The sequence below is a fragment of the Leuresthes tenuis genome, unplaced genomic scaffold, assembly GCF_036924035.1.
Source record: "Leuresthes tenuis unplaced genomic scaffold, fLeuTen1.0.hap1 SCAF_20, whole genome shotgun sequence".
Taxonomy (NCBI): Eukaryota; Metazoa; Chordata; class Actinopteri; order Atheriniformes; family Atherinopsidae; genus Leuresthes; species Leuresthes tenuis.
In genome coordinates this window covers 19,626,713-19,770,891 of record NW_027325374.1, presented here as the reverse complement: position 1 = coordinate 19,770,891, position 144,179 = coordinate 19,626,713, and the positions used below count along the sequence as shown (strand labels likewise).

Sequence of the window (144,179 nt, the reverse complement as noted above, 5' to 3'; positions counted from 1 at the left end):
CTCATCAGATACTTGTCAGTATGACTGTTGAGACTTGAACCATTGGCCAACTACTACTGCAACTTCTACCAACAACATTCAGCCTTTACAATTTTTATCTGGACCCCTGCATGTTCCCAGCTTGCACACTGCTTAGTAAAATAATTAAAATCATATCAGCATCATAATACTTTTGGTATTTGTGGAGAGACACTGCTGCTGTTATGTTTAGAAACATGGGCAGCCCTAAGACAGAAAAAGAAAGTTGTGAGGTTTCCATTCAGTACTGAAGCAAATCAAAGACAATCTTTTTTAAAAGCCTCAAAGAAGAAATGTGAGGGACACGTTTTCATTGACTAGTTTGAAGTGAATGAACTGGGCTGCATGGTGTCGCCAGACGGTGGCAGCGTCAGAGTTCGTGGTGCGGAACTTAAAAAAAAACTTAGAGGCAAGAACAAAGGACGCAGCTGAGCCGGATATCTTATAATAATAATAATAATAATATAATACTTAAACTGTTAATTAGCAAAACAAGACTATGGATAAATAACAAGACTAAACAAGACTATGACTTTGATTAAATAACATGACTTAACTGTGAGGTAAAAACCTGACCTGACCAGACTGTGACAAATTGTGGCGTGAAAGTAAAGTAAAGTTGCAATGACTGATGGAAACCTGGAAACTAAATACTGTGGGGAGGTGATTAGTGACGAGGTGCAGCTGTGGAACAGAAACAGGTGACTTGAGTGAAACTTAACGTGACAGTAGAAAAAACATGACAAGAAATAAACCAAGAACCTGAAAACAAGACAAAACAAAACTTAAAATGTGACAGAGCCCCCCCCCTCAGGGATGGCTCCAAGACATCCAAAAAGGGCAGGAGGGGCTCTGAAAAGCTTAGGGCCAGATCGCGTCTGGCGGACGGCCAGACTTCCGGCTACCTGGACGCCCCTCCAGAGCAGAAGGGCAGAAGCTCGGGTTCCCACTGGCGAAGGTAAGGACAGAAGCGAGCCCGCCCGAACCCCCACTGGGGAAGGCAGCGGTGAACCTGCCCGGGCTCCCACTGGCAAAGGCGAAGGCAAGGAGAGAACGTGACAGGCAGTATTGCTTGTGGATGAAGTAGTTGTCCTTGTAAAATATGAAAATGAATAAAGCTCTTATTTGTTCATGATTTTAATCTCTGGGAATGTCTGAGATATTTTATTATATCTCGGAGGATTCCAGACTGAGAACATGAGTCAGGACAAGCCATTTAACGAACAGAGGCCTGTGGAGTCTGAGATGTAGCTCTTGGGTTTCTTGCAGTTACTCTGAACATTGCACATCAGACCTCGAAATGAATTTGCTGGGAAGATTGTCTACTTTCTTGAATGCTTTCCACTTGTGAATAATCTTTCTCTCTATAGAATGATGGGCTCCATATGGATTGGAAATGGCTCTATAAATCTTAGCAGATTTATGGGCAGCAACAATTGCTTCTTTATGATGTTTATTACTGATGTTTTTCCTCCTTGTATCATTTTAAAACACCTCTGAATGCTGCAGACCAGCAAACTGTCAAAACTCCTTCTTTTTTGAGAGGTGCTCAGACTTGCTGATGATCAGTTAATTAAGTAAATTTGATCAGCAGCACCTGGCTGCTACTTACCCTCTTGTAAGGGTATGCTTAGTTTTTCCACACACTGCTTTTACATTTCGGTTTAGTTTTTGTTCAGTGAATAATGACGGTGTAATGTAATGTAATTTGAGCCTCACTAGGTAAGGACCAGATCATTCTTTTTTATTATGTCCTCATCCAAAAAACCTTAGACCTGAAAGAAGGTGGACTTTTTCCAAATCAAGTGACCAATCAAGTGATTGGAAATCTTTATAAATGCCTTACTTAACAATGTCAAAAGTAAATAGGTAAGGCTGCAGCAATAATCTTGACTCTGTAATGGAAATTGACAACAGGAAATAGAAATACATGTTACAAGAAGCAAACTTTATTGCATTCTTTTATTTAATTTGTTTTATTATCCTTGTGTCTTCTAAATTTTCTCACCACAGATCTGCTTAGACATAGAGATTGCATCACATTCCTGGAAATCTTGGCAGCTTAAGCATGTCTCAAATATGGATTTATTATTGATAAAAATCTGAGTTTAAGAAATAAACTGTTAACCTTAAAGCTGCCTTCACAGTCTGCAGAGTGATTGAACAGAACAGATTATCAGTAAAAGGTGAAATAAGCCAGTCTTAAGTCTCCTGTAATATTTTCCAGATGTCGTGGCCTGCTTTGTGGAGAAAAATGTTCTGCTGGCTTCACTTAATCTGCACTCATTTATCCATGGCGATAGTTCTGTATACTATGATGCAAAGGTGCAATAACACTTTTACCGTCTGTGTTTTAGGCTCCTAGGCTTTTGATTTCATTTGTGCCCACTTAACAGTCTGTAGACGCCACAAATGGCACCACATGCTTTGAATTTGTATTCAGCAGCAAATGGAAGATACTCATCAAATCCCATTTCATTAGTAAGTACATTCTGAGGATATTTACCGTGCATTTAGGAGTTTGTAAAATGTTTAGAAATATACAGGACTGACTGTATCTTTTTTCAAGGTTGCAGTTATTCATACTGGTATGCACATGTCCTTCCAGAGTTCAGAGGACAGACTCCTGATGAGATTCAGAATCCTCCAGGAGATGCAAATAATATAACATACACGTCTGATATTGAACGCGGGGCCGACGTGCACCTGCCAGTCAGTTGTTGCTGCATACTAAAAGTATGTGCTTGTGTTTGACTGGCAGGCAGGCTGCAATCTGCCTATCATCTCATGTGTTTACTTATGGCTATAAATGGTTTCTATAAACCATCCCTGGAAACACTTTATTCTCTGTCATAAGCACATCTAGTTTTGAGCAGCTGCAAATGAAAAAGAAAGCATTACACTGAAATGCAGCTTCAAAGGGCAAAAGTGTAATGAGAACTCAGCTGTTGACATGAAGGTGTCCCGAATTATTTCTTGAACATATGAGTACAGAACTGACATGAAAGATGATGCTAAAAATTCAGCTGCTTGTGGTGTAATTCCTACTTGGAAAGATAGAGAAGAAGGGAGACAAGGCTTTGGGAAATGTAAGAAATCGTATTTTAACGTACAAGGTCAGCTTTAGCTTTGAATTCAAAACCATGAGAAAAAACATTAGAATTGTGAAACTGACTGGATTATTCCTCTAAGGACTCTTTTATTTAGATATTCTACAAGACAGTGATAATAGCAGCTGCTTTTGTGGTAGAGTTGTTTATAATTGATTTATTTTTACGCTATTCAGTAGAGACAGTGAGGCAAGTGAGAGGAGCAAAAGATCCTCCAGCCCACAAGATAATGCTTAAATTCTCATATGAATTATTAGAAAAAAATTGCTATCTTTTGAAGTTTTCTTTTGATGGTTCGAACATCAAATGTTCCTTTGAATATGTGTCACTTTCTGTCAACAGTGTCTTTCTGAAGTTCATATCATGGTCGTGGCCAACAAAACAAATCCTGAGATCTAACGGGGGAAAAAGTAGAAAGACAGTCATTTGGGTCATTCTCAGTTTAGATTCCTTTTATTTCTCACCACAAGTGTGGGACTCCAGGGGCCGAGTGCATAACCGACACCTGCACTTAAAAAAACACGTGTTTTCCTCCACACAAACTGGCATTTATAACGAAAAGAAATGTGCAGTGACCATGTGCGCACCTGACGCATTCTTCAGATCATGTGTTCACGTGCTCCTAAAGCAATATTAACCTGAAATAGGCCACAGAATTTCCTGTACAACAGAAAGCAGACAGTTTTACTAAGATTACTCAGTAGAAAAGTTTTTCTTTTTTCTGGTTTTGTTTCTCAGCATCAAATTGACCCAAATACTCATGTTAAGAGAAATTGTAGGTACTTTAAATAACTATAGCTGTGGGTCGTGTGTAAGACCTCTCAATGACAAATTAAATAGAAAATTAATATTCATCCATCTGAATTTTATGGCACAAGATTGTCTCATTGGCTTCCGGGCTGTTTCAGAAAATGACAATCATTCCACGATCCATCTGAACCTCTGTGTCTCCTTCCTGATCGTCTCCACACAGACTTTCAGCTGAACAGGCTGTGCTTTCTTCTCTTGGAGATAAAACAGAAGTTGTCGGTCCTCCTGCCATAGATCTAATGTGATGTGTGAACTGATTATTTTTTTTTTTTACCTCTGCCGGGTAGTTTCCTCTGAACTTGCAGCACTAGTTACTTATCATTTTTTAATTCTATAGCTTTTGTCCTGCTGATTCTGATGACTACTGATGATTCTGATGATGAGAACTGAAATTCCCAAAATGAAACTGACCTCCATTTTCTCCTCTTCACCAATGATTTTATCAGCTTTGTATTTAGTAAGTAAGTGTTTCTACTGTTTTAATTATCATGTATCTTAGTTTTGATGCAAACGATATCTTGATGTGCAAATTACTAATTAATTCATGAAATCAGGTTCATTAGCATTTGTTTAGTTTCTCAGTGATATGAAAGAGAATCATACATGCACAGCACAGCTAAATCTGTTGAAAAGAATGTGTACGCACATTTCTGACTTTGTGCATATACACAGATTTATGCATCTGGCCCCAGACTGCAAAAAACACTTGCAGTGAGCTGGATAAAGTGGTCCTTTGCTGGTGCCAAAAGGAGATTTATTCTGATGGATCGTGTCAGGAGACATTCTGCACAATAGTATGAGGATTGTAACAGTTCATAATAGAATATGAGGTCATTTAACTCTTTTTAACAAGTGGCGTGGTGTATATAGGCAGCAGCTTAAACAGCAATGTTTAAGTAATAATCACAATCTACAGGAATTAAAGAATAAACTCCAGAAACATTGGAGTCACAAGTATCAAAGGTATAAACATCAAAATGCTTTCTTCTTGTATTTACACTCACTGCAGTAGTAGTCAGAAGATTTTAACAAGATTTTTACAATGCAAACCTTATAGAAAGTGGTCCGAAGAAAGGCCAGACTACATTCCTCCCATATTAGTGGTTGAGGTCAAGAAATACAACTGATTCTAATAGTTTGCCTTTTCTACTTTAGTCTTAAGCTGTGAAAACAATTAAACATATTTGACAAAGTTGCCTTTACAAAGAGTGCATATTTAAGTTTGTTTGTGCTATTTGTTTTATTATCTGTTACTAAGCTTGTAATTTAAGTTAAGGCGGGAAGACGTGTTTTAATGCAACGAAAACAGCTCTGAAAAACTGTGCTGAGCTGCCAGAGGTGAAAAGAAATACAGCGCAAGTTAAGTTGCATAATACATATATAATTTTATTTTTTACTGAACATAAACTACTGCATCTTAAAATTCTTATAAACCATACTCCAAGTAATTTTCATCATAGTGACGACAGCACAAGCATAAGAACAACATATGCAGTTATCGTGTCTAAATGAATCTCGGGATCAATAAAGTACCTACCTACCTACCTACCTACCTACCTACCTACCTACCTACCTACCTACCTACCTACCTACCTACCTACCTACCTACCTACCTACCTACGTGTTTGCATGCGTGCATGTGTGTCGTGCAGGAGATGAAGATCCCTGTGACAGGAGTCAGCATCCAAGGAGATAGATAGGAGATAGTTCACTGCAGCATCCTGGAAGTGGTTTAGGTAAATGGATGAGACGCTCGGCCGGAACCCAAGCATATATCTCAGGTTGCTGTGGACTCAAATGTGGTGGTGTCTCCTCCTTCCCTCAGGAAAACCCAGGCAAAGCCAAGATTTCTCCTCAAACAGGAGCAGACTGACAATGGGTCGAGATTGTAAAGAAGATATCAAAGAGGGTTACTTGAAAAGTGAGGGAACAAAAGAGACACTGTAGAGGAAAGAGAAAACGTGGCTGGAAAGACAAAAGACGAGGGAGAGTCAGTGGAGAGATTGGCAGGAGTGGAGGAAAAATAAGAGAAAGGTTGGAAAGGACACAGAGATTTACAGCCACTTGCTTTAAAAACAAAGTTAACATAAAACAGCTGAAATAAATCATTGATTAAATCATCAATACGCTCCTTTATTTCGAGTGATAATTTTGTCCTTTAAATTCTAATTTACTTAGCCTAAAAGTTTCACATTTTTATCACTTGGATAGTGGATAGTGTAGTGGTAAGATTGCCACCTTTCATGTGGGTGACAAGGATTCAAATCCCCTGCATGAAAGGTATTACCTCCAGTAGGGGTACTCAGGCAAGACCCCCTTACCCTGACTGCCTATCAATGTAAGTTGCTTTGGATAGAAATGTCTGCTAAATGCATAAACATTTTAATTTATGGGCTCCTAATGTTTACAAAGAAAGTTCCGTACATTATGTAGGTGTTAAAAGTCAATACCATCTGGGCAAATGTTTTATAGTGCTTTACTTTGTATCACAACATTAAAATATGTTTTTGTGAACAGATATCCAGGTTTGCAGTCACTGTTGAAATAATAAAAACTTTAGATGTCACAGTTATTTGTATTCCTTCACACATTGGAACCTATTAGGTGGTCTTTCTGCTTTTGTCGGCACTGCATTGCAGATTAGTGAATCAGCTAAGCTAAGTCGCTAGCATGCCAGATGTATTGTTTTTTTAGCCATAGCTCTTTAGCGTTTGGTTTTTGGATTAACTTAGCTTTGTTTTTTTTTATTTTGAAAAGGCCATGGGAGGACAAAAAGTGGACATTGTTGTGGATTCACAAGAGAAGCCTTTTTTCAAAGAAAACCAGTCATTGTGGGAAAAGTTGGGCCAGCCCAGCAGCTAGTAGTGCTGTTTACGCCATGGAAAGGATTTGTGCAACACTTTGAATTCAAGTGATGAGCAAATTTGGAGAGTTTTTCTTTTCACATTATGAGCCATTATGAGCCAGGCCGAGCATCAGTATGGATCTCAAACTGTAGTTAGTTTTTCCGTATTTAGCGTTTGCCCAGCCTGGTTTTAGCATTACACATCACTAGAGAAATGGCAAAGACATATAGACACTGTCCCTTGTCTGTTGTTTAAACAACCTTTTTCTGTGTAGCTGCCATGCTAGCTATTGTTCAGTATGTTAACAGAGAAGAATATGAAACAGACTTCATCTTGCTGCAGGACATTTTAATGGATCACTAGCGACTTTTATTTAGATAATTGTAAATTATGTTGATGTGAAGTGGCTGTGCCCTTACGTGTGTGTGGGGCATGAGTTCTTAAGCCCAGCTGGAGCCTGAAGGAAGCATGTTGATTGACTGTTGGTTTGATATCAGATGTGTGCTTTTTGTGATGTAGTATCCCGTCTAACAATAACAATACAATTCTTCACGTTTTCAGTCATTCATTCATGTCTCCTTAGGTAGTGTTCTGGAACCGTTGCAGGTGTTAAACCATCATTCCATTGATAAAAAGTTGCCATCGCTTTAACAGTTAGATAATAACATTAAATTACAATACCATGTACCATAAGCCATTTTCACACATAAACACCAGAGATTGTCAGGAGAAAGTGCAATTTCCAGACAACAATTTTGTCTGGACTTTTTCATTTGCTGCTGTTCATACATCACAGCAGGAGGCTCTCTACTGTGGTTTCTCTAAAATGTGTTGACAACAGCTGATTCGGCCTCTTATTATGTTTATCTGCATGTATATACAATAGGCTGAATGGAAAGCAATGTACAGGTCAGCAGAGTGGACTAAATTCTCACCAACATGTGAGTCACTTGCACAGTGGCAGCAAATGCTCTGGAACATTTTCTGAAACATTCACACATTGTTTCACCCACTGATTGGATTGGTTGGAAAAATCTCCACAAAAAGTTCGGGGTGAAAGTCGCAGACAATTGCGTTTTGTGATGGTGAGTGTTTGGATGACCCACTGCAGACACGTGGGAGGCAGGTAAGTCAAGCTTATAAGATTCTGCTAAGCAAACGAAAAGTCCCGCAAATGCCAACGTAATACTGACATAAATCTCAACAAACATGATCCAAACTGGCAGACAGAAATTGGGCAAATGGCTGCTTAAAATGACATAACAGAAACAACAAAAAACAATGAAAACCAAATAGTTTATACATTGGGAGAGCCGATCAGGTTACTGAGACAAATAAATAAATGACTCAGTCCAACTAGAAATACACAACCAAAACTAAGAGACAAGGTCCAAATACAAGAAGGAAACAAACCCAAAACTACAGCCCATGACAGAAGGAATCATGGAGTCACATTCAGGTTTTATGTGAAACTTCTTGATAACGTTACAAACTAATAAAACTGATTTCAAGATCATCTTCGATGGCCTTGTGGTCCTTGGATTGATGTGTTTTTAAAATAGCATTTCTGATGCCCTTTCTTTTTCTGCCGTTGTGAAAAGAAACTGATTTTTCTTTTCATCACATAAATGTTGGCTGATCTCAGTCCAGTCAGTTGTAAATTCAGGTCACACGAACACTGAAAATGAATCGTCTAGTTTTTGTTTTTATCTAACATCATTTTGTCAGAAGGGAGCCAATGGTTCATTGAGTACCATGAGTATGGTTGCTGAACAGATGGATGTAACTGCTGATTGCTGTTAGATTCCAACACGACTCTAAGTCAAGTTAGCCCCATGACTAGAAGCAGAACTTCTCATTTCTGCCGAAGTTCGATGAGTGGACCCCTGAGCTCCCTCCCACCACCACTCTGCTTTGCTCTCACCTCGGCAGATACAAGTTCTGAAAAGCATTTCTTGCAAGAAGTTTTTCAAAAGTCAGGCGCACATTGATCACATTCTGATGAAAAACCAGATGGCTGGACTCACAGCGGCAGTGTAACAAGATGTAATCAATGAGTTGTAGCTGTAAAGGTAGAATTTAAACTTTCGTTGCACTAGTGTAAATATAATTTTACACTTTGTTTTTTTACACTGGTTCCTTTTTTCTTTTTGACTGTAACTTCGCATTCGGAACCGGTTTGGGTGAAATTTTTACATAACTGCCTTTTTTTTCCTTTAGGTTTTCATGTGTTTTGTCCTTTACATGCAAGTGATTCTCATCCTTTCAATGAAGAGTAAGTTCAAACATGTTCAGATGCTGTTAAAGTTTTCGCTTCATATTGTACAACCTCAAGCTCATGCATTTTTAATCAAGCAGTACATATAACAAGTGGGCAGAGAGTAAGGGACAGCACAAGGGCACCTCGTCAGCCAATGAATTTCATGCGTCTTATGAAGGTAATTTTTCACTGTTGCTGTTGTTCAATATCTTTTGACAGTGTCATCAAATATTTGGATTTGACAGAGATGTTTTACTTTGATTCTGAAATATTTAACATTCTGTGCTCACAAAGTCAGAGGTTCCCTTAGTTCTGACCAGCACTGTATACAGAGGAGACTGATGGGATGATTTAACTCATGTGCAGTACAAAAACAAGGGTTTAAATAAACAAAGAAAGGAAGAACAACTAACCAGGGTGCATGAAAGACATCTGAAACAAAAAAAAAACAGAAGATGAGCAAACAGAGACCAAAAGACATAAAACAGGCGCTTCTAAGAGACAAGACCACAGCTGAACACCATTTCCATAGACAGAGAAATTGTCTAATTTCTAACATTAATCCACATCCTGAATATACACATTTTCTACATGGCTTTGCATTTCACTGCATTATTTCATCTCGAGGATTAAAAGCCTGCACTGCAATTTTCTTTCTAACTTCAAATTTACAGCTACATGTGAGTATTTTCTAAAAGTACTGTCGCATGTTTGTTGATTTTTTGCCATCTGTGTCATGACTTGTCATGAACTCCCATTAGGGGCTTCACCGTGCCATGAAGTCCCTAATGGGAGGCAGATGGACATGAGTCTTCAGCTTTACCACCCACGACTTGGATGGGCTAAACACTCCCATAGCCACAATGAATGCCAGAAATAAGATGTTACAGTTTGTCATTTTGCCGACCTTCACACTCTGGCATGTAATGGCAAACCATTCGAAGGGTTCACTACCGTGTGTACACCAGGTTGTTTTTCTCCGGATTCCTTAATATTGTCTTGCTGCCCACATTGAAGAAGCTTCTTGACAGGACTGTCAGTAGAGACTTCTTCCTTATGGATCAGGACTCCAATATGTCATTCCTTGGATGCAATTCCAGGCTGCTCCCATTAACGCTGACATAACCTTTTTTTAAGCTTGCCATGTGACACAATCACTTAATGGGACATCTAAAAAAAACAAATCTATGCAACATGTTTTTCTGCTTAATTCTAACTGTGGATGAAAAGTTACTAAGACGTTTGGGACAGATTCAAATGATTTACTCATTCATCAGTATCTGCTATACTGGACTGATGCGAGCTGGGATTAGAGAGGACACGAGCAGCAGCGTTATGAACCTGCTGCAGCTGCCTCAGTGGCGACACCTGGAAAGACACAGCCACAGTTTTCAAACCTACTGAAGACGTGTGTACATTTTTCAAAATTGTGATGATGCATACATCCTTTAACTCCTCAGAATTTTTAAGAATGATGAGACCGGGTTTTAGAATTGTCTGTGTGGCTGTTAAACATTTAGATCCAAGTCAATTCTGAAGCCAAGATTTCTAGCCTAATATATCACATTTATATAGCCACTCAAGTAGATACTGTGGTCTGTAAAGGTGTCTTTTTAACTGGCCAAATCTCTGATTTTGCATGAACTCTTCATAAAACTTCAGTTTAACTGAGTCTGCCATATTTTTACTTAGCGTCTCCTCTCAAAAAATAGAACACAAAATTAGGTGATTACATAAATCCATAATTGCGTACTTAGAGATGCAAATATCCTATTAAGTCAGGATTGAGGCATTATAAGGTATTGTGGCAAAGAGAGATGTCAAATACATGTAGATTTAGATGAATTCATAGGTCAGTAGTGTAGATTAATTGAAAGCCTTTGGTGTGCACCTAACTCTGTAGTTTTGAGGAATAAAAGGGGGCAATACACAGGGGAAGAGAAGATGCTATTGCCTTCGATGACAGCATTTTCTATCTAGCTGATCAAAACTCAACTGATCAACCTTTCATGCTAATTTGTTATGATTCAACCTACAAATCACTAGCAGGTGCTAGATGTTACTAAATCCTAATAACACTCAATGTTACAGGGTTTGTATGGCATCTGGAAATCTGCCTAGGAGTTTTCAAGGTTTGAAAAAGTGCTTGAAACTGTAGAGCGACTGCATAGCTTTCATAATACAAAACTGTCTGATTTAATAGTCATTAGGGATGCACCCGATACCAGTATCGGTACCGATACCATATGCGTGTACTCGTACTCAGTATTCATTAAAGTGTTCCAGGGAAATTGGTCCGAATCGCCAACCGTATGATTTGCAGGCGACCGCTCTTCCTCCTGAGCTACAGACACCCCACTAAGCCTTGCTGCCTCTTATCTGAGTATGTGGCAGTGCTGTGATCTACCAGTCTGTGTGTTTGCCCTCTGATGGGAGAGTGAGTGGGAGAAGAGAGCATGCCAGAAGGTCGGTGCTTTAGTGAGTGTTGGCTAACAGCCTTCTGTAAAGTATTTCAAAGCAATGTACAGCTGCAGGAGAGTCTTCAATCTGGCCAACTTTAACCTTGTTTCTTTAAGCTAGCTATAAGCTATGCAGGCAAAGTCATAGGTGATTTTCAGATTGATTAATATGGTAGTTCCTGGATTTTATTTCATGGTTTAAATTATGCATCAAAACATTAGACTGAGAAGTTGACATCATACTGCACAATTTCACAATAAAGTTTCACTTTATTTAACCGGGCAAGTCATTAAGAACAAATTCCTATTCACAATGACAATGTCTATCAATGAAACAGACATAAATGCCATCCTGTAGTTGAATAGAAGTGCTTGACAAAGTTATACAGAGAGCCAGTTGTCATTCTCAGTATCTTATTTATAATTGTACTGATAGTAAACATTTGATTTCAATAACAGCATATTCCCTTTTTTCTGTGTTGTTTACTGGGGAGGCATCAACATCTGATGAGAAGACATCTAAATCTGCCTGCAACATGGAAAATCCTTTCTGAGATGATGAGCAGTGCATCAAACGGCATATCTACAATTCAATTCAACTAGCAGCGGTGTAGTGGCGGCCATACACAGGGGAGGCAGCTGTTGGAGTAGAAACAGTAATTTTCTCTTTACCATCCTTTTTTCGTTTTATCCGGTGCTGTGTGTTTTCAGTTCAAGATATAACAGGCACTTGCACCAACTATCTTTTCAAAGAGCCTGCTGTGTGTTTTCTTTCATCTGTTGCCTTTTCTTTAGAATGCTACTGTACCAAAAAACACAACTTTGTTTCTGTTAAAGCACAATAAGATTGAATTTGATCAGGAAGTGAAATTGTTTTTTTATATAAACTCTTTCAGATTATTCAATTTACCACCACAATAAGATTCAGGAAAAGTGTCTGAATTTGACTTTCTTAGAATAAAAGCAGGCTAGAGCTTACTGATTTTGATACAACTTTAATATTTCTTAATGCTTGAATTTGACGTTGGGAAAGGTGTAAGAACCCTGATGTTAGAGCCTAAACAACAGAGACAGTGGGTGATCCTCAGAGTGGAGTGATGTTTCAGAACAGTTATTAGTATATATATATTTTTTGTGCACTAAACAGAGGGAAAGATTTGATGTAATCAGACATGCGACTATCAGCTGGCTCAATGGCAGCAGATATTTAACCAATTTAAAAACATGAAAACGCATCTAAATGGCAAAAAGCTGTTGAGCATTCAGCTGTACCAACAAATTCAGAAATAAGTCAGGGTTTTATTTTTCACAAAATTCTAAAACATGAAGATTCGAGCACTTTAGACATGGCTAGATAGAACATTGAAGTAGGTGCATATTCTGTATCCACCTACATCAAGGGATGAAATTTAAAGATTTAACAGTCTGTAGGGCTGATTCGTGGTTGGTGAATGGTATTTGTGCATAATTTTTCTAATCATGTTGACTGCTTAAAGGTCTTTACAGACCAAACCTAAATGATCCTTTCACTCACATGCTCTGTATGGTCTTAGCCAATGACGCAGTGCTCTTCAGTATCGTTCACTCCAATGAATGCTCAGAGCAGTGTGGGGTTAAAAAGCTTGCTCAAAGACACGATGACACATGGATATCAGGGATCAAACTACCAACCAGCTGATTGGAAGAAAACCACTCTACCTCCCAAAACACAACCGCCTTCATCATACAATGTACATTATACTACGAGTAGATGTTCCAAACTCAAAGAAATAAACTCAGTTTCACCACTTCCTGTGTGATGAGAGTGGTGTTGATCAGCTTGTTCACTGAATGTGAATTCATTTCAAAAGAAGTCAAAGTGTTCCTTTAAATCCTGTAAAGCTTACATGTTATATTTATCGCATTCTTAAGTAGTCCAGCAGTTAGATGGGACACATTAAGTGGCTTAACAAGGGCCCGTGAGTTGTAACATTTATCTTAGACAGGACGACAGTCTTAATGCCCAAATGTTTTCCGCATTATTTTCAACAACTTGCAGGTGTTTCATTTTCTTTCTTTTTTTCTTTGCATGCATCAGTGGAGAACATGAGTCACAGTGACATCTCCCATTAAACTAAAAGCAGCACAGGGAAGGCCTGAGCGGGACACCCTTTGGCCCTTTCAGAGCTGTGTGTGGTTTCGTCAGGCCAGCTGTTCATGTTTGGATTGTAACTCCAAATGTTCTGAGCACAATAGTCATGAGTCGAAGGTAAGAGCGAATCATGTATTTCCAGCAGGTTTTTATTTTTCTCCTGTTCTGTGTTTGGCTGTGGAAATTCATTAAGTGTCTTCCCAGTGAGTGTATGCAAAAGTGTATACATTAGAACTCACTGATCAAGTGGGTGTGTATTTCTTATGGGAGAAGAGATGCTATAAATATAGTGATTAGAACCATTAATTTAGGCATAATTAATACAATGCAACTGTGGATGTGGACATTTTTCATGCAGAGAATCTTAGTACTTGTCTGATCTAGTGATTAGAAAGGAAAGAAATGAAAAGTTTGAAATATAGAAATCAGATCGCAGAGTGAGTCAGAGGAGTTGTTGTGCAGGTTCACCTCATTACCTGTTATTCATCTCAGAAAGTTTTTGCAGTCAACACAAAACAAGTCCTACTACACAACAACCAAAAGAAGAAACAAAGAGAGCAGACTGAACATGAATCTGACAAACACTCTAACGTTTTCCATTGTTAGCATGCACAATGCCTCTGAAATGCTAACGTCAGGTGTTGAAAGAGTTGGAATAATGCATTGGAGACGAGACTCATTTGAGAGCGGAACATGGATGCAGAAAATTGTGGCACAAAGGGTAGAGAGCAGCTGTCATGGCAGCGCTTGAGTCAGCCAACAGTTCCTCTGTAATTACAGCGGTGCTCTCACATCTGCAGCCTGAGAACGCAAACAGGAGGGCGTGAAAGAGCAAGGAATTTACTAAGAACACTTGGAAATGTATCAGCTGTAAAGTCTCTACAGTTCATTAATTATTCAGCTACATTTATGATGAAACAATCAATAATTGATACAACAACAGCAAAAAAATCCCACTGCTGTAAAAGGTCTTTGTGTTTCAGGCTGTTCGGCTTCACTTTAAAAAAAAAGTGGTGGGTCAAAGTGATTGAGGCAATGCACAAGCACATATCAATTAAGAGGCAAATTTTAAGATTTTAAGAAGCGATTATTTGATTAGATTCATGAATAATCAGAGGCTATGAGGAACATGCTGTGCATCACCACGTGCAGCACAGATTCTGAACAAGCGAGAAGCTGCACATTTCCATCCATTATTTGCTGTGAATTTCTGTGTCCTGATGGGTTAGGATCAGTGGAAAAATATGAAGACGCTGTACTGCTGGCAACATAGCATGTTCCCAATCCTGCATACATGCTCTTCATTTAATATTTTGCCATTTTGGGAGCACTCTAATGAGGACTTATTCATGTTAATTGCAACAGTGAACTACATTTTTTAACTAAAAGTGCTGTTCGAAGTCGCAAAAAGAATGCAGAGGCATTTTTACTAGCACTGGACAAGTGGTCTGACTCCACAATGATGGCACAGATGAAATGCATAACTAGAGTTTTATCTGCTTTAATTTCAGTGCAGTGTGAAATATCTGATATTTATCAAGCTAAAACCCCCGGTGCCTGATCATACCCACCCAGAGGACATGTGTACTAAAGACAGATACAAGTCAAAAAGGTTGAGTAGAATGGAGCAGCAAAAGAGTTGATTTCTGCAGAAAAACCCTATTTAATCGATGCCACAGAATGGCAAGATGAAAATGCACATGTAGATAATCAAAATGTTGCTCCTTTTCAGTGTTTGAAGTTCCCCTCTTTGAAACATGAAAATCTGAACTATAGATACATGCATGTGATGCAGTGTAGTAATGCACCGCAGCAATCTGACGTCTGCCACAGAAGGAACAAAGCAGTCAGTATTACTATGACCGAGACCTAAATAAACAGTTTGACACGTTTTGTAATCTTTTATCATCGAGGGCTGCATCTTAGCATCAGCACAAAGTTATGCTGGTTGGGTTTCACTATTGAAAACATTTGTAGTAATGTTACGCATACGTCACCATGTGAACAACTGAAACTGCCAACACTCTACAAATAATCTTAACATTGACAGAGGCCTCTATTCTTTCTTTGTGCTGTGAAACTTAAACTTGTTTAACTTCTAAGTGAGTGTTGACTGTTTCAGTTTTTGTGAGCACCTTGCTGAGTTAAGAGGGATTTTTGAGGCCAGTTCTTTATCCATTTTTCACTTTTATCACTATGGCATAAATTTCTGTGATGGTTGTGGTTATTTGTTGCTTCTGTTTCTTTGTTCCCCCCTCCTTTTTGTGTTGTGTTTTCAGGTTGTGGCAAGAGGCAGGCTGATCTCACCCAGATGACATACACCTGTCCAGCATTACCAGCAATCACTCTCCCTCTGCTTAGACACAGCCAAGACTCCACCACTCTGCCAGATGATTCCTTCAGATTCCATGTGTGTGCTTAACCGACCAGCCTGCCTTTTGCCTTCACTGCCTTGCTTCCTCTTCCAATGAGTATTTGTGTTCATCTTGGATTTAATATTAAAAACCCTTGAAGCTGAAATTGTTCCCGGCTCCCTGCAACTTTTTGGTCCAAATCGCAGCCATAACAAATTTCCCTGTCATATAGTTTAGAATTACACAATTTAGACTCAAAGCCTGCCACTGCCCTGCTAGGTCCCAGACGTACCTTCATGGAGGCATCTGAAACAGCTCCAGCAGACATACGTCTAGTATTTTGCTTCCATTTTGGAGGTAGTTTTGCTTTTGGTTTTACTAATTCTGTTGTTGGTGCTTTAGCTTTGCTCTGCTTGGAAAAGACTGATGTCAAAGTGGACAAAAATCTACTTTGTGATAAAGTAAAACTAAGTCTTAAATAATGAAGATTGTCTCTGCAGCTTTTTCACTTGTGCTTCTTTGCTATTTAAAGTTTCTGGTGCTTTGTCCTTTTTGCTATGAAGCTGGTTGTTGTTGGCCCCTCCCAACTCTAATCAGCTTGAACTAACTTTCAGCCAATCAGCATTCAATCAACACATAACATGATGTCCCAAACCTATGCATTGTTAGCTTTTCTTGGAGGTTAACACACCTGTCTGTCTGCATTGGAAAAAAAGACTGTTTGCGGGGGCTGAGAGCAATTCAGATAGATGTATCTGTGATGGTATTGAATGGCCTTTATTCCATAATATGTGTTTGAGATTATTAAAGTCAATGCGAGACCGCAACAGATTCTGATTGACCTACAATCAGAGAGTCTACTTTGCCCTGAGCAAGCAAGAAGCTGTTGATACTGAGCCCTGGATGTCCTCAAGCTTTATTCGCCAGTGTGGATTTTCAGTTTTTTCACATTACAACTGCATGACATGTAGTCTTACCACTAAGAATTTGAACAGTCCTGCGCTCTCACTGGTCGCGTCTTCTGGGATGAGTAGCACACCATTGCAAAAAAAAAAAAGTGTACATCTAAAGCTTTTTCTAAATTTCTCAGCTTCTAGCAAAATACACCAAATATTCTGTTACTGGCTTACGGTAAACACAGTCACACACACATCAGAATATCACCAGTGTTAGAAAGTAGTCTGCAACCTCCAGATAGGAGAAGCAGAAATATGTACAGCACACATTCCTGCATCGTCAGAGTCAATGTAGGAAAATTGGAATAAAAGTCTGTCTATACTTTATATGTACATTATTTGCGCAAGCTGCAAATTGATCACATCCTTCAACTTGTGTGCACCTACATACATGTTGCCATGGTTATCAAATAATTTACATACATTATTCATACGTATTGATTATAGGATTCCTTCCAAGACATTTCTCAAAAAGCAGAATTTAGTGTATAGTTTTATGTTCTTTCATTTGTGCCTAGCTTTGCTCAGACTTATTGTCACAAGCACAATGTCTCTAGTTCGTAAAACCACACCAGATACAGCTTGGAACAAGTTTTGTGCAGCTGAGCAGCTGCGCCAGGTTGTGATTTTCAGCTTTTTTCAAAAAGCCCAAACTAACACTTGTGGCAGAGTTAATTTAAACTAAATCAATTTGGTACTGTGTGAGCACAAAAGAAAATCACTGACAGCATGAACAACATGATGGTCAGGCTGAATATTGGCTGGGACTCCATAAACCTAATCAGCAAGAGAGGAACTGTGGGTAATTAAAGTCTTCTGGTCATTTTCTTAAGGAAAAAAGTTTGGTTCTGTGAGGTGGCTGGTCTTGTGGTTTGCAGATGGAATTGTCCGTCTGTGGAGCCAAGATAGGAAAAACTGTAATTAGGTGTTACTCACTTCCTGCTGCAGGGAACTGGGTTAAAAATAGGTTCACTTTAAAATGAAAAGTGAATATCCATTTGAAACCACATTAACAAGCTGTGAAACCATGTCTCTCCTCTCCAGGGCCTCGTGCACAAAGGGTGTGTACACCCAAAGAAGTGGCGTATGCTCTTTTTCACGGCCACGTTCAGATGTATCAAGAGTGAAATAACCGTGGAAATGTGCGGAGCTTCATGCCAACTTCAGGGCTGGCGTATGCACTTTCCTACAGCTGTTGATTCTTTGGCGACACTTAGAGGGGATGTTGGGAAACTGTTACAATAAATAAATGTGAAAACAATTAGTCCTCAGACGCACATGATGCGCACATCTCTGAGACACATGAACAATTAACACTGATGAACAATTAACACACCCATGTGTCTGCAATTACACGAGTGGCTATAAAAGCATGCGCAAAGTGGTGCAATGATACCGTTAAAAAAAATGACTGCTTTAGCGGTATCAGAAGACATTGCAGATGGTGCAATTCGAAGAGAGCATGTGTTCAGAGACAGAGAGCATTTGCTGGCACATGATGACAACTGGCCATCAGCCGCTTAAGGTTCCCGAGGGCAATCCTCCTGGAACTGTGTGCAGAGCTGCGGCCGGTGTTGTGCCGAAAAGAGATTGCTTGCCAAAAAATGATTGCCCCCGACGGGAACGTGCATCAGTTCAGAGGAAGTGAGCATAGGTCTACTTGTAGATATAATGTACGCGTCAGCTGGCAGGCGCAGCACCGAGAGAAATGCTTTTTTTTACTGTGCAATAGAAATGTCATGTAGCCCAAGTAGGAGGCTACGGAAGAAGAATGGCGCAAAAAAAAAAGTAACCTGATGTTTCGATAATGTAGGCTAGTTATTAACAATTGATTAGGGTAGATGCTTTACCTTGCATCTTTTATTGTTGCTATCGTTGTTGCAATGTGATTTTACACCGCTTTGATCTAAAAATAAAGTCATATTTCAATATCCCAGTTTCAATGATTCCATAACGAGGATTAGGAAATAAATGCAGAAAAGAATGTAGAAAGTTTTAACGTCATATTAGATAGCAATCATATAACGCATAATGAGAAATCAGTAAGTACTATTAGAGGTGGGTAATAACGAGTTACATTTACTTCATTACATTTATTTATGTAACTTTTTGGATAACTTGTACTTTCAAGAGTATTACTGTTAATACAGTAATGCAGTATATATAGAACTGTAACGGATTGCCTTTACATTTTGCATAGCATTGTCTGTATTTGCAAGATGCAAATACAGTGAATTTGGTCAATGTCACTCCTTGCAATGAAGACTTATAGGATGCAGTCACTTTTCGGCAGGAGAAGCCCGAAGTTAGAAATGAGTGACTTGCTGTTTTTTGCTGGTTAAACTACACCTTAAGATGTTTCTAACAGCTAGCTCTAGCTCCTGACTGTCTCTGTGTGCAAAGTACTCATGTTAATAACACCGTGCGTAAAGTATGAAATCTATAAATCAGCCTCACCTTTTCCCCGGCGCACTTCTGCACTACTTTGCAACAATAATATGTGATCCATGCAAGTATGTATAAAATAACGAATGAAAACTGTATCTCCAGTTAACGTCTGCTTTCAATTGACCCTAGGTGACCCTGGCTACCCACTTCGTTGGCTAATGACCCCCCTCGCTATCCCTCAAGAGCGGCGGTACAATGACCTCCATTTCCGCACTCGGTCAGTCATTGAGATGACAATCTGTCTGCTGAAGGGACGGTGGCGCTGCCTGGACAGGACTGGGGGTATGCTGTGCCGCATTGTGATGGCGTGTGGCGTCCTCCACAGTGTGGCAAACGGGCACGCCATACCACTGTCAGATCAGCATATCCCCCCACCAGATGAACCAGAAGCTGGACCCATGAATGTGTATCCTACCTAGGAGGCCATTCGGGCCCGGCAACATTTGATTTCAACCTTGTAAAAGAGGCAAGGACGCAGAATTTACTTCTTCAGCAATGCATTTATTGATTATATTGATATTTATTTATTGATATACTGATATTTTGAGGACGCCTATGAGTTAACTATGGATGGCTCGGGTGTTCCTAAAACATGCTATAGTTATGTAGCTATAGGCCTAGGGGGGATCTCCCATGATGCACCTCTCCTCACTCAGCTCTTCTTACTTTTCATGCACATATGACATAATTGGGGTCATTAATTCAATTCAGTTCATCTATATAGCGCCAAATTACAACAATTGTCATCTCAAGGCACTTAAATGATATAGTCCAATTCAAGCCAATTGGAATTCAATTCGTTATAATCATAACCCAATTAAATGGATTAATGGATTAAAAAATAATCCAATTAATTCATATAGAGCCAATTCAAAAAATAATATCCTAGCTAAGGAAACCAACAGATTGCACCGAAACTTGTCTTCAGTCCAATCTCCCGTCCTGAGCGTGCCTGTGGCGACTGTGGAAAGGAACGACTCCCTTTTAACAGGAAGAAACCTCTGGCAGAACCAGACTCAGGAAGGGTGGCCATCCGCATTAACTTGTGTTTCTCTTTCTCAGTAAGTATCCTTGGCCTCGTGTTATGGTACTTGTTGTCCCCTCTTTCCTGTCTTTTCAACCACTAGCTCGTTGAGACAGATGGCCAGCCTTCCTGAGTCTGGTTCTGAGGTTTTTTCCTGTTAAAAGGAAGTTTCTATATGACTTGGACAAATTTGGAATTTAATTCATTTGACTGTACTGGATTATGGCTGTATTACAATGACTTTGATTGTCTTAAATTGGATTGTGTCTTTGAGTGCTGACATTTGTTATGACATGGCCCTATATAAATAAAACTGAATTTAATTAATCGAATCAAAGACTGATTCAAGAGGTCATTCCTGCCAATAGAAATCACCATACACACTGACACATAATAATATTGCAGTATTTTTTTTTTCATCATCAACTGCATTAAACTGATGAATTAGCATGTTTTCAAAAGTGTCAGCATGGACAAATAACATGTAATTTGGGTTACCTGAATAATAGACTTTATAATAACAATCTCACAGACAATCTCCCCACAGAATGCAGAGCTTTCATGGACTAGAAGCCTTATCTTTTCCTCTTATTTGGCATGAAATTTGTTTTGTATAAAGCACAAAAATACAACAGAAGTCTATTTCCAAAATGAATGGGTGTTTATTTTACTATATTGGAGGTAATGTGCCACAAAGCTTGATTCCCTTTAATTGGCTTGCAGGTTTTTAAGCATAAAAATAGGATACAGACAGTGTCGATGACACAGTTTAACAGTGATAATCTGTCTTGACTCCCTGCCTCGTTCTGTCTCACTTCATATTTTCGGCTCCCCGGAGTCTTCCCTCAGCTTCCTTTACCAATTTTTCTTAATCCTTCACAGTCTTCTACTTTGATTTCTCCTCCTGATGGCCTTTGTTGAGGCTGATACCATTATATCCACCTCCAACCTATCACTTACCACTTTCTCCTCCTGTTATCCTCTCTGTGTCACTCCCCACCTCATATCTGACCTTCACAGACCTCTCCCTTTTTCCTCCCATGCCTCTTAAACTTCAAGACCCACATGTTTCAGATGAACTGGTTTTACCCTTTAGTCCATTGGATTATGTCCAAAAGAAGCCTCCATGTTGTTTTAACTTCCTTTATGGCCATCAGGTGAGACTAATTTAATTATTATTTAGTGGTTTCAGAATGAATAGAATATACTTTAATCACGACATGTGATTATTCCATAGAACACAACTGTGTTTAAGTAGCTTCTAGTCATAACCTCTAATTTTGGATTAGTAAACCAAGGTTTTGGAAAGCTATGATACAAACCCCCCCTGCATCCCCCAAAAGTTCTCTCTACCTAAAAACCCCAGTTCCTGTCTCACTTCTGACAAACCTTACTTTCTTTCATGCTTCATTTTCTTAAAGGTGGAAACCCAGGTAACGTACTGAAACACATACTATCAACTCAAGTAACTTGCAGTCAGTTGTATAACAGCCAGTTTGACCGTGTATTCGGTATTCAGGTTCAATGTCCTGTTGAAGCTTTGATGGTTGAATTCCTTTGAGAGCTTGTTCTTATTCAGAATCTGTGCAGAATGATATGGTTGCAGAGCTCTGTAAGATGGTTGGGTTCTTTTTTTTCCACTTTCCCCTGCTGCTGATGTTTTGACCACAGCATGTCTCATACATTCTAATGTGTCCTCAGAAATTGTGTCAACTTGTCACCAAAAAGGCATAATATGTCTCCTTTAAAACTTTGCCGATAAGTTAGTTTACAGCTCTCAGCTGCTGTAGGAACAGTGCAATAGGTGCTACCATGAATAGATGCCTGAGCAGTTAAGCCAATGATGAAAATGCTGGTCCAGATTTCAAATAGCAGAGGAAGACCACACTCTCACATTTATACTGGAAGAAAGAACGTTATGACTGCCAGAGAGCAAGGAAAACCACATGCACACCATGCTCAAACTCACACTAGCACTGACACTGGTGCTGGAGGCATGGAACCTCAGGACAGTGTCATTCAGTGAGCCATTCAGGTTGGGAGAGTAAAGTTACTCCACTTTACAACTTCAGCCTATTCTTCCTGTGCTGCATTTTCTGTACCTTGCTGAAGCTGAAACTATTTTGCTCTTGCTTTTTGCTTGGCTGTTTTAACACAAGAAATTATTGAATCCTAAGAGCTTGATTGTGTAGATTTCTGTCCTGAGAAGAATATTCCTTCTCCTAAGTGAACTGCTGAGTCTTGAGCTGAAGAGCTGGTTCTCCAATGTTGTGCCATGTGCTTGTGGAGCGGTCGTGTGGTCTCTCCTATATAAAGGCTCATATTCTCCTCACTGCACTGCACTGCACATACAACGCCACTCAGTTTGTGTTTAGGTGTTTTGTCCTTTGGTTGAATCACTCCTGTCTGAGGGTGTTCTTGGGCTTGAAGTGCACCAGAATGACATGTTTGGAAAAGATTTCTCAGCCACAAATGCAATGACGAAATGTCTGTGCCTTCTTAGTTTCTCCAATTGTGTTATTTGGTCCAGATTCCTTTGTTGATATGACAAAAGCCCAGTTTGGATACCCAAGGGGTTTGAAAGGCTTTCTTTTGTTTTTCCTCAGTCTTAGTAGGTCCACTCTTAGACCGATGATGCAGTGTTCTGATATTAGCCAGTTTGTGTTACTGTGGATAGTGTGAGTCAAAAAAAGGCGGCTTGTCGTCTTTTTCGCATCCTCCTTCGTGAACTTGATGTTGCTGTCCACGGAGTTGATGTGCTCCATGAAAAACTCCACTTCTTGAGTTTGGATCTTGACCCAGGTGTCGTCCACATATCTGAACTAGTGGCTTGGTGGTGTTGCTCTGTAAGAGCTCAGTGCTTAGCTTTCCACTTCCGCCATTTAAAGGTTTGTCACAATGAGGGACACTGGACATCCATAGAAAAAGTCATGGTACTTAAAATAGGTGGTGGAGAGGCAGAGGTCCAGCAGGGCACAGATCTGGCCGGGAGAGAAGTTTGTTGTGTTGTTCAAAGAGCCATCTTACTTCAGTCCTTTCCTGTCTCCACAGCCAATGAAATTGGTATACAAGTAAAAAGTTAGGTCGCATGAAAGAACTCACAGTGTCTCTTTACCAGGGGTGTTAAGATGGAGGCGACGAGGAAGTGACGAAGTTTATGCTGCTGATGATGGGTCTGAGTGGAACTTCCTCCTTGTGTATCCTAGGAAGTCCATAAATGCACGATGTGGCCTCCTCAAGGTAACGTCTGTGGTAAAATGGATAGTTGATAACTGATTCATAGTCTGGTTATTCATAGTCTTGTTATGCTACGTTTAGTGTTTTTGGATATCCGGCTCAGCCATGTTTTCTGTTTTGTCTTTGGATTAAACCTTTTTGATTTTTGAAGACTGCATCTGGGTCCTTCTCTCCTACACCAGCGTTACTGACAGAATTTACACCAACAAGGAATAATGGAGCTGACAGTTGTGCAATTTTTTTGTGTTTTTATGTCTTTAAATTTCCACCAGTTTGAAATGGGACATTCTGATTTTCAATTTATAATTGAATGCACCAGTGCATGAGTCATTGGTGAAATTTTGGCCATATAAGCAACAATTGTTAACATTAGCTGCTTAAAACCTAAGCAAATCTCAAAGGAATGGAGCAACAGGAAAGTTCAGAGTTTACGGAAACAGCAATTGACGGAGGAAATATGACGTCAGGTTTCAGTCGATATTTACTGGCCAACAGACATTGTGTTTGCAGTGAAAATATAACAACTTTGGCTGTTCAACACAAGACTCAAAAAGAGAGTGCGTCAATTACAGTGATCAACAGTCAACCAGCTGTTCGTGGTCCAACTGCAGACAAGGTAATTGAATTTGAGAATAAAATTGCCGTTATAGTTTTTTTTTTTTTAAAATTATAATTCAGTTTGGTGTGTGGTTTGAGCTTTCGGGCCGTTTACTTTATGCTCTTTCATACCATAAAAATGTGTTCCAGGAGTTATGAAGTACTACAGATCTCAAACGAAGCAGACTCTGAGGAAGAGAAGGTAAAGTGGAATTGAGTGGGTCATTCCATTCTCTTAAAATTATCCATTTGAAGAGCGGTGTAAATTAATGGAACAAAAAGGAACTGCTGTACTGTGCTCCAAAAGCGCACAGAGAGCATGTCACAGACATTTCATTAAGACCTTGGAGAATTATGTCAGAGTGTGAAAAAAGGGCATAATTTCTCTTTTAATGAGGGAAGCGAGGGCTGCTACCTCTCATATACTAACTGCAAGACTTACAAAATTAACCCTTTTGGCACACTCCTGTTTATTTTCCCAAGCAGTGACCAAACAAAATCACAAATGTTGTTGCCCAATAAAAAGAGGTGACTGACAGCATGCATACACAAACATGCACACAGTGCAGACTGTTTCTTATATTATTCAAAGGCTAAAGTGATGTGAGAATACAGGAAGTAAGATTCCTTTTTTGCCCTAATGGCAGGAGAAGTAATCTAATTGTATATCTCTCCAAGTTTTCTACCCCCAGGCACATCAAGGTCCAAGAATTCAAAAACTTGTTTCAGTATGAACATTTTTCATTCATTTGTAACTCTGCTGATTTGAAGGTGTGGTTTACCAATCTATGGGAAATTGTCTAAATGTGTTTAAGATGTGTCTCTCTGTGTAAGAGGTACATGCTGGCATGACGACAGTGGGGGTAGTTCAAGTAAATGATCATAGTTACACTCAATTGTGCATACAAATGTTCAAAATGAATGAAGCATCACACTCCAGAAGCACCTCACTACAGTTTCCCGGATGTTGAAATACACCTGAGATCAACAACAATTAAGATAAAGGCCTCCAATTTGAGCAGTAAAATAGATAATACAGAATGTAAATAATACAACTTCCACTTGCTTGGATTAACCCAGCATGCTTGTTTAAGAAAAATTTAATCATTAACACAAAACACTTTCAGTCACTGAGAAAGAATAGGCTATTATTGGTAGAAAAAAAAGTTTATACAGGAAACTAAGTTACAATGATTTCCTTTCACACTCCTCCACAGACATGATCCTTCCCAGCACACTGTTGTTCGAGCCAGCACCTGAATCGTGGCTCTGCACAGCTAAGGCCACTAAACATCAACCTTGGCCAACCGTCCCAGTGATACACAAAACAGCACAATAAGATGTATAGTATAGAGCAGCGACATGAGATGAGCGAACCAACCAATAATGATCCAATCAGGAAGGAAACCACGACTGGAAGACCTACAACAGTATAAGTGGCTTTATGAAGCACCTTTGTTGTATATTGTTGTCCTGTGAATGATACTAAGGTGGAATGAGGAGTTAATAGCATCTATGTGCTAGCACCAGAAGTTGTCACAGAGCTGCATTATGTGTGTGAGGTACAGAGGAACACACTTCTCTAAAGAATGCTGTTGTCACTCAGCCAATCTCTTGTCACTGGCTTGCCATGTGAAGGCACACACTGACAAGGCACTAAGTTGACTCTCGGTCAGTATGAATGAGCAAAATTTGACAAATGCAGCTTATCAAGGTTGTGTTTTTTTGCCACGACACCGAATGACTACTGTATAAAATGGCCTAATGATAACCCAACACCTAAATTCAGTTAGAAAGCACACGATTATATACAATGATACGCCTCTAACTGGCCGACATGATTGAGAAAAGGTAAGCAACATTGGCATATTGAGTTGTCATCTTTGCATTGTTACTGTCAGAAACTATGGTGAGGTAGGACCCAGATGCAGTTCTTTTCCAAAGTATCAAGGTTTATTCACAAAACGGGTAGCAGGAACAAAAGGCGCGGCAGAGCCGGATCATCAAAATTACTTAACATGAGAAAAAACACTAAAACAAAACAAGGCTATGAAAAACACTATGACTATGGCGATCTTAACAGGCTATGAGGCAGGAAACCAAACTTAGCTTTCGGTGGCATGAAGGGAAGGTGAGGATTCTGCAGTGACTCAAAGTGAACCAGGAAGCTAAATACTGTGAGGGGAGTGATCAGTGACATGAGGTGCAGCTGTGAACAATTAACCAGGTGACTTGAGTGAACTGAATGTGACAGGGGGAAAACATGACTAGAACAAAACATGGTTAAACATAAACTGTGACATGACAAACTAATAGAACAGACTGTGACATAACATAAACTGATAACATGATTAACATAAACTGAGACAGGGCAGACTGTGACAGTTACCACACAATCTCGTCTTCAATCGTCTTCAATCTTCGTCTCGTCTTTGTCGACTTCAAGACCATTAAAAATGCTTTTAAACTACGAGACATTCACATGCATTCGTACAGCACTTATTAGTTGATACAGTTACTTTTTCTTTCACAGCCTGTACAGTGCTTATTTTTTCTCTAAAACACACACTCAAACACCGATAAAGTCATTGGAGGCAACATGGAGCTCAATGTTTTGCCCAAGAGAAATTTGACATGTGGATCAGGAAGCCAGGTATCAAACCACCAACCCTCCAGTTACCAAACAACTGAAAGCTCCCCGGCATGGTACAAAGAATTTTTTGGCCGACAAAGCGCTTTCTACTTTGTTCTCTAAACCTCACTAATTCACTGCAGAAATGACCATTTCCAAAATCAACAAACCTCTTTTATCCCTCTGTGCTCCACCATAGGCATGTGTGCATTTCAACTGTTGTGACTTGCTTCTCCAGCCTGCCAGCAGAGTACACTAACTCCTGCCTGACCTGCCTGCTTTAGTCTGGTCACTAAAAATATTCATGTACAACCTTGTAATGACATTGATGTTCTGGGAAAGCTGCCAGTAGTTGCATTTATTTTAAGTCCTTTGTATTTTTCTTTGACCTCTGTGTATTTTTCCCCTTTCATTTCAAGCAGATGCTTCTGCATTCATTTAGGGGGAAGCCAAATTTATGAGTTTCTCGTTTTGTAACTTCAAAGACAACATGGGTTGTGTGTTTTTTTCTCTGTGTCCTATGAATGCAACCACAAGCAGCACCCTGTTCATAATTGATATTAAGATGCATGTTGAGTGATCAGATCTTAACAACTTTAAGCAAGTAAGCTCATAGCTGACAAGTACAAACTTGCATGTTCAAATATTTGGTTTTACAGAAATTAGAAAAATAAAGTGGCAGTGTATGATTACATTAAACTTAGCTGAGTGTGTCACTTATTTCAAGATGGAGGAAGTTGAGGATCAAGTGGTTTTATGAGGTTATTTAGCAGGGTATTTTAATTTTTCATAGGTTAGATAGTTGGAAAATCCTGTAAGCTACAAAGACCAATACCACTCATTTCTGAGAAAATAAACTGACAAATTGACAAGTTTAAAAGCTTTCCACCTAGCAACAATGAAATGTGTATCAAGTGAACCGTTGTTACTGTCACTCACGTTCCTATTGTAAATGCAAATAAAAACATATTTCCAATAATTTAGCAAAGACCAGATGCTTTTAATGAATGGCAGGGAAGAATGCACTCCTTGTGCCTTTCAGATCAAAGACGAAAGAATTTTGTCTGAAGCTTTTACTTGGACAATAAAAGATGGAAGTTTATCAACTGGAAAGTGAAGCAAATAGGTAGCTCCTGCTCCAATAAATTCCCATCCAAAATCTATTAAGTCAGTAAATTTTAAAGTCATCATGACACCATTAGCTCAATTAATTCCCTTTTGATAATTGGCTATTTGAAAAAAAAAAACTTTCCCTTTTTTTCTTTTCCAAATATCATCACATATGGCTCTGAAAAAAGTAGGAGCTTTCCCTGTTTAGTATTCAAAACCATAACGAATGAGTGTATACTTTTCACATTCTCAAAGCATCTAAGTAGAGCAGGTGGTTCTTTTAATGTGGGCCTGCACCTATTTCCACACACACTTCTGAAAGAATGTGGACATTTGACCACTGTTGCTGTGGTCTTTCTCACTGAATCACACACTGCATCTTTGATGCTTTCATACCTGGACAATCAATTTTAGACTGGCACACTCAAACTACACATAACACGTGTAAAAAGCCAATAACGTTGCTTTCTTCTTTGTACTTCTTTAATTATTTGTATCGGCACTAGACGGCGCTGCGACTTGAGACAAAAGTCTGGTTGAGAGCTGCTAAATGAGGAAGATAAAACATAACTTTTTAAAAATTTCACTGAATGTACTAAAAGTTACTTGAAGTTTAGAGGGATGGAAATTTGACAAGAAAGAAGACATATTAGCATTATACGGGTTCTATATGTGTCACACCAAGACGATGTATCCTCACAAACCTCCAAACAGGACCTCATTTTGATGGTTCAGTGAGAGAGGAAGACTGAGGTGTTCAGCTCAGCTGTGCACCATAATGTCATGGATAAGTGGATGTTCTAGGGACTGGCAGGAGTTAAAAGCATTATATGGCTGGGTTGTGGGAAGGATCAGCACAGCATACATAAACACATTTACAGTATTTTGCATATGCAGACATGGGAAAATGGTTGTAGCTGGTGGCTGCTTAATATAGGCAGGTAGTGAGCAGGTCCAATTGGGGAGGCCAGTCATTTCTCAGCAGGCAATAGAACTCCCACAAAACCACAAAACTAATGAGAGATGGGAGGCTTTTGGCTGGCTAGATACTTTAGGAGGAGATTATCCCTCTTCTCTCTTGGATGATTACAATTATACTTTTGCAGGTCTCCACAGAGAAAGTAGTCTAGCCGTGGCCATTATCATTTCTGGCATGCAGTCATTAAGACTTTTCCATTGCTATAATGTCAAGTGATAATTGACACATGCCGACTTTCATAACTCTCTTAGTTAAAGAGCCATTTTATACCTTCATAGAGGTATTGATCCATGTCACTCCTCGCCACAGCAGGCAGTCGTTTGTTGTTTCTTTTCTAAGCAGGTAGACAGATGTACAATCCTCCAAAAAGCTTACTATGAATAGGTTCCAGGAGTATATGCAACGTGTTGATATAATAAATATTGGTTAACTTGATCTGCGATGGGCCAAGAATGATATTTTTCTCAATAAAATTAGGAAGTACCAAAAAAACATGGAAAGCAAAGTGGCACAGTGAGAAGCAGAGATAACAGCTGCACTGGACAGTCTTTATTATCTTAACATCTAGTTTCTGACTCAGTCACAAAGCAGATCTTTGTCCATTTTGATCTCCATGTTTTTCACAGCAGTGCAAAGCTAAACTAACAACAATGCACTAACACAACTAAGAGCAGCCAACAGCTCAGAAAGTTCCACATGTTTGAGACTGTCCTCAAGTGGCGTTAAAAAGATGTAACAGGCAGTAGTCTGTGTGAGATACCAACTGAGAGCATACAGAGATTTATGTGGAGACATTTTGGTGGAGGAGTTCAAATGTCTTGTGTGTTACTGGAAATAGGCCTTGCAGCAGACCCAGGACTCACTTGAGGTATTAGCTGGCTTAGGAACACCTCACTGCACACCCTGAAGAGCTGGCAGATGAGGTGAATGAGTAGAGGGAGGTCTGGGGTCATCTGCTTAGACCATTGCTCCACAGCCCAGTCTTGGATAAGCAACAGAAAATGATAATTGAATTGAAGTATTTTTTCCAGTTCTTTCTAAGTCTCACTATTTGTTCATTTTTTCACTAAATTTGTGATGACCATCCATCAAACTCTAAGGAGGATTTGTAATTCAAAAGTTGTTGCTGGGGGGACTGAAGCTAAAAGTCAAGGCTGTTTCAACTTTCAAAGGACATGAGTCTGAACCTCAAGCAGTAAGTGAAGCAGTTTTAAATCTCTGTGTTGTGTAGGTATTAGATATATGAACACATCAGGGTGTAAACTTCATAGGATGAGTAAAAAATCAGTGAGAGGGTTAAAAGTAACTTGTGTTTTATACATTTGTTTACTGGGGAACTGAAAGTATCCATTTTCTGCTTCTGCAGTCGCTCAGAAATATCATTACTCCTGCAAGCAACCACAGTTTTTATTTACCAATTCAATTCAGTTCAGTTCAATAACACTTTACTTATAGAGCACCACACTACAACAGTGACATCTCAAAGACACATTCCAATTCAAGCCAATTACAAAACAATTCATTGTAATACAATCATAATCCAATCAAATCCATTTCATTAAATTCAAAATTAGTCCAATTTATACATACAAAGCCAATTAAAAAAAGTTGTCTCACTAAGAAAACCAACAGATTGTATGGAAACGTCATGCACAAGGCGTTGGTTTCAGGGTCATCTGAGCCATCCCTAATTATAAGTGTAGTGTCTGACACTTAACAGAAGTTCAGAAGGCCAGGTTCGTGTGTTCGGGGTGTCCAGACAGGAGATGAAGAATGGTAATTATGAACATCTGGAGAAACATCCCTTAGTACCCATGTGTAACTCCCTTAGTTAAGAATGTCCAGGACAGCCACACCATGGATATATAGATATACATATATCTTTCAGCCTAATTATTGAGCCCACCCAGGATCAACCCCTTAGGGAAAGGTTTTACCCAATATAAGGGGAGAACCACCCCCAGTGAGGGAGAGATGGCACAGACTTTTTGGCTTCTAGGATCTCTCCAGATTTGATGCATCTATCTGTAATTCTGATACGGACCTGGTGACCAATAAACTACCTCGGTGTTCGACCAAGTCTGTGTCAGCAGAGTTTTTCCTGTACCATCTACACATCGGCTGTTGAAGGCAACCATCCCTTATACACCACATAAGCTTAGTCAAAAAGGAAAGTTTTAAGTCTAATCTTAAATGTAGAGAGGGTGACATGTACAGGCAGCTGTTTCCACAAGAGAGGGGCCTGATAACTGAAGGCTCTGCCTCCCATTCCACTTTTAGAAACCCTAGGAACCACAAGTAGGCCTGCAGTCTGAGAGGGAAATGCTCTGTTGTAGCTTCCTGAATGGCAACAGGGATTGTTCTCCTCAATCTCCCCCTCAGCAAGCCTTTCATTCTCAAATTGGTACTTCCCCAAGAGATTTTACTGGTGCTAAAATAATATAGTGGTACGCAAGATTAAGAATCATATTATTGGAACTGATCTTTAGCTTCGTTGCTGTGAAATATGAGGCAGTCCTTTTGGTTTCATGGATATTCATTGCAAATTTAAGCTTTGAAAATCATGTGAAAAATGCTGAAATTAGAAATAAAGTTACCATGACATAGCACCATGGTAATTAGTTAATATAAAAAAGTAAGTTACTTTACCCAAGGACCATTAATGTCAACATAATCCATAATATTATAGACCAATCAAGAAGGCGAGACTGCTGGATGAAGGAAATAGAAACTGCTCTGATCTCCTGCCACTGCACAGCCTTTTGACAATCCAATCAATTGCATTTCATCCTGCAATCATTTTGAGCCCACACTGCTCCACCACCAACCCTACATCAAAGAACATTATTAGTGCTTCAGTTTGACAGTTGAGACACAGGCAGTGGGCTAGGTTGCTATGGTCAGTGTGCGCCCATGTTATTTACACAGAATATACCTCCCACAATGACTGAATAATTGGGAATACAATAGAGATAAAGAAGACAGTGAAGGCAGGAAAAGAACACAGGCGTTGTCTTTTTTTCAGATCAGACCTCTAAACACTCCCCAAGAAAACAAGCATCAGATTTTGACTGTCCTCCACTATCATTGGGTTTCCACTTTCAGTTCTGAGATGCCCCTCTGCCTCTGAATTCTCAAAGTCTTGGTCTGAGGTCTGTTACATTTTGAAGAGCCAAAGAAGGAATTTGGTCAAGACAGACTTTGGGGGAGATTCTTGTAATGATAGTAATGACTCAATCAGTCTTGTAATGACTAAATGATAGCTGGTTCCTATACATGGTATGTTGGATGTGGGAGAAATAGACACATATGAAAGACCATAACAAGAGTTAATTTTTAACTGCCACTTGACTGGATTGGAGTATCTTTGAAATGGTAAGGCTTGTGATGTGCTCCCAGTTAACAGTTGTGAGTTTCTAGTGGCAGCAGTCTGAAGTGCGGCAAATCATGAACTGGTCATAGGGTGTGGGGGCAACAGCATTACAGTACTTAAAGGATCTAATACTGGCATTGAATACTGTAGGGGGCATTCAATGGCGTTGTAAAGTCACTGCCATGACTGGTCACAGCTGTTTTGGACACCCTTGAAGGACCTACGTCAAATTAAGTGGGGGTCATAACATTTTCACTAATCAGTGTATTTCTGTCACCCTTTTAATAGACATGCTTAAGCGTCTGGTTGCTCTCTTGGCATCACATGGCTGCTGCACTGCACTCTTTTTTAGAGCGTTACAAAAAATTGAACCAATGGGGTATTAATGTGTGCACATTTGTGGAAGTGATTATATTCAATACTCCCTTTCTGCTCTGCTGTTCTTGTTTTGATGGGGAGTGAATAAAAATCACTAGCAAAAGTTGGAATCAAGTTAAAATAAGTGATCAGATAAATTTTGTGGACATGTGAATCTTTGCAACAATAACCAGAAATTGTCATCTGATATTCTGCTTAAAAAGGCCAAATGATAGTAGTGATGAACTATTATGTTGCAATAAACCAAAAAGGGTAAATTTTGCAATCTCTTTAAAAGAATGATGTGAAAAGTGCAGTCATGGAAAAATCCACTATATAGAAGATATACTTGAAAATTACCATCAAATATCTCCATTCGGGAAATGTATTTATTTATATTTTTCTTTTTTTGGTGAAAAAGAATGTACAGAAGCAGGTATAGGCCTTATTAGCAGCATTGGCATTTTTTAGGGTTATATACTATTGGTGACATCATTTTACTTTTTTTTTTTCACTTGCAACTTCAGGTGCAAGAGTTTCGGGGTTTTCTTGAATTTAAAATTTAATCAAATAATTTTGAAATTATTATGTCATGGAATCCACAGATCAACAATTTTTCACAATTCGTTGCAAGTTTAGAGGGAAATAAAGCTTGACTCGGAAGAAAATTCAGATGACCCAATTTTACAGCAGTACTTAAATGCACCATGAACGGATGAATTTGTGAGGCTTGCAGAGGCGTGAAAAGAGTCTCAAAACCAGTCGTGCTGGACTATAGGTAAATGTAGCTTTGTGTGTGTGTATCAGGTGATTCGTGCATGCGTATTTAACAATTTGCGTGTGTAGGAGGATTTTTTAATTTGTTATTATCGTTTTGTCCGTAACTTCAGACAAGTTACACATGCACAAATCAAGTACTACGCACAAACAAATAAAGTGCTTCTCACGCACAGATGTATTGAGTCGATTTTCACTGTATACTCCTCACCTGTTTTGTGTTTAGCCGATAATGCTTCTGTTTTGTATTCTGCCATCCTCATCTTGCAATCAGCCATTACTCACTTAATATATATACCTCACTGTTTTCTTGTTGTCTGCCTTATTTTCCTAACTCCTTTGTAAATAGCTTCCCAGCTGTTTATTCTGTTGTGTTTCTAGTGAATCTATGGTCTTAACTTCTTCATAGTATTTGTGTCCAGTCTCACTCTTGCCTGTACAGTTTGGATGTGACAGCATATATGTCAACATCAGATGTGCTAGATATCTGAGATTTTTTTTTACCCAGCCAGCAATATTCGTCAAACTTGATAAATTAGCCTATGTGAGTGATTATGCATGAAAATTGTATTGCACATAAAGATCAACAAAACCTTCTGCATGATAATCTGTGGACATAAATTCTTTCTGTTCGTGCTTAACACATTCCTTCATCATACATTCGGTTGCAGAAGTCAACGTTTTCCATTTATAGCATCTCCTTTTGAGAAATATATGTTTTTCAGGTACATAAACTGTGGAATTCATCTAGGATTTATCCAACTTTATCCAACTTATCCAAACAATTTGTTCTGACTAACAAGGGTGAATTTAAAATAGTCAGTGGGTCTACATGATGAGATTAACTGGATTATAGCTATAGTTGGGTTATGCTCCTTATCTGAGCAAGGATAATTATCCTTGGATATATGGCAGAGAATGAATTGAATCACTGGCACAAAGCATGCAATACCACAGTACAATAGGTGGCCCTGTACCCATTTTAACTATCGCTAATAGAGCCACTTCCGGTTGACGTCCTCACCACCAACCACAATAAGAAAAAAACTAAGGCATTCGAGAAAAATGATGAAGCTACGTCCCTCTACATTTAGTTTGTGATGAGCATGGTCCATTGCGTTGTTTATTTTTTCGGCGACAACAACAGTAATATCGTCTCCTTCGACTTCTGGGTGACAATCCCAGGAGAAAATCTCAAGCATACGCAGAACGCTCGATCCAATTCACTGTCGTCTACATGCACGTTCAGTGGGCATTTGGATCGAGTTATCTCGGGGTCTTCATGCGATCGAGTAACCCGATCCGATCCGTTTTTTTTGTCAGATTAAGGTGTCTACATGAACTGAATAACTCAATCTTATTGTAATTTAGCCATTAATCCGATCCGATGGCACTCATGGAACCCCACTGACTGACACAGCTGTACATGAAAGACCTGACAATATCTTTAACAGCGCTCAATTTTGAAGAGTGATTGCTTGAAGATCCCAGCCCAGCATGATGCCTGTGTGGGTGGTTAGTGGGCAGTACTTAATGTGATGGAGGCGACAGGCTTTCTGTCTGTAGCTCAATGGATTGCACAGCTTGTTGCAAGGTCCTCTGATTTGTATAGATTCAAAGAAAGAACACCACTGAAGCTTTCACGTCACACTTTCAGTTTGATGGACTCTTTGAGGAGGTTTAAGAAAAGTCGTGTCCAAGACAGAGCAAAAGATGGGGATTAAAAGCATGTGTTCTGACACTGACACAGAACATTAAACACGTTACAAGATTTCCATTTGTGATTACCAAACACAACTTTATGTTACATTAAATCATAGAAACTAGTGAGACTACCAGTCAAAGATTATTTTCGAATAAGCAAGACTGAAAAACTGCACGGAATAGGAAAGGTGGGAAAAGATTCCAACTGGAATTCAGCTGAACTTTTCCAGTTTTCTTTCCTTCCAGAAACTAACTAGTTCCTTGTGTGAAGGTTTGATAGAATATTGTTGTTCATAGTAACAAACCAAAGTCTTTGAAAATTCTCGCTTTTACTTGATGGATACATTTAATCAAAGAACCCAGAATGAGTGCACTGAATTCAGTGCCAATCAAATGCACGAGGTTAACGTTTTTTCAGATCTGTCCTCTGCACAGTACTATTAAAAGGTGCTGAGCACTTTCAGTTGAAGCCAAAGCTGTCTGCCTGGTGGTGAGAAGAAGATGAAAAAGTCAGTGGAACTCCACGGTCATTGGTTTCATTGCCTGGGGATCATGAATATCTGTTAAACTCCATGTTAATCTATTGTATTGTTTTTGAAAATATTTGACTCTGGACCGAAGTAGTGGACAAACTGACAAATTATCCATAGAGTCACGTCATTGCAATGTCTAAAAGCCACAAGCTACGGTTATTAGCATGTTATGTGTCTTTAATGTGCATTTTTGGCCTCCCAAGGTATCTTATTTGAATAAATACTTTCAAATAGGATGGGCAAAAAATAAATTCAAATCATTATACAGACAGATGAGCATGTTTTTAAATAGTAACGTTTACTGTTGTGACAGTAAGGTTGTGATATTCACCACCTTCATTCATTTTCACCAATGCTCTAACCTTTAATGTACTGAAGTTAAGGGTCTCCAGTGGGGACTTTTCCTCAGAAGAAACTCACTGCTGTCGGGAATGTAAAGACAATCAAATGTTACAACTCAAATATACTTACAGGAACAGATGATGTGAGATGATGAAACTGCATTCAGATCATACAGACATCACATTGCCCTTCATAACAGCACATCAGTTTATCTGCATATAGGTTTGTATGCAGTTAAATGGCTCCATTGTACCATATGTGAGATGATGGTAGATTTAAAAACTGAAAAAACAACTTTTCATTACTTTTCTGTAATTACCAAATTCCTATAGTGTGGCATAGTCTTCAGAATCTTCCTCAGTGATCGACATTCTGATTTTTCATGTAACACACTTTCTGGCAGCTACTCAATAAAATCTAACTCAACTGAACACATCTTTCATGTCTTGGTCTTACCCTTGACTGGCAGTTATGATAGCCATATCTATCTCTGTATTTAAAAATTGAATATCAAACAAAAATGCTCCAGGGGCTACATACATCACAGTGCACACAGATTTTTTTTCACATGAACTAGTATTTACAGAAAGAATATGTGATGGGAGTGTGCGCACCTCATGCTTTCCTCAGACCACACGTACACACATTTTTAGACCAAATTTACACTGACAGGAGGTAACTGAGAATGAGGCATCAGGATTTAACATAACAAATATACACTTTAACTCAGCCTCATCAGTACGGTGGTGAATTTGTCCTGATTGTGTTTTTTATCGTCAATTTATTTATGAGATCCCTTATTTAGCTATAAATAACTGGCTGTGCACCAACATCATGATTACTGTAGAAGATCCTGCTGATTAGGCTTTAAAAAAAATAACTGTTTGGGAATTGTTATGATTTTCTGGTAACCTCTAAACTTTTGTAAGCTGTTTGAAAAACCTTCAACCAACATACAATGGTGCATCTGTACATCTGCATCTTCTTCTTGATCACTTCTGTCATTGATGGTCCTCTGCCTGTCGCCCTAAAAATGTCCTTTGCTCTGATCTTAGTTAGCTGATTGCTTTTGTTGTTCATTCTTATCTTTCAAAATCTAGCAGTTTTTGTTTTGTTTTGTTTTGTAGTTTTCAGAACTAGGAACACCAAAAGAAACCAGTTTCATTTTCTCTTCTTCTGAGTGTCTCAGCTCCACGTTCGGTTAAATTTGTGTTTTTGTCTATACTGCTGCTCTCAATGCTGTGTCTGCTTGGTTGTGGCTCAAAGGATGTCTTGATATGCAAATGACTAATTAAGGGAGTGTCCACATCCATTCATTTTTACAGATGTGTGGGTAATCGGGCTGGTGCATGTGCGTATACTGTCATGATTGAGATTAATGAAAGAGAACCATATTCATGCATGGCTTTTATGTGTATGCACATCTCTTCCTTTGTGTGTACAGTTTTACACATGAGAAGAGCAAAGTTTTCTGCATCTGGTCCCAGATGCCTGGCCGGTTTTGCAAGATCTATTGAAAAATGGGAAGTCTACCAGCTGTCTCTGTTTACCCAGTGTCTTGAAAGGTGTCATTACTGGTGGGCCAGCAGTAACTTGAGACAGAGGTGAGCTTTAATTGATCAGTGAGTTTCCAATGGTCTATAAGAAGTCTTTCAATATTCCACACTGCTGTTGACTTGTTTATAAGAATGAGGGTCTGACACTTGAATAAAAAGAAATAATTGGTGGCTTGGCTGAACACTATTGCGGTCTGACTGTTATCACTGATGTGAAAGTCTATCGACTGGTTTAGAAACAATCAATATGAGCGGTAGGGAGTACAAAAGGTGCTGTCAGATATTACGAACCATATCTCCGCAGTCAGGTGACCTGTTCAGATCAATCAACCGATCACTAACAGATTTCTTTTGAAGCTGCGTTACCCTACAAAAGACATCTTGCACATCAGTGACAGCAGACCTTATTGATTTCCAGGTCACACAAAGAACAGGCAGCGAGGAGGGGTGAAATGGGATTTTGGGAGTAGCAAGACAGCCCTGTGCAGGAAGAGGTGGGAATAGATGACAGGTCGACCAAATAAGCCATAGAACAATCAGCGCAGCAGCCCACAAGCAGAATGGTCGAAAATGTTAAAAGGGGAGGAAATGATGGCAACAGGAGTTCCATAAACCTCTTCGCCTCTAGCTGAAAAAGAAAAAGAAGAAATGAAGAGAAAGAACTCTGCCAAATTGCAGCAAGCAAAAAATACATGGAGGTCGAAATGAACTGGTCGTCATTTTTCAAAGAGAGAGCGATGATTGAAACACACATTTTTAATCAGCAGCAGCCAAACAAGACTTTTAATCTTAGTCCATATGTGTCACAGACATATTCGTCAAGGGAATTAGTAATTAAGAAAACACCAAAGATTTGGTGTTCAGTTTATTCTGTCTGACCTTTTTCCCATTGTTGAACACTATTTCGTTCAACACTCCTTTAAGAGAATTGATAATACTATCTACCTTGAACTTCACAGTGTGTTCTAAGCTTATTCAAAATGTTCTTTGCAGACCAAATAACATTATAGCACTTTAATATATATAAATAAACACCAATTATACAGACAAATTACACATGATGCACAAGCCATGTGGAACTCTAAATTAAATAATAAGAATCTAATCTAATAAGAATAAGAATCTCTGATTGTAAATTCTCGTAATCAGAAAGGAAACAGGAACAATGATTAGGTTTATTAAAATATATAGGAAGAAAAAGATACATATGAAGTCTACAAACACAGAGTTGAAGCTAAAGAGAGGCAGGTTGGGGAGATGGGTTCGTTTTGGGAGTAAGGGATTGATTGGATGGTGTTTGAGCAAATAACAGATGTACTGCTCAGAATGGACAAACTCTACCCCTGGAAGCTCTTCCTCTGCCAAATCACCATTGTGAGCTGCAGAGAAAAGAAATACACTAAGTTTACAAATGTACTTGAAGCTGCCTGTATTTTTATTTGAAGAGTTCACCCTGGTCTAAAAGAATGATCTGAAATGAGGACATGCCGTGTTTGACTGACCTGTGAGCGCGACAGAAAGCAACTGTCATGTCGGTCTGTGAAACACAAACCAGCCGACTTTTTTTACCAGAGTAATTAGTTCCACATCAGACGTTTTTCTTTTTTCTTTTTGTCTTTATACCCGAATTGAACATTTAGAGTCTTGTATCCACCGTGACTCTTCCACGTCAGTGACAGTCTAACTCCTGGTGCTGAAGAGAGCTAATCTTTTCTCAGATTTGGATTGCCACCTGGAGGTGGATCTTAAGCTGTCTGTTCTGTCGTTCGGTGACAGAAAGCTGCAGGCTCAGTCTCTTCTGTTTGTTTAGATTAAACTTTATTGTCATTGTGCAGAATATAGAGACAGTAAAATACCAACAAATTACAGTTTAGCATATATCCAAAAGTGCCAAATATCGAGATGCAGGAGGTAAATACTGTGACATAGGTGATGCTGTATGTTACAATATGTACAGTATTGGGCACAAAGCTTACATTTTAAATATGTATGTACATAAGAGACGTTGATGTGGATTCACTGGACAAAATGTACTTGTGATGTTGCACAAACAGCCTTAACAAAATATGTACATGATGGATAGATATAGAATAGAAACAACATTTGACTGCAGTAATCTTTGAGTTGTGTTCAGCATCTGTGCAAATGTGGAAAAAAATGTGCACTTTGTGAGAAGGGGATTTTTCATCTTTGAAAATGGTAGAGTTTATGGGCCAGGTGAAATCAATTGGCACGCTCGCCTCATGTGTCCTGTTTCATCATAATCTTCTTTGTCTTCTGTGCACTTCAGGTTGTTCAGGTTCCAGGTTGTTGTCAACATTCCACTCTGCCAGGCTCCGTGTGAACCTAAGATGGAGATAAGAGTTTTGTAAACTGGGTTTCGTAAGTTGTTTCACCATAGTTGAATGCGTGAAAATTCGTCCAAATCAAATCTTCAGGTGAGGTTTCACTGTACTTTCAGAATTGGCTTGCATTTTCAGACTTGCAAAGCCTTGGGTCAGACAGCTTTTAATGGTCTAGATCCATCATGTTGTCACAAACCTCATTGCTAAGCCATGTTTCTGTGAAGAATAACAAACCACAGTCCACTAGCCTTCTCTGTGTGAGGATCCGGCCCTTTGATTCATCCAGTTTGATCCCCGTATTAGAGAGAAAAAGTCTAAGTAACACTGGCCAATATGGGTTTAGCCTTAACTTGGCTGCTGAACTGACACTTTTTGATCCCCATCTTTGTTTATGCTCTTAAAATTTGTTTAGAATCTGAGCCTGGAAACAAGATCATACCACTTTCTTTGTTTTATTTTCAAAAAGCTGCAGCCTGTCACTTTTCCACACAGCTCTTCGTCTGAAGACCACGATGCTTTCATTCTTCACTTTCTCTTTCTTTTCCTCTATCTCAAATTGCATCTGTTTCTTCTGTGGAATCACTGTGAAACTTTTATTGTAAAGGATGTTGTCCAACCAGAAGCCGTGTGATAAATGTGATTGAGTTTGGAGGGTCGAACAAACACATTTAAATATATTTATTAATTTCCAAAGACGGCTCTATTTCCAGGAATAATTTCACTTGATTACTGACCTGTGCAAGTCCCCGCCCAAGCACATTACTGCCCTCAGGAGTGCGAGATCGTGAATTGTTTTACTTCTGAAACAATGTCTTACGCTTAACTTTTTCTGAAAAAGTATAAAAACATGAGTAAAGGTGCATGCTGTAGGTCTCTCCTTGGAGATGAGAGCGAAATAAATTTCAGGACATATTTTGTCACACTTTTAGGGAAATGGGGCGACTTTGTGTCAACGTTCCACCCTCAGCAGCGACATTTTACCTCTGTCGCTGCCTGCAGTGAATGACGAGCAAATTGGAAGATGATTTGACATCTGAGGTGGAAAACTAACTACTTGTCAAGTCTAATGTTCTGAACTAATCTCCCTTTAACAAACGGTGGAAAGTGTCGTGACTTCTGGCACACTGTTTAACTTCAAACTGAGTTTCGCTTGATTGTTTTGGCAGCGTAACTATTTCCTGAATTTACTCAGTTTGTTGCTGTCATATGAGCCGCTTTTTTCAGAGGTAGAAGGAAGACACATTTGATTTTGTTGTGGAAGATTGCGTTCCCCCGAAATCCATCCAAGTCAACTTCATATTGTGTTTCTTTGCCACTGACTTGTTTTTCCAACCATTTTTATCCATCTGGATTCACTTCAAGCACAACATGTTACACTCTTGAGGTGCTACATTTCAGTTGTATTAGAGCTGACAGAAAGTAGATGAGGTGGCTGGTGCTCAGGTCTCATACAGAAACAATGGGTTTGCATCCAGATGCTGTAGTCAGACTTGGGCAACGAAAACACTTTGCTTCATCCTTTAAGCCTATGATTAGTGGAAGCTCTTTCCACTCTAAAAATCACCCCGACTTTAAGTTCATCACAGCCCCCACAACTGTATGCTAAAATGAACAACCTTTGATAAGAAATACTCAGGAAGCATTCTCTCTGTTTAAAACAGAGAGAATGCTTCCTGCAGGGCAACATCCAGAGTGGAAAGGGGCAACCTTATGGGTTTGGTTAAAAGAGAGAAAACTCTTTTCTTTATCAGAGCTTTTCTTTGTCAAAGCAGAACACAATCATCAAAATGACTCCTGTATGAAGTCCTGACTCCAAACATAATAGTGCTGCTCTTACCACAGGTAGAGATCAGATGTTTTAATAGTCATGACATGTTTACCACTTGCTGAATATTTGAAATACTGATGACGTAAAGATCTTCATGTTCTTTTTTTTTTTGCAGCGTAGAAACTAACCCAAAATTTCTCTGTACATAGTTGCAAAGATAACTGTCCCGGCCCCCGACGATTTGTTTTTCCGAAGCTTTACACAACCTTTTCAGGGTGTTCATGAGACTGTCCGAACGCAAGGATAACAAAATAATAAGCTTTTAAAGAAAGCGTTTGATTTAATTTGAAATACTTGCGTGCATCAGTTGGAGAATAAACATGTCATTCCAGATAAGTTTGGGCACTTGATATGAAAGGCTTCAGTTGATTGGAGCATCCATGATGGACAGCAATTTGCCTCCAAATGTTCCATTACAGCTATTAAAGAGAGTATGGAGTAGAAGGCTGCGTTGGGTCTTGAAGAGCTTGTGGAAAACCTGCAGCAGTTTTTTATGTGTGAGTTTATGAAAGTGAGTGTGTATAATGTAAGGTGTTGTTAATTATTTTTACCCCGTGTTTGTTGATTGCTGTTACTTGTATGGGATTTAGTACACTCAAATGACTTCTTGTCAGTATTATACCAGCCAGAAGATTAAAATAGAAGTTGTATTTGTGATAGGTTGGAATTTTCCAGAGCTTGAAGACGCTTATTGGCCATGTTTAATTACGCTAATCAGATAAGATTACTTTACTTCTTTGCCTTTTCGTGTTTCTACTTAAGTGTGCACATAACATCAAAGCAAAGGCAGAGTTAGAACAGAGGAGCAACTTTTCACCACCATCCGGAGTGTGCAGTCATGGAGGCCCGGCTCCTGTTAATAACATCCACACATGCTTCCCTCACTCTTGTGTTTACGCAGGCTTTTTTCTGATGAACATTCTATGTGACATGGATGATGCATAAAAGCAGCAATGATGATGATTGTTGTAGTTATTATTACTATTTATTGTGATGATTTTTATTAAAATATTGTTTTCTCTCTTAGTGATGTGCACCAAGTGTAATAGTTTTAAAATGATATCAGATTGAATCATATCCAAAGTGAGCAGCCTGGCACAGGATTGTGTTAGAAAAGATAGTCTGACAGCTGGAAGATGTGTAACGTTACCAGATTCGGTTATTTGATTACATAACCTTACATAAAGTTACACGTAAAAGTGTCTGCCCCATCAAATTACCAACGATGAACTGACCAATTCAAACATAAACATGTTTTAAAGCCAGGTTTGGTTTTGTCCCTGATATCATCTGTAAGAATCTTCCAGAGACAGGAAATCCAACAACATAATATCCACCAAACCTCTAACAGTTATGTTATTTAAAGTGGTGAGCTATTTGATATCATCTTAAAAAGAAAAAAGAAAATAACAACCATGGCACGTTAGTAATGAGGTGCTGTACCCCCACTGGAGAGAATCTGCTGCTTGTAATTTAAATCGCCACAGTTCACAAGAGAGGAGGCGAAGACCAACATGAAATGGGAAGATGGAGCCTCATCTTTCCTGTGAGAGCTGAGAAATGGAGCCTGTGTATAACATGAGATTTGAAATCTGATTTGCAGTGGTTTCATAGTGTGAGATGGCTTTTTGTGTAAGGTGAAACATCCGGGGGGAAAAGCATCAGTAAGAAAATTGTGAATCTCTACAAAACTTAATGAAACATTCTCCTTGAAAGTTGTGTTTTTACATATCTTCTAAGATTTTCATCTTGTTCTAAGCACACAGTACAGTTATTTTGTATATCTGTCCATCAAGCTAAGTACCGAGAAAAGTAACCAAGTATTACTTCTGTAGGTGTCCGGTCTGCGCAGGATCAAAGATTTTCTTGGGACTGGAATGATTTTATTCTCGTAAACCAAGACTTTATAAAAGATGGACACTGCGATACCACCCCCTGGTATGTGGGAAGCTGATTTGAGGCCTTGGAGTTTGGCTCTGAGAGTCTTCATCCTTATCATGATTATTATTATTGTTCCAGCTTGATCCTTTTCAGGGTTATTGGTGTTGGAACCCAGCTGCCATTCAACATGTTTTACATCACAAAAATGACTTATTGTTAGTATATCTTTCTGTTTCTTTCGTCAGATGACTAAACATCTCAGATACTGCGATTGTACTTTAACGCAGCCCATCACAGGATTGTGTGTTAAAACAAATCTCCCCAAAAAAGTGACAGAATGTCTTAAACGTTTTCTCACTCGATCCACAGCGTTATGGCATCAGATATACTTCACTCCATAACTTGACTCTGCTCCCTTGCATGTATACTGGTGTGCATGTTGAGCTGTCTGAGACATCCAACAATGCTCCTAATCAAAACATATTCTGGGTATTTTTAGGTGATTTGGCTTAACTAAACCAAACGACTGAGATCTCTCCCGAAGTGGTACCATGACACTGGTTGTTAAATTGGTAAGTAAACTCAGGTTTTAAAACTCTGGATATACTTGTGTGTTCATGTCATATGGGTGAAGAGTTAAGATCCAGGACTGGTTAGCTTTCTAGCATAATTTGCCATGGTGATTCACGGCTTTGTGACACTGAAAATCCAGAGCTGAACATGAAGTTATTTCACTAAGCCACCAATCCTGCTCCATCAAACACACTCCAGGTCAATTCAGAATGACCATATAACCTAACACTGGCATCTTTGGACAGAGGAAGGAAACCAGAGCACCAGGAGGAAACCCACATAGCGACAACATGCAGATCTGACTGCAGAGTCAAACTGGGAGCCCTCTGGCTGTGAGGCTGCAGTGCTTACTGTGTGGGGTCATCAACACCATCTGGGGCAAGACCAAATGACAAGTAAGATGTCATGGGGTTTTAAGAGGTTGAGCTGAATTTTGTGTATATAGTGAGACCAGACTGGACGTGCTTGACCTGAATAAGTTCTACTGTTTGGCATGGAAACACCTCATCCGGATCTGGGATTATTCTTCCATGCTGATGTTGCAAAGAAATCGTACTCTCATCTTAAGTTTTCCAGCTCTGCCCTGCAATACAAGAGCACTGCTGTTTTTGTTTCCCTTTGCGAGGATAATTACCAGCTGGATGCAGACATCTAAGCCTGCATGATATCAAATGTTACAATTAAGCAAATTTTCAAGTTTTAATAAGTCAGCTTGGGACAGCAGTTCCAACCAACTCATGGAGTTAATGTAAGCTTCCAGCAGCTGTTAAAATCTGAAGGCCAGCTCTCATTTCAGCTGGCAAACGTCATGGTACCCAGAAATGAGACTTTTGCTGATTCTCGTAATGAAAAAATCTTGTAATAAATCTAACCCCGCTGTCTCTGCAAAGTGTCATTTAGAGAGGGTTGTTTTTAGGCAGCATTACTGAAGGGAATCACCAAACAAAACCACACCCATTATTTCTATCATTTTAGTAGCAAACACAGCACTGTTGTAGTTGTGGATTTAAAGACGAGGCTCGGAATGGATGGCACATGGCGCTCGCAGCTACATCTGCTGTTATTTTTGCACTGATTTCACTTTGCCTTTTTTTAAAAGGTGAAAAGCAGCTTTTACAAGCAACCTATTAAATACCCAGCAGTGAGGTAGTGCACAGCAGTAGGATGCCACATTATGAGATTGGAGTAGATCTTTGGCCATCTGCCTCTACTTATCGAAAAACAGAGACTTGAAGCTGTAACATACTTTCACATAGACTGAGAATTACTTCCTGTGAGAAATTATGGATGACATGATTTGTCATATATGTATTTGTCCTCATAAATTGAACAAAACAGCTCACAACTACAGTCGGCTTTTGTGTCTGCGTTGATTTCTCTGTGCATGTGATTTGGTTTCTCCACCTCTGTTATCTCATACTGTGTGCTTTAAATGAGCGAATGTCTTTCAAACTACTGACTGGAACACTCCTGGAAAACAGTTAGCTCCTTTAAAAAAAAGAGAAATTAGTTTTTTCCACAATAACCCAACAACAGAGTGAATTGTTACAACATTTTCCACATTAAGGAGCCATAACGAATGCAGATGTGAACAGGCTGACATACTTAACTAAGATGATAATCATACCTGCTAAACATTAGCATGCTCATTAGAAGCTTGTTAGCATAGTGACGCTAACATTAAAGTCACTTTTGCAGCCATTCAGACTGTAAACAAACACCACTGTCAAAAATGTCTGATATGTGACCCAGAAAAGCCAGAATTTGACACCACAGTATATCCTTGAAGAAGTTGAGGGTTAACTGGAAAGCAACAAACACAACAATCATTTTTACTGCAGCTGTCTCATAAACAGGTTCTGCATTGCTTCAAAGAAGTAGATTTTCCTAACATGTTGTGGTGTATCTGTTAATGGAGATGGATTGTGATATTATATATATCATGTATTAAGTTCATAGTTATTTATTTATTTGTCCCTTTATTTGAGCTTGTCCCTTTAAATATTTGAACAAGTTTTGAATTAAGGAGCACAGAACTTTCATACAAGCCATTAAATAAGCTCAAAGTTGTTCAAAGAAATGTGATCATCATATTTGCACAGAAACCTTAACTGTGTGACTGTTAAATTTCTTTCAGTAGCATTCTCAACTTGTCGTATGCTACTGATTTTGTTAAGTTGAAATGACAACTGGGAAATGTCATTTTATGTTTCTGGCTTGTGAACAAGTAACACATACCACCAAAAAGGAGCTGATGACGCTCCCAAGTAAGAGACTCGTGTCCAAGAGCAAGCTTGAGACTGATCAGAAAGGGGGTCATATTAAATCACGGTCATATTAAAACGTGTTGTGTGTTTTTCAAATGGTAATAAAAAATATTGCAAATTACAATGAGGGAAATAATGAGTTTTGTCCTCTTCTTTTAAAATAGTACAGTGATTTCTTTAGACAGAACTTTGAAGGTAATACTTTATAAAGCTTATCTAAGGGAATAGCTAATTATTTTCTTTTTCAAACAGTGAATCGTGGAGAGCTTCTCCAGTGGGGTCAAAGTAAAATGGAAATTTTAATGGAAATTCAGCTGCCTTTTATTTCCTTCAGTTCATCTTAGCTTTTCCAGTAGTAACTCTTAACATACATCGATAGTCCTCACTACAATGTCAGAGAATGTTTGGAATGCAACAAAAATCTGCATAAAATTCTTGAAGACTTTCTGCAGTCATTGCTTTTGATTATATATTCCTAATAATACCCAAACTTATACCTAAGGTTAACTTGAAATGAACCAAATGACCAAGCACATATTTCTTTGGGCTTTGTTGCCCACATACAGTATGATGTTCAGTTGAACCTGCACACATCATCTATTATACCCACATCCAGCCTTTTGATCGGTCTCAACAAACTTTTGTGACCACCGTCATTAATCATCTCAGTTTGATTAAACCGGAAGGAACGTTGATAATTGAGCAGGAAGTTCTCCCTTAAACTCCAACTTACCATGGAGGTGCTGCAAAAAATATCGTTATATGGCCTGAGGTATTCCCTCAGGCCATATATGTGAAGATCATTTAGTGAAGATCAGCCACGGCAGTTTCTTAACAGACCTAAAATTCCCAGGTGCCATTTAGCTTTGGCTGCCCAGAGGAAATGTGCTGTCACTCTGGTATGATCTGTGCTGCTGGCAAATTCATCAGAACCACAGAGCCGCCCCGCAAATGTCAGCTTTCAGAAACCTGGAAGCATTTGTGGATGATGGTCAAATATATATCTATATTCAAGAGTAGCTGATACATTTCAAATTCACGTCATGTGCATGAATGTGTGGCTCAAACTTCAGCAATGAGCGATTAGGATTAGGTTTCCTGCTGCTGCTGCTGAAAGAAAACATTCTAACTCAAATGCTCCCCAAGGAATCCACAACCACACATGAGCTAAAACATTTAGTGTTGCTCATTGCACAGCAATTTTGAGTCTAGTGCCCATTCATGTATTTGTAGGGCTTTTGTCTGGGTGCAGTTTACTGTCATTTTCACTAAATGCTTATCTGGTTTTTGTAATTCAATCTCAAATTCAGATTTAGCAGGAAGTTAGGGTTCACGCATTAAAGGGGAAGCTTTTTTTTTTTTTTAACCTGGACCTTATTTCTGGCATAAAATACGTTAATTTACTCACCGATAAGAGTCGTGTCCTTTGGACTATATTTAGATCACTCGAGATCCGCGTATATCCATATAACGGGAGAGAACAGGGCATTGACAATACAGCCTATAAATAAGGCATTATCTGTCTTTATTTCACCAAAACTTTAAGACGAATGAATGAACGAACACGTACTATTGCACTGTTAGTTCATAGCTGCCGTGTTGTTGTTATTGGGGCTTTCTACACACTCGCCTGGGATGGCGTCATCGACGCACGCCGCTGTAGCACAGCTCATTGACTCAGTGCTCTGTGATGGTCGGCTAACTTCACACAGAGTTTGCTACTGCTAGTTTTGTGCAACATGGCAAGATATCAGATTTTGACGACGTGGAACACAACTTTGAGTACAATGGACGTCCTTACCGGAGTGAATGAGCAACAACACGGCAGCTCTGAGCTAATAGTGCAATAGTACGTGCTCATTCATTCATTCGTCTTAAAGTATTGTTGAAATAAAGACAGATAATAAGATCTAGAAGGAGATTTCTAAAAGCAAATGGGAAAATGTGAATCTCTGCAGCCAGATATCATGGTAGAAATAAGAACAGAGTACTGTGATTGGCTTAAGTTTGTTAAAGGCATTCAAGTTAGAACTAAAGGAAAGGAAATTAATATTGTCACATCAAGGTATCTGTTTTAGAGTGAAAAATTGGTAAGAATGACAAATGATAGAAAAACTGATATTTAAACATACATTTATCTAGGAGCATAACCCCCAACTACAGATAAATAAATAAATCTCTATGGAATGTGTGTGACCACATGATAAAATACACCAGTCGATGACAGCACCATGCTGTTCCTCCCATCAATCCTGACCGGTCTGTGCCGGCTTGAAAAAACCCCACTGACCCACCATGACGACCGCTTACAGCGACGAGAAAGACACATTTCACTGCCGCTGTTCTGTGGCAGTTTATCATCTCGAGAGCTCGTTGGATGGGACTGATGATACGGGTCTGATTTAAGGGAGGTCTGATTTACAGGTTGTTAGAGGAGCAGAACTGTTTCAACAGGTTTTGGAGCCTTAAGGAGCAGATGTCTTTAAGCAACGTCCACAGGCTGCACAGTGTAGCCCCTAACTTTTAGAGACTTTTACATTCTAAGCACTTTTCCAGCACTTCAGCACGTGAGAATACTACACAGAGGGTCCTGTAGTTGAGTTTAGTCTGGTTTGATGGCTCGGTAATGAATTATGGAGAGACTAGTATTAATTGTATTAATGCAGGATATTAGCAATACAATTTGAATGAATGCATGAATAATTAATGAGATATAGTCTGTAGTATATTATGGGCATGTTGAGGTTTCAATAAAATGAAGAGATTTCACAGCTGTCTGTTATTTCTCTGCAGCCTGGTGCCTCAGTAGACACACAGACACACTGACACACATTTTTTAAACCACTGAATTCACATCACAGATTTCACATTAAAAAAATTGCAAAGTATATGAAATTAGTTTTCAAAACAAAGAGCGTTCTCTGCTCTGAGACATTAGTTACAGGTCTGCTGAAGACCTCAACAGACTTCAGCTGAGCTCATAATTAACTGAACCAAACTGCTAAGATGTGAAATCCCATCACACACTGCAGGTATCAGATATATGTCAGTCTTCTTCTGGCATAACACCAAGTTATCAACATGTTTTAATTGTATAACTTACACTCTCATTGCAGACGTGTCCTCGGCATACTCAACCTGTCCTGCTGAGGATTTAGCAGAAATATCACACCCAATGGGAACGCAAGTGGGTAAACAGCAACCATGGTCCCAGTGGTGTGTCGTGCATTTTGAAACCAGCACTCTCCTGGAAAATGTTGCTATTACTCTGACCTTCACAGTGTGATGCTGGTTCTTCATGAAACTCACCCACTGTGTGTAGCACGTGCGCACACTGTCCCCTACAACCGAGTTTAGAGATGTTTATCTTGGCCCTTTAATCTATAAAGCATCATTCTGATTCTCTGAGCTGGATGTAGCCCCTGAAGAACATCTGAAGTGCAGCATTTCAACTTCCCTTTTCACAGAATGAATCCAGTTTTTCTTCATCTCATTTATATATTGACAATATTGATTATATTATCAATATTGACAATTTAAGTTAGTGACCCAAGTTCTGCAATTCTAGCATTCAGGGAAGATGCATTTCTGTGAACAGTGAGCTACTTAGTTGCCAGATACACAGCTATTTCGCATAGATAGCTTGTTTGAGACCAATGCATTGCAGTAGGTTTTTTTCATAGCAGCGTGCATCAGCAATCTACAATTTTTGACCTGCTCTTCAAATTCGGAACAGAAACTTGAAGATACACTCCATTATTCTGCAATGTTAGTCTGTGCATCAAAATTAGCCACAGGAGATCATGCACACAACAGGGAAACAAGTAAAAAAGGGCTAACATTCCTGCTGCTGATGTAAATAATCGACACATCATATATCATTATTCCATACATATACAGGTTTTGTTGTAAACTGCTGTTAGCTGTTGAAAAAAGTTAAGCATTTGCCCAGATATTTTTTGGCTTGCTGATTCACTTAATCTCTGGACACAGTCAGCATTTAGAGGCTCCACAGTGGCTACAGCACAGCTCAGGGGGATTAATTAAGGTACTTGTCTGCTAGACTACTGTTGTGCAGATCTGCATTTCACTTCTATTCCCAGTCATAAGCGAGTTTTTAAAAAAAATGTGACTTATGTAATCAGAATGCTATACGTAAAGTAAAGAACATACACACACACATACATATATATATAACATGTGGAGCAATGATATAGCAGCTTTCAATTAGACGTTGTTACATATTAGGACTCTATGAAAAAAATCATCTGGTCCTTACCAGTTTTTTTTAGTATGGAAAAATAACCTAAAAAGAAACAAAACCCCATGACAAATTACATGTTATTCATACAAGAAAAACTAAGCCAGTTGCAGAGGCGGTGTGGGAAAAATTGAGCCCACCCTAATTAGTTCCACAGGCATAAAGAGCACTGTGTGAGTACCTTTATAAAAAGAGAAGTTTTGTCAATTTGCTGGTCTGAAGCATTAAGGTGTGTGTTAACACAATGCCAAGGAGGACAGACATCATCAGTGAGCTTAGAGAAGCAATTGCTGCTGCCCATCAGCCTCAGGGGGGTTACAATGGTTTGCAAAATTATCCATCCCCTTCTTACTTTCTTTGTTGCATTACAACCTCTGGTTCAAAAGGGATTTTATGCAATGAAACTGCACAAAATAATTTAAATTGGTGAAGTGATCCAGTTCATCCAGTGAACTGTGATTTGTGTGGATAAATATCAGAACAGGAGGATGACTGTGATTAGCCTGTGACAACACTATATTTCACTTTCACTCGACGAGGACTGTGAAACCGGTCAGAATTGAACGAAATCTATTTCAGTCTTCGAGAGATTTAAGGAGATGAAGGTTCACTTTCCCACAGGACAATGACTCTCAGCATACTGCTAAAACAACTTGTGTGGTTTGATGGGAAACATTTAAATGTGGAATGGCCTAGTGGGCTGTGTGGAGTTTGTATTTTCTGCCTGTACATGCATGGGTCGTACCCAGGGACTCCAGCTTCCTCCCACTCTCCATAAACATGCATGTTAGGTTAATTTGTGTTTCTACATTGACCCTAGGACTCATTGTGAGCATGGCTGCTTGTCTCTGAGTTGGCCTGGGGACCTGTTAAGGGCGTACCCTGCCTCTCGCCTAATGGCAGCAGGGATAGGTCCCAGCTCTCCTGCAACCTTGAATAGGAAAAAGCGGGTGGGACACTTGCAGCTGTAATTGCTGCAAAGGTTGGTTATTTTTATTTGATTTTTTTTTATGATATTTTGGGATATGGGTAAGTCATAGGTGAGGTTTGACTGCAGCAGAGAGGAGCAGCCTGCAGCAACTCCGAACACCATTATGTGAGAGGAGCAAAAAAGACTGGATGGGACCACTCTCCCAGACTGTGTTTATTTTCAAACTCTTTTTCTAAATCTTCAGCCAAAACCAACACTCACTTAACCCAAGGGCAATTCCAATATTAGAGAAACCAAATCCACTGACCTCATTTTGACGAAGTTAATATGAGGCTCCAGCTGTCTGAGAAAGGTAAACCAAGTTAAAATTCTGAAGTTGGACGCATTTTCATTCTTCCCGTGTCATTTCACAACGGACCATTACCAAATCTTGGTTAATAAAACTCAAACTTTGGGGGAATAACCACTTTATTTGTCTCTCTTAGAGTGTGGAAGCCTGCTGTTAGCTCGGATTTTCTCCCTTGTGCCTACAGTTAGAGAGATGTTTGGCCAAAATTTATGCGAGCAGGCCCAGTCACTTTTAACAGTTGATATTGTTATTGCAATTATTTTAGACATTAGTGATCATGTATGCATAATGCTCATAATTGTCTCCATTGACTTGTACGAAAACATTTGTATGAAACGAAGATAAAACTCATATTTCTTTATTGTTTTAAACCATTTGATATAGTTTAGAATTTGATTAATTCTGAGAATGTAATTACCCATTTGGAATCAATTAAGTATAATTTCATTTAATCGAGTTAACTGACTGACAGAGAGTTTATGTCCTTTAAATAATACTATACTGGTACAGCTTTGTCTTTGCTGTGGACAAATCATTTCTGCCAGGTGCATCTTTTTTTTAAGTGGCCTATTTTTGTACTCATCTTCCTGTATTAGTTCCTAATAAATGGCTGTTATTCTTTCTCAGGCCTATGCGAATTACCAATTTATTGGCAGTTTACCTTACGCGTTGTGCCATAAAAAGGAACAGAGAAAGACAATCAGATTGTTCATCACAATCTTTTGCATGATCATCTTATCAAATTTCATAATCATGAATGCCCTACAGGGGAGGACTGATGAAAAAAATTAATGTACGGCACACGTGTGCTTGTGGTTACTGTAAAGAAAAGACTTGCCTTTTCATTTTGAATACACCTTTTCACAAAAACATTTGATTTGCGATTATGTGATGATGAAGACATGAATAATTACTGCCTCCAGGCTCCTGCTGCTGTACAGGATGTTCCACTCACAGCCGATAAGGCTACTTTTATTTGCTTTTGAGTCAAAAAAGGACACGGGAAGCACATAGAGCCCTACATGTGGGTTTTGGATGCTGTGTAAATGGTCAAACTCCTCAAAAACTTTTCTGTTTCATGTTCACCTGTCGAAAAGAAAAACAGTATTTTTCACTTGATGCCTAAAGACAGGAACACACAAGGTGAGACTGCATCAATGCTTATCACCAATTTGGTGTAACTCTGTGTGGGCAGAGCTAATTGTTCTAAGCAGTCCATTTGAAGTAATTTAGCTAAATGACAAATTATTCACTGTGAGATTGGATGTTTTAAATTCTACATACACTTGTCTGTTCCTCCACTCGACTTGTTTCTTTCATGGCAGCTCATTTGACTCTAATTACATGGTTTTCTGACAGTAATATTATTCATAGCGCAAGGACAAGCGCGGACCAATAGAACTGCCTAAGAATATTTCTTTTTTTGGTTTAATGATGATACACTTACTCACAGGTAACAAATAAAATAAAAAATAAGTAAAATAAAAAACATTTGTGGAATGTTTGCAAAATGTTAAACACACACACATATGTGTGTACACATGCAAATGTATGTATACTTTGCATAAGAACAATTTATGCTGCCTGTCTTGACAAAAAAAAGAAAACTAGGCAATGAAGTTCAAGTAATTCTCTGCAGATCTGTATATTAAAGTCTTTACTCGGTAGTGCAGGACAGTTGTATAAAACTATCTTCCCATGAGCATGGAGGTGTCAGTAATTGTCAAATGGAGGGAATTTTACAGGTCAACTCTAACATACGCTGCAAAGTTGTCTTCCTGGCCGACCAAAGAAATATAGTAGAGTGGGCTTTGGTGACCGGTGAATGTTCCTTTTAAGAGAACTTAGAACCCAGGATTCTGTGGTCTCAGCAAAAATATTACTTTTGGACAGAACTTGAAGCATTTCAAAGTGGACATGGCATGATAATTTCCAGTCGTTTAATTCTCAATATTGGGTACCTTGAGATTAGCTTTGCATTCCTCAACTCTAAATAGTTTGTAATTAGTTCAGAATGAAGAATCCGTCTAAGAACGATAGGATCTGGCTAAATCTTGAGGGGAAGGGGATGTCGGTGACTTGTGAATATGTGCCACTCCAGGAATCGGATCCCAAACATCAGAGTGAGCAGCATGACAAACCACTGCAATGAAATGGTTAGATGGTTATCAGACCACACATAGATGTTTTAGCATTTCCAGCCAATTATCTTTTTGAGCGGCACCATCAGAATCTGTTGGGACAAAAGAAAAAAAGACTATTGTATGAAGATTTGTATGAAGAGGCTTAAAAAGATATCTAAAGGCCTATTACATTTTATAAAGAGACTTGTGTCTTGGGGGGTGGACTCAGAGGATGAGCTCCCTCCAGGGATTCCCTCAGCCACCGGCCTTCCAATATTCTGGCCAATCCTCTGCCTCCCTGGCGGTGCTGGGCCACCACCGGTTTTACGGGCATCTGCCTTCTTTCTGTTGGCTGAGTAGAAGTCTGTGTTAGTTTAAATAGGCTTAATCATTTAACAGAACACGATATAGATGAGAAGACATGTGTGTGAAAACAGCATTATGTTGGGATAAAACAGCTGCACAGTCAAATAGCCACTTAATATTTATTTTACAGTGTAAAGCATGATCAAAATGAGGTACCTCCATGCCGAGGTCTTACCTGTTTGAACAATATTTTTATATTTCATCTTAAGCTGCTGCTAAGTGCACCTCTCCCCTGCGGGATTGCACCTAAATTAAATAAATGAATGACTACATTTAAACTTACGCACTGACCTGAGCAGCAATGTTCTCCCACTCCGTCTCCCTCTCTTTTGCAGCTGCAGCGGTGTTGCACTTCTTTCTAAAACCATGTTGAAACTCGCCGTTCGAGGTTGGTGAAAAACGTAGCCCTCCTCTTCCCCGTTGCCATGGTGAATTGGGGGTCCATAGATGCTTGCGCATGCGCTTAACTCAAGGTGAAACTACTCAGAGTTGACTAAACTAACTCAAATCAGTGTTTCTGGAACCGGAAACTCAGAGTTTTTCCCTGAATGCGCAAAACCTGAGACTGATTCACCCTTCAGCTATGATACAAAGTGCATTGCCAAGATCAGGATGAGACGCTTCCGGAAGAAGTCTCTCTCTCTCTCTCTCTCTCTCTCTCTCTCTCAGCGGTAGCAGCCAGCTCCAGACTGAAACCTCACTTAGCATCTGTGAAGAGACTTGAGGATGGCAGTTCACAAACACTTCCCATCCAATTTGGCAGCGCTTAAGAAAATCTGCTGGAGAAATGGGACAAACTGCTCTTTTCAGGTGTGTGAAGCCTGTCAGCTGTTGACTTTGCAGTCAAAGCTCTAACAGCTGCCAAGAGGTTTCTACAAAGTACTGAATTAGGGAGCTGAATAGTTAGTCAAAATATATTTCTGTTTGCCCCTAATTACATGTAACTTTTTTCCTAAATTTAAGCAAAATTCCCATTTTCCTATTAAATCGACAAGGCAAAAGTGGGCTAATATACATGGCTGTAAATCCATTCTACATCAGATCTTTTGTATGAGCTCTTATCAAGATTACTTTATTGTCATGTAGTCATTGTCACACAAAATTTCTCTTCTGCATTTAACCTATCCAGGTTGGCACCTGTTGAACACACACATGCACGGGGTCACACACTCATAGAGACAGATGCCATACACTGGAGCTGTGTGCAGCCATTCACAGCACCCAGGGAGCATGGGGTATGGTGCTGTGGCAAGGAGCTGGACTGCCACCCCTCCAGCTGTCAGTTTCACCAGTCTTTTTGAGTGGGAATTGAACCACCAACCTTCAAGTTATTGGACGACCCTCTCTAACCACCGAACCACTTCTGTATGTGTGTGATGCTACAGTTTATGAATGCAATGATGTAGGACAATAAATCAGTATGGCAACACAAGGTGTTATTTGGGTTATGACTTTATGTTTTATGAACCTCATATCGAGTTGAAAAGAATGTTTTTCTTCAGATTTGACCTTGTTATCATTCATCTTAAAGAAAATATGGTCCTTATACATTGTAAAGTACACTGTGTTGTGTCAGAAGTTGCACGTACACGGTCATAATAAGGAAGCTTCCTTTTGTTTTCATCTGTGCATTTGTTACCAGGGCAACCATGTCACAGCAGCACCAGCAGGAAATACATTCATTCACAGACCCCGACAGAATGGCATGCTGCTGATCAGTGTCTGTCGGAGGAATATTCAGAAATGAAGGATTTTCTTTTCAGTTCACATCCTTTTGCTTAATGCACCACAATGTCAATATTTACCACCTCATATTGATTTGATATGTTTTCGAGTCAGATATTTCAATGTAGAGCTGCACACAGCTCATTGATTTAACACCTCCCTGTCCTGCTGTTTTTCATTGTCTTTAACAAACATTGACAACTAAACTGTCTGTAAAGAGCCTTCGAAGCACACACTGAATCAAATCAAATCATTATCATGTACAGGAGGAGAGTTGGTATTTCCTTTCAGAGAAAAGAGCAAGTAAAATCCATCAGACAGATTGTCTGTTTCCGTTTAGGACTGACCCAACGCTGTCAGCCTTGGAGACCCAACAACATAAAACAGGTTATTAGCAAGCATGTGAGTTTTTAAAAAAAATCTTACCTTGGAAACCACAGTTCCTGTCTCTTATGAGGTTAGGATGAGCATTTTTTAGTCGTCGTCTCACTCGTTGGTTGTCCAGCTTTATCCACCAAAATTACTTTTGGTGGATTTTCAGTAAGACATTGTAAGAGTACATTTGTTTCAAGCTCTTGCTAATTGCTAATTGCCAAACTGGTATCATTTTGAAGAAGGGAGGATAAATTAGAAGGGGGACTGTGAGCTGAAGTAGGTGATTTTTACTGTGGCTGCTACAGTACTTTTGGAGACACTTTTATCCAAAGTGATTTACAAGTGAGGAGCACTTAGACACTCTAGTTTAGTGACTGAAGGAAGTGGAGTGGTGCTGGCCACTGATAATGTCTGTTTGTTCTGTGTGTGTGTTTTTCAGAATGATTAGCAATTCAGTTATTTGTTTTGAATATTTCTAGGATCATTCTGTGCTCCTATGGCAACAAAACAGGGTGAGGAAGATATAGCTATAGCTTATAAATAGAGAGATGTTGGTGACTAGGAGGGCAGCAGCCAACATGTTGGTGCGGGAAAGCAACAGGTTAGATTGAAAGTACACATGCAGATGGAAAGAAACAGCAAAGCTGAAAAGTAGATTTCTCAGGAAAAAAAGAGTTCTGTGTCTTGTTTACAGGACATTAGAGGCAAGAAGGAAAGAGACACTGTATTTTGGAGTAGTTGAGAAGGAATCAGTTTGAGACTGCAGTACAGCCTCTTGTATCTTCCTCCTACATATCTTTATGAATTTATAAATAAATCAATGAATTTTTGCTATCTCCATTCGACAGTATCAGCAGTGTGGTAGTAATGTTAGTTTGTGCACGTCCTCAGAAATTAACGTTATGCGTACACAAGCTGCAATATGTAGGTGACTAGTTGGGTGTGTGTAAGCTTACTTTGGATCTTTTGATCGTTTGTGTGAATGAGTGTTAGTGGCTTGTCGTTTCAGAGCATTTTGAAGCTAATTTATCCTTTGTTCTTATTCTCATATTTATCTTCTGTATTCAGTTAAATTCAATTGGATTCAATTCAGTTCAATAATGCTTAACTAATCCAAAAAGAAAAAATATTTTGCCGCACTTCAATTATTATTAAAGTATATAGATGGATAACAAAGTCAAATATAAATCAGCTGGCAAATATGTAGAAAGTTTAAGTGTAGCAAAGAGGAAGGTGTGGTGGACATCTTCAGAGAACCATCAATGGTTCAGGGTGTTGATTTAGTACAGCACTCTGGAAAGAATGTTGTTTTAAGTCCCTTTAAGAGACAACTTTTATGACATGGAGTCAGAGTTTGGCGTTTTGAACCTAAAGGTGAGCACTTTGGGACTCCTTGGACCTCAGTCCACTCCTTTACTGGCCTTGAGCCACAATTTTTATGATTGGCAATGGTCCTTTTGGAAGTTTTAAACAGTTTCCATCCATTTTTCGGTGGTTTGTAAAGTTTACTGCCTTGTCATCTCTCTATTGCTGTATGAAGTGCAATTAATGTTGTTCACTCCACCTGTCACCAAATGTTATGGCTGATCAGTGTTTAATCGCTTTTTTATTGTTTTTGTCATGTAGACGCATTTCAGTGATGGACTCCGCTGGTGTTTTGGGACACGAGGTGATCAGGGGGCATTCAGGGACCTTTATTGGCTCAAAAAAAGAAATAAATAAAAAATGTACTGCCCCACCACACAACCCACCAAAAGTTTTTGACTCCGTCTGAGCTTCTGCGATGCTCTTTAGAGTTACAAAGGTCACCTAACAATTAGGCTACTACAGTGAGAATGAATCTTTGCATTAATGATAAAAATGTGAACAAATTGCAGAGTTCTGTTGTTCCCTTTTCCTAATGTCAAGTTTGACCAGAGGAGTAATTATAGCTGTCAGACGACATGCCTCAGATTTTAGCAGAATTAATGAGCCCGCCGTCGAGATTAAATCATCAGGAGCAATTAATCTGGAAATGGATGAGAGCATAGATGTGTATGTGCAAGCAATCTGATCTGTGCTTCTGCTGGAAGAAAATACAGTTTGTTTGAAGAATCCCATAAATGCCATGTCCTGCAATTTAACTGAAAACAAAGGACTTGGCAATGTTTTTTTTTTAGAAACCTGAAGAAAGGTTTATATATATATATATTCAGTCTATTCTCGGACCTTGTCAAAGTAGACATTGTTGTACAGCAACAGTCATCAACATTATAAACTTAAACAAGGACCTCTGAACATTAAGGCTCTATGGACCACATGACATCAGTTTGTTTGTTGCTGTTCTTCAGGTTATCAATATTTCTAGGATCTGAAGGATAAAGGTGAAGGACGCAGAGATTAGTAGGAATCTACACTTATTGTGCCTCAATTGTAAGTTTTCTTCAAATCAAGGAGCAAAAATGCTACATATGTATATCTTATGATTAAAAATAGGTTTAGATAGACTGAAACAAGGAAGCTTTGCATGTCTGACCAATAACATTTGTGTCACGTTTTATGTTTTGATTAATCTCATTTTCAGTTTCCTTGTTATATTTTCAGGTTTCTGGCCATGTTTTTTCCCCTGTCACTTAGCTTCACTCAGGTCACCTGTTTCTGTTCCACAGCTGCACCTCATCACTAATCACCTCCCCACAGTATTCAGTTTCTAGGTTCAGTCACAGTCTTTGCAAGATCCTCACTAACCTTCCATTATCATGCCACGAAACACTAAGTCTGTTTTTCTTGCCTCATAGTCTTGTTTATTTATTTATTTATTTATTTATTCACAGTCTTGTTAAATCATAGTCTTGCTTTGTTTTTTCATAGTGAAGTATTTTTGATTATCCGCCTCAGCCGCGCTTTTAGTTTGTGCCTTAATTTTGGAAATAAATAGTTTTTGAGAAGTCTGCATCTGGGTCCTCCCTTCCTGCACCGCAGTACTGACAATTTTTAGATTTTTTTTTATTATTTGTCACAATACAAACCCTGGGGATCATCAGTGGGAATGGACAGTTTGTTTTCTTGGATCCCTTTTGGAGCCTTCAGGATGGAGAATGCAGAAGAGAAGAAGTAGGGGAAGGAAAGCCAGACAGTGGACCAGATTCCAGTGAAATAAAATGCCAAATATTACATCTAAAAAAAAACTTCCCCTCTTCTAAGATTGTGTTATTTGTTCTCTTGTAAATATCCATAGTAAAAATAAATGTATCCTCCCCTGTTCATTGCAGCTCAGTCACCATTATGTAACAGGTCTAAAAAAACACCCCACCAGAGTTTTCCATGATCTTGGCATCTGTTGGGCTTTTAGTGTCTTGGAGCAGATATCAGCTGCTCCATAAGATTCTAAGGTTAATGTATCTCCTATTGAGAAATTTCACTTTAGAATAGAGCTTTTCTGGTGTGGTGCTCGCTCAGTAATCATGTCCTAATCAGGGCAATAAAGCTAATCGACAGGGTCACAGCACAGTGAAGCCAAAGTAAAACAAGCGTTTCAAAGACAACAAAGAGGACGAGATTGTGTGACTCGCGCATCTGGGCCAGTTATTCCTTTTTCCAGTGTAAATGGTGAATTTGAAAAAATAATATACTTTTTGTTGATTTTATGAGTCTGTTTTTATCCTCAGATGAAAACAGAAATCCAAAACCAGCCTGCCTGAAGACATAATAAGCTCTGCTCTGAGACCTTCCCATATGATGAGGTGTGGGATTGTTTTCTTTAGAAAGCTCCGATAAATGAGATGCTCAGTGAAGACTGTAGTAGCCATTCTAAAAGTAACACTAGAGCACTGATATATATAATTTTTTTTCAGTTATTGGTTACTCGGGACATTTTCAAGTCATTAAGCACAAGGTGAAGAAATGGAGCTGTGAGAGAGGTGTGTATCGCTGCTCGAAAAGACAATCTGATGCATATTTAGATACACAGAGGAAGATATCATTGAGAGATATATTTTATACAAAACAACCGAATATGATGAAACTTTAATGTGATATAAGCTCGTTACTTGCAAATAAGTTTACTTAATAAAAGAGTCAGGGAATCACAAGTATTTTTATGGTGCTAAACAGCAAAGAATTTAAAGAATTTTATGGTTCTTGTTGATTTATTTTCTTATACTTTGGTATAAGTGTGGCATACGTTTGGCTGCAATATTATCTAGTTGGCATCTTTTACTACAGCACTAATGTTTGCACAATATAATGTCAACAAAGCCGTCAATCTCAACCATGCTGTATGACCAAAATCATGCAGTATTCACCTTTTAACCTTTAACTTTAGCTGAATTTAAAGTTTTGATTGGAAAAAGTCACTTTAGCTTGTTCTGACTGTGTCAGCATCCAGGGAGTCACCCCGATGTCTTACCAGGGCAGTGTGTAGATCTATTGCAGTACTTCTGTAGTTAACTGATTCTCTGTAGACATTTGTCCAATGTTCTGTCATTATTGAGTCCATATGATTTCCAGATTTTAGATTTAATGCTGCTGTTTAAAACATTTCAGCCCCACATGTTGTACTTATTTGTACCTGACGATGGTACTGCTCGCCAGCAATAAAGCTGGCTGTATACGTTGCTTTTGCTGCTAGATCAGTGTGGAACTGATCACTAACTGTAACAGTCTCCACCTTTTAGGTGCACCACCTACATGTAACGGTGCAGACCCAGTTATGTTTTACTGTCAGGTTGATGTGGAAATCTAACCTTTGCTCCGAGACGGGAGAATTTCCAGGAGCCTCCCACACATTCACAAGTAAATATGGGGGCCTATATATAAAGCTTACAACACCAAACAGTGTCCTAATTTACGTACAGTTTTCCACTCTTTTAATAATCTGGCAGACCGTTTGTGTAATGCATCATTTTATTTATTTTGCTGGAGGTGAAGGGTCCACACATAAACGGGAAAAGATTCATTATAAATGAGATGAGTTAAATTATCTGGATGATATGCACATATTTCATCAATAAACTTATTCTTGAAAAGCTATATAATGGGAAATAACAATTCTGGTCTTATATAGTGAAACAAATACTTAATCACAACTTGGTTTGAAAGCCTCAAACTCTGACAGAGTAGTCTGGCTGGTTGGTTCGGCTAACCATCTTCTAAATATTCCACGAATACAAGCACCTGCTGCGTTTACAAATCCAACCTTTGAAAAGTTTGCAACTAAGGAATATACGGTGCCAGCACATTTTCATGTTAACATAAGTAAAACGTATATTGCGTACGTTGCCGCGCATCAATAAAGGTAAGCATAACAATAAAAGAAAGTGTCACTCTAAGTTGGTACCTGCCTTAACATTAGGTTGTAAAATGTGCATATGTACACAAATGGCCATTCAAAATCTAATGGTCACTGCCACTGGAAAACAGTAAGTGTTGTGGAAATACAAAGGGCGTCACCGAGAGCAACGGCTGACCACGGCAGGAGAGGCATATGCCACGAGGGCAAGAGCGGCGTACCAGAGACCGCTCTCTGATTTCAGCGTGTCTCCAACCTTATACTGATCAGGCTATTAAGTAGTTTATGGCACATTTAGTTTCATCCAAAGGTCCATGTATCAGTGTAATTAAATCTTAATTGCTGAAATCAGATTCATATTGGTTCATTGTCACACCCACATGCTTCTTGTTGAGTTCTTCATTTGTCATTAAGTGTGTGAAGTATGTTGTTGATATAATGAATCAAATGATCAAATCAGTTTGTCTCCCTCCTGCTGCAGTAGCACCATTCCTGTTGAAGAAGCAAGCATTACTATTCACTGTGATATACGTTACTGAGGTCTAGATCAGATAATCCCTGAACACAAGCAGGCATAAACAAGAGATAAACAAGACTTATGGTGTGTTTGAGTAATGTTTAACAAGTGCATGCTGACTTCTCAAAGAACTTATCATCTTAAGCGATGTACCAATATGCTGAATACTCAAGTGAACTGCAATCTAACAATAGGGGAGTGTGCATGAAAGTGACATCATCATTTCTGGTAAAACATGCCACTAAACACTGATGACTGGAAAGTTTGGTACAAAAGTTTAGACTAAAAGATGGTGCTAAATAAACTGAAATTCACCACAATGACTCATTAGGGGAATGTGAATATTTACCAGAGTTTGTGGCAATCATTCAGTTGGAACATTTCAGGAAGAGTCACAGCTCATGTCAACTTCATGCAGCTTTAGTTGATGAAAACAGCTTGTCGCTGTGCTTGAGGGTTCAGTTTTTGATTGTAGTCCTCCCTTTCAGTTTAAATACAAGTTCTTTCTCTCCTGGTTGCATCTAAAGGCTTTGTTTACTGTCAGTTTTCAGTTTATGGTGGAAACTTCTGATCTCAGCCCAGATGAATGAGGAGGAGGGCCAGAAAGCTGAACCACTGACATACTCCGACACACTCCTAGTAGTTTTGTTTTACGTTGGATGCAATACATGTAGCGATCAGACATTTCTTATATTTTGTCTGTAGCCATATTAGGGAGGTTTATTTCAGGTTTAATTCAGTAAGTATAAAGAAAATATAACTACAAGTTGGTCTCTTATTTTAAATGACATTTTTACTGAAATTAAATTCCAGTGTTTAACATTCCGGGGGATTTATTGACAATTATAAGATAGTTCGCTTTAATAGGCGTTGTGTAGAAAGGCTCAGTAAAAGGAGTGAGAATCATGAGAATGAGCCACTTTTATCTGCATGCAGCACAGGTCCTTAACCATAGTCTGCCATGCTGCAGTCTAATATCACTACAGCAGCTCCAACATGAGAGCATCTCATGTCAATGCACGTCAATAGCACACCACTTCTCTGACTTTTTACCTGTCAATTATATGTATTCTAAGCTTTTGGCATGTCCTTTTGTTGTTAAAATGATAAGTCAGGTGTTGAGTACAGAACAAGTGGGCATATTAGAATAAAAAAAAAAAAAACTTCATTCATCCCCTAGTGGGGGAAATTAAAAAATGATTATATTTTAAAATATGATAATACTATATGTCATAATAATAATAATAATAACAATAATGATGAAATATTACATGACACTGCAAAATAAAAATGAATAATTGTGTCAGTTGTGCCAAAACTGAACATAAAAATATATGTAAACATATTTGTCTTCTGAAATTGTGACTGAAAACCAGCTGATTCAGACTATGTGTCAACTGACAGGGATTTAAAAACATTTCCAGATTGTCACTCGTTTCTAATGAAATCCTGATTTTTACCTGACAAAATCACTTTCCAAATAACTTAAAAGCAACACTGATCTTCCACAGAGAAAGTTGGAGGCAGCAGAATTCCTTGATATGATGGGCTGTTCAGTGATGGGCTGTGGTCAGTGCTTAGAATTAGAGCGCACACACACCTATGAAACCAAAATTTCCCACCAATTACACTGAAAACCTTGCACACAAACAAGTGAAACAGTCTTGTGTTGTGACTGCACCTTGGGAGCTCAGTTAGGCTCCTCCTCCTGCCCAGGTGCAGCATATAAGGCATTACCTGGCCCAGTCATTCAGCCTCTCTTGCTGGTCTCTCGTTTGGTTTGTTAGGTTTGGTTTTCTTTTGTCCTTGCTGTAATTGCGCCTTGCCGGCTTTTTCTGTTATATTTATTTGCATATGGGTTTGGGTTGTTGATTTTTGTTTGCTCTGTTGAATTGTGTTAACCCTTATTCTTTGAATTTTAGGAAGTGTCTTTTGTTTCAGTGTGGACTGGGTGTCTCTAAGTGGGAGGCTAGGCACCGTGGTGAGGACCTTACATTTGCATGCAAGTAGGCACTGGGGCATTTTCTATTTTGCATGTTGTGCATTTGCTGTGCAGTGTCGCACCCAGGTTAGTGAGGAGGGACACTTTCACAGTAATCTGCCTCCCACTGAGGCCTCAGCCCACTGATTTTAGTCTTTTGTTATAATTCGTAATACTTTTTGTTATGGTTGGTAACAGCAGCTTTTGTCCCTCATTTTGTCTAGGTTTAGTTTTGATTGCCGGTGGTATTATTTCAATAAACTTATTTTCTTATGTAAATCTACTGTCTCTGCCTCTCGAACTGTGTCCTTGTCCACCCACTCTTTGTCACACATACACAAATGGAAAATGATTCACTCACAGACAACTGAAATATCTTCACTGGAACTACTGAAAAGCCTTCACACACATTAGTGAAATGTGTTTGCATATTAGACTGAAAATCTGTTTCTTTCTTTTATATCTATATATGCACATAAACCCATTGACACTCCATATTAAAAACCCTCTCATGCACGCTGGTGAAATGCTCTCACAGTAAACCGAGTGAAATGGTTGGGTAAAAGTACAGAGCAGGGTTTCGCTTTTTCAAGTTGAGTAAAATGATGTGTGAAACCACAAAGATGTGCATATAATAATATTACAGCATGTGGCAGCTGTAGCTCAGAGGAGTTCTCAGTCGAAATCTCACCGATGGGCTCCAAAGCTTTTCAGTTTGAATGTCGAATTTCTTTGGTTAAAAAAAAAAAAAACTGCGTCTGTAATGTCTCTCACATGTTTGGAAGGAAATATTTTCATCAGTTGACCGCAATGTACACCTCACCCCTTGAAAGAGATTTCTACACACAGCCCCTTTAAGTCGCACCTACTGCCCTCAGTTCTCCTTAAGGGAATTGACTGAAGTAAGGGGATTGATGAATATCTTGGATGCAAAGCAGCTTGCAGTAGGAGATAAAGAATATGTGGTCATGGGAAGCAGCTCATTAAGACTACATTACTTGCTCTCCATCTACAATTTTTATTTTTTCTTTGAGCACAAATGCCAGCATGTAAACAGTCAGCAAAACTTTTGTTCAATGAATTCAAATTTCATTCATCAGATCCTCTTCTGCTCCTTTGCTATTTCCTGCTTCAGGCCTGTTAAGTGGCATGGATAGCATGCACTTCCTTGCGGTGCTGATAAAAAGTGCATCTCTTGGGACGCCAGTTAAGAGACTCCTGTCAGCAGAGAGATGACAAGAACTTAACATTTAACTGTGCCATAAACGTAAGTAGAATTTGCATGTAAATGTATCTGTTCGCTTTGCTAATGGCTGCATGGCGAAAGTGAGATGCCAGAGCTGATGTGCAGCATTCCATATTAACTCTTTTTCTGCTCTTGGAATGAGGTGCATGCTGTAGTTTTTCACTTGATTATACACTTAAAGAATTTCCATATTTATGACATGCCATTTATAGATATCAACAGTGACTTGAATTCCAATATGCTTTTATAACATCACTGAGTATTTCGCTTTACTGGCTGTCAGATGATCGTATGATTGTCAGATGATGGTCAGATGATTTTGTTAGAATCGAGGGAGTGACTAGATCCTTTAAGCTAACAGTGCACATAGGAAACAACCGGAGACGGGCAAAAAGAATGTAAAGAATAATATTCCCTTTTGGTTGCTGTTGATAGAAAGCAGTGTTTATTGAAATATGAGTAACACTTTACAAAAACAATTGGTCAATTTGGACTTATCATTTAACCATTAGTTTACATCTTCTACTAGTTCAGTGGCTGAGGGTTTGTTGTGCCTGCTAAAAAGAGGAACGTTCTTTTAAGTAACAACAAACTAAAAACTCCACAGTTCATGATAGTTAGCTTTATGGTAATCATTTACAAATTTGTCTTAACAAAAGCCAAGTATTTGACACCCTGGGAATGACAAAGATCTTGTTTCTTTTGGTTAGCCTTTCTAGCAATCTAAAGAGCACATATCTTTTAAAAAATGTTTTCATCTTGCAGACCCCAACTATCTCTCATCTTATCGTGTTTTGCTGCTTCACTTCCTTTCATTTTCAGATTAATAAATTGCTGCCGGAAGAAGCCCATGGCTGCTGATTGTAGGGACATATTGTGAGAAATTTATCATTAATTTATTTTCATAGCATCCTTGGCTCTTTCCCAATGACCGTGAAGAACACTCTGAAATTGTATAATTATGTAATACACTCAATTAGCTTGAAATTACATCCTGAATGTCTTATCTGACATTTTACAGCTTTTGGACACCAAATAATTTTGTGCTTCACAAAAAATTGTCCTAAAGGTGACCAAACTTTTTCCACAGCACATAGTTTTCCTGTAACATCATTATAGATCTTGAGGAGGTTTCTTCAGATAACCTTTGAGTGCTGCAGTGTACAACTGGAAATACAGATTAACCAATTTATGAGAGAGATTGCCATTCCTTTAACATGGACATGGAGACATGGAAATGGAGACGTAGAGGTGAATCAGTTTCTTTAATGAGAGCGCACAGGATTTACATCACTCACTGTCTGCCATAGACAGAAGATAACACAATCACAGCATCAGTTTTGCACTGTAATCTACTGAAGCTCCAGGTGCTGTGTTACCCGCAGGCAGAATGCAATTAACTAAAAATACAACATCAGTAAAGGGCGGACCAACCCCGGCTGGACGTGTATGCACGTGATTCTTTATTTTATCATACCCAAGTGATCAGGGAGACACTGACTCACTGGGTTAAGCAATGGTTGCTTACAAGTGTAATCATTTACAAGATTAAAGTCAAGTTTGGTTACATCATGCATTTGAAAAATATGATTTTGACCCTGTATCCCAAGTTTGATTTGGTAGAGATACATTTATCATACAGAGCAGTTTGAAATGCATTAAAAAAAACAGGCTCATACGTAACAAATATGTCAAGGCATTACTGAATGTGGATTTACAGAAGTTAATGTAAGCATATGGTTGACTATATTGATAAGAAAATTGCAATGCAGTGATTTTAACATGCCCCTCAATCATTCGAGAACTCTATGGTACACGCTGGCCACTTTAGGCTCTTTTCAATTTATACATCAAATGTAGAATGCTTAGATGGGTTTTCTTTCACAAGGATACACCCGTTAAACAAGCCAATTCAATGCTGTCCCATTGCTTGTTATTGGGTGTTAACTCTCATTTCTCTGAGGGCTACAATGTACAGGAGCAACTCCCACTAACTCTCAGTGAACACGCTTATAAGAATGAATTGTTGTTATGACTTTCAGGGCCACGGAGTGAGATGTTAAGGTTGGTAAACGTGTTAATAAATGAACAAGCGAGCTGTGCCCACTCTTGAAGCCCCGAGTGTATGACCCTGAGCCTGTGTAAAATTTGTTGTGAGTACCCATTTACACAGATTGGAGCAGCAGACTATAAATACCCACGATACAGTTGCCATGAGTATTGATTGGCTCTTGCTCTTATAAGCCATATACTGCAGACAGATGAATGCCAATTAAACATTTTCATGTTGCATTAAAGCAATGCAGTGGGATTGCTTGTGGGATTTTCTGATCATTGTGACGGGCTATAGTTTTGTTCCACATTCCAGAGTAATCCACTATTAAGATGGATCTAGTGACATCATCTCCATCATTTGCATGATTTTTATATGGACAGACGTTAGCCATGAGCTAGCAAAAAAAAAAAAAAAAAAATCATTCTCCACTCTTCTTTCCTACCTCCAAACAAAGTTTGCTGTGTAATTATATATTTTTATTGACTTTGCACAAAGCCCTTTACCTTGAAGTAATTTCATGCTCTGTTTGGGTACCCACTAAAATAATTGGGATGAAGGATGCACATTGATATGTCAGTAGTACTGACTGATTATAGTCTAGAAAATTAAATATCATCATTAGCTACAACTAATCTCTGACATGCAGGTATGGTCGTATTTTCTCTGGCTGCAGTTTGTCATTGGAAAATGATCCATCAACCTTGTTAAACTAGGACAAAGCCTACAGTTTTTTTTAAAGATGCTATAAAAATAACGTTTTATTTTCTTCCAATATTACCGTAAAATTGGGCCACTACAATAGGAATAAGAATAATATGTCAATTTCAGAGGAGAAGAAGCTTGATGATCATATATTTCTTCGATCAACAATCTGTCAAAATTAGTTTGAAAATATCAGTATATCAGATACCATAAAAACGTGATATCATGCACCCCGAGTTGTGACCAAACTTTTGTCAATCACAATGAAATTGAAAAAAAAAAAAGAAATTTACTTGTTCAGCGTTTATTCTGCATATTGAGAGATAACTGGACTTGGACTTGTTAGCACGTATTGAATAGAGTTTATCTCAAAGTATCTCAGAAACAATTTGTAAATGTCCTGTTTTCTTAAAGTTTTATTTTAATTTTAGCTCAGTTTGGCTCAGTTCTTTTAAAATATCGCATAAAGTGGCTCAATAGTTTTCTGCTGTGATTTTGAATAAACACTTGAATTTTATTTTAGAGACTGTCAATTCTGCAGACTAAATTAAAGACTTAAAAAGTTGTTGTCTTTACAGTCATCATCCCTGAGATAATTCTAAATCTGTTACAGAAATGACTGTTATTTTGGTCCATAATTGACAATTTTCTGCTACAATTAACCAGATCATTCAATCATACATGACAATTAAGAGAACACTGCAGATTATTGTACTGTCATAAAGCTGTGACAAACCCATCAGGGGCGGGTTAACAAACGGAAAAATGTGTGAAGGAGCAGAGACCAAAACATCCTTGTTTGTCTCATAAATATTGTATTCTACATTTTCCATTTCCTTGTTTCTCCAAGGTAAATTCACACTTTAAAACTCAATAAGTCCCCTTTGTAATCCAGGAAGAATTTGTAGTATCCAAGACCAGAGAAAATACAGATGACATTACAAGGTTTATTTTGTTAGATTTTCAGAACAAAAGAAGAAACTGTGCAAGGTTTTTCACAGGTTGAGCATTTCTCTCATTTCAAGTAGACTGTTTTTAATGGTTAAAATAGATGGAGTGGTCCTTAATTTGTTATTTAAGCAGACATTGACCTAAATGCTACAGTAGTGGATTCAATACAAATGTCTGCTTATGGTAGCTTGGCGTTTTTTGTTCTCCATTTCATTAATCAAACTCTGCAGAAAGGGCAGGGAATTGGTTTATAATTACAACTCAAATTTGCTTGTTATTAGGAATGTCTCCAGGGCTCGCCATGAATAATAATTTGAGTAGTGGACAGGGCAGAAACAACAAATTTACTTTCTCTATGGGAATATGGAGGCGAGAAGTCTAACCCAAATTTCAGCTTCCATACAGTTGATGATATATAGGAATGGAGACTGTACTATTCCACAGTGTTGGGATTATTATTATTATTCCAAGTAACCTACTGCTCAGTCGAACAGCAGAGAAAGCAAACAAACACTGGCTTGCTCACAGATTCATCTGCGGCCTGTAAATAAGTTTATTTATGACCTGGCGGACTCAATCTCAGGGTATAAAATCTGGATTTACTCCACTGCATATAATCATAGCCAGAGTTGATTTCTCATGTGTCTATATACAGCTACATGTGTTTAAACCCAGCAGGCTCCATCGACAAAAGCCTATTGAACATGTCTTCATCCCTTTGTGATGTCTGGGCAAATTTCTCCCACTTCTAATCTCCTGCATACAAAACGTCTAAAATCCAACAACAAGATTTCTTCAAAGGATAGATTGGTTAAATTTACATCACTCAGGCAGTGATGGCAGCTTTATCTTCTGTTGTAGTGGGAGTTAAACCAATGGAGATGAAACCGCTTGGCTCTTACCTGCAGCTCTGCTAGTGCTATTTGCATCCTTTCCATTGTAAAGATTGATGCTATGATGATCAAACTGGCCTCAGCAGCATCAGTCGTGCCAGTGTTTTTCACTGTTTACCAGGACTGTTGCAGAATTTGATAACATCACACTGCGTTATAAGCAGTATTGACATGCAAAGAAATTAAAATATCCGTAAACAGAAGAAAAACTTTGTTTTATTTAGCTGGTGTTCGATATTTTTGTGGACAGACCAAAACCAACAATTTGTTGTTTTCCTCCCAATGTCATTCTCACATAAGCCAAATATTTTCACCAAACAGCTTTATGCAGTGGTTTAACCCGCTATGTGAATACATAATGCATTTGTTATGGTCTCTCTTTGATGAATTCACACAGAGCTTAGAGTATTTAAAGCCAGAACTCAGATTGGGTCAAAATAATCCACATTTAGTGTATTCTTATAAATTAAGCACCATGTCACTCATTTCTTAATCTGATTAGAGTACAGTGGTACAGAGGAATAAGTAATGATTTTGCTATCCATGTGATATTGGGGATGAACTGATAATTGGTTTTGGTCTTTTAAGCAGAAGTGAGAATATTACAGTATAATGGCAACATTACTGGTTACTGAGCTGGGGAATGGCGCTGCATTACAGAAAGCAACAGGCTGCATTTGCTGTTTCAGTTTGTGAAGATCCAAGAGATGCATTTGGATAACAAATCCACGAGCATGATAGCCAACTAGACAGTAAAACACTACACATCACTATACAATACAACAGTATAACTAATGACCAAAATGAGCCCAGGTTGTGCATCTTTGTCATTTGTTCTGTTCATTTCAAATAAAAGAGAAGGCTTCATCCCTCCACCACCCTATAGTACTCTTATCTGAACATTAGCTTGCCTCTAAAGAAATAGCTTAAAGTCAGAGTAATGCAAATGAGATTTGCATGGAAACATTTGGCAGTATATGTGTTAGACAATAGTTGGTTTTAAATGTGTGTTTTATTGAACTGTAAAGTTAGCCTTGAGTACATCCACTTTCTGCTCAGGAATTTTAGTCTGGTCTAAAATAATAGAACCATGGCAAAAGCCAATCTCACCATAAAACTAACGTTAGAATAATGCGTCAGTCTCAGAGCAGCCAAACATTTTGCTAACTTTTCTGCCATCATCATGGAAAAGCAAGAAATACAAGTTACCAGAATCTGTCAAACTTGGGCTGTCTCCTTTGCAAAAGAATATTAAGAATAATAACTGGATTCCTTTTTTTGAAGAGCACAGCAGATGTTGTAGGTTCTACATTCAGTTTAGATAATCAGATTTATTCTCTGTGGATTGAGGGGCCTTGTTATTGATCTTGGACTGCACTTGTTACGGGACTGTATGCCCGCTACAGAAGTAGCAGTGCTGTGCACTGACTTAGAACCAAGAGTCAGTGGGAGATCAGTGGACTTATTTTGTACAGAGACATGTTAATATAAAGCTGAGGATCACCACCAACACCCGCCTCCTTTTTCCCCTGGTATTTTTTTTTTACAATTTTTTATCAGAGTCAGGTGGGATTAACAGTACCAATACAACTCAATGACTCAATGAATCTCCCCCTTCCCTGTTGACATGGTCACAGTGTGACAATGTCTCTGTCAGGACATGTTATGGTAGAGTTAGCAGCTTAAAACAAACTCAGTTTTATTTGGTAATGTTGTTCATTTGAAAATCTTGTCCCCAGCATCTCTGCGCAGAGACCACTGCTTGTTTTATTATGATTTTGAAATCTAAATTGATTTACTTGATGTTTTTTGTTCATGTTTGGTTGAGTGGTTGATAAGTAACTCAAACAACACATTTTACTGTGATGGCACAAACCAAGATCACATTTTCAATTCTGCTTTACTCTGAACATATCAAGAAAAGATAGATGAGCAGATTGATGCCACTCTCATATCTGATCCAATGAAAACCATCTGGAGATGTTTTTTTTCTATTCTAAAATAGAACTATAGACAGGACCCTAAAATTGAACCACTTGCAACCAAACCTTGTCTTATGGAACTCTGTGTAAAATGCATGACTTCAGAACACCACAGTACATGGTGAAAGGTCATGCCGCGTTAAAATGACATGCCATGGCCACATAGAGCAACAAGCTTCTTCTTTATTGCCTATTGTATTAAATGTGTAGAAGCCCTGCTCTTTTTAAGTCTGCCTGTCTGTCCAGCTTGTTGGTTGCCATGGTGGCGAGTCTCTTAATGGTTCAGAGATTAATTCAGTAGAGAGGTGAAAAAAAAATTACTTATTTTCAGGTAACATCAGGTTTCCCACACTGTATACATTCCTAAGCCCAGCTAATTAAAGTTTGTGTATAAAAACACAACTACACAGTGACCAACAGTGAAAGTAACAATAACTTAAAGAAGTAAAGGGCAGGCCACCACCGCCCTTTCCTTCATCCAGAGGGTGTTTTTGTGTTTTTTTTATTTTAACATTTTCTAAACAAGATGATTGAACCTCATTTGTCCACCATGTTTCTCTGGTGACAGCATGTAATTCCAACCCATGACATGCCACCACCATAAAATCTGTTGTTTAAAAGGTCATGTTTATCCCACATACTTCTGAAAAATCTGTTTGAGCCCCGGCAAATCAATTTTACACTTTGCATAGGTAAAAAAAAAAAAAAGAAAAAGGAAATCAGGTGTCACATATGGGGACTTTTATTACCTTTGGAGAACTTCTGCAACCACCTGTTGACTGTGGCTGAGTAAAATACAGACACGAGATCTTTCTTCCCATCTACTTCTCAAAAGAAAAAAATTCATGATGCCCCATAAGCTGCATTACTGCAGCTGAAACCATCTCAGATTTCCTTTCATGTCAGTTTGACTGCCATAATAACAGTATGTCCTTTCCCTTAAAAAAAGACGATAATAAAATCAAACCACTGATATCTCAGTATACATAAGTAATTCATAATCTCTCTTGTGCAACACCTGCATTATTTCACTGCTGTGTACAGAGACCATTTCAGCAACTCTTTTGCATGCAGGTTGACCCAATACAACAGACACAGGACACAGGGCAAACATGACAGAGGGTATCATAAAAGTTAAAAAGCCTCTCTTTATAATTTAAGACATTGACCCCTCATCATGCCAAAGGAAGTTCTACAGGTGACTAATACATATATGGGAGTGTGTTTATTGTACAGTCTCAAACGGCAGCAGTCTGCCATTTGTTATTCAGTTCCTGCTGGTTTGCACACAAAGCTGTTGTGCCCACACACACTGAAAAGCACATATGAAATTAAACTTCCACCATCATCGTCCTCTCTCACAGCTGATGTGGAACTCCGGGACTGCTTCCATTTGTGCTTCCAACAGGTTCTTCCCTTCCTTCCCGCCTCTCCCTCAGCTCAGTTTTATCTATCAGGGAGACAGAGGACAGAACACAGCTATTAATACCCTAGTTGTAAATCCTTTAAATGCATACGCTCATACATTCCCCCCGCTGTTTGCAAAGCATGCTCTCTTTGGGAACAACATGTGTGTAAAAATAGCATGGTAGCAGTTATCAGTTCCTGTGTGCACTTAGAGAGCTGGGCACAGCTATTTGAATTGCTTACTGCAAACACAGACATAAATCAAGCTCAAAGAAATCATTATAGCACAATTTAAACATCATGCTTAAAAGGTTTGTCTGAGAGGATCAGATTAGCAGTAAACAGAGGGTATCTTCAGCTTCAATGTCACTGTCCCTCAAGTATTTTTTAAAGATAAAAGAAAGTTTATCCTCATGCATTATGTTGAATCCTTCCAGGGTTATTGCAGAAAGTTTTTGTTTGAAAATCAATGGTTCCCACATGGTTTTTTGATTGGGGGGTATTATCTATGCTTATCTTTCCAATTATTTGACAGATCGGCTGTTATTTGCACGAATGGGATGGAAAAATATAGTTGCTTAAGCACAAAAAATCAGTGAGTCATTGCTACAAAAACAAACATGCTTAAGGATAGAGAACTGTGGTTAATAATAAACTTGCATGATGGTGGAGTTTTTTCTGTAGAAGGAATTTTATCCCTTTATCAAAACAACTACTATTGGACGAGCTACGAGATGAACTACTCCTTGTTGAAAGTAATTAAGCTACAGCAACAATATACTTTGGCTTAACCCTTTAATGTCTGCACTGAGTGAAGCAAAGCAAAAAAAATTCTCTTAATTTTTTTAAATTCCTTTGGGCAATCATAATGAGAACTTTTTTTTACAAATGGTTGGGTTGTACTTCACGGTAAAAGGATCAATATTTGTAAAAGTTAGGGCATTATGTAGAATTTCTTTTAGCATTACATGGTTGAACTGACTGGTAGAGATAGTTTAGGTTTACTTAATTTTGTTGATAAAATACAGTGTAGACACTGAAAAAAATGACCAAATGGTAGAGCAGGACATTAAAGGGTTAAGCTGGCAAGTTGCACTACAGCAAGTGGGTTAGCAGCCTCTACTCCTTTTGTTCATTCTCAATCTGCACTTCTCAGTCAACAGACTTAATTGTGTTGCATTTTGTCATCATGTCTACTGTGATGCTTGATTGATGAAATGCCAGCAACAGCAACTGGAAACTTCTAGGAAATGCAATGCTAAACTGTTACAGGTAGCAGTGATACTTGTAACACCTTGTACAGCAACAAGATAAAGAGTCAAAATGTCAGCACGTATGAAAGCTAACTTTTCAGCCCAGCTCTGGATGCTGCTATTTACTTTCGGTGTAGGAGTTCTGCATGATGCAGGCATAGCTATGCCTTTTATTCTGAGTATGTTTCTCAGATTTTTGCATCGTTAAACAGGTCTCAATGTTCCCAGCTGTCATCAAATTCAACATGACGGCACATAGCGACATGGCTGATTCAGTAAAAACAAAGAAAAAGAAATCTGAGAAATGGAAATTCCTGTTAAACACAGATTACATTTCAAGACGCATTCAAACATGTTCGTATTTCCACATAAGTTTGTGCGAAGTAGCTGCCTCAGCAGATTTTATGTGAAAGGCCAAAAAAATCTTTCGGCATGTGTGTGTGTGTGAGAGAGAGAATTTAACTGATCACTTTGTTTTTAAAGTTCTCGTAGATCAGATGCAGATCCTGTGTCTCAAGACAGCAGCCAAAAAACTTCCCAGACAAATAAGAAAATGCTGGCAGACGGCTTCAGAGAAACACATGCCCTCACACATCTACTGGTAGGAAGCACTTAAGTATCAGAATATTATTGCATTCTTAAAATAAATAAAATACATTCTGATGAATATACATCTAAGAAACCAGAACATTTCAGACTGTCTCTGGGCCTCTTATTTGCTCTTCAATGAAACAAAGTCTTTTCCATGTCAGGGTGGAGCCTGATTTGCAAAAGTTTAAACAAACCAAGGCGAAATTAAGAACTGCTTTTAAGAGTTTGGTTCCGTTTCAGATTCCTTTGGTTCTGCCAAAGATAGAGCTGGATATTGGACTCATTTCCCCGATCCATGGCCCGATCCATGTTTACGAATCAATCAAGACTAAGCTTGTGGGATTAGCTGATCATTAATTATACATTACTAAATTTAATTCTCATACCCAGTAGTCTACAGATATACTTGCATCTTTCAGCATTTAGGTAGAGGGAAAATGTACCACCTGATGAACCCTGAGACGACCTGCTTGCGACAGTACAAACTCGGCATGTCCTTGTTTTGGAGGTATTTCAGTGTAGAAATGAAAAACTTGTTTCGTGTGAAGATAATATTTTGAAAAGTGGAAGTTGTGCTGCATTGTTAAATATTAAAGAGAAAACAGAGACTCTCAGCAGAGACTCACAGCACAGACTCACTGGTGCTTTCCAGAGGAGAGATGAACTTTATTCATCATCCAGGAAATAGTCAGACTCCTGTATCAAAACCAGCAGTACGAGTGCCATTACAGTTTGCCTTGCTAAAAGCTGTGAAAGACAGCTTAAACAATGTCAAATCCATTTAGTTTTGTGAAATTTTACAATCGTGCACAGAAGTAATTGCAGAACACAGTTACTAACTGTGTACTGTTGCTGCTGGATTAAAGGGCTCTTTACAATGTGAAATACTGCACCTTTAAAAGCAGAGACTGTTAAAATCGTCTCCCGACTCCATGAACAAACCACAGTTTTTTTTTCTGTGGCAGCCTGTCCCTGCAGTGGGGGTGGGGCGGAGACGAGAAATGACTGCATCTGTATTACACTACTGTAATCATCAGAGTTGGGAGTTTGCTCAGAATTCAGGAGCAGCTAATTGGACTTGACATGCCAGCCAACCTGATCTGTGTGCAGGCAGCGGCGGAGAGCTCACAAGGATGACAGAAGAATCATTGTGTTGCGTCTAATGCGATCATCTGATGGAAAAAAAACATTATAAATAGGGGTGAGAACTGCTGACAGTGCTGTGTGGTTTAGTAAAGCCTTATATAACCTCATATAATACCAGCACCATCACATTCAACAACAACACTGAAATAATTGTTAAGCCAAATTTTTTTTTTAAACCAAATTACAGAGCTCACTGAGTGATTCTGCTGTTACCATTAATTACTCCTCCTGTTTTTTTAATGATATATGATCATTCTATGTTCGTGTTTGTTAACCGTTTGCTAATCATAGTGTTATGGTTAATATGAAAGAACTGGTGTTGGAATGTATTGATGTCACCAGATTCCCTTATTAGAATCAAATCCAAACCCAACGAAAAAGAGGATCAGTGCATCATCCTTTCGTAAGAAACATGCTACAGATGGTGCTTTTTCCTCCCAGCAAACAGAAACAACTCATATATTGCTCAAATACTGACAGAAAACGTGTGAGTGGCCAATTCGATTGTGGATGAGAATCTTCTCTGCAACTTGCAAAAAAGCATCAGCATATCTGAAAGGTTTTAGGACCAAAGAAAGATTTCCATACTTCTCTCCCTCTTTTCTTGTCTATGCGACCCACTGTAAGATTTTCTTACTAAAAGCTTTCCGTTCTTCTTCCAGCGGGACCATCTGTGACCTAGATGTAGAGTGAGTAGTCCAGACATAATTGTACTCCGAGTGTCTTAAAGTCCAACTGTCATAAAAAACAAACAACAATATAATATCTAGTAAACACTGGTGTAAAGTTGTCCATACAAGCAACAGTTTGTAATGTTTGTTTCTTAAAAGCACAGAGGAATGGATCCACAGTGAAGGCCAGGGTTTCATTAGCAGAGAAACTGAAATATCTACCACACTGGCCATTGTATTACTTCAGAAAAGTGATTTGACCAAAATCATGTGAACCAAAATTTACAAATATTAACCCCACACTATTGGTATCACCTGGCTGACTGTTTGGCTGCGTCTCTATGGCCTTATTATCACGCTCTCAGCTTCCTGTTCAAAATCAAAAACTAAAAGTCTATATGTTGACAAACTTGTGCCAATATGATCTTTCTTACTTTTTCCCTCAAAAGTCAAGCTAAATTTCAGAAAAAGGGTTTGTATGTTTGTTAGATAAAGCTTGTGGAATCCCAAATGGTATTTGTTGAGGAAGGGCTGAAGAAATATGGAATGTTTTGAGGGCCTGGATTTAGTCTTAGAGGCTCTACTGCTGAGCTGCTGATAAAATGAGATCAAAATTATATCCTGAAACTGTGATAGACTGACACCAGAAAATTTCTCTGAAGCAAAGATAAGCAATAAAATCAAGATTAGACAAAACGGTCAATTGATCATTGGGGCAAAATTAACCGACAGGAAACTAAAAGAACAAACAACCCCAGGGGCATAAGAACATTGGCAGGGATTGGCAGGTACTATAATATTAAAAGACAGACTGGGATCAAAACACTGACAAACACAGGAAACAGAATGGTGAGGAAGCACGGCAGAAGGATGCAAGAGCATCTGGGACAGAACAGCTGAAACAGGGATACAATCGTTGACTAAATACACACTGCAGGCAGTTGTATGAAGCTGAAAACAGCAAAAAGGACAAAAGGCTCACTTCACAAACTGATGTGAGCACTGAATATAGATTTTTCACAAAAGTTCAACAGAACCACCAGAGATTTTGAGAGTAGGAATTAATTTTGAGTCTTTTTTTTTGCAAAGTCAGAGATAACTTTAGCAGTAAGTAGTAAATTTGGCCCATCCAGTTCCTCTGAAGCCCTGGGTGTTCTTTAAAGCAGGTTATTTCCTGCAGGACAGCAATGTCAGCTTTTGAATTTTTAAACAAGTCAGTATGTTTTTGCCCTCACCAGCTTTCAGTGCTTAAGAGGTTACGATCACAATATGATCGCACAGTTATTTAACCTCCACTCTTTTGTTTCTCCTTTAATTTCATATCATCAAGTTAAAGGCAGGTGTTTTAACCATCAACACAGGGGATGTAAAATAATGTGGAAAAGCTGTTTCTTTATGCCTTACCCATAAGAAATGAAAACCTAAGAACAAAAGTGAAGTTTTAAAGTGAGTGTGAACTGTCATGGGTTGGAGGGACAAACTCAAGTGTTATGATAGAGATTAATGTGTGACTCCACTGCTAAACCCATCCTGCAGAGATAATGACAAGTAAGAACTGAGCACAATGCTCACAAAGAGAACACACTCATGACTGTATCTGCCTCTTATACCCCCTCTTGTGCTTATACACATCACCGGGAACTGGGTCAGATTCAAATTCATTCAATCCTCCACAATTCATCCTTTTTTCAGATTTATCTCAGCTATACATAAAAAAGGAAAACAGTATTTACTTGTTATAATATTGACAAGTCTCTAATACATCCAAATGCATGTATTTGATACAGGATATGAGTCCAATTCTACCTTGTTTGCTCTGAATAAGGAGCGTCATTGACAGCTGGTCCAAACTATTTTCATCTCCATTAGCTTTTCCTCTCTTTATTTTCACATCAACGTCCTTTCTCTTGCTTTACAAGTTAATTTTGGTGAAGGGAAATCTGTACATACATATATATATATATACATATATATACATTAAAAGATCTTTGCTGATTGCTGTAGCTTTGTGGAGAATTTCATGAAACAATGGGTTCTTTTTCAATATCTGCCAAAAGCACAGATATATGCTGTATATAATAAAACAGAAGAATCAACTTTTTCACCATATTGTAATCTCTGCTGTGAGTTGAATGATAATTCCGTGTTTGATATGAGAAACTTTAATACTGTCCAGCTAATTTTATACTCCATTAATTTACTGTGACTGCTAAAGAGTATTGGCTACTCCTTATAATGAACAAAACATTAATCAAGAGGGGCAAAGAACACTAATGAGACAGCAAAAGGAGGTATTTCTGGCACATGTAAGTGCTTTCAACATCCGTCTAATTTCTGGCTCTACTTAACCAAAAATGACACTATGTAGTTGAAAACAGTTTTATTTCTTTCAGCTGTCAGCACACATGGGTTCATTTTATCACTTTTAAACATTACATTGACTAAAAAACATAGATAAAACATAGATTTGGTCTTAGTATTACCATGTTTACTGTTGTCTTTCAACCATTAGATCAAATGTGTCAAATACTTTCCAGAATGATTTATTATAGACTGCCGACTCAGCACCACACAGAAAGTTATGCTATGTTTTTTGGTATTTCATTTTAAACACAAGTGCCAGATAGCCAGTGAATGATAGACTTGTCAATAGATCTTGTCCTTTTGCAAACCATGATTCCTGAACATACATTCATGGCATTCTTTCAGTGGATCAAAGGTGTGAACATGTCCATCAATACTAACTTAATAACACAAGTTATAAACTGCAGTTATTCTGATTGAATTTAAACATACTATATCACAAAAAATAAACAAAAAAGAAATATGAACAAACACACAAAGACGCTCAAACAGCATTAGTCTTGAGTACTGATTTTGCTGTACTATCGTGCTTCTGGTGTGCGACCATACTAGCACTTTCAGTTGTAATGCCTTGCATGTGTAACAGGGTGTCTGTGTATGTGTGTTAGAGTGTGTGTTAACATGAGCATATGCTGTTTGAAATGATGTTCACATCACTCCTAGCACATCCAGTTTCCTGGACCCTGACTGGAACATCAAGCATCAGCAGCTGGCCAGAGAGCTTGATCATTAAAAGACACACAACACACACACATAAACACACAACCTGGCACACAGCCAGCACACTTAAAGACGTTTTTCCTCTCCATTACGCTGTTGCTGTTGGCACAAACACTAATGGAAGACAAAACCTACATGCAGTTTCTCATTCAACATCTCTATTCTCTCTGACTTTCTCTCCTCTTTGCAATCAAAATAATGCTGCAATTCATCTATTCATCTATCTTTAGCTCACTTTGAAACTTAAATCGCCAATTAAGTCATTATATATTTTTGGCAGCATGCGAATGAGTTACAGCTTGTTCAGAACACAATCTGCAATGTAGAGATGCTCTGAAGGGAATTATCTGCATAATAGGGACTCAATAAACTTCACAGTGTGTGTAGCTGCTTCAGTCTCATTGCCCCCAACCAGCTCATGCCTTTTTAATACACAGTGACACTCTGCACTGAGTAAAAGCAGACCCAATGCAGGACGACTGGAGCAGGAGGTGATTTTCACCGGCTTTGGTAGTAAACTGGCAGAAAGAAACATGGAAAAGAACAGGTGAGTCAAAGCAACAGGGAAAGAAGCTGCATGTATACATGGTACGTGGAATTGTCCGACAAGGAGCAACTGAAACCAGGAGTAACTATAGTGAGCGGTGGTGTGGTGGTTAGTACTGTTGCCTCACAGCAAGAGTTCCTGGATCAAATCTCACCTGGGGCCTTTCTGGGTGGAGTTTGCAAGTTCTCCCCATGTAGGTTCTCTCTGGGTTCTCCGGCTGCCCAACTGCCCAAAAACATGCAACTTGACCTAACTTGATGGTTGCTTGTCTAGTTTGTCTCTATGTGGACACCTGTCCAGGGTGTAATAAATTCAAGTGCTTATTTGAACTTCATTGTCAGTTACGGGTTAAGCGAATAATGTGATCACATGTCTGAGCATATAAATAGTGCTCGACTATAGACACATTTTAATTATGATATGGAAAAGCCAAGCAATATATAGGAATAATATAGGAATAGGAATAGTTATTCATATATTTCACGTGCCCTAGCTGTAGATGATGATAAGTTTCAGGGAGACTAGCATGAAATATTCTATTGCTGGAGCACAGAAACTTTAAACAGCCTTTTTTCTCTTTTCTTTACAGCAAATCTCAAGTCAGGTCCCACTGGGTAAAACTGAAGAATTTAAATCCTCACTTCCTTTATCAACAGCTTAGGCAAATTTTTTGGGGCTATTTGATTATAGTGTGCTTGAGCAACTAAAAGTAATTTCTAGTGTGTTTATCCTCCTCCAGAGGATGTGTCCTTGCAGCAAAGGTAGCTCTGAGGGGCTTAATCTGCTGATACTTGTCACTAAAGCTAGCAGCATCAGTCAGCCGGACCACCTCACAGGCCAGTTGGCTGAGGGCGTGATCTATATTTCCTCCTATCTTTTCTCAGGCCTCATTATTGAAAGCTCATCAGACAGCATGAATGGATCTCAATATGCTGAGGAAGTGAGGGCTCGCTGACTGAGAGCTGTTTCCTTCCCTGTTCCCTGTAGTGCCACAGATGTAAATTATTCAGCTAGGTTAACAAAACAAACCTCAGCATGCCTTGTTGCTCTATTATATATCTGGATTGTTTGAAGGCCCACTAAACCATTAAAGATTTAAGAGTGTTAACAGCAAAATAAAGGAGTGATATTCTTCTCCAGATTTTATAGAAAAAAAAACGCAGGGTCATTATTGTGGTTATTAGAGTTGTTATTATGTATTTAACACACTTAGACTATAATCCAGCTGGCTGGCTGCCTGTTTATATTTGGACAATATTACTCCACTTGTGGATAAGAAAAAATGCCAGAAAACATGCAGCGTTAAATCCTCTGTGGATGTGTTCGGCCCTGGGTTTGTATTGGCTGAACACCTGGGCAAAAGACGGGTTGAAAGCAGTGGGTGTTTAACTTTCTACACCGTGAGCAAACCTTTCTGCCCCTGGGATTGTTTTGGCGACTGCTTGTCATTTGCTCCTCTGTGGCAGGATGTACAGTCATGGTTCGGGCCGCCTGGCGTGGCACGCTGCACACTGGCTGGTTCTTATCTTCGGCTTGCAGCAACACAGGCCTCCTCCATATGTGCTATTATGCTACTGAACACAGCTAATAAAAAGAGGATGTCAATATTTTGCGTGTTTTCGTGCGCTTGTGACTCCATCGACGCTAATGTGTTATTGTTCAAGTAGGAAAATGTATACTTGATAAACAGATTCAAGCTATGATCAAATCATTTGCCATGTGAAAAATGGAAAGCTGGAAACTCCATCTTTTTGGGTCTGGGCTCTGTTGTTTAAGGCTTGCAGTGAGTGCACTGTGTGTGTGCTCTTAGACAACAACCTATAAGTGACAATATTCGACAGACTGTAGATAAAAAGGTAAAGGTAAAGGTACACATGCCACTGGCCTGCACACCAATCACTCATCCTCTGTAGATAAAGTTGTCAGTTTGCAAAGATGATGTAAATAAATTATTTCTGTGAGTGCACTCTCATGCGAGTCTGTATCAGCTTCAGCAAACAAGGACAGAATGGTCACGTATCAACTCAGTATTCAATAGTTCCATGGAATTATAATTGATTTCTATCTTAGAGCGTTACGAAATATGCAGGCTGCAAATATCTTGTTTTATATTTTCACTGCTTTCTCTTGAGAAGTGAACACGTTACGAACAACACAAATGGCTTCTGTGCATGTCAGATGTAACTTTGAAAGAAGTGTGTTGTTTGCCTTCTCTTTGCTTTATTGATTTCCACATGCAGCTCTTAACCTTAGAATTGAACGAAATTCTTAAACGTACACTGTCTCTGTGAAAATTAGAGTTTAAAAAAAGCATTATATACTGATGATAAAGTCCCACTCCAATCAAAAGGAAGACAAGAAAAACAAAGACTGCAGCCTTTATTTTCATTACTTTATATTATAGTTGGAATTGGTCAGATTAGCGAACATCACTTAACTATGATGTCATTTACTCGGATATTGTGCTCAAACCACTAATGTCCTCACAACACTAAATTTCGAGCTAGCTTGCTTGACAGTTCATCTATAAATTTGGGCTCAACCTGCGAAGCCAGGTAAAATGAATTAGAATTATTGAAGTCAAGTTAAAATGTTGTTTGCAATCAGTCACAGATATTGTGGCTTTGTTTGCCTTTACGCCTTATGAAAGTCTTCAAATGAACATAGTTGAAGATATGCTAAGTGTAGTGTCCCGTGATGATGGAGCACATGTGCCGGGCTGAGCCCCAGAGAACCCTGGTGTGATTATACCTTAGTACACATGCGTAAAATTTTAAATGTTAATGTAAAAAAAAAAATTAGAACGACATGGTCTCACCACAAGGACATGCTGTTTGAGCTGATCTTTGTTAAAATTAATTTAGAAACATTTCGTAATGCCAGTTATGATAGTGGTACTAATACTAGATACTAAGATATTAGTGCTCTCAGGTTAGCTGCTGCAACTTCTTCTGCATACGCTTATAGTTTAAACCTTTGAAATGAACATTATTAACGCTCTGCATTTCCACCCTCACAGAATATATATCCTCTCCAATTTATTTTGGTCTCACGCAAAAGCAATTAACTTATATGAGAGTAGCATCTTTCTCTAGCAGCCCTGAACATTAACGTTAGTCAGTGTAAGTGAGGTTGTGCAGACTATTACATGCCTTTTAAAACATTTAAAAGATGCAATGCTTAGGCATTTAATCAGATAGGTTAACAAAAAAATCAATCAGTTACATCATCGACTGAGAAGTTCTTCGGCTAAAACAAAACTGGCAGCCTAAATAGTTTGGCTAGCTTCTTCCACTGTGCCTCATCTTAGTGTGGGAAAACTATTGGCAGCATGTGAAATCAGATCATGGTTGCTCTGTGTGGCGATGGTGGTTGGCTGATTAGTACAACAACAAGGGTTTGCTTAGCTGCACTGTAAACAGATACACCATTTGCCCCGCTGTTGTGTATCTGACAGAAAGCTGATCAAGGAGTGTTTGCTGTAGTGCTAATCTGCAGGCGTTGCCAAATCGACCGCAACTAATGCAACAAGCTCAGGATGTCACCTTAGCAATGTTCCCAGCTGTCTGATAAACTGGCGAGTGTGGATTCCCATAGAGGCACGACAGAACAGCCGAGCAGCAGATTGACTGACTTCATCTTTACAGCTCTGTTTTATGGAAGCCCAAACACTGGTGCACTAAAGGGATGAATAATGTGCTGATTTTAAAAGCTGAAAGGCTGCAAATTTGAGTAATTTAGTTAGATTATTTTCAACTGCAGTATATAATGACTGCTATTTGCAAAATGAGAAAAAGTGTAACATTGGTTGATTCCTGTTGTGTGGGATTTTGTTCTTGTCCACAGTAGAAAATTGAGACTTCAATTGTCGCTATCTTTATCTTCACACCTGCATCCCTGCTCATGCAATTTCATAACAACAAACAGAGGGATTACAGGGTGTGCATGTTGACCGGTATACCCCTCTAGATTAAATCTTTTGAACAAATAAAGATAAAAGCATTGGATTATGAGAATGTATAGCCTGATTTTAGAGCAACCCAGCCATGGGAAAAGGGCTTGATAGTGATGAAAGATAGAGAAAAATGATGAATATATCTGCTTTGCTTGTTGTTGTTGTACATGGTATATAAGCACTTCTTATGAGTCACAAGCTATAGTAGATCCATAACAGCTTCTACGCTGGAGATGGAGATATAATTTGTACTTAGTGTGATTCTGGTCCCAACATAAATATATTTATATTTGTGTGTGGGTGCGCGTGTAAATGCATATACACACATATATACATAAATAAAATACAAATGAGCAATTATCAATTATTAGTTAAAGTTAATGCTGTAACAACACATTTATACGTTTATGGGGAGTATACATGTATGATGGATATACCGTAGAGAAGAATGAAGCCTAGACTCTTACTTTGGTCAGATCTTTAAACCTCATAATACCAGTTTATTAAAATCTGAACCTTTCTAAATGTAGTTGTGGCCAGATGTGTTGACATTCTCTTCAATTCACAAAAGAAATAGATTTGTCACGGGCTTGTAAGAAGCTCGTAAAGTCATTGCATTTGAGCCAAATATAATGATCAGATGCCCAACCAGCTTCTCTTCCTGTTTACCTTCCCTCGTACGTACAGTCTATGCATTAATTGTACATCACCTACGTCTACAGATCACCTCACAGACAGAGACTGAGAGCAGCTAAGCAACAGCACAGTAATGGCAGAGAAAGACCAACAACTTCCATATCAAGCATCACTACAGGAGACAACAAAAAAGACCTTATCACAAAAGGCTGCAACAAAAAAATATTTGGATAAAAAGGAGCTCAAACCAGAGTCAACATAGGGAAAACTTTCCCAGGGCCTAAGAAATTACACAATGGTTTCTGTTTTTGGACATGTAATGCTTTGTTTAGGGGGAAATTGGCTGTTTTCAGTTCTATACAGCTTGTGCAGCTATGTAGCTACATCGTGTGTGAGTCAATGACTGTATTTACAACAGGCTAATCAGGCTAACTTGTTTCTCTTCCAACTGACTGGGGTGGCTCGTGTGCACCCGCTGTAGACGTGTGGGTTTGGAGGGATCTCTGAGATGAGGAGGAGGGAGTTTTTTTGGATTGGCTGTTTCAAAATCTCCCTTTCTCTATATTTTGGAACACATTGCCTATTGCAGCTTTAAACTACTGTCCTCCTCCTCACACTGAAAACATTACAAGACATTCACAGCTGCCTTACGAGTTAATGTTAACAGTCCCATGAGCCTTTGCATCACTGAATCAAAGTTGTCCATAGTCCAAGAGATCACCTCCTGCAGTTTTATATGTATTTTATGATTAAAATTCCACATTCCAGTCAGCTGAAAGAGGAAATTTAACCACAGCATGGTTTGCAACCCACTTTTCAAATCAGGAAGAACTAATCACTCCTTAGTCTTTTCTCTCTTGCCAGCCATGCACAGATTTAACATCAGCTGCATAATTCCCAGTGATGTTACAGCCTATGATCTGCACCACTCTGTGAAAAACCACAAATTCTCAAGCAAAACTGTTTCCTGCACCCAGGAGTGGTACATTCTGTAATATTTCCAGAGACTGTGTGTGCTGTATTAGTGCGTCTTCACTGAAGCCAGGAGCATAGCTACCTGCTAACTTGCTTTTGCAGTTTGCATTACTCAGGCCTTTTTTTCCACTTCAGATCTACTTAACATGATGCACAACATTAAGATAACAGTTGAGTATGTGTTAGGTTATCTTCAACAAAATAAAGAAGGATAATAAAAAGAGGTTGATTTAAAAGCTTAAAAAGCAGAATTAAATGAAAACTGTAAGAATGTTTTTATTATAGGAAGATGGGATTGAGCAGTCTCCCCAGGAAACTCTCAACAATGGGCCAAGGGCAACCGTGTGATCCTTCTTCACATGTAAATGTCGCTGCATCTGACTGCAGCACATCAGCAGGAAACTTCAACATTCTTGTGTGCTTGCAAAAGTCTTCAAAATTTTCTCAGGATTTGTTTTTGCACTTCTGATATGCCATGTATTTCAGAGAAGACGAGTGAGTCAAAATAAGTTTATGAGGTTCCCCACAGAGGTGCTTCTTAACAGTAGCATGCTATAGTTAGCTTACAGAAACTTAGAACTGAGCACAGTTTAAGGAAAGCTAAACTTGAAATTGATACTAGAGGATATTAAGAGTGACAGTTTTTCAAACAGATTTACAAGATAAAGAAAATAGCAAGTCATTACATTATGCAGATTGGGGAGATCTATTTATACATATTATTTAAAGTGCTGTGTCTGTCTTAACAGCCTGTAATGTTGTTATTGGACTGGTTATTTCTTTTTGATTCTATTGTGGCTAACATTGGTCACTGGGAGCACTACTAGGTGAGTATTTTTATGTTGTGGAAAGGATTAACAATTAATGGTATGACCAGTGGGATGTTCACGCATAAACATCTCCTCATAAGCTTCTGAACAATGTGAAAACTGCCACAGTTTGTCGCACACAGCAGGCTATTGCCTCTATATTAGCCTAGATCCTACACAGTGGTGTGGTGGTTAGCACTGTCGCCTCACAGCAAAAGGGTTCCTGAAGCCTTTCTGTGTGGAGTTTGCATGTTCTCCCTGTGTATGTGTGGGTTCTCTCCGTGGGTTCCTCGTGCCTTCCTCCCACTCCCCAAAAACATGCAGTTAGGTTAACTGGAGACATAAAATTGTCCCTAAGTGTGAGTGTGAGTGCCCAGACACTGGGGAGCACTAGCCAGCATATTTCTCGTGCTGGTCCCAAGCCTGGATAAATGGTGAGGGTTGTGTCAGGAAGGGAATACAGGAAGTATAAAACCTGTGCAAAATCCATGACGCAAGATCGACTCGCTGTGGCGACCCGTGATAAAGGGAGAGGCAGAAGAAGAAGATTCTTGTTGTTGTGAAGACATTTGGCCTTTTTTACAGGTTTTTGTAGTGTGTACGGCCCTGCTTTTCTCATTGCTTGAACCATTGAGATCACATGTCCTCTCTCCCAGTTTGTTATAGACTGACACTTAGTCTTCTGTGTTGGTTCTGAATGCAAAGCATTGCTTCACTTCTGGACACAAAGTGTTTCCCAAACATCACAGTTGAGAAACATGCAGCAGTTGTAATGTGTTTTTTAAAAAAATATGTTCTAATGTCTAACCATGACATTTTTCAAACTTTAACCGTGTACTTTTATGACTTACTTTTAACCAGGCACTTTTAAAACTTGACCAAGTCATTTTAATGTGCAATGAAGCAATTCAATAGTGGAACGAAGAAGGTCAAATCAAAGAGCAAAAGATAAAAGGAGATAAAAAAACAAATCCCTAGATTGGACTCAAACATAACTCCGATGCTATAGAGACGAGACTATTTCCTGTCGTCGTTTAATGCTGGTGAAGCCCATCTGCACTTAAAGAGAGATAATTAGCAATATGCAACAGTTTCTTGTACTTCAGAAGGTGTTGAAAACTGACTAGAAGTGTTTTTGACCACGGGTCAGTATATGACGAATAGGGAATGGGAATATTTAGGTAAACTGTGGTATTTTTCTTCAGTTTTCATTTAAAGAGCTCACAAAAGTTAAAAATATGAGAGGATATTATTTAGAGGGAAAAAACACATCATTCTGTTGGTTTTCCAAGCACTGTCAGATATTTTGATGAAACATTTGGAAATATCAATAATTATAGTTACACAGAGAGGGCTATCCAGAGAAAGTCTGTATATTTGGAAGCTTATGATGCAGATTTGTGGAGATACTCTTGGGACACCTCTTGGAGAAGATTATTTTGACGATACTCTGAAGAACATTCAAGAACACTCTGCTCTTAAAAGTGTTTTACAGCCTGTGAACCCCAAATCACACAGTAGGCAGTGAAAGGCTAAAACTGGGATCAGCCATTCCCTTTACTGTCTTGAACCTGATGTCACCTTAAAACTCTTAACCTCTTCACAACCGTGTTAAAGAGGGAAATAACTCAAAGCCTGCTGCTGTCTCTGCAGATCTACCACAGTGTGTGTGGCCTGTTTGTGCTCTATTTGTAGAGCTGATTTGAACATAAGGCGCCATTCATTGTTGTTGCATATAAATAACATCAACAATTTGAATCCAAATCAATAAACCTGCTCAAAGTGAGCAACAATCCAGCAGTTACTAAAATGTGGAAAACACAGGACAGCTTTATTTCCCTTTTTTGTTTTACTCTCCCTGCACACCTGCCGAGCTCTTTAGCTCTCTGATTTCATTCTTGGATGATCAGACGTTGGGTTTATTAGTTTTCTTTTATCCCTTCTACGTCTTTGCTCACCATTATGCTCTTTCCTCTATGCACATGTGTGTATGTGTGTGTGTGTGTGTGTGTGTGTGTGTGTGTGTGTGTGTGAGACTATGTTCATTTCTTGGCTCTTTACCCTTGGTGAAACACGTCAAGGTAGAAGAATATAGCATGAATATCATTATATCCATGTATCACATTTCACTCACACCAAAACCAAACAAGGTTGGATGAGACTTGCAACCAGAGCTCTTCAGATCTTCTTTCAGAACCAAGCTGGCTGAAGTTCAGGAACAGCTTGTTGTATCATAGCACGTACCGACTTTAAACAATATTTCATTCATTTTTCATTGGGGTTTTTTGATTCAGTTCTCCCCAACTGTCCCTAAACTAATTCTCCAGGGCTTCAGGCTAATGGACACTGACTAACCAAGGTTCCTTGTGGTCCATGGAGGATGGAATTGTGGACCATGGAACAGTAGCTGTGATAAAAATGCACCCTCCCTTGAAAGTAGCTTTCAGAAGCTGCAAAGCTGAATGCCAGTGATAAATTGAAGGCAAGTGGGAATCTAATTGTTTGCTTTATTACTCGCTAGGAAGATTACTGTGAAACAATTGTGAAGAAAATCTATTCAAATGTCATCCTATTATATCAATAGTAGCAATGGTGACAGATTTTTATCTCCATTCAACTGCTCCCTGATTTATCAAATATTGTTTGGTGAATTGATCAGTTTTCATTTCATGCTTCGGGGATTTTGGAATGAGAACAATTAGTGAGGAGTCCTTGAGGAATCATCTCCGAACATTGCAGGGAAACATAGTTCAGTGAAATGACTTTCTGTTTGAATGAGTGAAGTTCACCCATTATCCACAACAGAATTATGCTCTCACATCTCTGGCACATACTCTTTATAGTATCCATGTGCTTTTGATAATACATGTTCAGACGTCATTCTCTGTGTGCATAGCCAAGCTTTCATTGTCCACAATGACAGTCTTTCATCACTGTTTGTTTCTGTGTCAGCAGTGATAGGGCCTATGAGGTCAGTCCTCCACTGAAGGAACAAAGCTGCCGACAATTGAGAATTTTCCATTACGTTGTCCCTATAAAAGCTTTTACACCAGGTTGTTATTTTATTCTCCTGTTTTTTGTTGTTTGAGACAATCTGAAGAAGATGATGAAGAAGAAGATGACGTATTTCCAGTTGACACATTAAAAAGTGATTAATCCAATTAATGGGAAATAGTTAGCAACAATGACCCAGTGACCCAATATGTAGTTCATCTTACTGACAAGCTAGTCAGAAAGCTTGTAATGCCAGCTGAATCTCCAATAAAGCAAAGGAAATGAGCTGATGTCAGAGGTGGGTTATGAAAAGCTTTTTTTATGTGAATAGATCTGAATCAAATCTGACTCAGCACTCTCAGATCAAATTCCACGCTTTCTGGGAAAGTTTATTCTTATTTTTTTTATCTCCTTTACTCTGCAATTTTGATGCCAAGTGCCCATGAAATGTTTACGTTTGACCATATCATCTCAACAGAGAGGAGTTCGGTTCCTCCTGTGAGTGGATTGCAGTATTGTAATGAAGTCAAAATTAATCTGGATGCAGACTGCAAGGTAAGGATTATATTGTATATACACAGTATATAAAGCTGGAATAACCATAAGGTTGCAGATTTTGAAAAAAAAACTAATATTGACTATTGACAATATTTAATATTGATCTGTGTGATATATGTGTGGACAAGCCTTTAGCTACTTTTCTGTTGGTAGACAGTCCAGCACCTTAGACTTTAGCTTGTTAGTTCTGTGAACCACCAGTACAGCAGTACTTACTCCCTGATACAGTTCTGGTTTATAAAATATCCAACATTAAACTTTGCATCATCGCTTACCATGAATACTCTTATGCTTCATTGTAACGAGCTAAAGACAACTTTAGCTTTAGAGGCCTGACCTATGGCTGTACAGCGAGGTATCCCAGCAGCACTGCATCCGAGAAGAAACAACTGCAGCGGGTCATCAAGACTGCTCAGTGGATCATTGGCTCCCCACTCCCACGCCAAGAGGAGATCTACTCGAGCTTGGTCCTCTGCACAAAGATCCGGGAAGACCCCGCCCACCCAAGACAAACTGTACAGACTATTTTATTTATAACATTTTTGCCTGCACTTTAATATTTATTAATCGCATTACGTTCATGCTTATGACATTTTAGCTGTTACAAGAGATGCTCCCAAACGCAATTTCGCTGTATTCTTGTACAATGAATGGGATTGGTAAAGGACTTTTTAGAACAGGGGTCCAACCGACAAAATGTTTCAACTTAATTTAGTGTTTCGTTTCCACCTCACTGTTTTCCCATGTGGTGTCGCGCAGCTGTACTATATGTGATCAGACTGTTGTGTGCTTTAGAATTCTATATCATGGCTTCAATTTCTATAACAATATGATGGGTTGCATATCTCTACGTAGAAACCTCACTATCACCAAGGCATCTTATTGGCCTATGTGTAATGTAATGTGTGATACTATGCGTAATGTGAAGTGTATTGCTTGTTCCAACAAATTGTTAAAGTACTTCAGTCTGTCATAGTTCTATCCCAACTACGAGGCAAGGTACAACTTGGACAGGTCCTACTGTACACTATTTAGTAATATGCTAACCTATGCCTATCGTAATTTTCGGACCATAAGGCGCACTTAAAATGCGGTGCGCCTAATGTATGAATTAATTCTGGTTGTGCTTTCTGACCTAGAACCGATTTTATGTGGTACACGGCGCTCAAAAATCTGTCAAAATGTCTTAGTACGGCCTTGGTAAGCAACGAAGCTGCACTGCTTGATGGATTGAGCATTACAGGCCACCGTAGTCACGAGCCTCGCGGAGTAATACGATCTGTGCTTCAACATTAAGGTGTGTGCATTCATTCATTCATTTTCTATACCCGCTGCCCCAAAAATTGCTCCTGTTCAAACTCAACGCTATCAGTACAATAAGTGAGTTAAATAAAGTTTGACTTATCTGAGTTTTGTTTCATTTAATGTGCCTTATAACCCTTACTGCGCTTTATGTATGAAAATAGACCCGTTAGCAGTTAATCATTGATATTGCGGCTTATAACCTGGTGCGCTTTATAGCCCAAAAAATACGGTAATTTTACAAAGTGGAAATGTAGATAGGGTAAAAATGTGTCCAATTTTTAGCCTCCAGTATAACTTAACTATAACTGTGTGTATACATAAAAAACTATTCATGAGTATATATTTAATATGTTTTTAAGACAGCTTCAGCTTAACAGCGACAAGAAACTATCAATAGCTTGAATCATCTGACCTTCGGTACCCTGTAAGCATAGCAACACTGATATAACCATATGTTGCATCGGGTCTCAATGAGTTTATTTTCCAAACTGTGAACAACGCTGAAATGGTTGTTATGCTGCAGCTCACATTCCAACTCATTGTATGTGAGACAACTATGAAGCCTGTATAAGGTAGGTTCAGAAACTGAATATGCATCAAAAGCATTTTTAGTTGAAATGATGTGATGTTAGATGGTTGATGGTTACATTTTTTTGTGTACGTCAGAAATCACAACTTAATTCAGCACAGAAACTTGTATGTGAGATGACTTTCACTCTATACTGTACACTGTTTTAAATTCAAGAGGCATAAGCACCAAGCTAAGCAACTGTAAAATCTAGCTATGCATCTGACATGTAGCGAGTTAATTCTGCCTTCATTACGCAGCTGTTCATGGGATGTCAGACTTTGCATGACAAAACTTTACAGGGTTTGTGTTGTTATCATTCCTCATTCTTTTCATTTCAATCTCTTTAATACACCTTTACACTTACACTCAAGTATTTTAGTCTTTTTATATTTTGTGACAAATTTATATATTGATGTGACAAATTAGGATCACATATTTGGTACATTTTAACAAGACTTCCTGTGTCTTGTCAGAGTTTCCGTTCATTTTTAAACATCACTTTTTGCATTTTTTTGGTGGGAACCTTTGTGATATTCAAACTCACACCTTTGACATTGAATCTTAAGGCGGAATATCATCAGTCTTTTTGATAAGAGTCGTCTGAACATTTCGCTTTACACAGTTTTCTTGGTTTAGTTTTGCAGGGTGTGTGACTTTGTACTTACTGCTCACTGCTCTGATGTGAGTTTTACCTTTTTGATATGGCGGACTCACAGCTAATTCTCTATGAGCTTCCCTTGAAGGAAAATAAATAATTTGATTTGGTGAATTAAAAGAACATAAGTCAATTTTCCTCATTCCTGAGGCTTTAGCTCCACATCAGCCTCACAGCTAGTAACCACAGGGCTCGTCCTTCGCATCCAACCCCATTTTACCTTCACGGCAAAACCTGTGAGGGATTTCCAGTTACAGATGTAGTTGTATGACAAAGTAATTGCATTCACTTGTTTACCACATCTTTCATCAGTCTACGACAGTTTGTAATTATTGTATAATGTCAATTATATTAATGTTTTTTCCACACCATAGCCCTCAAGCCTTACGTTACTTTGGAAACGTGCCTTGTTATTAACTGAGTCCTTTAATTAATGCTAATTAAAGTTTCTCCATCTTTATTGGAAGGAGAGTAAATACATTCCTCTACAGACTCCTCTTGTATATTTAACTCTGGAGGAGCATGTCCTGCTCACATGTTTATATGTCTTATTCGTTTTTATTCTTTCAGCAGGTCATCAGATCAAAAAACTCACATTTATCATTGTGACACATAAAAAAATAAGTATATGTGAACAGTTTTCTAGAGTAAAGGTGTGAAATTGACATGATGGAACTAGTTCATTCATTGTGCCTCCACAAGATGTCTGAATATTAATGATAACATTCTCCCTCATGAACTGAAGGCATTTCTGAGTAATCAAGTCCGCAAGTCACTTTTAACCAGATATATTCCATTCGTTATAGGTCCCAGATAAACACCAACTACGTAGAACACTACACTTCATAATAAAATCTTTTATGATCACATAGTAAGAGGCTTGACTTCACATTTAATCAGTAAGTTTAACTGAATTGTAGTTAAACTTACTGATTTTGGTTAAACTTTCCAAAATGTATTCACTTTTGGGGAAACAAGACGATGAAAAAGACGATGAAAAAGAATTCAACTTAACAGGGTTGTTGAAATAACATGATATTTTCAATGTCAAATAACACTAAATCATTATAAGCAGTGCAGTCCTGAGTGTATATACATGAGATACATAACACAACGTCCTACTACTTTGTTCTTTATAGACCTGTTCTTATGAAAAACTCATTATTATTATGATTTGTTATCAATATTATTAAATGTTAACAATGAAATATCTAATTACTACTTTTATTAACTAAAAGAAAAATAACAATTGGTAAAAAATAGAAAAACTTAAACCTTTGGCAGGATTTTACAGTTGTGCTCATGACATGTACATGACATGTAAAATATTTAACTTTTTTTCAAACCTTGAAAACGAGTCTATTTATCCTTTGGTGAAACAGTTATTTACAGTTATTTCACTGTAAAACTTTTGTGTGGCAAATTCCATAATTATGCTGAAAGTTAACTTGGAGTAGCAAGCTGCTGAAATATTCTTTGGAGGGACGGATCAAGGTCCTCTGATGTGACACATTTACTGGCTGGAGATAGAGATAGCTCTAAGTATAGCGCTAAATGATCTAAAAGCCTTTTGTATTTAGAAAATGAATTCACATACTGTATGTGAATAACCTATTCTTTGAGTTTCACTCATAAAGGTTCACTAACTCCATTTCTTGCTTTGTTTTTTGATGTAGTTAAAGTAAAATAAAACTGTTTTGATGTCATAGTTTTCACCTTCATTCATTCAGTTCTATTCTAACTACAATTTCTACTGATTCTATATTCTATAAAAATATCAAAACTCAGCTTAATTAGTACAGTGGGCTACAGTTGTGAAAGGATGAGCCCAAAGTTTGAATGAATATGAAAATAGTCTGACAATAGGAATAAGTCTTAATCATCCTGTTTTCTTATTCATTCATTTCCATTAAATTTATTTTTAAATGTCCCTCAATAGGACACGTTTCACTTTTGGGAAAAAGTTTATCTGGTACTGTCCCATAAAATATGTTAAAGTGAAAAAAATTCGCTTTTTCTGACAGTTAATAAAACAAAACTGCTCTTTACATTTTTATGGATGACATGTAGAGAAATGGAATGAAAAAGGAATTTTAATACTTTATATATCATTATATAATGATCTTAACAGTAGCTGTGGAAAGACTGATGTTATGTGGGTTAAATGTTTGTTATATAAGAATTTATTTCGAAAAGGTGTTTCACTCTCCCTTTTTTCACAGTAAAACCTTTTTAAAAAAGCTATATCCAAATGTAACTCCAACAACATTTTATAATTCAATACTTTGTGCAAACTCTTTAGGAAAATCATTGCCAGTATCAATAGAACAAAGAGGCTCTGATTACAACAGACAGAGGAAGTTCCCTTGAGTGTTCTCTTTTCAGGATGGCACACACTCTCTCTCTCTACATATATGTATAGATGCTTACAATGATGTTGATGTACTAAATCAAAGAAAGTGTTTGCTTTTTCTGAGTGTTCAGGTTTTTCATTTAATCTGCAGAACAGTTTTAAGCCACATAATGAAACACACATTCTAAGCTTAATTCTCTGCTAACAGCCCATGTGTGTGTGGAACAAGCTTCTGCCTGTTTCCTGTTTGTTGGTGTATTTTGGCACAGTGTAGACGTTCCCATTAAGCAAGCAACGACATCCGCCCAGCGTTCTCGCTGTGTGATCTGACTGTAATAAGCCCAGCATCTGTCCACCATCAGCTTCTTCTAAAGTCATGCTTAAAGTCATCCTCCACCTCTGCTTCTCCCCTGCCGTGTACTTGACTTTCAGTTGGCCCGGTCCACCTCCCACATGTGCTCCCATCATGGCTAATTGCTATGATTCACAGTTTAATTCAGATCGCTAATCTACTTATCTGGGCTAGATGAAGACGGGCAGGATGTTTATGAGATATCATCACGCCCTGGCTGACAACGAGAATGTCCGTAATTGAGATGCACACATGCTCCGTATCAAAAGATTTGACAGTGAAAGTGCGCAAAGTTTCCGTGGCGATCGAGCCAAGTCTGGTTCACAGTAATCCTCAATGTCAGGAAGTTATCACTGCGATCAGGTCTCATGAAGACTTTTAATATCTGAAGTATTTTTTACTTTGAAGTGTCCTGCTGACTCAGCAGGTGAAAGCATGCAGGATGTACTTGAAATGTCCCTGCACACAACCCTCTCACCTTGTGTTCTGTGCTTTATAAAGCACCAGGAAACAGAAAAGCATGAAAGTTGAAAGGGATAACATTTTACCATCCAAATATGTAGTAACTGTAACTGACTGGATTCCAAAACTCCTACTTTAAAATGAAACTGCTTTTGTATCTTTATGGTTCTGGCTCCTCTCTCTTTCTTTCTGTTTTTCAAATGGGCATAAATTTTGCTTTTGGACATTGCTCATTTTTAAAACATCCTTTCATCTCAACATGTTGACCCCCCTTAACTGAAGGCTATCAGATAAGAGGAAAGCTGTTTTTGGAGAGATGAATGGCCTCTTGATGCACAAAAAAAATTAGAGAAGATATGATGCATGTTAAAAGCGCCTTAAGACTTCCAAGAACAAAAAAGAAAAAAACTTGTTTTGAACCAAATGATCAAGGAGTATTTAGAAAGAAGTTGTAAACCTAAAAACAATGAGTCATGCTGTGAAGACATGACATGATATATTTCTAAATCTTCTCTTTTGAGGCTAGCCAATCCAATGTGGGGTATTATTCATCCTTCACACCCACTTTGTCAAGTTGAAAATCATATAAACAATAGGTCTTGGTTTGTTCTTTGGGAGCATTAATTTAATATGGAAAGCATAAAATAGCAACACACTTCAAACAATTGGCAGGAAATTTGAAAGAAACAGACGTTTCAAGGGCACAGACAGATGGAGGTTTTTGGAGGAAGTGTGGTATGTAGCATTGTGGTTTGAATGCCAAATTTCTGTTGTTTGCCTCAGACTTGAAATACTACTTAATGTGAAATTTGACATCAATATTCATTATTGCAAAAGAATACATTCTAATGGCTTCCAGATTTACTGGCAACCTGTCCAGAGTGTACCCCGCCTCCCTCTCAATGACAGCTAGAAAAGGCTCCAGCCCCTCTGAGACCCTGAGTGGGATTAAACGTGGTTTCAGAAGGGCTGGATGGATGGATAGCTTCCTGATTTATGAACTTTTTATCTTCAGTTACCATTAGGTCAGAATATTAGTTAGTCTAAAGATGGTTTTCATCCGCCTGAACTACACTTTTGTTTTGTGCTTATTAGCAAAAATGATTATGCTAGCTGCCATACTAAGATGCTGTACATGGTAAATACTATTTTTTAGCAAGTTAATATTGTCGCATCAAGCATTTTACAATTCAGCTGAAAGAACTTAACCGTTCCTGGGTATCGCTTTGTTGCCATGACTGTAATCTTGCTGAGCTGAAGGCTCCACTGTGGTCTACCATGGTCTTGTCCAAATGTTCCTTTGTAAGAAGCTCCAGAAAACACATCTCGATGCCTCCAAAACCTCCCGAATGACTGTCTATCTGACCAACTGTTTGTGAGACTATGGGCTTGAGTGTCGCAGAAGGTGGTAAGCAGCACAAGAGCACCACAAAGGACTATACTCTCACTGGTTCTCTTTACTTTGTACACCTTAGACTACCAGGGTCCTGTCATCAGCAGAAATACTCAGATGGGAAGAGTCACCACACCTTATGATTGTAGATTTTACCAGTAATAAGCCAAACACAATTTCCATCCAGGGAAAATTGGTGCTGGAGGTCTGAAGATACCTGGGCGTTCACCATGACAACAGACTGAAGTGGAGATACAGTACTGAGGCTGTCTGCAGGAAGGGGCAGAGCACACTATATTACTTGAGGAAGCTGAGGAAGCAAGATGTTGCATGTCTTCCACGGTGGTGGAGAGTGGTATCTGCTATGCGGACATCAGTTGTGGCAATAGCATCAAAGGCAGTGACTCAAGGAAACTGAAGGCTGGTTCTGTGCTGGGGACTGATTTGGAGCCCCTGGTACTGACTGTGCAAAAAAAAGACTGCTACACAACTTGCTAAACATAACAGACAACACCTTACATCCCCTAAACGACACATCAAACAACAGTGTCAAACAACAGTATGATCTATACTGCAACACTTTTTGGGGATACCTTTGGGGATTAGCAAAGTGTTATTGAACTGAACCAAAGTAAAATATCATTTGTTTGGCCTGCAGACTAAAATATTAACTGAGTATCCAGCATATTCCATATATTATCATGTCATATTTATGCAGCTGATTATAAGTCAGTCAAATCCAACCTAATCATATTCTCAGCTTGTCATGAAACGTTACTCTCTCAGTAAACTAATAGCACAGTCAGAAAAATGCTCATGTTCTCAAGAATAATAGAATATTGCAAAGTGTAATATCATTATTGTTGTTTTTCTTACTCTGTCCTAAATATCTCTATTGATTATGGATAATTTCCCAAAGGACAGCCAGACTCCCTTAAGACCACTTGATTTGATTGTGAACTTGGCTAGCTGTCAGTGTTCCAAGGGCTTCTAAAGGATACGCCAGTCAGAACCACAAGTCTGTAAATCTTGGATTCAGCCCAGTAATGTGTTGGTCTTTTCTTCATTGTATAACTTTTTACTTTCCAATCCTGTCTATTGCCCCAAACCGTCTAGTTCCCACAGATTGTAAAAGTTTAAAACTTGCCAGTCTTTACTTTTCTTATCATAAAGGCAAAATCAATCCAGAAAAACTCCTGGCAAAGTGATTTTCAGCAAATACACTAAATTTGTAATGGGCCATTTTTACATGCAGATATATTGGTCGAGACATTATTTCAGCCAGCAGAATAGTTGACATTGGAATGAGTCCTAATAAAAGTAAATCATGATTTATTTTCAATCAGGTAAAAATAGAAAATGTGTTTTCATTTTATGTTTTCGGATTTCTTTAATTCTTTACATGTACACAATGTCTACATGCCTGTACAAATTTCACATATTTGGTCATATAAATGCCAGTTTGGTCAACTTACATACATTAACACACATATGGGGGTATGTGTGATGGCAGGTGGCTTAAAGATGTCTTCTGTCACCTTGAGTCACCTTTTTTTTTAGGGTTCCAGTTCTTAGCCGGTGCCTAAGCTGGCCAACTCTTTCTGTTCTGACCAACAAAGTACTGGCTCCGGCCGTGACAATCTGTTTCGACAGCGGTACCAATAGTCTGCTGGAACAGGAAAAAAACAGCTGCTTACTTTAGGGGCTTGGAACAGAGCTACGGAGACATGACCTCAGTGTTACCGAATGTTTAATTTCTCCAGTCACACACATCACATAAAGCAGCATTCACAAACACCATTTATAAACAGTATTTGCAACTTTTACACTCATTGGCTGGTGTTTTACTTTTGCCAGAAGGTGTTTATAGATCCCCCTCGAAAAAGACTATAAATTCTGTTTGTAGTGACATTCATAAATTCTGCTCAGTATTGTAGGGCTGCATAGTGGTGTGGTGGTTAGCAACGTCACCTCACAGCAAGAGCTACGTTCGATTCCCAGCTGGTGGAGTTTGCATGTTCTCATGTGTATGCATAGGTTCTCTCCACGTACTCAGGCTTCCTCCCACCGTCTGAAAAGCATGTTAGGTTAATTGGTGATTCTAAACTGTCCCTGAAAGTGAATGTGCGCATGCATGGTTGCTCATCTCTGTGTGTCCCTGTGATGGACTGGTGACCTGTCCAGGGTGTACCCTGCCTCCCGCCCAATGACAGCTGGGACCACTGTGTCCTCCACAGACACTATGGTCCTCCACAGAAATTCCAAATACATTTGAGAATGTCCAAATGTATTTAAAGAGATGTTCAAACAAACACAATGACATCATTCTGTGTCTATGGAAACAGGTTCTTAGCTGAATCTTTGTGAAACCAACCTAGGACTGTCTCAAGCACAAGAGCTGAAACTGCTTTGGTCGGAAAGGGGCGTTAGCCAGTTCCAGTCCTGCAGGAAACTTTCCTCTTCCTTTACCTTGGATATCACTGTTTCATTCTGTGAGTCATGTTAATGCCAAGCATAAAATGTCTCTTTTACTTTTTCTATCTTTCTTTGGATACATGTAAGCGCCAAAGCGTCTTGGCTAGATTCAGAAAATAAAATTTCTGGTTAGGATAAGGGAAAACAACAACCTTGGGTCCTAAAGATAACACTTGCATAGCCTGCATGGTCCTCACAAACCATCCCTATGTGACATGGCCAATGACATGGCTCCTTCTACTGAGGAATGAACATGTATAGAAAGTTGTTTTCAGAAATGGAAATTGGGTACATACAGCGTTTTGCTGGCAGCTGGACTTGATTTAGTTTATTTCTGAATTCAAAAGAACTACTTTTTGTTAGCATACTTTTCCTGTTCTTGAATTTAAAGCCATTTTCTGACATACCGTTTCCCATTAATGTGGTTGAATTCATGTCTGAATGACCCTCCATGGCAATCTGACCAGTTTCAACTACTTTCTACTTTCAACGCCACCAGTCACAATAACAGGCACGATTGGTTGTTCAGAGGATTCCAACAGTTTGCACCATTCAAACTTCCTCTGGTTTTACATGTGATAATTAGCGGCAGCATCGTCTTTTTTTTTTACATTATCTGAGGCAAATTATTGTTTCAAACAGCGTCCATCCTCTACTGCTTTGTTGAACAAAAAACAACTTGCCTGTTAGCTCACTGTAATGTGTTAGGTGGGACATTTTTGACTCATTTCAATGGCAGCAATTTAAAAAGCAACTTGTTGAGGTGAACCTTTTCCTGCCGTACAGTGCATTCATCTAAACTGTCATTCCTTGTTGGATTTTGTTTTGTTTAGTTCTTTATATTCCAATGGGCTTATCACAGGGGGAATAATGATTTGCTTGAGTTGTTTTGGGATTTCTAATTTGTGTGTGCATGTGTGTGTAGGTCCGTGGGAAGCCCTCTGTTTATAATTGCTGCCATGGCCTTCTCAGAGTCAAGAGTCTCAAAGCACAATTAGTCTGTGAGAACCATCAGTTAGAGACATTTAATATCTGGCTCTGATGAATGCCAAACATTAGGGATGCAGTATGATTGATCATGAGGATCTAACCATGCGGATGCTCTATATTCACTTTCATTAAATATTGTAGATGTTCATCTGCCAGCTCCGTGTTTTACTGCCTTCCACGTTATTCCTATCCACAACAAACTCAAATGTTTATTTAGGTACTCGCCCTGGGCTCTCCTTGCTTTTCCGTTTGTCTTTAACTCCTCACTTTTACGGCCCGTCTGTGTGCAAGAGTTTTATGGGGTTGAAAGGTCCATGGAAGGGGCAGTGGTCGGCAAGGACATCATTTGTTTTCACCCCAGTTAGCTACAGCCCCATCTATCACCGCTGCCATTCTGGAGCTCCTGATGTCAAAAGCGTGTGCCGCAGAGAGAGTTTGTTTGTGTGCATGTGTGTATTGCTCATGCACATGCCTTCAACAGTGCTCCAACATCACCAACAAACTTTTGATTGGTTCTGTTACCACAAGAGAGGAACGGCAAACTCCATTCTCCAAACGAGCTTTCCTCACCATCCTCAAAAACTATAAAAAAAAAACTTTAACCTTCTATTCCCTACATACCCACCATGTATGGTGTTCATTATCACCGTCTCTTTCACTACAGAAGCCTGAGTGGAATTACATTGGTCTCAACAGACATTAACCTTCTGTGTAACTTTTCTGCGTATGGCAGATTAAGACGCTGGATCAGTCCAATCCCTTTGGTCAAGACTGAAATACAACAACAACAGTCAATGATATCAGTTTTATAAAGATTTATGTTTTCAATGGATGTGTAGAAACCAGATTCTACATTCTACAAAAATAAGAATGCTGTATGAAATGTAAATAAAATAGAATGCAGTGACTTATTTCAAGAACCAGTATCTTATTCACAAAGAACACAGACAACACATCAAATGTAGAAAGTGATACATTTCAGTAATGCATGAAAAATCTGAGCTGATCTTCAATTTGAACACAGCATCACGTCGAAAAAATGTTGTGACGGGCAACAAATGTCGGGAAATGTAAGTAGTTATAAAAAGAAAGACCTGCAAGAAATTGTTGAAACTAATTAGGTTAACTGGCAACAGGTCAGTCAAATGATTGGGTATGAAAAGAGCACCTCGGAGAGGCAGAGTCTCTCAGAAATAAAGTGTTACCCAATGTAAACCTTCAAAAACTTTCAATTTTCCATCGTCTATTGTAGATGATGGAATATTTATCTTCTTTAGTTTAAGTGTTATTAATAATTAAATCAATAGAAAGCAGAGCTATAGGTTGGTATGAGGGGTCTCTGCAAACAAAAAACAAAGCTCCAAAGTTCTGGGGATTTTTACAATACAATGTATACACACCCAAAAACCCAAAATTCAGCACAGCCTGACATCAGGTTCACATTCTCCTATACATCACAGTTAGGGGAATGCATGTGGACACATTCCACACAAGCTCACTAGAAAACATGATTGTTACCTCATCATAATCAGAGGAAGAGCTCTTTTGTGTGTTTGGCTGAACAGGAAAAAGATAAGTGTAAACAGAAACATTGTGCGCTGCTACGTAACAAAGCAGACAAGGGAAGTGGAATACAGCACACACCAGCATACATATTGGCAACATTATGGTCCAAGATCCACGTTTGTATCTTCGCAGCCACGTGTTGCAGAAAGCACCAACTTAAATCTTATTAAACATCAGCATTTTAGAATTTATGAGCAGCAAGGCAAATATTGAATGTTTAGCTAGTGCTAATGTATGATTTGTCTTGTTTTACAATTTTAACTGCAACCATATGTAAACTTTTTGCTGTCTCTGTGAGAACTGGAGGCAAACGACTGAATTATGCATAAACACAAAAACCATTAATAACTCTTTCACCAACATTTTTATCGCAATTTAACTCTGATATGGAGAAATGGTAAAAAATAAAAAAGGTGATAAAATTTTATTGAAAGCATAACAATTTCAGTAGAACTATAGATTTTTTTTATGTGTAGGGGCTATAAATAAACCTTACTGCCTCTGTGCATTAGGGTTGTGCAGAATAATGACAAATAAAGAGAACTGAGATTGTTTTGATTTCCCGGCTCAAGATTGGCTCATGCAGGCGTCAAAAGTTTGTTAAAGAAAGCATCCAACATAGCATGAACTTTCTGTCCGTCTACGCCTCACTCCTGTTATGTTCTAGGTCCATCCATTGCATATAAAGCAGGCAGTGACGGTCCTCCTCATGTAGCCCTGATGCTGTCCTTGTGTTTTATTATTTATTTTTTCCCTCTCATTTATAATCAAAGCATTTCTTTCTTTATTTTCTTTTATCAGCGCAGTGCTGTGAGTCTCAAGCTCTTTTTTTCACACGAGATACGTAACATTAATGTCTTCGTTAAGCTTTTTGAACTATGTTATAGTCTTCATGCACTACAGTAACACTGCAGTTGCTGCCAATCTGAAGAAAAGCATTATATTTACTGTACCTGAGGCCACCTCCTCCATGCTGCTGCTTGTCAGATCAGAAGCTGGACCATCACACAAAACTCTGTGAGCCCTTCTAGGGTAACGGGTTTTATTTTGCCCAAAGGATTTATCACATGGTGAGACAGAGAGCAGATATTTCAGTGAAAGGTCAAAACACTTTTCTCACTGTAATTTGGATCAAGTGTGGAACATTTGAACAACACCATTTTTTAATTAATTACAAATAATCATGCAATTAACTCATCTTTTTTATTTACAATATTTTTATCCCATATTCATGATATTCAATATCATATATATAATCCCCATTTGTGGAATTCCCCTGACCAGCGTAATGATATGTCACATTAACCCACCACTGCGGTGCCTGTCTTTCTGCAGCCATTCGCATTTGTGCTGTGTTATATGCCACGTAGTAGAGCCTAGTCAGATTTCCATCTTAAATGCTCCAGAAAAGCTCCGGGGCGTCATTCACTCTTAAGACCAACACACTCGGTTGCCATTAAATGAATAAAAAGCAGAGCTTGTGTGAAAAGGGATTAAGTCTCAGATTCTGTAAAGCTCGCCTTCCTTGTTGTCGTTACCTTCCTATTATGCCTGCACTGTCATCTAGTTGTGATGCAAACAGAGTTTTTTGGATGCTAATGACCAATTAGCAGAAGGTCCATGTCCATCAACGGATGAAAATGGGAGTAAAAAAAATGTTAATGTGAGAATAGTTTCAAGATGATTGAGATTTATAAAGAGAACCATACCTATTCACTGCTTCGTAAATCTATCAAAAGAATGCATATGCACATTTCCGGCTTTGTGCAGGCTTTTTTCAAAGTCACACACTCACTCACTATATAATTACTTAGGGAGCTGTATCTAGATGACTATGCAGCACTTTAAGACACTATCTGACTGATTTTTTTCTTTTCTTGCTGCTGTTAATGACGTGACCAGTGTCTCACACTTAAAGTTCAACACCAGTATGTATTTTTGTGATGGAGTGAGTGTAGTTTGGCGTTTTACAGAATGAATAAATACTAAATGCCTTTAGCTGTTTGTGTTGTGATTTTCTGCTTCACAGAAATCGTGTAAAAATGAAACATGTTGTTTTCGTCCCACAATTTATGTGTTTGCCTTGTGCCTGCTGTTACAAGGGAAAACAAAATGATAAATTTGTTCTTTCATGCTTCTATGATATATGATAACTAAGTCGATTCATGGTTTACTCTGTGATGAAGCAGGTTAGAAAATTGAAATTTCTTAAAAATGCAAACAGAAAAATCTCTATATGCCAGGTTTATAAGCAGCTTCACAGCCTTTTATTTTCTTTGGTACGATACATTATGATATATATTTGCTTGTTTAGTCACCATCAATTCTGAAATCTCACATTTGGACAGTATTACAAAACTGCAAACTTTCCATGCAGCCACAGTTTTAGTTTAGTTTTCTGGATCTGAAAGCTGATGTTTTTCCACTCTAATAACGAGCAGCAAAAATAGCATGTTGTCACATTCCCCACATCCACGGACCTTAATGACACTTGTGCTACCATTCTGAACCATATAATACAGATAACATTGCCTCATACACACAGTGATCACTAATTGGGTATATCTAATTTATTTAAAGGGAGAGAAAGTCAGAGAGACTTCTAGAATGGTTTCAGTGTCTCACTAAAACAGAACTGAAAACATCTGTATACATTTTGGAATGTCCTCTGTGAGAACTAAACATACACAAACACTCATAAAATAAAAATCCCTGTTTTTTCTTCTAGAATGCTTTGCTGTTAACTGTGCCAAAAGAATGAGAGAAATCAGCACACAGCTATTCAAACTATTCTTTTTCAAGGCCGAAGAGCCGACATTGCTCTAAGCAAATGTGTAAGAAAAAATGTATCCACGTATTGTGGAGCACCGGGGATCAAGGTGCCTTTCAAACTTGGAATCATGTTGTAGCTTGTCAGAATTGTTAGCAGCCACTAAGTAGGTGATGAAATAAAAGACCAGACAGTTAAGCAAAGCCATGAAACAACCACCTAAGCTTAACAAAAAATCTGGAATAAGAGAAAACGACTCTATGAAATTAGTCTTTATTTATTGCACCAAAGACTAACATTTGAAGTGCTGCTGCACTTTATTAGATATCAGAGGAAAGACTAAGCAGAGTCTGAAACATCACATATTTGGTGCAGTAAACAGGCAAAGTGTACATTAGAACCGTGTGTGAGCTGATCGTTCCTTTTTTTTATTGTTTGCTCATTGCTCAGCCCAGCACCTACCACCTGCTTATTGATGTGGAGAAAAATGTCCACCAGTTTCTTTACTAACATACATTATCATTGTGTCTAAATCATAAATTGGAGGTGACAGTAATAATTTCCCCTCTAAAGAAAGCTATTTTAGTCATTTCCCCGCTCTCTGCTGTGCAGCACTTTTTGTTTCTGTTTGGAGATGCCAAATATCAGAACTGCACATACTGCTCTAATAGAAAAAACATATTAAACAGGAGGTGTCTGACGATGGGGGTGATGATACAGCTACAGTGCTGTTTCAAGTGAAAAAAAATCGTAACAAAAGGATTAACTCGTCCATAACTGCTTTGCTTCCTGAGGTCAAGCTTTCTTTAGCCAGGGAACTTTTTTTAAATTGGCTTTGTATTAACTGTACTAATTTAGAATTGAATGAATTTGATTTGATTGGATATGATATGATTGTATTGCAGTGAATGGGATTGTAATTAGCTTGAGTTGGACTGTATCTTTTAAGTGCCTTCAGATGACATTTGTTGTAATTTGGTGCTATATAAATAAAACTGAATTGCACTGAATTAAATTGAATTGAAGCTGCAGAAGTTACGTGACAATGTATAAATACTACTGGTTTACATGGACTAAATATGGCAGAGTAGTCTTTAACTGATAACAACCATGTGCATTAATCTATGCCATCACTGCTTGACAGTGATTTTCCTCTTAGGACAGCTTTGCTCACCCGCTTCCTCCATTTTCTTTGCAACTTAGCAAACACTTGCTTATTCTACTGAAAAGGTTAGAACACCCTTAGCTGAATCATAAGGCCAACTACTTCTAACAGTGTGATACATTCGTCTATGAGGACTATGATCTGAATTAATTGCAGATTGTAGTTTCCCCAAATTCAAACGAATGTTTATACGTAAATAAGCAGCGATAGCCCAACTAAACTAAGGCCCTAAGTTTAGGCCGTCCTCCTAAACTAAGGCCTCTTTAGGACTAAAACATTACAATTACTGCAGTTCTTGGATAGCATCAGGTAATTTAATAGGCTGGTGTCTATGGCATCTAACAATGTCAGTGTGAAATGAATACAGTAACTTGATGTGACAGACCAAAGCCCTTCGAAATGACCCATCGTATACACCAGCAAACATCGTATGCAAACGAGCCATATAAGTTACAAACAATCAGTCCCTTGCAAAGTTACTTAGAAAACAGACATCTTCACATTTACACCCTCAGGATGTTTTTTTTAAACCAGCAAACAATTATATCTATAGACAAAAATACCAAAACTAATGTTTGATGTGCTGTTGAGCTATATATTAGTAAGTGTAGTTTGTAATTCTTTGTGAGAATAACAATAACTTAATAATAATAATAACAATAAATTGCTTTTCCACGAACACTGAGGGAGATGTAGTCTAACTTATTACTGAAATATTATGAAGTGTAACTATATATATGAATCAGGGCAGAAAATACTTGCTTTATCAAATATAGTAATGATGGTAATGGTGGTGATGGCTTTGATTTCACAATGGGAGGCCTTTATAATTCAACTCAGGTCAGCAGTCAATGCAAGGGAATGGGAAAAAGTCATTTTTACATCTTGAAATTAATTTCTCATTTCAGTCACTCAATTATTCTACATATTAAAACTGCCCTTTCATACATTCTCAACTATCTGCTTTAATATCAAATTTAAATTGGCTGCTTTTTCATTTATATAATTGCAAACTGGTTATCTCCACAAGTTAATATCAGAGATGACTCTAAACCTTTCTTTTTAAACAATAACACTGGGTGGCTCAGGAACATCCAAGGAAACTTTCAGTTTCATGGCTACATTTGAAGCCCATATCCTCTCGAATATGGAGCGCCCAGATATTCTGTCTGCAAATGCAGCGTGATGCTTTTGACAAGGTATGTTCCAAGGTCCCTGTGCTACACCTCCATCGCATGCCTTCCACAAAGTTTCCAGGCTTTGTAGAAATTCACTCTAAAAGGTAAACCTGTTAGTGGTTTCAGTTTGTGACCAGCAGCAGTGCAAATTATATGGCAAGATGAAAACACCACACCACCGTGAATTCTTGAACCTCAAGGGATGTTTTCCGAATGCCAGATTATACAGCGCTTGTATGTGATCCTCAATACAACACACTGAACGTTTCAGTTTGATGGATCACTTGATCCTTTTATTCGCTGACTTGAGGTGACACGACAAGGGCAATGCAATATTTGTATTCTACCTCTGAGATGTAAACACACTGATCTGGGAGATTGCGGCAGTCAAATATTTTGATAACAACGTGTTGGGATGGAAGTCAATAAGGAAGGGCAGAAAGAGGACAGCCAGAGTGTCGGAGCAGCAGATGCTAAAATAATTACCCGTTAGCTGTCCTTGCATTATGGACAGGCGGCTAGTCCATCACAGCGATAACGCAAAGAGACAGACATCCACACATGCTCATGCTTATAGCCACTTTAAAGTTACCAGTTAATCTAAAATGCATGTCCCTGGTCTATGGGTAGAAACAACAGCCAGAAGGTGAAAGTGTTAAATGCACCATCATATCCCCTGCAAAATATTTAGATGAATGAAAAACATAGAGAATGAGGATAAAATAGAAGGTCACTCTGAGAGTGCAGGACTCTCCCAATGACGATGCCATATTCAAGGCCGACAATCAGCACTGAAAATGTATCCGTCACAGCTAACACTGTGGAGTATTTATACTGTTATGGATCAAATCAAAAGATTAAAAAACACAATTGTTTAATTACTTAAAATGATTTATCAATGATAAAAATCATATTTAAAGCCCAAACCATCAGCCCTCCACCACCGTGCTTGACAGCTGGTATGAGGTGTTTGTGCTGATATGCTGTGTTTGGTTTCCTCCAAACGTGCTGCTGTGCATTATGACCAAACATCTCCACTTTGGTCTCATGTGTCCAAAGGACATTGTTCTAGAAGTCTTGTGGTTTGTTCAGATGCAGCTTTGCAAACCTAAGCTGTGCTGCCATGTTCTTTTTAGAGAGAAGAGGCTTTCTCCTGCAGCCCTTCCAAACAAGCCATCCTTGTTCAGTCTTTTTCTAATTGTGCTGTCATGAACTTTAACAGTTAACACACTGACTGAGGCCTGTAGAGTCTGAGATGTAGCTCTTGGATTTTTTTGCAGTTTCTATGAGCATTGCACAGTCTGACCTTGCTGAGACGTCGACTCCTGGGAAAATTGACAACAGTCTAGAATGTTTCCCACTTGTGACTAATCTTTCTCACTGTAGAATGATGGACTCCAAAGAGTTTGTAAATGGTCTAAATACACAAAGTACTAAGTCATGTGTTGTTGTTCATCTGATATTATGTTGACCTCATTTTAGGACCTAATGAGGACCAAAAGATTTTGCATGTGTGTGTTGGCCACAAAATATTCTTAAACTCCTAAGTTGTGTTATGAGAAGCATGTTTGAAAAGTAGAACCAGCTTTTTGACAATGGAACGATTAAAATGATGGAGAAGTCAACCTTATTGGCAATTGACATTTAGAAACCAGCCAGAGTGGTCCCAAAAGCATCTGGGACTTTCCTGAAGTAAATGAAAAACATTCTATTCATATTATTATCAAACAGCCAAGTCACAAATTATAGGGAAAAAAGACTAAGGAAGCTAAACTAAGCAGAAACTTAAAATTAAACTTGAAAACAGAAATGAAAATTCTATCATGCTGCGTTGTGGGCATAGAAATTCAAAGCAGGCCCAGTTGAGGCTGTTTTTGTATGAAGATGACAGAAGTTGAATATCTAAGTTACTTTGAAAGAGAGTTCATCGTTGGGTGACAGAACAAAGATGACTCCACTGGCAAGTTTGAAAAAGAAACAGTGACTGGAGTGACTTAGATGATTTAGATCTACAGTGAGAGAAAGACATCACTATACAAGACTGTGGTCGACGCACACATTTGAGATGACTGTGAAAGCAACTCTTTCTAAGTGTCAATGTCAGTCAGCACAGTAACATGCACAATTGAGTTGAGATGTGGTTACACCTACACTTGGCCATTTCTGCTGGCATCCTTGTCCTGGTATACATGCAGAATCAAGCTTTTGACCACACTTTTAACCACTTCTAACTTTCTCTGTGGGAGATCATCACAAGTTTAGCCAAATTCACGCTTATAGCTGCACAGGGGCTTTTAAGTTACTTGAATGATGATTTTACTGGTGGCCGCTCCAGTCTGTCCCAGGTCTGTCATATTGCCCAATAGCAGCTGAGATAGGCTCTTACCTCCCCTCATCTCTGAATTGGATTAAGAAGATGGATGGATGGGGATTTTGTCACATGATGCTGCGGTTAAAACATCTGTTTTGAGACGCTGGATTACACGTGACTTTGGTCGGACTAACACAATATGTGTATTTTTTCTAGTGTCTTGAAGAATGGGATTAGCCTGTGTCAACAAGAACAGTCTGTCCACAGATGCATAATGAGAAATTGTTATAGGATTGCAGTAGAGAAACCACTTCAGTAAGTAAATGAAGACACAACAAAAATCATAAACACTGACCAACAGCGATTAGGGATAAACAAAATGGTCACTTGAGTGCTCAAGCTCATGTGTGACATACACCAAGTTAATGGTACATGTCTGAATGCTTGATCCTGTTGTGAGCAATCGGGTAAAACTGTGGAGCCATTTCGCTGGCTTGGTTTTGGTCCACTTGGCCCTTAAATGACAAAGATCTCTGCAAATCAATACCGATTTGTTCTGAGTAATCACCTTTACTCACATGAAAAATTCTACAGTGATTGGAGTGGCTTCTTCCAGGTTAACAATGCCACCGTCCACAGAGGGCAAGGGGTAATTGAAAGGTTTGAAGATTACGGAAATGATGTGAATCATATCCTGCGGCCTTTTCAGTAATTGCATTTCAAGAGAATTGAACAGCTCTGAAATTATCTGGATCAGTGCTTGAGAGCGCTCTTAACCTCCATTCTTAAGGAATATTGTTTATCTATTATTTAGAATTTCCAAGAATCAACGAAAAAAAATCTATACCAATCCATTTTGACAATGTCAATGCAGAAAATCAATGTGACTGATTTTGGCATTGGGGATCAATGCTAGAACCAGTACATTGAATTGGCTGTTGTATCACTTGGTAGCCCAATGTTTCCCAGCATGCTTCCAGTTGGTAATTATGCCTAAAGGTCTAAACTTTAGTCATCGGATGTTGAGTACCATAATCACCATAAACCTTGGTTGATTCTATTTGCCAATCTATTGTTCATCTAGACCTTGATTTTTCTGACTTACCTGGCAATTTTATGTAAGCATTCTCTAATGTTCTCTGTCCACTCACTGCAACCTATTTCAAGCACTCTGAGTCTGGTTCTGCCAGATTTTTCTTCCTGTTAAAATTATTATTCTGTTTCGCCCCACTGTACAAAATACTTGCTCAAAGGGAATTGTTGGAATTCTCTCTCTAAAATTCTAAGGTGTTGGAAAATGCCCAAAGGAAAAGTCTCTGCAAAGCACATAGGTTTTCATTTTTACAGTATTTGGGGTGTCTCAGGGGGTGAATTACAAAGCTCAGATCCCAGATCTGTCCTGTCCTGAGATTTTACACAAGCGTATGGTTTTGGGCATGAGTAAATACAGGCACTGTCAGGGTCTGGCGTGATAAGATTTTGCTGCTTACTGTTAGCGTTACTGCAACATAGGCCAGCCAGACAAAGACAACTGCTCATTTCTCTCTTGACAAGACACCCAGTTACTCTGAACACACTGTTTGGGTCATTTGTGCGACACTATAATCCGATTGTTCCTGTTTATTATTTACTCAGTTCTAATTTAGCGCATGTATTGTATAATTCAAAAACCAGACAGCAGTTGTTTTCACATGTTAATCAGATTGGCTCACACTGTTGTTAATCACACTGGTCAGCACAGAACAATTAAATCCATGATTTGGGTTTTGAAACAAGAAAAAAAACAGGTTAATTTACAGCGTTATTTTTAGCTCGCAATGACTTGCCTTGCTGACTTTATTCATGACTGAGATATACTGTTAATTCCTTATCTGTGTGTTCAGGTTCAGATGTGTCCAGCCTTTGAACAGAGAGCCTTTAGCAGAAATGTGTCTTTGTTGAGATTAGGACATTACACTGCAAAGTGATTCTCATAACCAAAAAATGAAACAGAAGCAAGTTTTATAATGGAGAGGAATTGAAACCTCTCACATTTATGGACTGAGCACATGCTCAACCTTTCATGTTGTGCTGTTTTCATGGTTTGAATGAGGCTCGTTCACATATCTGTGCCCATATATCACTGTGTTCACACATCTTTTTGTGCTTGAGAGTATATATATTCGGGTGTCTGCATTCACTCATTCAAAAACCCATTTGAGATAAAAACCCTGACCATTTTTTATTTCCCTTGGCCACCTAAAAAATTTATTTTCAAACCTAGGTGAACATTTCAGATTTTAGTTTATTTCCACAAAACAGTCTCAGCTCAAAGTAGAATTATCCAGCCCCCTTATTTTCATGGGCTACATGCCACCATTCCGACATGGGCCTCAAATTGTCAGAATAGCGACACATTTTTCCTCCTATGGTCGGAATGGCGGTATGTTTTATTTTCTATAAACATCCAGCCATTCCGACAAGTCCTCTAATATACTATTAAAGCCTTTTTTTTTTTTTTAGAAGAACTCCACAACCTCGGAAACCAACTTTAATAATCTATCATCAAAATCCACTGAAATTTCAAAAATTAAAAATACAGGTATTAATGTAAATCGGGCAAATCTGAAACAAGTTAGATGAAGCAGAAATACAGTTTCAGTGACCTGTCACAGCAGCAAGATGGAGCAGAGCTCTCCACAGAGCCCATGCATCATATGCAACATTAATAATTGCAATTACAGACATCAGTGACGGCTCACCTGTGTAGGACGTCCCGGTGCTGCAAATAAAACCAACTTCATATGATAGGCTACCCAAAACACATTATTCATTTTTACAATTAGAATATTAGTTTTAAATCTACAAGCAAACAATGTTTGTCTATGTTTGTCGCTCCTTTTTGTGTAATAAACTATTTGAATATCATTAATTTGCTTTTGGAGTGCGTTTTGATGATGACCACGGACTCATGACATTGTCGGGATCTGACGGTATCCGACACACCAACATGACAGCTGTTACACGCACACACCAGCTTTATTGTGAATAGCAGCAAAACAGCCTTTATGGATGGATCCTGAGTGCCATCATCTTTTATTTTTATTTTTAAAATCCGAAATAAGCCGACATCCACCTGACATCTGACTATAGATTTGACCCTTAAATTATCATTCAGTATCAATTTAATATCATTCAAACATCACAAGCTTTAAAGAATAACAGGCAAAGAGAGAGAGGGGGAGAGACTTTAAATACACTTTTAAAGACTGCATCACATCTGAACATGTCTTAAAACATATAAAATGCATGAACAGTAAGAAGGGACTGTTACCTGTTGAGTAACGTACATTTCTTTATATAGAAAGCCTTGTCGGAATGGTGGGATGTCGGAATGGTGGGATGTTTTCCATTGTACCAGTTTTGGTTGAACGGGGAGCTGTGATACAGTTTCAATTTGAATTCAAGTATGTCAAAAACGTTTCAGTAAGACCTTACAAAATTGTGTCAACTTGTAAAAGAAGAACAGAAAAGATTTTTACTTTAAAATGATGAAAATTCATGAAAGTTCAAGTCCAGACTTTTTGCCATTTAAAATAAATTTCTAGTATTTGTTTCCCTTGGCTCAATTTCCCCTCCCTGTTAGGTCTGTATCATCTGATCAATTAGAACATTTTTTGGTTTATTCATTATATTCATCTGTGTGCCAGTTTAACAGACTGTGGTCGACTCTCTGCAACATTAGCAAGCGGAGCCAATGATGCCATTATGATAATGGCAGTTGTTGATTACAATTACACTGGAATTTTAGAGCCAAATCTTAATAGAGGATGAGACATAAACAGAGGTAGAAGCAGAAAGAGAACAGGACGTAGGCAAGACAACATACCTCAACAAACTGCTTTTGTTCTTGTTCTATTTGTTCTTTGTAACTCCTACAAGAAAGTCATCCACAAGAAAAGACCAGCTGGACTGACATTTCTGCTCTGCACCTTTTAATGTCTGAAATTGAAGATTATCTTGAGACAATTATTTTCAATAGGGCTTTGTCACCTCAGCCAGATCAACTTGATCTCATGGCAATGCTCAGGCATGTGCCAAAGCATCTGCTTTTTTGCCTCTTGATGACCAAAGTGCCCCTTTGTAAAGGCTTGTTTTGGTTTTTTTGGGGGCCAAACCTGCCCCACTTAAGTATAGAAAACAAAATAAGCAAAAGCAGAGCATCTCAAATGGTTTTCGTTTCACATTTTCAGTTTTCTCAGAGGCTGAGAAATGAGATGTTTTAGTGGAAATGGCTTAGATTTACCAGAAAACCTTCAGTTTTCACCCTTTTTCTTGTTGTTAATTAAGCCTTAGGTCTAAATGGGTTCGAAATATAAGCAAGATCCCAGCCATTTAAGAAAACTTTCTTTAATGCTGTGGCATTTCTCTGGCCAACACAATAGGATGCTGTTACAGATGCTGTTAATTGCAACACTTAGATTTAGACATTTCTGTGCAAGAAATGAATAAAAGATAGTTAAATTAAATAATAATTGCAGGAATCAATAAAGAAAAATGTGGGGATGACTTTGGTCTATTTTTTTTGTTGAAGCTTCCAGTTAATTCTTTGGCAAATCCACATTTCTAATTCCTCAACATCTCTGTCGGAGTCGAGACTCTACTTTGGCTCTGATAAGCTGCCTTTGCCTGTTTAGTTTAAGCAGCTGAAAGGGAGACAGAGAAAGCTGTAGAGTTATATTACGCTCGCAGGCTGTTCTGTAAGCACACAACCAGACTGTCTATTGATTGCATCAGCTCTTTATGGCCGCAACATGACTGTGATTTATTGCACCAGATTAGCCCCTGCAGAGTGTGGATCCCCAGCAACCAACCACACGCAAACAAAAGAACATAGATTTTGGTTTACTGCAAGAGAAGATATTTTTGTTCCCATGGATACTGCATCAAAACTTCTTGCTCTTCTTGTTCCCAAACTGTGTAGAGTCACCCTCTATTCAGTGGACTCAAGGGGAGGAGGCGGGGAAAAATTTGTTTCAAGACAATTTAAATAATGCATCTTTTCTTGTTTTCTTGGTCTGAGGTGATCTATGTGATTCTATGGCAGCCAGGAGAAGGCTCCTGCAGGGTGATGGTATCGGTGCTTAACCCTGGATGGCCTTAGGGAGGCCATTACCGCTGAATATCGTAAATTCAGATGGATCCTTTCGCCGTAATAAATAATGCATACGTTTAGACAAGATATCAGGGAAACTTTTAACTCATGAGCCGGTGCCAATCATGTGACTTCTCAAGGGCAAACAGCCAGCCTGTTCCTACTGGACAACTTCATAGTACAACATTCAAAGACAGCACAAGTCTTTTGCAGTTAATAACATTAATAACGCTCATATTGAAGTGTGGCAATTTCCTGTCCCGCTGTGCCTCTGAGGTACATTTAAATGGCATCAGGAATGTTTTTAGGCATGCCTGAGCTTTTTGTGCCATCGGTTTGTCTGCCATGAAATGTGCAAAACTGTGCGTGTAATGTTTCTTCTCACAAAGAAAATTCAGCTCGTTGGACCAACATTAAACACGCTCTGATCTCAAAGTCATGTCCCAGGCACATCTAAACACACAGACGTGATGCTTGTATGGTTTGATTCGGTGTGACTTGCACTTCACAGAGATTTTTCCATCAGAATGAACACCTATAAATCTTCTCAAAAATCACACAAACAACTTTGTATAAATGCAGAACTTACCTAAAATCAGACATTTGTCTGATGTTCCACAAGTTCGTTGTTCAATGACATTATAAATATCTAATTCTAACCTGTATTTTCAAACTGGTAACCACACAGTTTGAGGACGAATCACCATGACCAAGGTACAAATGACGACAAAGCTTTCCAATGCTACAATTAGTGTTTTACTGCCTAAGCATGGTATTTTGTCAAAAAAGTAAAGACAGGGTGCTGGGGTTTATGTACTAAACTATTTGTTGGCCAGCAGCAACTTGCTGCAGTGCTGTTGTTAAAATAAGCCTTTCACACAGGTAACAGCTGCATGCTTATTCATTTCTTCAAAAAAACAAAAAAAAAAACAAGATTCAATTAAAAGTTGGGCCATTCTAGGGGTGGAGTTGGCACAAACAGAGGCCAGCCTTCGATAGGGAGGAACCATTCAATTCTATCCAAGTCAATTCAGAAGGGATTTTTGATGCGATGCCTTAAGTGTAAAGTCTCGTCATCTTTTCTAGGGTTCCTTGTTCAGCTCTCCAAGATCTACCGTAAAAGTTGGACCGGTAGATTCCGACTTTCCATAGGAATTAATGCATTGCTGACTCACACAAAGCCCAGGTGTTTCATGTGCACGGCTCCAAATTTATTAATTTATTCAAATAAAATGTGTTTGATAGGGACAGACACAACAATACAGAGAAGCTGGAAACTCGCTTTTCCAATGCGACAATCATAGTGTTTATAGCAGATGCTAATTTACAATATTTGTTCCCGAAACGTAATGCCAATCAATATTGTTGACAATTTTTTTTTTTTTTAAATTGGATACCAGGCGTTTTTGGAAGACTGGCCTCTATACCCAAATCTCATGGTTACATATGTGAATAGTCACAATTTTCTATAATGCCTTGTTTTGTTGCCTCAAAATGAGATCAAAGGATAAGTGTGTACATCATAGCTTGTTGATTCAAGATTCTCATCCAGCTTCTCATGTAATTAGCAAGAAAACAAAAAATCCCCCTAATGTCAAACTACACCTTCAATTGTGCCGATGGAGCAGAGATTGCAAGAAAAATATATTCAATAAATAGAACTCTAGTTAAACGTTCAATGAAAACAACATATGTTGTGTCATGTACACAGTTTATTTACATTGAATGTCGAAACATAACTGATGATGCAAACAGGTGGAAGGCAGAAGGACCAGGGTTTTTGCAGAATAACTCAACATTAAGCCTCTGTTTTCCCACCGACTTGATGAAGAGAGCCTGTTACAAATGTTCACTGCCAGCGGACGCCGCTTCTATCCAATCAATCGATTTCTGTATTACAAGGTAAATCGCTCATTTTACAAGGTCACCATCCAACCCCAGGATGCCAGCCTGAAGAGGAAAAACTAATAGCTCTGCAGTCCCATTTACTGCTGTTATGAGCTGCAACAATAATTCACATTGATAGACACCGCTATGGCGAGTATCTTCACGGTTCAACAAGCAAATTCTCTTGGGAGTTGAGACAAGGAAAAAAAGGGAGAAAAGAAAGCAATAAGCTGTTAAAATGCCAAATTTTTCCCCACGAGTCTCTGCCTTGGAACAGTTTCCACAGAACAGTATCCTCCTTTTCTCATGAAGGCACATAAACATTTACGTTATTAGAAGATGACAGAGACACGAAAGGGAAACGGCAGATCCTGAGGTGTTCGATGCAGTAGGTCTGGATTAATACCAGCAAATGCTTGGCCTGAGTTTTTTTATTTTTTCTTGGTGTTGCTTGTGTAAGTCTTTTTTTTTTTTACTGCCTTCTGGTCCGATGCCAAATCGTGTGCAGATCCCAGACAATTTGGTCCAGGGTCAGACGATAAGTATTTACAAGCACATGTGAAGTTGAGAACCTGAGAACAATAAACACACACAGCTGTCCTGGTTCAGTCACACACACCTCAATACCTCATTATCCATACACTGCTTAGCTTCATCACTCAGGCACAGCCACATTTATGTGTAGCATGCTGCTTTTCTAGTCTTCACTGACAGAAATCCCATTTATTCTCTTTTTCATTCCATTTTTCCCCTTCCATCCCTTCAACATAACAGCAGTGCTGCTCAGATGTATAACACAGTCTCACATTGTCTATCCTCTCTCATCTCTCATTTATCATTTTTTCATCTTTTTTTTCCCCCTCCATTTCGACTCCAGAGGTTAGAAAACAGTAGCCGGGAACACCTGTTGAAGCACTTTAGAGCATGTAAGCTTATTACACTTGAAGTGAGAACCAGCTGTTAGAGCACTAATGCACTGTTTAGTGACCCCCTCAGTCACCTTGTCATCATGCCCTCAGATCAGAAGTCTGATGTTATATTTTTCTTTGAGCTGTTCTGTACCCAGTAGGGATGGAGGGATTTTCGATCGGATTATCTATGGGCGATCGAAGGGAGGATCGTGATCTTTTTTTTCAAATGGCGATCTTTAAGGCGATATTGCATTGATTTAATGCCATAAATTGTTAAAGACAAAATCTCTAGAACCTGCGCTTTACTGTGTACTTAAAAATGTTTCTCATGTCTGCTTACAGAGCCCTTTCATCTGTTCAACTGAGGAGTGCATATTAAACTCTTAATAACTCTCCTTCGCCAGATATCTTGCAACAGCTGTTGTACACTGGGCCCATCTTTCGCTGCCTTTCTTGTATTTGGTTGATTTTGCTAAAGCTGCTGATATTATGGGCTGCTGAGATGCATTAGTGCTTAAATCGGCCACAGCACCTGATCTCGCAGCGGTGGTTAGGGATATTTTTGCGCCTCGGAGGGGTAATGAACTTGGATGTGCCCAAATAAATTTGTCGTCCTCTTATCCTTTACAGGCACACAGTTTTTGAATATTGTGCAAATAGGTTGCGTTAGGTCTTTAGGCTCACCGTTGACATCCGGGAAAAACCTGAAATATGCCCAAATAGCCAATTTAGCATTCCTTTTTGGCACTAAATTGCTGTTCAGTTGTGTTGAGTTCAGTTGTCCCTGTGATGGACTGGCTAGCTGTCCAGGGTGTACTTTGGCTCTATTCCTAATGGGTAGCTGGCAGTGTTGTGCAAGTTCATACTTCACAACAACTTGTTCAAAGTTGACATTAATAAATAAATAAACAAAAGACAAAAAAAAAAAGAACCCATTAATATTCATAGATTACCATTTGAAATGCTAAACTAAGATCACATTCCCAAAATGAATAAGCTCATGTTAATTTCTCACTTTTTTAAGACCCTTGTGTTATCCTCCCTATTTGTATTTTTTGGTCTGAAACTAGAACAAAGAAGTAATTAAATATAAGCAGAAGTCCACCCTGCCCCCAACAGCGTCATGCTATAACTGGCCTACTACATTACATTAGCCTCAAACTAGCCAACCATGCCACCTTATTGTGTCTCTAGCTACTAGCTAGCAAAATATTCTGCCTTCCTCATTAAAAATGCCTTTTTTCCTGGATGCCAGATTTGCAGAGCCTCGACTGCCAACTGAAATAGCGGAGGAATATTGAGATGAAGGAGAATTTAGTCAATTTGGTGAAGAACGAAGTTGAAACATTGGAGCGCAGATGTTGTCGGGGCTACAACCAGCTCAGCTGATCAAAAAGTTATGGGACTGTATGTCCAGATTCTTTCTGGACATACAGTCCAGTCTGGATTCTTTCTTTATATACCACAGATTAATTTCGTAAAGAGCCAGTGCTGCATCACAAACGCTAGAGGACTGGTCCTGGAATTAATGATGAAATATAATCCAAGTTGAGGGGAAAAAAAAAGCATGCAGTTGGTTTTCATGTGAGATGTTAAGTTTTTTGGTTGGTCAACAGAAACCCCACTTTGGTCAAGAGTAGATTATCTCAGTAGCTAGTTAAGTAGATAAATATTCAATGAAATTGATGAAGGTATTCAGGGTGAAAAGAGGCTGAATCCCTCCTTGACCTTGTGTTGACCTTGGCTTAAAGCAAATTAACATAATCTATATAGCTAAAATCATTAGCTGTAAATGCGCTTGATAATTGCTAAACATTGCTGTAGACTTCTTGCCATGTTTCTATTGAATATAAATAGTTTTATTTAGTTACTCAAAAGTCCTTAGAGGACCCTTAGCTTCAATAGCAAATCCAACTGGGAAGTTTTTGTGTTTTAAATTGGATTTGGCAAACAGCTTTTAAAATGTATTTTGCAATAGTATGAACGGTGTGGGGATTTCAGAAAATCTATTTTGTATAAATCATTATCATTGTCCTTTTTTTTGTAGTTTACAGTTATTTCAGTCTATGTATTGTGATTTTGCTAGCTTAGAAAGAGTCTTTCATAAATTGATATTTATTGATATTTATGTAGACCTGAACATACAAAGATAATACTGTGACTGCTGATTGCTGACTGCTGCTGATGGAAAAACAGAAATAAACTCAGAGCCTTGCACTGCTTGCCAAATATATTTGTTTTACCTCCATTAATCTCATTTACAGTGATGCAAGTTTGCATAAAATGCTACGAACACAAGAATAAAATCCAGGTTGAACAATAACGGCTTCTCTGTGTAGTTTTAACATATTCCATTCTCATGCCACACAAATTCCTACATGAATTTGTGTATTTTAGTTTTGTGTTATCGCACTGGCAGACTGGTTTCTAACTGCATACTGTAGGGAAAGTACAGCTGAGGAATTTCTGACACTTATCATTTAAATGAGAAAAGTGGTGTTTTTCTGAAAAGCCTGAAAATATTATCAAGTCTATGTGCTTAACTTAAACCCTGAAAGTCAAAAAGCTGTCATTTACTGTCAAGTGTTGGAGTTCCTTATACCGCAAGCCTGCTTTGCTTAACAGCAGAAACTGCCATTCTTTACCAATTTATGTAAGGTTTCTGACTGGAATCTGAGGGGGGGAGAGAGCATGCATAAGCTTTTTAGAGCTGAACCCTTTGAGTTCTAATCTATTAAGTATAAGGGGGTATGACCCAAAAGAGCAAAGACCCAAAACTAAAGCAAAGGTATGTAACACATTCATGTCCGTCAATACTTCAGTGTTTGGTCAGTTCAACACCTTTCTAAAGGATAGCTGGAACATTAACATAAACCAAGATAAAGGTGTGCTAGATCAATCCCAGTCTCCATATAATCTTGTTGAACAGCACAGAATGGTGAGCCAAGGTGTTTATTGATCACAACCAGGACTTTCCCAGACAATACTGCCTGTAGCTACTGCAGGCAAAGCTTCCTATCACCTACAATGAGAAAAGAACAATTCCCATCTCCATTTCCCAGAATGAAACAAGTCAATGTAATCAGTGTTACATGGCAAGGAAATCAATAGTTCTTTTACACAAAATGAGTGAAAGAGAAAAAAAAAATGGCATGTGCATTTCTGGATGACCTTTAAAGAGGTGACCTCGGCTTCAACAACAACCCTCAGTCTAACCGCACTTTCTTTTAGCAGCTGAAATGGAAGCCTCATGAGAGAAAGACCATAAAATGATGACCAGTTGATGATTCATCTGTCATTATTTCTTCAACATTCAGTGACACAGCCTGCAACAGATGAAGATGTCTTTAAGCTGAGGCTAATGTGCACGGCTGTAGACAGGGCAGCAATTCTAATTAAACTTAGAGCATATCCATTATGTGAGTGGATCATTATTTCTTCAGAAATGGCAGTCAAGGCTTCTCTTGTTTGAGCCTTATAGAGTTTAGAGGGAAAAATGTATGCATAGTTGTGTTTATGTTGGGAGGCAGTTGGACTCTTGTGAGATTTGCTCGGTGGATTGTTTTGAGCTCTTCAAGCACTACATTTGTAGGCAACATTGTTTTCTACTTAGCAATTAGTTCTTACACACAACTTAAGGTTGTTTTTTATTTTTTTCAAAAAGCACTTAGAAGCCGATCTAGAGAGATCTGCCCCATTGCTCTGTCTGCTTTCACGGCTCACTGTGCAGCAGAGAGAACCAGCCCTTGGACTGCTTAAATATGTGCCATCTGGTAAAAGTAATTATTACTTGGAAAAATGCTGTGCAATGTCTGAGTGAAAAAATGAAGAGACATTCCATCACTTCTAAGTTTCTCTCAGAGATCACTTTGCAGTCATGTGGAAAAGAAAATGCCCTTTGAATTCCCTGGTTTTATTTCTGGGAACATGATTATCTGCTCCTCACCAGGTCTTAAATTGAGATAACTCAGATGGTCAAGACATGACGCATTATTCTGTGGAATTATTTATTTAACAAAAATTAAGAGAAAATACAGAAGCAGTGTGTGAAAAAACAAAGAACAACCTTACTGCTGCTAATCAAATGCACTTACGTGTTGTTTGTTCATAAGCTCGTATGGGCACTTCCATAAAAGTAGAAATGTTTGCGGTTTGCTATTCTGGAGCATTCAGGTGTGTGTTAAAACGATCCCAAGGAGGAAAGACATCGACAGTGTTGTTCATCATTCTAAATTGTTCAAGTTTTGCATCAAGTTTTTTCACAGCCATGGTCAGGTTTTGTTTGTTTGTATCTCCACAGTTTAGATTTATTGTATTCCGGCTCAGTCCTGCTCTGTGTTGCTTTGTGTTGCTTTTGTTTAAATAAATCAATTTTTATTTTTGAACGATCTGCATCCGGCTCCTAATCTCCACCACGCCACGCACCAACCTCACCGGTTGCGACACCGATGAAACATTGTAAAGAAGAGTAGACCACAATTCATCCTCAACAACAAGAGGTGGTTGTACCAGCTATTAAATCACGGGGTGTACTTAGTTTTGGCTTAGTTTCTGTTCAACAATGTCACATTGTAATGTGTCTATGCGTGCTGGTAGTAATGTGAGATTGTATGTACTTCATTTTACAACCTGTCCTGATGGATGAAACCTTAGAACTGGAGAGAGTTACCTTCCCATTCAGGTAGCTGCACGTTTATCAAAGACTTTTAACTGTCTGTGAAATAACTCTATATAGTTAAATAAAGTTAAAGCAGCAGTCGGTTAACACCTTGAAAGTGACCGCAGATAAACACATAATCTTTATTGGCTGCTTTTCAGCCTCGAGTATAAGATACCTTTCACCATCTGACTCCTGACAGTGTATTCGGGATTTTAGCAGTAATAAGAATTTAGAGGAATTTGTGTCACTTCTGTCAATACTGGTGTTCCCTAAAGAGATTAACGTAACTGACATACAGCACCAGTAACATTTAAGCCGGGAGGCTTTTCTTCATTGAAAGGAAAGCAAAGAATGCCTTGGATGTCTTTTCTCACTTGAAAAACTTTTCTCCTGGCAGGCTTGAGAGGATTTTCATTTTACCAACTGGCTTCCCTCCAGAGATCTGCTTTGCTGGAACCTGATAGATAGTGGCAGACAGACGGCTCACCTGCCACCTATTTATTTTGGAAGTCCCTCCCCTTTTCCAAACAGTAAACCTGTTTGGCCCACCAGATGCTTCTGTGTCACAAACATTTGGCTTGGGGTTAGGTAACACTAATGCGAACGATATCTACTCCCAGGATGTAGTCTGTAATGTCTGGAAGTTTTATTAAAGGGTTAATCAACAGATTTGCATTATATTCACTGCTGACTGATGTTGGGTTGGGAAGAAAGTGGCTCACAGGGAGCTCTGCAAACTGTCAGTGTGAAATTGGAAGTCAGTAGCTCTCCAGACCTGTGTAATCTGCCCTTACATCGGCTTGAGATGAAAGGTTTGAGGCTATATCAGCCGCCTCTTATATGACACACTCAAATCTCTGAAAGAACTGCTGGCAGTCACGTTGCATTCTGAGTAATGCAGCCAAAGGGCTTTTAAAAAGGGACAAGTGTGTTCTGGATAAAAAAAATTCAAAAAGGGCACATCTCTTGTTGTGTTGCACTGACTTTGAGCTTTTTTGTTTGCATTAACTGTCCATCGTTAGCATCATGTTGTTATAGCAAAATGCTAAATTGATATTTGTTGTTGTAAATTTGTTAAGAAAGGGAAGAGATTGAGGGATGGATCATTTTGTAAATTGTATTTTGCAATTAATAACATATATATGCAATATATAATAACAGAAAACATAGTCTGGTGATGTATTATTATATGTATTAGTATATACCTAAATGTAGCTTTTTTCACAGAAAGATGAACACCACCCTTCAGGGTTATTCGTGGTTGTTACAAGTTGTTTCTTCGGTGTGCAGAGCACCTTGGACTGGTTGAGCATCTACACGCAGGAGCAATTCCAACTGGATCAGTTTGCCAGCTTTGAGACGTTCATGTTCATTTCCTTTTTATCTTTTCTTATGTAAATGTGCGACTCATTGCCTGTGCAGTGGCTGTGCAAAACATGGACATTCTTTAGTTATGTAAATGTGTGTTTCAGGTAAAGGTGTGGCAGCGTAAATCCACAACGAAGCATTCACTATGACCGTTGTAGGTTAATGAGGTTGTTACCATATTTAGGCATTAAATTAGAAACAACTTGAGGAACAAGTTGTTTGAGCAGAGCTACAGAGGTTCCAAGCACATGGCACTGATTTTAGTAGCTGTACCGTACTTAAAGTGTGTGGTTGTCAACTGTATGCTTAACAAGTAGCAAGCTGAGACTTGGTATCGGCCGATGCCTAATCTTACATGACTTAGAACAGTATTAGGCATGAAAATTTGGATCAAGACATCCCCTGTGACGGCCCTGTCCATCCTCGTGTCTTCTTCTCCACATCAATACTTTCTGTCTATTAGCACAATTATTTTTGTGTTATGTTCTTCTGACAGTTATGACTGTTCATTATTTTTTTCGGCTACAGTGGCTACAGTGGTGGGAAGGAGAAAGGAAAGTAGGTGGATAGAGAAGAACAACATGCAGCAATGTCGCAAAGGTCGGGGCTCCAATCAGCTACAATGAAGACCTCAGCTTCTGCACATGGGTCAACCAGCTAAACTACACCGTGCCCCCACAACATATATATATACACATATATATAATATGCCCACTTTCCTTGCTTCCTTACCTATGCCTGTATTTTTTTTTAACATAATTTGTTGACCTCATCATTGCAGTTAAAGCTAGCCATGTGCCGGTGTCAGAACCTGCAGTGTTTTAACTGCTTTCTGCCACCTGTAGTAACATCAAACCCCCTTCTATCGCAAGATTTTCATTGACTTTCATGGGACCTACTGGATCCCAATAAAAGTCTAGTGGAGACTTCATCCTCCAGGAACTATTAATATTTCACAAAATTCCATGGTTATCCATGGAATTTCACTACCAAGAGTGTTAATATAATATTACTCTGTATTTGTTGCAATACATCAGCTTAAACCCCTGTGGAATGACCAGCTAACCAGCTCTGATGCTCGTAAAGTCTTCAAAACACTCAAGTCTGTCACTTTCTATCCTTTTTTTTCTAACCAGCACCTTGGCTGCTTAATTTTTTTCCTTTGGGCCAAAGTCAGTGTTTACTTTTAGAACCTTCATGAAAGACTACTTTAGGTTAATAAATAATGTACAGGGGTATGTATGAATGGATTGCTGCAGCTGATATATTTTCATTTATGAATTTTTTTTAACTCGCTGTTCAGGCAAAAATGGCACGGAGAAAAAACACTTGAAAAATGTATTTTGTGAAAGGTCCCTCGTGGTTTGCTGACTAATTTCCTCCACTTATCTAAGAGGAAAGGAGTAATCCCTCAGACATGCCACTGTAACAATGAAAATGCGAGATATATGGCTGCATTTCTGGAGCACGTTGCATACAGAAGGATGTAAACTCATAAACCTACATTGCAGTTACACAGATGTTGATTAATACGGACAATATCACATAAAAATTACTTTCTTTTTTCCCCTCCCAACCACTGTTCTCGTGAACTTCTTACTTTGCAGACAATTGACCGCGGTGCAGCATGTTGCTGTGACTGAACAGACAACAAAGACACTACTGAAGCATTGTTCACATGCCAGCTTACTCTTGGTTGTTTTCTTGGGACTCTTCTGCGGCGCATTTCAAGAGCAATCCCAGACCTGAGTGTATGAGGAAAAGTGATGTTTTATGTGAGCGGTATAACTGCGCTTGTTAAAGAGGAAACCCCATTCTTCTGCTACTGTTGGGGATATTAAACCACAGCCAGATTTAAAAAGGCCATACAGTACAAGTTTTCCACACGAACCGATAAAGCTCTTTGGTTCCGACCATTCCCTTTATTTTTTTCCATCGTCTAATGGTTTCCTTGTAAGGCCTGTGCTGCAATAAACATCGGTGCGCATTAGGAGTTTGGATACTTCCACATAACCTGCTATGCAGCTGTTACCATATAACATATAACTTTTTATGGTGGAAACATTTATGTCTCACTTCAGACTTTAGCACAAAAACATATTTATGCAATATAAAGAAGCTCTTTTCCAAAAATCTGCTAAGACCATTCGTATGTGGAAACCATTTATGATTAAACAGTTTTAAATCATTTTAAGAGACTTGTTGAGTTTTACAATTGTTCATTTATCCAAAAACTCTTGCCAGAGGTACTGTGTTTGCATAATAAATCTAACCTTGGGACAGCCTTTGGATTCAGCATTTACCAAAAGTTAATGGAGTAAAGAAGTGTGAAGCAGCCTTTAGGAGAGGAGAGAGAGGAGTTGCCACAAATATTTAATAATTTAGCAATAATGAATAAAACGTCTATGAGGAACAAAGAAAATGTTGTCTTGATGTAAACATTTGTATTAGTCAGCTAAACCTTGAACATTTGTAATGATAACACACTTTTCTCTTTGGAGAAAGAGCAAACGATGCCATGGCGTTCTGCCAGAAGAATCCAGTCCTATCCCTCCATCTATCTCTCCCAGACCATTTTACTGCTGTATGTGTAAATCCAATCAACAGTATCATGATATAAAGTCAACCTACACTCGGATACTACGGCTGCCTTGTTTTGCTTCTCATGTTCCTCACTATAAAGGGAATGAGCAGATTTTCCTGATGGTGAGTTGCCAAGTTCGCTGTAAAACCATGACGTGTTACTCCTGGGCACATAAACTGTTCAAATGTCATGACCATAAACAGCTCAAACTCTATAGCCTACAGTGAGCAGAAATATTCACACTCAAGGCACATTAGGCCAGACTGTGACCTTGAGAGTGATATTAAATGTGGGTACACCCACTAAAGCAAGCCGATCAACTCCTTTCCTATTTCCTGTAGTTGCGTGTCTGGGTTCTTTAGAACTAGAATTGGTCCAATAACTACTACTACCTACCAGGGCGACAAGGATGTTACTAGAACAAGCTGGAAAGATAACATTACACTGTGTTCTACAAAGTGTGCGGGACCACAGCTTTCTGATGTAATTATTCTTGGCCTGACTGTTGACATCAGGTCCACACAGCGGGACAGAGAGTGTGCTGCCAACTAGCTTAAAGACAGGTAAGCTAGCTGGGTAGCAAAAGGTACAAGTAATCGAGTCTCTTGTCTGCTTGTTGGTGCTGGAAGGTATAATGGCCGGTAAATATGTTTGTGTACATGAAAAAAAAAGCCATAAAAACACCACCCACTCGTATTCCTCAGAACAGCAGCGAGTACACCCACTTATCGTGTTTCCATTATTGCCGACTGAAGCCGTAGTCAAATACTCACAACTGCTGCAGTTATTTAAAGCTGGACTGAATGCAAATTGAGCACTTTCCCATTGCACTAATAAGCCAGATGTTTGTAGCAGGTGTTATCTCTTTTTCAACCAGTGTAAAAAGGGCATTAAACACATGGGCATTTTCTGAATTTAACCGAGGCACAGAAACTGCATGACGACATGAAACTTTAAGCAGCATCTAGCTTATGACCGCAGCTTTCCAGAGAGAAGGAATAAAATACAGGATAGTTAAATATAGGCTGATGAGTGGCTATAGCAAGAAAAACAAGCTAAGACGACACACTGAAGCCGAGAGCTATCATTTACAAGAAATACAAGATTTGGTGAAGGCTTGTTGCGTATCCATTGCGAACGGCACAGATTGTAATTATGAAATAGATTATCAACATCATTTCCTTTTATTCATTTTTTACTGTAACTGAGCAGAAACAAAGGCATTGAGATAGCCTGGGCTTCAGGCAGTTCAAAGTTTGAAAATGCAGTCTGACGCTATATTGTTTTTCATTTTTTACGTGTCCAGTACAGAATATTGTAGACTTGGATCATATGAAGCAGTTTAAAGTAACCACAATTAAACTGAGAAGCGAAAGAGTAAAAACATTGCCACAGTTTTAAAAACAAGAAAGATTAGAAAATGAAAGGTTTAATTAAAGAAAAATCTCTCTGTGTTTGAGAATATATTGTCTTAAGTCACTACAAACAAAAAGCATAAAATCCCTCCTGTATCTGGAATTGTAACATTCAGTGAGCCATTCTGATTTGCAAGGTGACGTTATATCACTTTACAAGGTCATCCAGATCATTCAGTTATCTTCTAATCTGCGTTATTATAATTTTTTACCACTTAGAAGTTAGAAAATACAATTTCTCATTTGTCTGTGAAGGCACCATTAGTACAGCACTGGAAGCAGCTGTTTCAAAAACAGACCCCTGTCATCTGAGCCCTAAAGCTATTTTCTTTACGCTCTCATACTGTAATATTGTGCTTCAAGAGTTAGTGAGGACTCAAAGATCTCAAAAGAGGAAGACCTGGAGGCAGAGAGAGTTAAGTTGGCCAATCCATGCCCTAAAATGTCCCGCTTGAATATACAATAAATGAAAGAAAAGGGAGGTATTGTACTGTATCTCTGTGTTATTTTGACCAAAGCACGTCACAGACCTTTCATTAAAACCTCAGGAAATTGTGTCATTTTTTAAAAAAGGGTGTAATATGTCTCCTTTAAAACACATTAGAATTTAGCTTGAGAACAGCACCTTAGGTTAGGAACAGATACTCTGTGCGCACGTGTGTGTGTGTGTGTGTGGGTGTGTGTGTGCAGGCACAATTACAGAGCCATACCCTCTGTCCTTGTGAATTATGGTGGGTGTCACTCAGCACATTGTATTCCTAAACGGAGACATGTAATATATGACTCATGGATACTCTTCTCCACCGGCAGCCTGAGCACACACCACACAGTAATCAAGGATAAGGCACCACCATTTTCATGTGTAGCCGGCGGTAAAAGGTGGATTTGCCCTTCTGTTTTTCTTACAGTACAACGATAAGTCATTTCACTGTTAAATAGATGGTAGTTTTGTTTCTTTAGCAGGTTTACAGGTATAAAAGAACTTTCAGCTGTAATATCCTGTGTCCATCTGGATTTAGTTCAGATCCACTCAATATGAATCTATATTTAGCTACTAGTATTGCAGATATTATCTGGAACAGAGCCAGAATTACCCTGCTTGTTGTGTGTCAGCTGTTTTTTTTTCAGTTTGTTAAATCTGGCAGTTTGACTAAAACCCCATGTGTCCTCCCACCCCCTCCGTCGGCCCTGCCCTGCTCTTCACCTCTCACTTGCCCTCACAGGAATTGTCGTTGAGTTGTCCGGCTTCCTCTGCAAGGAAAAATGGGCAACCGACATGTAAAGCCCATTTGACATACAGTATGCACATGTCATGCCTGGCAGGCAAAGGAATAAAAATAGAAAAATATTTTTGTATCCCTAGAAGTTGGCCATCTGGAGATAATGGGAAGAACTTTGTGCAGATTCCAAACAAGAGCCATAATTCAGTCACTGGTTATTGTATAATTGGTTAAAAAAAATAATTTGAAAAAGAAGAAGACTAAAGTTAAATATTTTGTGGTATGAATCGTAATGTGCACCTAAAAAACAGCGTGAAGCGGTTTGAAATAACTGTTCGGCATCTCGGTTACAGAGTTTAACTTTTTTTTTGAGGCAACTGAGATTCCATCCTACAACCATCAGAGCAGGAGTTAAATTAGAAAATCTAAATCAGTGTGAATTATTTTAAAATAATAATAATAAAAAAAAATTGCTTGCAGTATCCCAACTGAAACTGAAATGCAATCAATATAACAAGAGTTTAATATGTGAGAATGAGTTCCATTATTGCTCCAGCAACCATTGGGAAAATAAGTTAAAAAGTTTCCAATTGAAGTGTATTTTATAAGTGTTAGTTCGGTTTTTTGTAGTTCTAAACTGGAAGATTATTGTGATCTTGAAGTATTAAAATAAAATAATATTTCATCTTTTTTCGTTGCTCAAAATATGTGTCACACTCGCAGAAAGCCGTATATGCTTGCCAAAACACTGTGCATTTATCGAGACTTTCAACCCAGGTAGGCCAAGTATGGAGAAATGTAAGGAAAAAAATATCTGAAGAAAATAGAACATTTAATGATGCCAGGGCAGATTAATTTGCATTTACCTCTGATGAGAGTGGCTTACCAGTATGCCTAATTTGTGGTGAGAAAGAGACCTTCTACTCCGCATGTATTTTTTTATTATTATTTTTTAAAGAGTTCAAAATGTGTTCATTACATTAACAAAATTTAATTTTCTCTGTAGCACTTCGTGGATTTCGTAGGCAACACACTGTAGTTGTTTATACAAAGCATAAAGGTAAAATATCTTCATTTTAGATGTCAGGAAGTATTTGCAGAAGTGTTTTCTTTTCTATGGAAACAAATGGCTCTTTGAGTGTTAAAGGTTGCAGACCCCTTGTTAAGAATCCAAAATATGTGCACAGACTTATCTTACTTGGATAAATGGTTAACGGATGGGTAAATTCTGTTAAAATGAACTAAAGCTGCTATTTGCTTATAAGGTCCTCCTCAAAAAAAATTCCCCCTAACCCTTTTGCCATAAGCTATGAGTCTTGGTGTCCACAATAATCAGGAGATCAACGTGTAATGCATGCAGATGTAATACAGGCAGATGTGCTGGAGAAGTTATTCATTCATAAATAATCCAAATAAAACAATTAATCGATTCCTCTGTGTCAAGAGAAGCTGTCTTTTTTTTTGTTCTTTGGCTCCCTCGTCAGTAAAGGGCTGCGGCACTTGCACAGCCAAACAAGAGAATTCGCTGTCATGCTGAAGAAGCTGACAAAGACACAACAGGGAGCCACCAAAAACGTAACGCATCAACGTAGGGTAGTGTTACAGTTGCCTTAAAAGAATAAGAATGAATGTTTTACATTTAGAATGTGATGGAATAGCACACAAAGAAAATGTGTTAAACATTCTCTGACTGTGGCTGTCAGTATTGTCTCTGAATATTAGTTTTGGGAACTTATGACATCTTTTGTCATTCACATATACAGGAAATTGTGTGAAATGTATGTTTTCTTTAAAAGGAGAAAAAAAGTGGGTACAAAGTAGAGTTGCACGATACCCACGGTACCCCGCGGTGCCAAATCGTTACGGTTCCTACTATACAAGAAATTCTACACAACGGTACTACTGTGGATTACTATACTAACGGTGCCAGTTTCCGCTACGCAGCGGCCGCCTCGACCATCCTCCCGACTTCTCACCGCTTGCTACTCTCTGTAAACAAACCCACAGGCAACCACTGCAACCGAACCACACAGCTGCTGAATGATTGGCTGTTTGCATGTTACTGGTGGCCTCCGGGATATGATAGGCTGTGTCCGCACGCTGGATCTGCCCATCTGTTAGCTGATTGGTTGTTCGTGTGTTTCTGACGGCTGGAACAAACTCCATGTGGATAAGCTCCACTTCGATAGAAATTCACTTCAAAACTAAAGTTCTGTCTCGCCCAGGAGCGTGCACAGCAGTCACAAACACGACAAGACAACACGCTCACCATGGCAGAAGCAGCGGGCCCGAGCGGCGACTCCGCCGCATGAAAAACAACAACTCCAAAAGCCATATTTGGAACTATTTTGGGTTTAAACAAGGCACAGACGTCAAAGCAATAGAGGATGACCGTCCACTGCGCAGGCGCTGCCACCGAGGTATAAGAGCCAAAGGAGGCAACACGTCCAACCTCATAAAACACCTGCATTGTTGTCACCTAGGTTTATATGTCGAATACCAGGTTAGTATTTCCTGTTTATTTTCTAATTGGCTAAAACTAGTCTATATGCTCGTGTACAGGCTGAAGAATGAAAAGTTAAAAGATGTTAAAGCACCTAGAAAATACATAAAAATATAGTTTTCATAGGGAATCAGTTCCTGTTTATTGTATTTTGTCATCCATGGTTTATTATGTTGGAGAAGAAACATTATTGTCAAATAGATTTAAAAAAAAAAAGGATTTGTTATCCTAAGTCGATTATTTATATTAGTATTATGTTTATCGTGCACCAAACAACATACGTAATTAATAAGTATTTATAACTTGTACAAATACATTGCAGTTCATGAAAATAATAATAATAAAAAAAGGCTGCAGTATCGCGATAATACCTGGAACCGTGATACTTTGTCTGGTATAGTATCGTGGTTACTTATTTTGGTATCCTGACAACTCTAGTACAAAGACCTTCTGAGACCATTTGTGCTTTCGTCCAGGAGTGTAAAATCAACACAGAGACGGTGTAATAAAGCTCCCAACTGATCCATGTAATGGCCATGCGACATTTTCAAGCACCTAAATAGTCGTAGCCGGTTAGCTAGCAAGCAAATACAGCAGAGTGGAGAGCCCCTTCAGGTGGTTCAGTCTAATATCAGCCCTTCCAAACTGAGGAGATAAACCCTCCAAAGTCGAAACGAAATGATTTCATCATGACCCCCTTGAATAAATATAAATGCCAATTGTATTTACAAAAGCAACTGGCATTTTCAAAGGCTGTTTACCAGCTGTCATTTGTTGTACCATGACAGCTGCCAGTGTGCTGTTTGAAAATATGCATTGGGGTTTATTACTTGAATATAAAATGTTTCATTATGTTTGGTCTTCAACTATGGAAACAAATCAATACAAAAACACATATCAAATGTTAAAGAACACACAGTGGATTTCTCTTCCCTCCATTTGATGCTTGTAAATAACAGACAACAGCTAAGTGTTGGCTTATAGTGTACTATGGACTTAAAATTCTTGAAAATATATAATAAATAAAGACTGGACAAAAGATCAGGCAGAGTAATACACACGGTCATATCATAACAATAAAGGACAATGTCTATCGTTACAAGCTCTAAAGCGACTGAGACTGGATGTTTTTGTTTGAGATTAAAAAAAAAAAGTTTGTCATCAAAGAAATACTTTTTTTCTTTAACTCATTGGAAAGCTGTTTGCTGGAGTGTAATTAAGTCCGCCCTAAACATTTCCCATGCTGCTGAACGTCTGTCATCAGCTCACCCATTTCCTCACGTACGCATCAAGCAGCACTATTTTCCCATATGGACATGTTTAGACCAGGAAGTGAAAAAGTGTAAACAGAGATTTTGCGCAGAGATCTTGAAATAAATACCACCTGTAAACACACCACCCAACAGAGCTTCCATCTGACAGAAAGAAAATCTGTCAAAGCTGCCAATTCTAAAGCATCCAGTTGCTCTGGAAGCGCGGTCACCAACAGAAAGATTGCTGCTGTATTTTAGGGGAAAAATCACACAAATTATTAATGTGTGTCAGCAAAAGCGGCTCCTACCTCACAAGCTGCTGTTGTGAGCTCGCAAGGAGGCTGTGTGTGTGAGCATGAAGCTCTCAGTACACTGCTGACTGCTGGCAGACGGAGACCTGCGCGGTGAGCGCTGAAAACGACTCCGCCGGCTGAAGTAGTTGCCAGCTGTCCACGATCGCTTGTGCTTCCTCAGGTATTCCTTGTAGTTCTTGGTGAGCAGCGTGTAGAGGAACGGATTGATGCAGCTGTTAGAGTATGTCAGGCATGTGGTCAGGTAGTTGATGTTGCGTTTGGCTTTGGTGGAGAGGGACAGTGAGGGGTAGAACTGACCTAGCAGCTGCCAGATCCAGAAAGGCAAGAAGCACGCCCAAAAGAGGAGCACGATGGTGAAAATCAGGTACAGCACCTGGAGGGAAATGAGACAACAGAGAAGTTCCATCAAAAAGACTGAGTGACGTGCGATGTTGCGTTTATGTATGACCACATTTCCGATGAATTTTGGACGCTGTGTAAAATGTCTGTATAAAACAAGAATGCGATGAATTGCAAATGTCAAACCAAAGGATTACTGAGAAAACTGCTGAATGTGAGAAATTTGACTATTTCAAGGAAGTATTGCGGCAACACGCCTCAAAGAAAGGTAAGTGGTGCAAAAAAGAAATGGAGGAACACGTTGCAGTTATAGAAGTGAACTGGCAACAGATCGATAACATGACTCAATATAAAAAGAGCACCGTAAAGAGGTAGAGTTTCTCTAAAGTAAAGATGGAAAGGTCTAGCAATCTGCAAAAAAGATTGCCTTTACAAATTGTGGAAGTAGTAATGTTCCTCAACATAACACTGGGAAATTCTATCTATAGTGCATCATATCATGAATAAAAAAGATCAAATAACTACTATGTGAATAAGCAATGTGGCTGCGAAGCGATATTGGACGCCTGTGATCTTTGGGCCCTCAGGCAGCACTGCATTAAAACCAGGAATAGTTATTTAAAATGGACTGAGGATGAACTTAGGGATCTTCTATATTTCAGAAAGACAATGCTAAACCACATAGAGCGTCTATTACAACAGCACGTCTTTGTAGTAGAAGAGTCTGGGGGCTGAAGACCATGTGGAGTGTTGTTAAAAGAAGAGGAGATGCTATACAAGGATAAACATGGCGCTGACCCAACTTTATTGAGACGTGTTATCAACATCTAATTACAAGTGTGCTAATATTTTTGTCTGAACATTTAAACAGTGCAGCTTTTAGGACCTTAAGTACATTTTGCAGATTACAATGACAACTCGTGATATTTTTGTTAGCGATCATATTCGTTGCAGGACTTTTACTTTGCAGTGTAGAATTAGAAAGAACAGTCTGAGTGTGTCTTTGACAGAGTTTTTTATAGAGCCGCAGTGTGCCCACAGGAAGTGGGTCAAAAAGATTAACTTCATGCTAACTGTTTTTATTGTCATTTCTGTTTTTTTTCTTTTTTTTTAACTATGACCACAGTCACTCACCTTTACTGACAAAGTAGTGAGTTTATCTTTCCTGACTAAGTCATTTTCAACACCCAGGCCTTGAATCATAGGATTGTTCTAACAGTTTGGAGTTTTCTATGATGTTTTGATGGCTTTGAAGGGTTATCATACATCAATCCAGTCTCAGATCAAATGGTTATTCATGACACAAGAAAAACAGCTAGCATGACTTTCAAAGAAACATATTTCTGTGGGACGCCTGTTTCATGTCTCCAGTGTTTTTCGTCAGTTACCCAGAGTAAGGATATTTTAATGCAGTACATTATTACAGTGTCTGTTTTATGGCAATCTGTGATGTTTTCAATACATTTTCAGTAAAGTGGCTTGTTTTCAGTAGTATAAAAAAGATACATCTGTTTGACTTTTCATGCTGGTTTTGTGTGGGCTGCAAGGCTTTGTTGGAGAATTATAACCTGGAAGAGTTGCTGAATTTGGAATAACCGTCACAAACGGAAGAACACGCATGCACATTTTTGAAGAATACATCTTTCAGAATGACTGGTAAAACACAAAAAGCAGCATTGCCAAGAGAGTTTGCATGAAATAAAGCCACACCTCATTTAATACATCATTTTACAATGCACTAACCTTTTGATTAGGTAGCTTCTTGGTCTGTTTGAAAGTTTCCGTTTGTGAAATCCAATAAGTGCGTGCTAGCTGGATATAAAGATAGCCAATGATCAGTCCTGGAGCAACAATGCTTGTGCAAAACAGGAAGGAGATGTAAATCTTGTAAGACTGCGGGGATAAGGTGGGATTACACATAGCCTTGGTGCCCACTGTCATTAGCTGGATGCTCACAATCATTGGTAGGGTGAGAATTAGAGAGGCTGCCCAGACCAGCAGAGCGATAGCCTTCCGGTAACTTTTAGACCGCTTCACCGTGTCGAGCGGCTTGAGAACAGCAAAGTAGCGCTCTGTGCTCATGATTGTCAGTGTGAAGATGCTGGCATGCATGGTCAGGAAGTCCATGCTGATCAGTATCCGACACCCCGCGTCTCCAAAGTACCATCCCTTTAAGAAGTGTGTGCAGACCACGAAGGGGATGGTGAGAAGATACAGCAAATCTGCCAGTGCTAAGTTTATAATGTAGATGTACATTGAAGCCGCAGTTCTCATGGAATGGCACATGACCACGAGGGTGTAGATGTTCCCTGAGACTCCAACGAGGCACATAATGGAGAGGATGGTACCGATGGTAAAGGTAGCAGCCATGTCCTCGTTTGAGCTCAGGGGGGGGTCGGTAGCATTGGCACTCCTGTCCACCAGGACTCCCACAGGCTCCATGGATACAGTTGTCATGCCTGAATAGGTGGGAGCAGAAATGTATGAAGTTACAAAGACAATGTCTTAAACTCTTGATCGAAGGAGGGAAAAACTAGATTGGCCAATTTTCGGTCATCGATGCTATCTGTGTATGACAAAAAAAGTCGTTTGGCAGTGATTTAACTCGCATGCTTTCATTGCAAAGCTTCTTTTTATGCTCCAGCTCAACTAATCCGTTGCAAAAAATGTTTCTCTGACAGCACGTCAGCAGAAGTGAAGACCAAACCACCTCTGCATGCTCCTGAAATGACAGCCTTCATCTTGCTCCTTTACCTCAGAGTGAAGCTCTAAGAATAGCTCAGGCTTAATGCCGAATGGCATGGCGTTTATTTCGAACAATATACATTGAAGCCCAGTGACATAGCTACATATATTCTTCGAGATTTTCCAATTTTCTCATTAGAAGTGATACTGGGAGTGATTCAAGACTATGTGGAATGTATATTAACTGCAGAACCAGCTCGATTCAAAGAATAGTTATATACTTAAGCTTGTATTAACAAGTTAACAAATCTTGCAGGGAAAGAATTCCGAACAGAAATAAAAGTTATAGCTTTCAGGTAAAAAGCTATTAAAATATTCTTTTTACGTTTGCCAGACTTTTGTGACTAGTTCTGATTACTCATGACTTGGTATGATGAATTATATCTGCAGCATGGAGAAAAGCACCCATACTGATAGTTCTCAAGGACTTTAAGAGGGCCATGTCCTGTATAACCCAAGTTAGTGACTGACCTCAGCACAGGACTGATTTATTCAGTCATACAGCTGTTAGTTTTGTGTCATGTTTGCAGCCCGTCTCGGGCCTCCCTAAACACAATGGCACATGATTCTTTTCTGACTGAAATCACACAGATGTCACTAACTTACTACACTGTCAGTTGGTAGTTTTCTCAAAGAGACAAAGCCAATTATATCCCAGCTGGTGCATCTAAGAAAGTTGCTTTTTACTCACGGAGGTCTCCCTGTGGCCAGACTAATGCGCTGCTGTCAAGATCCAGACAGAAATCACTGATAAGGTATTCCCTCTTGGGACTGAAGTAGTTCCAAAAAGCAGTCCAAAATGATGCCAGGTTTGGTTAATATTGCATGCCAGCCCTCACTAATAGACCTGTCTTGTGCTTCTAGTGCCTGCATTGCACTGTCTGCAAATTAAAGTGAATGAGATCTTATACACTCTTACCTGCACCGTCTTCTTGGACAGAAAGGTTTAACAGTCAGCCGCGGTTCCATCAGCCATGCTTTCTCACTTTTTTTTTCTCACTTATTGCAAAAATTTCACAGTCCATGAAAGTCCCCACACGTCCTAAAGAGTAACTCGGAGGTGAGACATACAGGTGGAACAAAAGAAGATGAAAAAAATAATGATCTCCAGCAGTTTCAAGGTGGGGAAAAAACCCTAAAGGAGTTGTATATCACAACAAATGTCCCGGCATTGTTGACTGGTCTTTCCACATTAAATGAATTAATCCAGTGTCTCCAGTCACGGGAAAAGGTGCACTAATTGTGGGGGGTAAAAGTTCTCTTCCATTCGCTCTGCCCTTTGCGCACCTCTGGAGCATCCAAACACTGGATGTCGGATGTGACATCCACAGCGGTGAAATCCAAATCCAACCGTAATTTTTTTTAAAAAGAGAAAGAAAACATGAATGAAACGGTGATAAGTGAGGATTACAATAAGCTACAGCTGGTTACGCAGAATCCTGTCTTTGACTGAGCGAGAGAAACATAGAGAGGGAGAGAGAGTGTGTGTAAGAGGTAGAAAAGGGAGAGAGAGAGGGAGGAACACATTGGTAGAGCAGCACTCTTGCTCGGAAGCCCAAAGAGGGAGGGAGAAGACGGAGGGAACGGGCAGAAGAGAGGTATGCAGGAAATGTGTTCTGCTCCCTCTCCAACCCCCGTGCCATCTATTTCCAAGCAAACAGGGGCGTGTGCCACAAACTGATATGCAACACTGTGACTTCAGACACATTAGGCATCAACAGAGCAGCCCCTCTGGCTCAAAGACACTCGTGCAGAAAATAAATCCTTAGCCAAAAAGACATTGTTCGACAGTGTCCATTATTTCCTCCGAGCAGTGCCAGGGTCAGTGTCACCCAGTCTTCTGAGCATAGTCATCAAACATCATCTGCTGCAGCAGGGCTGATCCATTCTAAACATTTTCTCTGGCCTTCTGTTGTTGCTACCGGCTACAAGGGGACAGTGCATTAATAAGAATACAAGCCTAAATGGGAGACTTTCCTGCCTATGTTCTTTGTGACCTGGAAGAGCCATTTTACATGAAGAATGAGTGCAGTTAAAAAAAAAATTCTATAAGGTATTCGTTTTACTTTTTAGAGTGGGTTCCGACTAACCAAACATTATATTGGATAATCTTAACACCAAGATATACATGGATGTGATTAGATGTTGTTTGGTGTCATTTAAAAAAAAAGACAATTTCGCTAAAGGTTGAGATTTGTATCGTGTAGATTACATCAAACTCTGTCAACACTGTTAACAGCTGTCATGGTGTATGGTCAAGCCATGGCATGTATTTACACTCACTAGTTATTTGTCATTAAAGCAGGTTGGATTGACAGAGGCAGAGTGTGCCTTTATATCTCGCAGTACATTTATCTGTTTCATAAAAACTACATCTGAGGAATATGTTGATTTCGTTTTGTTGCGTTTGGCACAAACTGAATAAAATGCAGCGGTCAAAGCTCAAGGACTCTGTGACTTCAAAGAGCCAAACTTTGTCCTGAGTAATAGTGTGAAGAATTTATTTTATTCCATTCATGTGTACAAGACCAAATGGGATATCAGCCAGAAAGAGATGCTCAGCGGAGTCATTGGGCTCATTTAGCAACTGTGGGGAGGAATGAGGGGCCATCTTTGACAGCAATGTCTAAATTGGGATACCTTTAATAGCTCTATTGGCAAAATAACAAAGAATTAAAAGCAAAAGCCTTATCATTTAAATTTAAAAGGAATTTAAAAAGCTGGAAACAGGCAGTGTGAACAGACAGATTTCCTGATACATTCAAACTATTTTAAATTGAACACTTGGATGGAAATCTTTAGGGCTACTATGCTTAGACACTGTTTTGAACTACTCTGGGTTTGCTGAACAGATGTGGTGATAAGTTCTGAAAAGGTGTGGACATGGTGATTTCTTTTAGGCTATTTCTGTTGCATTGTAGTAATGGAAGTTCCCTGTTTAGATATGACTGATAGCTACTGAGAGTCTCTTTTGAGATCTGGGAAATAACTTTGAACAACCCGCAATCACAAACTTAGGCACAAATTACAATATCATACAGTATACTGATAGAAAAAATACTTGACAGTTTTGTTTGTGATTGCATTTCTAAAAAAACGTGAAACTGTTTTTTCCAGCGTCGTTCCAAAGAGACACAAACAATGGAAAGCATGTAAGTTGGCTGAATTACCTAACATACATTTTCAAGTAGCTAGCTAACATGCTAACAGACAAATAATAAAATAGCCGAATAAGAACTCTAATCCTTAGATAAGCATATTTTGCAGTTTGGCTGTTGACATTCTCATTGCTACTCATGCGTTGAACTGGCAAAAGTTGGTCTAAAGGTCTGATGAAAAGTCACAAAAACCAGAACCAGAACACTGCCCTCAAAATCACCTAAATCCGCTGGGCTCTCATGTTCTCTGAGGCGGCAGGTCCGTGAGTGACATCTTAAGCCAGCTGCAAATATGAAGTGCTTGCTGTGTCACACATTACTAGACCTGGGCACCACAAGAACAAGTGGGCCAAGATTCATTATACAACACATCCAACATTACCTGTAAAACTCAGTGATGTGATGCCATGGACTTACAAGACTTCCTGTGCCACTAAATCAATAACATTTAATGATAATGACAGTGACAAGACAGAAGACAGAAGAGCTGAATGAGATGACGATGACCTAAAAAAGAGCTTTTCAACACATTTTTAGCACCTATTTATGACCTTAAAAAAAGTTTAAGGAATAAAGAAAAGGAATACCAATATCCTGCAAAGGCTGAAGTCTGAGTTCCATCATTAGGGAAACATGTTGCGGTTTTATGTCTCTGGAAACCATAAATGGTAGTTTCCCAATTTTTAAACAGATGCACTGTTTCTACATTCCTAATGAATTAATTTTATGTTTCTGATTTTATGTCGCATACATGTACAGACAACTTTGAGGTGATTTGTGAACATCAATGTAATTAACCAACAAAACAAGGCTATAATAGGAGGTAGGATGGGGTGGTGCATGGTTGTAATAGATGGGCTTTCAGCCACATTGATTACTTCAGATCTGTTGGGGACTTCAGTGGGAAACTGTTAAATTTTTTTTTTAACTTTGATGTTCCTGACTCCTTTGGTGAGTCATTTTCTAAATATATACAGAATATATTTTTTCTTTTGATTCATAGATGGACCAAAGCCATTTGGTTAAGTTTAGTACATAAAATACCCGGTTAGGATCAGGACAAAATATATGTCCAGGGGTTAAATACAGCTTAGCTTCCAGAAAAAAAGGCATGTGGATACAATGAAGGGCCACCACAAACAGCTGAAGTAAAGGACTGGCAAAGCAACATAAAAGAGGAACCCATTCTTATTTAATCGTATGCTGGTCATTTCCAGGACCTCCAGACACCAGGTAGTCACTGCCTGCAAAGGATCTTTATTTATCAAATTACATTTTAGTTCTTGAAAAGTGATTTGTCTGTATCAAAATTAGAGGATTTGACTTATCCTATTTGTATGTATGGATTGGAGGGGAACTGCCTGAACCCAAACAACCCCAACTGCTCAGTCCAGCTTTTTATAAATTCCCAAAAGAACATAGGAAAATCCTGAAACTAAATATGGTAAATATTAAAAAACAGATGTCAATTTAATTTTGATTATGTTCCATAATTTGTCTCTTGTTGCTGAACCAACAGCACTGTTGTAACTACACAAAATCTGCATCGCTGCCTTTAGGGAATGTCTGATATATATGGTAACAAAATCAATCAATGACCAATAGTAAAAATGAACAAAAGATAGACAGGTGTTGGAAAGTAGATGTCATCGATATGCTATATCTGCTTTTATTTTTATCCACCTTTTGTCCCCCTCACCTTAATTTTCTCATTTTGTCAGCTAATTCCTATGACCAGCAGCTACAGTTTTGTATCGTCATAGATATTCACATGATTTATTATCAATTATAAATGGAGAATTGATTATGTATTTTTAACTATATTTATTTTGCAGTTCCAAGAGGACTGGAACGCTGTTTTAAATCTCATTTTTCATTTATATGTTTGGTTACAGTTCAGTAAAAACAGTAAAAAGTAAATACTTGACAATATTCTACAAAGTGTTCAAAACTATCCGGGAAAAAAGTCAAATGATTTACCATCAGCCTCTTCACAACTTCAGCCTCTTCACAAAAGATTCAGCGTGTGTCAGGACACCATACAATCAATCATGTTTTTGTTGAAATTATGAGTTGTTCTGAAATATCTTTTGAAACTAATCTTAAGACAGTCATCTCCTATAGGTTCTGTATTTTATTCTGCTATAGTTTCTCCTCACCAGTGAAGTCTTGCCAAAACTGACACTCCTGCAGCCTCTTTGTCCGGACCCCTGTTGAGAACTGCCCGTTAACTGCTCTTTCTGTTGCATAACAGTTAAATATGTGCAAAGCAAAAGTGAAAGTCTGAGCACAAATTAATCAGTGAGAGCGGATCTATTTCTAACATGAAGCTAGCAAGCGAGCTACTTATCTAACCAGTATGTTTGTTGACTGAGTCAAGTTAGTGTCTAATTACTTTGATATAATTTCGCTAATGCTGTTATAAAACAGTTACACTTCAACTGACATGGGGTGACTTGAAAAGAAATGCAAAGTTATTTGTCTCTTGTTGGTTGGTTTGCTGAACATTGAATTGATTAATTTCTGAATATATTAACATCCTCCTCCTTATAGCATCAATGGCATCTGCACTGTGAGTACTCTGGTCAAATATGATGCGTTCAAGGCAACTTAGAAAAACAAACTTAAATAAAACCTGAATGAAAAGGCTAGGAAAAGTGCCGGGTAAAGAGGTGGCAGGTCCAAGAAGTGCAGTCACACATATTTGTAATGTGGAACCCTGCAAAGTTGTTCTTTATGATAAAACTTCATTGAAATAATCTAAAATTACTCCCCACTGTTTTCACACTGCTTCTCGTCATTCAGTTTCTGGCCCACATATTCAAAAGGCATCCAAATATTTTCTGCAGCTCAGACTGGTTTCATGCAGAAAGAAATGGTGCAAGTACTGCATTGTAGTTAAAATAGTGTTTCATAATATACAAACATCACTCAGATGAACACACAAATATCACTTAATCAATGGGAGTCCAGAGCTCGCTTCCCTCCAATGGTAAATACAGTGAGTGACACCGAATCTACTGAAGTTTAGTTGTCTTTATTGTAGAAAACAGAGGTTTGCTGAGGTATCTTGTTGGAAATATAAGCTGAGTTATCAGTGCTTTTGTGGTTTTATATTTAACTTCACCCTGATTCTGAATTCTGGAAAGGATTTTGTTTCAAGCAAACCTTTCTGCATTCTGTTTACAGCAGACATTCAAAATGAGTCACAGAATTGTTCCTTTGCACTTCTTTTACCATCTGGGAAAAAGCAATATAATTCTGTGGAGAGTGAAGGTAGGTGACTGCTCATTAGGCACAAATAAGACAAACAAGTTTCCGACTTTAACAAGCTTGCTTCTCCTTCACTTTGAAAGGGGTCTTGCTGAACTGATTTACAGCTCTGTTGCTTCACTTTGCTTGTTTAGCTTGCAATGAAAAGTTGAGACTAGTTTCACTTTCCAAGCAGCTGCACTGATGCCAGCCAATCAAATCACCTGGCTTAGTGCATGTCTAAACTTCAGGACTGTTCACCATGACACTTTTGTTTTACTCATCCTTCCTTCAGCTTATTGAAATGGTCATGAATGTCTGAATTTGAATGCTTGGTTTACAAACAGTATCAGCTGTTCCCACCTTACACCTTCAAGTTAACAAACTTCATTAGCTGTGACAGAGAGTCATCATGACATGACAAAGTCACACTAATCCTTAAATAAGATGTTAAGCAAGCTCCTGTTCCCCCCTGCGCTCTCGCTGGCTGGCGGATCTGGGTTCCCGGGTCGACTTTGCCTTGGGCCCTGGGTGGGTGCAGGCTCACCAGGGGAAGCTGTCTGGGATGATCCGGTCCTCTTGGGGAGGAGGTGTGGTCCTTGGGAACGTGGGGCTCTTGGTCCTGCTTTCAGCCATGCCCGACGGGGGTCTGGCCTGTCGTCCCTGGTTCTCTGGCTCCTTCACTCCGTGGCTGTTGGGGCTCTACCTGGGGCCTTCCTGTGCTGTACACTGGGCTGGAGCATGGCTTTCTTGCGATTGCCTGTCTGGTTTCTCTCTTCCTTACCTCATAGGGGTTACTGGTTGCCCGGGCCCGGGGTCCTTTCATGTCTTCTCCTGATCTCATGAGTGGGTGTGGTTGCGGTCCCCTCCCTCCATCGCTATAAACAATTCATGTGGAGTCTTTAGCATATAATTGACATACATACATATGCACAAGCATTCATTCACTCACATGCTCACCCCACTGTTACAATGAGACTTTAAATAATCATTAACTACAGTGACTTTCCTTGTCATATACTTGCTGCTG

The 144,179-nt window shown here is 38.8% G+C and overlaps 1 protein-coding gene across 1 annotated transcript; it reads right to left on the bottom strand.

Annotated features, from left to right (window-relative positions):
- Positions 1-73,092: 73,092 nt before the first annotated feature.
- LOC140278278 (urotensin-2 receptor) lies at positions 73,093-138,188 on the bottom strand. The gene is made up of 4 exons (XM_072373254.1): positions 137,659-138,188; positions 135,738-136,453; positions 133,650-134,028; positions 73,093-73,684 (listed from the first exon to the last, which is right to left on the bottom strand). The coding sequence occupies exons 2-3, from the start codon at positions 136,449-136,451 to the stop codon at positions 133,651-133,653; spliced, it is 1,092 nt and encodes a 363-aa protein (XP_072229355.1). The 5' UTR covers positions 136,452-136,453; positions 137,659-138,188; the 3' UTR covers positions 73,093-73,684; position 133,650.
- Between the last annotated feature and the right edge of the window lie 5,991 nt (positions 138,189-144,179).

Coding starts and splice junctions, on each gene's coding strand:
- LOC140278278 (XM_072373254.1), bottom strand. CDS start 136,451: ATGACAACTGTATCCATGGAGCCTGTGGGAGTCCTGGTGGACAGGAGT. Junction 134,029..135,737: donor AGAAGCTACCTAATCAAAAG/GTTAGTGCATTG, acceptor ATTTCCCTCCAG/GTGCTGTACCTGATTTTCAC.